A 144,179-nucleotide genomic window follows, 5' to 3' on the forward strand; every position below is an offset into this window, starting at 1 on the left:
TTACAAAAAAAAGGAGGTTTTTATTCTCTTTTACTTAATTTTTTCTCTGACAAGTAGATATCACAAAGAAATTCTGTTCCTGCTTCTTGAAGGCGGTTATTCGTTGAATCGATAAAGAAATTTTGATAATTCCTGTTAAATTCACTTAGAATTTAGTGTAGAGTTCCTTTCATGAAGCCTTTTTTAACCTGAAATAATTTTCTTGAGGGCAAGCAAGTTTTATGCCGTCCATCATGTATAAAAACGATACTTTGCAGCTTCTTACTACTTTGCCATCTGTTGTCTGATGAGTCCCTATCTCTACTATTATTATATATAAGTCACTTTGTGTGTGTGTGTGTGTGTGTGTGTGTGTGTGTGTGTGTGTGAGAAAGAATTCCTTCCCAAACAGCTGAGCCCATCTTTTGCAAATTTCACACAAATCTACTTTATATGTCTGCCAATATGTTTTGTACAGAAATTCATCTGATAAGTATTGAAAATCAAAAAAATCCGATCTTAAAAATAGCTTTTCTCTATTATAGATAAAAAAAAATTTTACAGGGGAACATTTTACATTACACCGGCAAAGAAAGACAATAAAATTTCAGCAAATCATTTCTTCTTAAAAAAAAAACAAAAACAACAGATTTATTATAATCTGGAGATATAGCTTAGTGGTAGAGCATTCGAATACAGATCGAATGAATCCTTATTCAAGCCCAAATGTACCTCACCACTTTATTTTAATTTTTTCTTATTAATGAGTTCAATTTACAATAAAAGAAGATGTACCATTTAAAATCGCCACAAATCATTTCTTTGTTTGCATATTTTAAAACGAAACATTAATCAGAAGTGACATTTCCAGGGCATTCATCGTCAAGTCCAAATATCAGCTGACATGATATAGTAAAAAACCCAAAAAAAAACACACAGGCAGAATTTGATGAACAGCATTATCATTATTACTTTTTCTAATTTTTAACAGTTTTTTATGAATTAGTCCACAGGGCAAATTATTCCTTGTAATATATAATATTCAATAAAGGATTGGTTCTATAACAATACATACACAATCTGCATAAATTAAAATATCATGTTTAAGCATATTGTACAACCGGGCAACGCCAGGCTGCCAGCTAGTACATGCTAAATCACAAAATTGATACACTAAAGAAAAATCAATATAAAATTTAAATACGCAAGCTAATATTATGAACATACATGAGTGTATTTATAAGACAGACGCAGTCCCGCTTGGTGTGCCCATCCAAATTTTTTCGATTCAGTTAGTTCTGCAATAAGGAATTTTCCTTCCAAAGAAATACAATTACTCCAGTTTAAAGACAATTAACTGCGGTTTATTTTTCTTTGAGGGTTGAATAGCAGATTTACAAAATAAGATTTTGTCTGACAAAACCAAATATTCAAATCAATATGATCCTATAAGAGATCTAAGGCCCTAACTTACCTGAAGAACACACTGACCCAACTAACTGCAAATCTTCAGAAAAGGAAACTGCTTGTGTCCTGTCTCTAACTGCCTCATCTTTTCATCAACTGGAGCCTTTTCACACCTGACCAAAAATTGTAGATTCTTGTCTTTGTCAGTGGCAGCTGACTACTCAAGATATCCACTAGAGTTAATGGCTAGACAGTGTCCATTCCAAGAGCCTACTTGCAAATAATCTCAGACATAACTTTTCTCAAGTGAGGTTGTTCTCAGTCTGAACACCATTTAATGAGGTATTTATTTTATTTCAAATAAAGAAACATCTCTTGAGTGGCTGGACTCAAACCAAAGATATTTTCAATTCACTGTAACCCCTTCCCTTTTCCCTTAGTCAGATTGTATGAGTCCATAATTGCTTATCCTAATGCTGTTTCTGGGGATTTCTTCTCTTTCATCTCCTCTGAGTGTCGTTGTCTCTCATATTGGTGGCTGTTGAGGGGTGTATGGTGGTTCACAAATATAAAAATATAAAAAACACAAACGCTGACACATTTTTATACATCGGTTGGACTCTGGGTGCATGTGTGACACCATCAAAGGAAACCATCCTCTACATGCTAAGATCCACACTTACGTCTTTTGTTGAGGCTGTGTTCATCAGTTGATCTCATCTCATCTTGATTCGTTTCAAGCCGACTATGTATGGAGTATTGTTGCCACATTTGGGCTAGTGCATCTGCTACTAGGCTGTCACTTTTTGACAGGGTTCAAAAAAAGAATCGCCGATCTAATAGGTCCTGCACTGTCAGCTATGCTTCAATCTCTGTCCTGTCGACAAAATGTTGCATCCCTCTGCCTGTTTTACAAGTATTTTAATGAAAGTTGCTCAGATAAACTTCAAGCCCTTGTACTCCCTCGCCGTAAATACACTCAACAAGTAGCTAAATCCCACCCTCACATAGTAGAGATCCCCAGGTGCCGGAAAGCCTTCTACTCAGACTGATAGATTTTGAAATTCCCTTCAGAGTTCCTGTTTTCCTGACTGTACTGATATGCAGAAGTTCAAACGTAATGTAAACAGACATCATGCCTTTCAACCTCCTACATAGTATCCCTGCAAATATCCCAGAAAGTAGCCCCCTACATCCAGGTGGTACTGTGCTTTGTTTGGGGTGGAAATGAAAAAAAAAAGCCACAACTGTCCCTGTCGTAAACTGTCACAAAACTCATTGCTACTTCTAAAAATCTCCATAAACTAACTTTAAACATATTGACCCCCATTGTTCGCTCATTTATTTTCATTCACTGTCACACCTCGATTAGTACTCCTATTTTAGTTCTATTTATGTACCTTGGTGAACAACTTACTATACCTTTGTTCTGCTGATAAACTTATTTCCTTTTTAATTGTTAATACTTTTGTGAAATGTCGATAGGACAAGACATTTATCATTGTTACATCTGCAATTTGCATGCACTTCAAAAACATGCTGCCCAGCGCATATTTACACTCTTGACCGTTAACTTTATTAAACAAATACTTAACTGGCCTTAACCAAGGTTTTCATGCAACTAAAATAAATTATATTGTAGCACTCATACATTGACATTTTCGTCCACTTGGGGAAAGCAGCCCTAATGATGTTGTTTGGTCACACAATAACTAATTAGATTCCTGGGCATATTAATTTTGACCAGACCTATGAAGGATTACACCTAGACTTTTTGGGAATTGCAAGCCTGCTATTTTAACCTCCAACGAAAAATAAACCTCTATTAATTGTTTTTAAACTAGAGTAGTGGTATTTGATTGGAAAGATATTTATTTTTGTTATGTAACATAGTTTATGTAACATACTACATGTTCACACATGCATTAATATGTAAATACCCGGGACCCAACACATTGTAGCAGAGTATGTCGCAAGGAACAGAAGACAAGTAATGATCTGATTCACTTTTTTCCATTGTAACAATGACATTTATTTCCAACGAGATATTAACAACAACATATTATTTTAATCTCCAACAAAAAATAAACCTCTGTTAATTGTTTAAATGATGAAAAAGAAGACCACGCAAACAGCATTGAGGGTGGTGGTTGTCAAGCGAGGAGGAGTGCACGTGGTCTAATATTTTAACCATTGCAAGTAATGCTTGTCAGTCTTCTTGAAATACGTGGTGCCTTCAATAAGTTTCCAGACTTCTTTTTATACAAGCATTTAAAATTGTCATAGACTCTTGAAAATTCAGTATGCTATTGCTATACATCTTATGAGATGACCGACCAATTATTACGATTTCAGGTTTAACTGAACAGCTACAGCAGGAATTGGAATACACCCTACTAAAGCCTGATTGCCACAGCTGGTAAATTTAAAAAATGCAATCTGGACGTGAAGAATACTGTAGAAGAACGATATGCAATAAAATTCTGTTTTAAACTTGGAAAAAATGCCACAGAAACGTATAGAATGCTTCAGACTGCTTTTGGGCCATCTTGCATGAATCAAGCATCAGTTTTTGAGTGACATAAGAGATTCAAGGAAGGAAGAGAGTCTGTGAGGGATGATGAGAGGTGTAGGGGGAGTAAGGAAGGCAGAACTTTAGAGCTGATTGGCCAAATAAAGAATTTCATGGATAAGGACCGTCATGTGTCTATAGAGATAATAAGTGCACAATTTGATGTCAGGGTGGGAATTGTACACACAATTATTTTCAAGGAACTGAAGATGCAGAAGATTTGTGCAAAGTTTTTCCCAGCAGTGCTCAGAGAAGATCAGTGAAAAAGATGTTGTGATGACAGCAAAGAGATGGTTAAGCTTATTGATTGAGATCCCGCAGTTGTTGATGCTCTGGTGACATGCGATGAAAGCTGGATCTGCTGCTGAGACCAAGAGGCAGAGTTCCCAGTGGAAGCATACTGGTTCTCCCAGACCCAAGAAGGCCACACAGAGCAAATCCACCCAGAAACTTATGATCCCTTTTTTTGACAGCACGGGCATGATTTACATGCAGTAGGTTCCCACTGAACAGTCAACAAGGAATACCATGTTGAGGTTTTAAGAGAGTTCAGGAAGAGATTCCGCCAGAAGAGGCCAGCACTCTTCAAATCAGCTCAACAGCATTTCCACCAGGACAATGTACCAGTCCACAACTCCATCCTTATCACAAACTATTTGAATAAGATGAGCATCAAGACAGTTCCTCACTCTCCCTATATTCCAGACCTTGCTCCCTGTGACTTTTAGTTATTCCCTAAGCTCAAAAAAAAACTTAGAATCTGTCGTTATGAGATAGTTGAAGAGATGAAAGAGGCTGTGATGAGGGTCATTGACATGCTCGCACAAGAGGACTCCCAGAAATTGTTGGAATGGTACAAATGCATTGCAGCTGGAGGAGATTACTTTGAAAGGGGACTAGAGTTTTGTGTGTGTACTATCAATAAAAGGTGCCCACAAGAAAAACGTCTGGAATCTTATTAAAAGCACCTCGTACTTTAATAGGACATTTCCAATTCATACTAAAGGGTAGACATTGTTACTTTTAATTGGGACAACCTTACTTAATGGAGTACAAGAAACCCGTTCCAATTAGGTGAGATACCTAGATATTAAATTTTATACATGTTGGAGACATTTTCTTTTAAGTGCATTTTTTTAAGAGTTTTTGGGCAAAAAAAATTGGTTAAATTTTACTTTCACAACACATAACTTTCATTTAAATACATTGATGCATTTCTCGTGTTTAAAAAAAAAAAAAAAAAAAAAAATAGAAGTGATCACTGAGTTGACACTACGTAGTCCCTATGTACTTTCCTCCCCACAAGGGTGGGGGCAAAGTCAAATATGAGATGAATTTTACCCACATGGAAAACCAAACTCCTCAAAAATGGGTATTTTGAATTAGGATAAAAATTAAGATTGCCTTAGTCTGAGCGAAAAGAAAAAAAAAATAAATATAGTACAAGAACAGATACTGGACTTCATTCCTATCTAAAAAGGCGAGTCATTTAATTCCAAAGAATCCTTTAATTATTAGTTCTTCAATCCATCCAAGTTCATACCTTGTCTTCTCACTAGTGATGCCATTGCATGCGTCTGCTGTCTCCTCAAAGACATTAGTTGTAATCAGAAGCTATCAGACATGTTTCTTACATTATATTATTTAATTAAGTAATTCGCAACCGATCTTAAAAGATAAATGATTTATTCACTGATTGTCCAGTAAATCGAAAGATACAAAGGAAGAAGAGAGAAAATATGTGAGACTTATTTTAAGCTCATCGCTAAAATACTTAGCATTCTGTGAGACAATCTTCAATATGGTCGCTTCATCTGAATTCTAAAGCACTGTACCTACTCCTGTCTCTGACATCTTCCAGGCTGAATATTATGGGCTTCCTCCCTTATAAATTTTAGCTTATACAAGAACGGTCAAAGGTGTGAACCCTTTGTGATCCCTTGCCTAGGATATATCCTTTTTACACATAAGGTCAGATCTATCTCGAGCAAATATATTTTAGGTGATATTTATACTAGCAAACATACCAACTAATACAACTGTGCAACATTCAAAAAAGTACAGAACATCTGTAGTCATTTTAATATGCACAATGGTATGCAAAATCCATTTCTGGCATTCTTTTTATTGAATTTAGGTAGTTTTTTTTTATTACCACTTTCAAGAAATCTTAGTGACATGAGTGATCAACATGACAAGAGATTCCATCAGGATATTTTAGTGATGAAGTAACGCTTTAAAAGAAAATTGAAGGCAAAGTTGTGTGCGACGGTTTTAACCATTGGGCCATCACGAATTGCTAACAGAAGCACGTTTGAATTTATTTAATTACTTGGATTTGGCAGGTGCACATTTTAATGACTTAATGAGGTCAGGTTTGACTGCGGGATATTATTTCATTTACTGCGGAAACGCTTTTTTTTAATTTTTTATTTTCCCAAGATGTTATAGGAAAAAGACTAACCCACATGTGGCGAGCGACAAATGTTGAATATTTATCTTCCTGAAGTCGAGCAAATTAAATAGACAGGCGAGCTCCGTTGTTAACTCAGAGATATTACGATTTACATGTGATATAAAAAGTTTTAAGAAGTTGTGAACCGACCGACCGCTTCTCTGAAAAAAAGCCTTTTGTAAATATACAGAAAAAGCGAACACACATACATTTTTGCTTATATAGATGAAAATGGTGCATAATCTAGAGAAATAAAGGTTAGATTTCATATTGGGATAATTTTCATACACCAAAACAGGTCTTACGTGGCATATACTTTCTTCAACATGAAATTTGTTGCACAGTCTATTTAACACAAGGATTAAGAGTAGTTTTATAGAATAAAACTGAATGAGAAAATTAGTTTTCTTTGGTTTAGGAGCACAAATGAACTATAATAGAATATTGTTATTGGTAGTTTAGCATTATTAGACTGGTGTAAGACTATATGCTAAGTCCTGGCAATTGTTGGCTCCAACGTTTATGTGTTGTTTTCTGTTAGATTTCATTTTCTCATTCTAGCCATGTTATTTGCTGAACTGACAATCACCAAGGGCACAGACACTAGTTTACAAATACATAAAAACAAAAGCAACGCATACTCACAAGAAAAAACACAAACTCGGATATATTGTATAAAAATCAGTTGTGCTCCTGGTGCCTGTATCACACTATCGCAGAAAATGACCCCCCCAAATGCTAGTGTCCACATCTTAGTTAAGTTCCAGTGTATTAGCTAGGACCCATTTCATTTCAATATTATTTTTAAATATAATATACTAGAGGCCATCCAGCGTTGCTCGGTCATAATATATATATAAATATTATATTTAATTCATACAGAAACTGAGACATGCATGCGAGTATTCTGTTTTTTCTAAACAGTTCATTTCTTGTAAAAAAAAAAAAAAAAATACTTGAGCTGATATCGAAACCAAAATCTAAAGACAGGAAGTAAAGTACGATAACCATTAGACCAGCTTGACAGGATCTTTAAAAAGTGTTTTCAAACCTACTTATTCTTAACATAAGTAATCTGTCAGTGAACGATTCATGCATACACATTTGTGAAACAGTTGACAACAGATAAAAATCCAATGGTCACCCCCACCCCATGCACCAATTTTTACCCATTAGCACTCCTTTTTTTCGTATAAAAACCGATTAAAAAGTTTTTCACATGTCTGAATACCCTATATACCAAATTTCAAATCTGTAAATAAAAAATTTGTTGAGTTTGATAAGTGTCCTCACTTTTATAGATATATAGATAAGAATATTAGGAAATTATTTTTTTTTTTTTTACTTTTTCATCAATAATTTTTTTTATAATAAATATTTACACATTTTTTTAAAAACATGCTTATATGCAGACACATTTTCACAGAAATAATGAATATTAAATGTAACATGTCCCATGTTTTTCAGATCAATTAAAGAAACCTAATTGGGCATATGTAAAAAAAATATGCAAAAAAAATAAAAGAATATATAAATATACTGATTGAAAAAAAAAAAAAAAAGTCTTACTTATCATAGTTAAATACAAAATTTTTTATAAAAAAATTTTGCAAAAATGAAACGAAACAAGAAATCGTGGAATGTAATTAAGTGGAATAAATATATCCCAAGTGAGGAATTGTACAGTGAGATGGTTGTTCACATTACATTTAAACTTTTGCATGCTCATAGTTTGAGAAACAACGTTGTCCAGGAACTAACACATAACCCCAGTTGCAAAGAAAAGAAAAGCGTTTCAACTCACTTTTTTTTTTTTTTTTTTTTTTTGGTTATATAACCACATTCGTTTCCTCATTCTCTTTGTGATATCATTTTGGCTATGACATCTCTCACGTGATCGTCTTCTCCAACATCATCAAAATGCTCTCTTTTTTAAAGTCTTCTTTTTTCTTTACCGTAACGTCATTTCACTCATGGCTCTGTATTTGCATATTAGTTGTCTGTGCTTTGTTACACAGAGAGGAAATTCCAAAGCTATTAAGAGTATAAAGCTTTCCAGTGTCTGGTAACTTCTATAGTGAATGGAGTGGAATATTGTTGATTGGCAGGTAGGCTGGAATTTATGTTGAGGCAATACAAGTGCATCAAGTTCGTTGGAGTACATTCCATTGAAGTACTTGTAAAACAAGTGCAGGGGCATAACACTGCAGCGATGGGATAGAGGCTGAGAGCTTGGTAAACGATGTTGATCTCTTAGAGTAGAGGCTTTTTTTTTCTTTTTTTTTTACTCTAAGATGTGGTATTTCTAAAGAAGATAAGCGGCTGCAATACTACAAAGAGACATGCTTGCAATGGACATGTAACTGTATAACTGCAATGGTTTTATTAAGTAAAGATTGTGTGTATGTGAGGGGGGGGATTTAGTATAATAAATTTGTAATATTCAACAGGTTTATTGTATTAGTATTTAATATTGGTTATGATTTGTTTGTCTAATTTATAGTGTTGGGACGATTCTAATATTTTTACCCTGATTCCAATACAATTACTGATTCTGTTCTTAATTCTTGATTCAGATTCGTTTTTAAATTTCTAAATATGGAGTTTTTTTGTTTTTTTTTAGGAATGGGGGGGGGTAGGATCAGTGCAAAAACTCATGTAACGCATACATATATTTTCACAAACGTAAAAATACACTTGTTGGGGTGATCTATAAATTTCAGTTTTACTGGTAGTTTAAAAATCAATATTTATCATTTCATCATTAATACGAGTCATGGAAAATTAAGTTTTTAAAACAAAAACAAATTAAAACAACAAAAAGAATTGTTTTAGCATTGAAAAATAGATACAAATTTTCCCCATTTCAATATCCCCAAAAAGGTTAAGATTTTTCCAATTCCTGATTCCAATTAATCATCCCACACTAATAATTTATAATTTGTGTGTCCATCTTCAGTGTAATGACAGAGCAGTGTTCAGACGGATATGCAATGTCTGGTCATATCAGACCAGACTTACCAGCTCTGGTACCCTAATAGTGACGCTGAATATACCAAAGCTGGACAAAATTTTAATGATCAGTTGGCTAAGTTGGTTCAGCCATGTTGAAAAGAGTGATTCCTGGATAAGAAAATGCAGAGAGCTCCAGGTGGAAGAAGAAAGTTGGACGATTCAAGATAACTTGGATGCAAACCATCAACAAAGACCTCAGACATTAGAATTTAAATGGAATCAATCCTCAAGACTGCCAAGCTTGGAGACAGATTTTAGGCTGTCAGAAAATGTCAGACTCTTGACTAAGGAAAATGATGATGATGATAAGAAAAAGAAGAATTATAATAAGAAGAATTATAATAAGAATTATAAGAATAAGATGATATCACTGCATTATAGTTTGATGGTCGTATTGTTCATGTTTTTGTAAATACATTGTTTATTTGTTGGATAATTAATTTCTTGGTAAAGTCTAGCAATGGTATTTTTTGTGTAAATATGAAGATCAATAGTTAATGTTATCATGGTGTTTTCTTTGACGGCTTGTTCTAGTTGATTTATTGTGTGTTTGGTTTTAGTGTTTTAGGTGAATATATGTTATAGAGTTTAATTATTTGGTTTTTCAACTCTGAGATTTCTATTAATACCTTTTCGAGGGGGTGGGTCATAGAAAAGGGTGTGTGGCGTATATGTATATATTTGTATAAACAAATATAAACTTCAAAATTGGAAGATAATCCAATTAAGAGAGCAAATCTTAGACAAACAACTGTCTCAATATTTTTTCAGATAGTGCTATGATACAAGTCTTAAGCTAAGTACAATTTATCATCATTCATATCTATAAAGTTAGGCATATGTGCACTTGTACATGTGTGCCTCCCTTCAATTCCTGTGTTAATTGTCAGTGTCCTTGAGTTAGAATGCTAGCCTGTAAAGTCGAGGATGCCTGTGATTGGGTTCACATTCTTCAATCGTCAGTAATTATCATTTCCTACACTGATGATGGCACAAGCATGAAACACTAGTGTCTTTAAGCATAAAATATTTATACATGTACATGTGTGGTGTGAACTCTGAAAGTAATTAACCAATCATTACAAATTTTGGAACACAGCTGCTAGGTGTAAGGATAGGTAACATAGGTTATATTTAGTTTTAATTATATACAAGAGGACTAGAAGCCTTTTGTGAATATTCAGATACCCTGGACTTTGATGAAATTTTCATCATGATATTAATCAATTAATGAATATTCCCTAAATTTTACTTTATTTAGAATACTTTAAAGGGTTGCTATAGAGTATAATGTTTGCCTCAACCTACCATATAATAATTAATAACTCAGTGAAGTCCCCTACCCTCATCTCATGATTTGAGGATAACTTTTCAAAGTTCCGGATGTGTTTCAATTTCCATTTCAGGAATGTGGTTCTCAGCAGTCAAAGTGGCAGGATTCTTCAGAGAGTGAATAAAATAAATTATTATCTCTAAATTATCAATATTGCTCTTTTGTTTAAATTTTATCATCATTTAGTTTTTCATGGGGATGGGGCATCCTACTGGATGCCAGATAATCAGCCACAATTTCAATCACCACAACCAAGAGATCTTTTTAAGATTCTAACCGTTCCTGTATGTACACTGAAGTATCTACTCAAAACAAACTCTGCAGAGACCATTCTACATCCAACCTGGATCTACAAATAAATTTTATATATGCATGCATATTTATTATAAATATGTATTCCTGTTTATTTGTTTGTTCACAATGACGTTATAGCTTATCTATGTATAATATATATCGAACACAGTGAACATTCCAAAGCTAAATATATATATTTTTCATTCATAATATTTTATTCTAAAAGTATTGTCTTACATGTGTTTGGTTGATAGTCATAGAAGATCATGTCATATATGACATCACAGCAAAGTTTAAAATGATGCAAAAATGCAAAAAGATTCCTGGCCAACATCGGGTAATATACAGCTAGTATAAAAATATTTCATTTTTTTACTTACAGACACTTGTGTTGTCATGCTTACGCAATCATCAGTGTAGGAAATGATAATTACTGACAGTTGAACTAAGAAATATATGTATTTCTTAGTGGACTGAGAGTTGAATACTGAACTGAAGAGCCAAAGATGATTGTGATTGGGTTGGAATCCCTCAACCACCAATAATTATCGCTTCTTACACTGATGATTGCGTCAGTATGAAACACTAGTGTCTGTAGGTAAAAATAGTCTATCTATCTATCTATCATATATATATATATATATATATATATATATATATATATGCACACAGACACATATTGCCAATATTATTGACCAAAGTAGATGCTTAAAAAAAATTGTCTAAAATACGGACATCCTTTATATGAAACTGGGGTTCCATCCTTAGTTAAATCATACAAATGACTTAAAAAAAAAAAAAAAAAAAAAAATGTGATGCTGTTTGCTAAAGATTCATTATTTTCAGATAAAAATGAAGGGTAAATAGAGCAATTCAAGAAAAAGCATGACACCCTTTTTAGCAGCTAACGAAAAGCAAGCCTTCGTGCCACCCCCGATTTAATCCTGTTTCTTCCTCATCTTTTGCGGCAATTTTAAAATTTTGGCTGCTGTATTCTCCAGCCTTCACAGGGTTTGTATAGATTTTCAATATCCATTTTCAAGTACTTTTCAAAGTTTTTCAAAACCTTCTCCAGACAAAATTCAAGTTTTCAAAACAAAATTTGTTTATAATCTGAAGCAATTCAAAAAAGTGATAAAGAATCAAATATACACCAAATAAATGTTACCATAGCCAATAAAAGTTACTTTACAACCTACCTGCATCATTTTTTTGGTGTTTTTAAGTAGTTTTAAATACTTTTTATTTCATCTCAAATATTAACTCTTTTTATGGCTTTTAATTTCCAACCAAGACAGCTGTTGTCTTGTCTCCATTCTTTTGGCCAGCCAGCCTAAATTTAAATTATCACATTTTTTTTTGGGGGGGGGGGGGGTGATGGGGGGGGGTCACTATTTGAGAGTTTCGTCCATGCATGGAAAGTATTTTTTAGAGAAGGTGGGTGGGGTGGGATGGGGTTGGGGTAATTTTATTTATGGCACCCACCACTACTACTTCTCCTTGTGCCCCCGCCCACTATCAAATTAAATTATAAATGAGAACAAAAATAGACGGAGATCCGAATCTTTATCACAAAACTACCTCAGATAGTTTTGTGAGAAAAGCCGTAACACTTGTATCCACAATATTATGCAATTTCATAACAATGTATTTCGTTTTTATTTTCAATATTTAAAAAATATTTTCATGGTATTTTTTATAAAAAAAAAATAATTTAATACTATTTATCTCGATTTTATTTTTAATATTTCGACACAAATTTTTTACTGGACATAAAAATTATTATCAAGACATTTTCCATATTTTTAAGGACTTTTCAAGATAAGAGAAATAAGCCCTTTTCAAGGCAAAAGCCAAAATTCAAGGACTTTTTAAGTCTGTATAAACCGTGCTTCATCAGATACCTTTTATGCAGTCAATAATATTCGAGGAATTTTCAAGTAACCGCTTCACTTAATCCACTTAAGGATAGACTGAATTCATCTAATGCTTCATAACATTTGGTTATCAGTTAATTTTCTTTTTTAGTTCCTTTGTGTAGGATTGAACTTACAACCACTGGGCAGAATTCACTTTAAAACATCTCTTAATAAATACTTATATTTACTTGGCTATGTGTAGAGTAAGAACACAGAATAAGAAAAAACCTAATTGATTGAATAAGTGAGATGTTTATGCATTATAATTGGATATCTAAAAAATTTTTTTTAAATACATTTTAAGTAAAATCTCTATTACATAATTTGGTGTCATGTCAAAATTAGTATAAATTACAAAATTATGAAAAATGATTTGAGCAAATTTGCTAGAATTATTTTTTTTACAAAAAAAAAAAAAAAAAAAAAAAGGAAAAGAGAAAAACTTATCGCTCTGTCATTTTCTAATTTAAAATAGCAAAAGTGAAAACAAGGGAGATAAGTCAGTTTGAATACAAAATAGACTAAACTGCTAAAAACTATATTATTTGATCAATTAATTTTTTTTTGTATTTTTCTACTCAATTATTTTAATAATTTTTGGATTTTTTTTTTTTACTAATTTCACCATAACACGTAATTGCATAAAAATGTTTTTACTTAAAATGCATTTTTTAGATATTCGATTATAATGTATAAGCATCATAAATGGTTCCGTCTGAAGCAGGGCAGAGAGTAAATATGAAATTGCAAGCAATCAAAATGAGGAAAGCTGCTTGTAAACAGCAATACCATATCTTAAAAAGATCAGACAAATATTTGGACGAGAAAGTTTTCAAGATTTTCTCATAAAATGTTTTTTTTTTATGTTAATTTTTCAGTTCTATAAGAAAAGATGAAATGAAGAAAACCAAAGAAATCTTTTTAATGTTAATTTTTCAGTTCTATAAGAAAAGATAAAATGAAGGAAGAAAACCAAAGAAATTTTTTTAATGTTAATTTTTCAGTTCTATAAGAAAAGATGACATGAAGGAAGAAAACCAAAGAAATTTTTTTAATGTTAATTTTTCAGTTCTATAAGAAAAGATGAAATGAAGAAAACGAAAGAATTTTTTTCTAACATTCCCAAGATAAAATTTACAATTGAAATTTGGTAAAAATTTGAAATATTAAAAATTCTTATTAAATATTATTTTATTTACTTTATAATCTTTATTAGATATTTTTATAGTTATTTTAAAATCCTTATTAAATATTTTCTATTTATTGTAACATTCTTGTATATGTAATTTCAAAATTTTTATTAAATTTTTTAATTTGGAAAATTAGAAGTAAATATTCTTATTAAGTCTTAAAACAAATAGAAACTAGTCTAAATCTGATATATTGCATTTCAAATTCATGGTGAGGAAGATTAGTTAAATACATCATAACTCCATATGTTAGGGTTTACTGTTTCTTCATCTTCTTTTTCAATACAAAGAAAGAAAAAAATAAAATAAACAGCTGCACAAAATTCAATTATATTCAAATAAAAAAAATAAATACAAAACCATTATTTTTTTTTATATTTTTCACAATTCCATTTTTAATACGTACAAAAGTTGCTTGAATCCTCCAGAATATTCATCATGTCTCTCTCTCTTTTTTTTTCTTTATTCAGTAAAGAGAGGGGGAGGAGAAGACCCCCATCCAACTTTTAAGACAAGCTGCATAATAAATCAACAATAAACAGAATAATTTATAGATTAGCTTATTCTTCTGCATGTCAAATCAGTTGGCATTTTTTGTTGGGTTTTTATTCCCACCCCAAACCTCAAATCAAATTAATTGCCCCCTCCCCTCTCAAACCATGGATAAAAAAAATAAAAATAAAATAAAAAGGGGGAAAATTAGAAGAGATAGGCAAATTATTAATCTTTATACCGATGTCCTTCTGTTCTTTCGGGTTCACCACGGACCCGGTTTCGATAAGAATAATCGTCCCTTTTGTGATTGCTCTGTTTGCTATAACTTTTTTCCCTGTTCCGATGCCCACCATCACTTCCCCCATCTCCACGATCAAAATTCCGCCGATGGACATCTCGATTTTGCCTATCTTTATCATAGTACCTGTCCTCACGTTCATTTTGGTCACCAAGGCGGTGTCGATGGCTGCGATCCCAGTCCCGTCTGTTTTTGTCCCACTGATCACTGCCGCCCGTGGAATTACCGTCACCCCCATGACCTCTTCTCGAATGACTCCCCCTCCCATCATCACTGCCACTCCGACGAGGACGATGATATTCATTAGGATCCCAGTCCAAGCTACGCGATTCCCCAGCAAGAGATGCAAGTTTCTCGTCAATGTTCATCTCTCTTGGTTGGTTGTCCCTTGGATGGGACGTTGGTACAGAGTACTTTGCACGTTGATCAACTCCGTTAACACGTTCTACATCCCCAGTTGAATGTGGATAGTGTTGAACCTTGTCATTCTTAGAATCGGCTCCTTGGTGTTTCTTGCTTTTTTGGACTTTGGATGAAGTTGCTTTATCTGTGTAATGAAAACAAACATAAAAAATATCAGCAAATGGTTAAATCTAGAAATTTTTTCCATTTATTTATTTTTACAAGATAGAGTTTGGAATTCCCTCTATATTAAAAAACAAAAATAAAGAAAAACTGTATGATTTATGTACCCCAAAAACAAAAATACCATATTCCAAAAATCACATAAATTGATCAAGTAGTTTTAATTTTATTAAAAAAAAAACATCATTTTAAGTGATTAATGGGAATTTGCAGACATTACAACATAAATCTAATTCATATGAATCATTGTTGAGTTATCTCCTTTTATTTCTTGACATTTTTTTTTCAAATTGGCAGTCATAAACATCACTTCTCAGATACACATAAGATTTGATTTTATTATTTAAAAATAGAACTACTTAATCAATTTACATAATTTTTGGAAGATGATATTTTTGTTTCATCACAGGTACCTACACCATAGAGATTTTTCTTTATTTTTGTTTTTTTAATATAGGGAGAATTCTGAACAAGAAATCATGACTGAATAGAAAGGAGGAAAAACAATGCAATCAATCAAATCTCTTTCTTTGTAATATTTGGATTTTATTTGTTAATAAAATCCATCATACAAAAATATTTTCTTAAATACAATCCCTAAAAGAAGAACAAAAAAAAAAACAACACTTCCCTAAAATGATTAACTTTTTTTTTTCTTTTTTTTTTTTTTAAATATTATTTGAATCAAATTCTTTAATTGCATATTGCTTCAGATTATAATTTTGGGAGTCAGTCTACGTCTCTCCATGAAAAAAGCAAAGATAAAGAAAAAACTTTGATGTACGTACGTTTAACGGAAATGAATATATTGTACACCAAAATTCAAGTAAATTGATTAAGAAATTTTAAAGAAAATCAGTTTTTATTTAGAATTCAACTTAATTAAAAGACAGAAATACAGATAAATTTTTATGTCAAAGATGTCAGATTTCTGTAATCATGTAAATTGACCAAGTAGTTTTTTGTTTTTTTAACTAATAAAATCAAAATTTATGACTTTTTTTAGCGATTTTAATAGTAAATTGTATTACAGATTGATTTTGATCTGGAGAGTTCGAATTAAGTTTCCTTCTCCTTATTTATAAAAGACGCAGATAAAAAAAATAGCATTTCTATTCATTTATTATTTTTTTTTTCCAGGTTTGACTAAATTTCTGAGCATTTAAACTGCACTTATCTTTCTTTTGCTCTTTTTTGTTTTCTCCAAATTATATCTGCACTATTAACTAAACACTGAAAAATGCTTTTTCTCAGCAGTATGCATTATTTCTTAACCAGTCTAAACTTAGTACCCAAGCCAAATTGCTCTACTCTTAACCAGCTTATAAATGGGTTCTTCCAAAGTAAATTCGTTCTAAATCTGACCCCCAAGATCATGACAGAACCTCCCCTCATCATCTGTCTTACTTGAGTGGGTCAGCCATTGTGCACAGAAATTACTTTTCCATAGCTACCAACGTAAGTAATAGATGTACTGAGACTAAAACTGCCTTCAGGACTGCCAGCAACCACTGTAAAAGAGTAATAAAAGATGCAAGAGAGCTATATGCTCAGTCCGTCAAATCCAAAGTAGCTGAGCAGCGGCTTGGTTCCCACCAGTTTTGGCAAATAGCAAACAGGATCCTGAACAGATGCGTGCATTCCATTCCAACCATCATCAATGGACCTGAGGTCATCTCATCAACATCGGACAAGGCCAAGCTATTCGCCAAGAACTTTGCAGCTAACTCTACCCTATGCGACGAAGGGCATCAACTCCCTGTATTTCCTCCTACAACAGACAACACCTTATCCAACATACAAATATCTGTGCACGAGGTCGCCAAACTAATCAAGAACCTTGATTCCAGTAAAGCAACTGGTCCAGATGACATTCCAATTATAGTGTTAAAAAAGCTTCAACCAGAACTTGCCCCCATACTTACAAAACTGTTTAAGCGTTGCCTTAAGGAGAAGTGCTTTCCAACACCCTGGAAAACCTTGTCAATATGCCCTGTATTTAAGAACCCAGGTGATAAGTCATCCCCCTCTCAGTACAGACCAATAAGTCTCTTGTGTGTTATGAGTAAGTTACTGGAATCCATATTAAATAAAGGAGTCAACCACCTCAGCAGAAATAACCTCCTTAGTGACATGCAATATGGTTTCCGTTCTGCTAGATCTACAGCTGATGTGCTAACAGTTATATCCCATAGGATTAGTGTATCTCTCGACAAAGGCTTCCTTTCTAGGGCAATTGCTCTTGACATATCAAAGGCCTTCGATAAGGTTTGGCATAAGGGCCTACTTCACAAGATTTCCAGCTACGGTATAACTGGAAATGTTTTCTCAATAATTAAATAATTTCTCTCTGATAGGTTCATAGAGTAGTCATGGTTGATGGGCAGAAATCAGAGACCCACAGTATTAATGCTGGAGTCTCCCTGGGGTTCATCCTGGGCCCAACTCTCTTCCTGATCTACATCAATGATCTCCCAAAACACATACTTAATTCATTTGTTGACATCTATGCTGATGACACGACCATCTACGGCAACACATCAAAGGCCGTAAATGACAAAGCTCTCTCTGATTCCCTCTCCTCTGATCTAGAGTGAGTCGTTCAATGGGGGAAGAGATGGTTGGTTACTTTTAATGCATCTAAAACCAAGCTCCTAACTTTACATCATTAATACTCTGTTCCTCATCTAGCATCAATTGAAATGGATGGCTCTCATCTTGGGGAGGCTTCATGTTTTGACAAGCTCCTGGGTTTGACCTTTACTCCTGATCTGAAATTGAATACATATATAAAGTCTGTTGCCCAGGCCGTTGGGAAAATGGTAGGATCCTTCTACCGCTCCAGAAGATATCTCACTACTAATGCAATTCTCTATCTCTATAAAAGCCAAGTATGTCCAAAGATGGAGTACTGCTGCCACATCTGGGCTGGAGCTTCAAAACACAGACTATCCTGCCTTGACAAAGTACAAAATAGACTTCGTGACTTAGTGGGGGATGCTCTCTTCTCTTTCCTGCAACCTCTCTCCCACAGAAGAGACGTTGCGAGCCTGTCTTTGTTTTATCGTTATTTCCATGGCAAGTGTTCGTTTGAGCTCCAATTTCTGCACCCCCCCTTCATGATAAACACCTGTCTAGCCAAAACCACTGTCAGTAATTTCCCCCACTCTTTATCTGTGCCTAAATCAAAACGTAGATTTCATGAACATAGCTTTTTTCTGAGAAGTGCATGCCTGTGGGATTCTCTTCCGTTTGCCTGTTTCCCACCTGACTACAACTTGGACGTCTTTAAGTCCAACATAAACAAATTTCTGATTAATCGCCCCCTTAAGTAAGACACTTTATCAAATCTCCAATACCAACTATTACTACGATATTATCCCACTGATTATTGTACACAAAATAACCCTTATTCCCGAGTGGCTTCCGGGCCTTGATAAGTGGTGATCCCCATGTAAAAAAAAAAAATCTTGCTTCATAATAAAAGTTGATTTTTTTAGTTAAAATAAATAACTCCATCCATCCAACCATCATCCAATCAAGGGTAAGCGGCTGTTAGGATAATTTATCTGTGCTGGTTATCGAAAGGAGTGGAGAGCACTGGAAATCTGGAGAAACTTGTTGTCACTCAGACTCCAGGGAACACCACAGGTTACTGCCAGTGAGTAGTATTACAAGTTGATTTTTTTTCTTTTTAGATAATTGTTATTTTTATTAACTCGCATGAAAAGGGCTATGTAAAAGATGCTTAAAACCGTTTGAATTATGCAAATACCATCAGTAGTTCAAAAGTTATGAGAATTTTAAGTGCCAAACTTTAGGCTTTTCTGTGGACAGTTTTCTTAGAAAAACTGGGCTATGTTACAGACCTCAACATTTCAAGAAATTTGGTAATTTCGCCAATATTTATTTATTTTTCAAGCTATTCTCATGAAACTTGGCACTCTTATGTAAAATTGTGTGCTCTTTCTGATTATGCAGTCAAATCTGATGTATCTCTTTACCAAAAGCTATGAATTATAAATTAAGATGTACAAATTTCATTTTTTTTAAAACTGGCAGATGGTATCATACAGTGGGTGTCTATTCAAGAACAAAACTAAGTATTATAGTGGTATTTAAATATAGCTTTGAGAGCAGGCATTTTCTCCTACCTCCCCACCAAAGGAGAGCTTAACTGGCATGTAGCTTTATTTACTGCCTCCCCACCAAAGGAGAGCTTAATCTGGGTGTAGTCATTGAATGCCTAAAGAGCATTCATGGCCGGTATTTACTACTCCCCTCAAAGAAAAAAAAAAATTGAGTAGATATAAATTAATCTCAGAAATAAATCGAAGAAAATTTTTCATATAGATTTTAGATTTCTGTAAAAGATGGAAATTCCCATAGTCGACCAGAACTTACGCATTTTGGAACCAGTCCAATTTTCAATTTCGTAAATCCTCTCTATCTGGCCCAAAATATACTAAGATGCAACCATAAATTGTACTCTACATGAATCCTTGATGTAGCTTTCACAGTACCAGGATACCAGGAATCCTGATAAGTAACAACTATATATTCACCAGTTGATGGTAATTTTTGCCATTTTTATTCTGTTGTTTTACTGAAAATTCAACTATGTAAAAAAAGAAATAAAACGGTAATTTTTTTTACCTTGTTTCCACCTTAACATTTAAAATGATTACTTTTATAGGATTTAGGGTATGCTGAAAACGAATATTGCATTTAAATTTTCTACAAATAGTTTTCCGGATATTAAGCAATGTCATTTCTTATGTTATTGCTGGTGGCCAACTTGGTATGTGCAGGTGCAACCCCGAGAAACTATGCACAAATGTACCAAGGTGGCCACCAGCAATAACATAAAAAATGACATTGCTTAATATCCGGAAAGCTACTTATTTGTGTAAAATTTAAATGCGATATTCGTTTTCAGCATACCCCAAAACCTTAAAAAGTAGTCATTTTAAAGAAAAATGTTATCGTGAAAGCAAAGTAAAAATTAACAAAATGCATCACAATGAAATTCTTTATTGAACCGCCTAATTAATATTATTATTATTATTTAGATATCCTCAGTTAAAAAATAAATTTAAAAAAAAAAAAACAGGTTTGTTTTACAGATTCGAAAGAATGGTCTTGACAATGAGTTAAAAATAAAATCAAGTTTCACGATATATTTTATTTAATTGTTAGGTGAAAGTACAGAATAGTTTCCTTCTTATGTTAAGAATGGGTTTCTAAATCATAACATTATTATTTCAGCATGGTAGCATAAGTGCACAAGTACCTTTTATTTGTTATATATTTGTTTTGTTTTTTTACCACTAAAAAACACAATTCTACCTTAAGTACAAGTAAGAAGTAAATACCATAATAACAAACACATGTACTTCATACATTTTGTTGTTTTTTAATGCTTTTTAGTACATGTGTACTAAAAGCGTTAAAAACAACAAAATATTATTGTTTGGAAATCAAATTTGAAAAACTTGAAAATAATTTTTTTTAAATTGACAAACTCAGAATAAAAAATGAAACTGATTTTTCTGCTTTCAAAATGAAAGCAGAAAAAAGTTTTTTTATTTTTAAGAGAATACAAACGAAGTGGCCTCGATAGTGAGCCGTTTTCCTCGTTTATCAATTTACTTGAATTTTGGTGTACAATATATTCATTTCCGTTAAACATACATACATCAAAGTTTTTTCTTTATCTTTGCTTCTTTCTTGGAGAGAAGTAGACTAACTTCCAAAATTATAATCGATTTGAATTTCTATAAAAGATAACATTTTAAAGAAATTCCCACACACTAATTATCAAATATTTACATATTATACATGAAAATAATTCTGAAACTATTATCTATATGAAAATGGATGATATATACCAATTTATCTATCAATTTGGAAAATTTCTTTGTCAAAATTGCTTGGTCGTAACTTTGCTTCCTGTGGTCGTAAAAATATAAATCAAAGTCCAGTAAAGATAAGCTTCTATAGCTTGTAAAATTTCAGCCATATCCAATCAAATTTAACCCCGCACATATGTATCCAAACGTAACATATAAAATGTAAACATTGAGAAAAAAAAGTTTCCCTTTTTGCTGTCGTCATTTTTTACTGTTTTTCATTTTTAACTTGGAATATAAAAATAGTGAACGTATAAAAGAATAATAAATTAACATCATTGGAATGCTTATTATATTCTCTTTCCAGCAATGTAATTCTTTTAAAAATTGATCCACAATTAAAAAAGATACGACTTATTGAAGCACATTAGGTATGTAATATTGCCAATGTCCACGAAAATACAGCATACGCTTGTAATGCTACAGTGAGTGATCATTGGTGGATAGTCTGAGTGAGAACTCTTAGTGAATGAGTAAAAGCAAATAATTACCTTGATCTGACTCACTGCTACTTTCTGATCCCGAGGAAGAGCCAGAGTCAGTGGAAGACTCTGAACTGTCTACTGTAAATTCATCACTGAATAATAAAATATTAAAAATTAAAAACATAAGCATATGAACAAGCATAATTAGAAAGCAGTGAAATTATTCATTTTATAATAGAAAAGCATTATGTTATTCATGTATTGAAATACAATTGTTTTTAATTATTAATGCACGTGTCTTAATGGTGTGTAATTGAAAAACTCCTTGGAACCTGAAGAAGTCATAATGATGACCATTCTGCCTGAAATCCATTGGCGCTGAAAAGGAAACCCTTTTAGTTGCTGCTAATTTTAATAAATGCAAACAAATAATTATGACACCTTGTTCATTTGAATCTTCTTTGTTGCAGCACAGGCTCATTTTAATTTTATTTAAGATTTTAAAACTGCATTTTATATACAACCCATTCAATTCATTCCCAATCACTTTCTGATTTACATAATCTTCTTTAACTTCCTCGATATGTCACTCTTCACGCGCTTCACTTTTCTCACTCCCTATTCACACAGCTTATCAAAATCTCACCTTCTGACCTTGACAGATAACCATTGGCTCCAGTTGTCCTTGGAAAATAACAAGTGCAAAAGTTGTTTCAAAAGTAAAGCCTCCTATTTTTTTTTTACTCAAAAAGTTGAAGAGCTACAAAGACAGGATTGATAGCATTATAATGAGTGACCTTTTGTGCTCCAGAAACTTATTTTTCTACATAGTCACCATCATTCTCAATGTATTTTTGCCAGGAATTCAATGACACATCTCTGCTTCTGATGCATGTCCATGACAGGGCTTGTTTTCTTAGTCTTACACCGTTAATATCAGCAACAGAGAGATGAAACTCAGGTCATGAATGCATAGATTCAGTCATCATAACAATGCAATTTGCAATTCCTTCTGATCGATTTAGGTGGAATAGAAAATAGGAGGCATTACTTTTGGAATGCTTCTCGTGTTTTAAATTAATATATTGCAGGTGCTTAAATTGGATAAATCGTTCAAGTACACAAGAAACATTGGTGCGAGTCAATAATCAACAACAATAATTTAAATATGAAAATAAAAAGGAAACATTAGCGCAAACAAACAATATACCTGAAGAAGGCCAGAGGTTACATTAAAAAAAGTAAGACAGATTAACGATTTAACATGCCATGTTAGAATCTTGTTGATTCCACAGCACCACTTTCATTATGAATGTTGGCAACACGCATGTGGTCCTTACTGTGAGTATCTAATTTTAAAATGAATCGGGGAAACTAATGCCACTTAGAACCATGTGCGTTAAAATAGCCAACATGAAAAATACAACATGCTGATTCATATGCAGAGAAGAAACTGCTACTACAGGGGATGTAAGTAAATGTTTATACATCGTCATATTTGGTTTAACGTCCATTTTACATACTGGCATGTGTTGGACCATTTTAAAAAATTGACTTCAAAAGCAATATATCTTTGGCCAGTTCATTATTTATCCATCACTTTTTATCACTTTCTCCCATGTTTTCCTTAGCCTTCTCCTATAAAGTGTTTGATTGCAAAACGACTTTTTCAAGTTTAGCTCTAAATTGCTATAGATATGTGGGCATTGTCGGCACAAAGAGTGCATAACTTTTTCCCTCAAACTGAGTCGCAATAGAAGAGATTACTCTTTGTAAAAAGAAAAAAAGTAAAAACCAATATGTACTTTTTTATTTTTTTTTTAAATCTAATAATTTTTTTTTTTTTTTTCATCAAAATATGAAAATTATCCCATTTTAATAATATTTTCAGTATTTATTCAATAAATTGAATTCCTTTTAAGGAATATGCTTTTAAATTTAAGTGATTTTCAAGAGTGAAAATATGATGGAACTTAGATTTGGGCCAGATTACCGACCATTCACAGTAACATTTTAGCAAACATTAAAGGCCATGGCCAGATAGTATGGCATGATAAAAATTCAACATATGCATTATAAATGGGTATGTTGTTTTTCTTATCTATTATTAAATGTGAAATCATTTTAATTAAAAATTTATTTAGTATCACACCTGTAAAATTGAGAAAAGCACACTTGAGATATTTCAACATTATGTGAATAAGCGAATTACATGACGTCAGGTCAAATTCGGTTGCCATCTTGGTTTGATTTTGCTTTTTACATAATGTCGACATGTTTTCCTCAAGTTTATATGCTTAATACTAAATAGATTTTAAATATAAATGATACTTCATATAATAATATATTAGAAAAACAAGAACATAAAACCATTTTTAATGGCTATACAGAATTTTTTCTCGTATTCTGCTCTGGTTCTGACCGTTAATGTTTGCCAATATTAAAAAAAAATTTTTAAGTAAGGGTGTACAACTTTCTTCAAAAACAATTATACTTCACAAATGTTTCAAATAACATTGAAATAGGGGAGTTAAAAAGAAAATACATACACATACGCACACATATATATAAGTAAACTTCTTAAACTGAAAAGTAATAAAACTAAAAAAACAAAAGCATATTAATCAGTATAAAAAAAAAGAAAAAAAATGGTGCTTGTTTACATTGGTGATCTTTTAAACCAACACATTTCAGATGAAAACATTATTACATATTTACATGTCATGATGAAATATTAAAAATTAATCCATCAGATGTGCTGGATGTATTTTTATAAAAAAAATCATCCAAAATTACATTTTGAAATGCGTTTATTTAAAAATGGCGGACCCTTAATTTGTCAATTTAATTTGAGAGAAACAAGTCAGTTTGTCATGCTGAATAGGTCTCATAACTCTTCCACATTAAAACATCCAATAAAACTTGATAATTCAATAAATTTTATTTTTACTCTGAATTATTTTTTAACTGGATTATTTTTTTGTCATTTTTGGAATTTATATTAATTTTGACATAACACGCAAATACGTAATAATGTTTTCACCTGAAATGTGTTGGTTTGAAAGATCACCAATGTAAACAAGCACTAAAAAAAGAATGAAAATAATCAACTATGAAAACACTGAAGGATTTCTTTCCGAATTCATTTCAGATGGTAGAGAGGGGGAATCTATCAGTGATAACAACCACTCATACATACAATAAGTAATGTGAAGATACTGACCTGTTATTACTCTTCCCTTTAGCACTGCTGCTACTGCTGCTGCTACTACTGCTGCTGCTACTGCTAGTACTACTACTGCTGCTGCCTTCACTATCACTGCTACTGCTGCTGCTGTCATCACTGCTACTGCTGCTGCTACTACTGCTTCCACTGCTGCTACCACTTCCACTGCTGCTGCTACTGCTACTACTGCTGCTGCTGCTCCCGCTTCCCTTTGATTTTTGGCTTTTCTTACTCTGTTTTATCTCTGTTGTCTTCTCAGCTGAGGGCCGTTTCTTGGTTAGTTTCTTCTTGGCAGGTTTCGTCCGTTCCTTGGACTGTGAACTACTGTCCGAACTTTCATCACTGCTGTTTGAGCTATCTGAACTGTCACTGCTGCTGTCTGAGCTATCCGAACTGTCACTGCTGCTGTCCGAGCTGCCTCCAGTGGCAGCTAGAGAGCCTGGCTTTGGCTCCTGCTGTTTCTGTTGAAGCGCAACTTTGGCCATATTTTTTAGATGTTCCCGAAGATCATCTCTGCATAAAAATAAAAAAAATAATTCAATAAAAAAATCAGCTCAGTTAATACCAATTCTGTTGATTGCCTCAAAATATTCTAAAAGCAACCAAAAACATTCTATGATGTAAATTGTGAAAATAGAGCGAGCAGGACTGAAGCTATGATCAAATGTTGAGAATGCATAGAATTTTTTGTCATTTACTCAAATAGGTTCCGCACTCTCTGCCAAGCTCCAACCTTTGTCGCATCGCCGTATTGTTGCATCCCTGTGCCTAGTTTACACATACTTTAATGAAACTTATAGCACTTGTGCATACTTGATGTGCATACCCCCCAACAAGCATCAAAGTTCCACCCCTTCACTTTTCAGTATCTAGGGACTTATATGTCCCTAGATACTGAAAAGTTTTCTACTCTAATAGTTTCTTCCCTCAGACTGCTAGGCTTTGGAATTTCCTTCCTGTTTCCTGCTTCTCTAACTCTACTAACCTGCAGAAGTTTAAATCTAATATAAATAGACATCTCTATTCAACTCCCCTTGTCCCCTGTTAGAAATAATCCCAAATAGTAGTCCTTTACATTCCAAGTGACAATGTCTTGTTTGGGGCAAAGAAAAGAAAATTATTAAATTAAAATCAAAGTCAACAGCAAAAAAGAAAAATTTTTATATACATCTTCATGATTATTTTACCAAATAGGTATTGCATCAGTTGCAGCAAAGTGTTATCTATTTCCTTCCTATTGCAGAAAGATGTGATATAGGATCAGTAGGTGGGGAAAGTCTAGCCAGCACCCTTAAAAGAGAAACATTTTGACCTATTAAAAATTGCCTAGGCAGCCTTGTCAGCATTCCTTGATAAGGACACCTCAGGTAGTGAGCAATAAACTTACTCCACTTGAAAGACGAGAGGCAACAACCTGGGAGGATGGACCTCCTAGGACAAACTAGATCTATACCTAAACCCAACATGCAAGGTCATTCCTTACTGCAAACATGACCATGACTGTCAGACTGTGTTACGGTCATATCCTCAACTAGAGTGAATATAACGTACTCAAGCTGTGCTAGGTAAGATGCAGTAAACCTGAGGATCAAATGTTCAGAGGTGATTACTTTTGAAAATTTTAATACAAATTCAAAAATCAGGTCTAATTTGGAAAAGTGGGCTGGTTGATAATAAAATCAGACAAAGAAACATAAAACCCAAAGTCAATCGACAGAAGCTGATTAAATTATTTGTACTGATATACAAGGAGGCTTCATAGGGACCACAAAAAAAAAAAAAAAAAAATCAAACAAATCTTGCCCTTGTCTGGTCTAAAAAATTTAAATTACTATATAAACGGTGCTTCTTTTAAACAGTTAACTTCCTGTATATTTTCATGCAAGCGCACGATCGATGTATGGGCAGATGCTTTTTTTTTTTTTTTTTTTTTTTTTTAAACTTATATGCCATTAGAGGTACACAAAAAAAAACAGATAGAAAGGATCTGTTACTCCTGTAAGACGATCTTCTAGTTATGGTGTCACACAAAAATGCTCACTACCAATTTGTATGGAAGTAGTAAGGCTTAGAAAACTGTCATGAAATAAAAAAAAAATCAATGGAAAGTATTTTCTCATGTTGAACTAAAGATAGAGAAACATAAAATAAATAGTGATAAATAATTTTACATTATTTTTACAATTCCTATAATTCAAGGTCAGGAATGATCTTGTATATGATTGTTTTAGAGACGGTTAGAAATTATTTTTATTTTCTTATTTTATACGTGAATTCCGATATGTGTTATATATACCTATATTATATTTCTCTGTCTATCTTTGTTCCATTTTTACTCAAAAACTACTGGACTGATCTGGCTGAAATTTTGTATGGGCCTTTATTATAAGGTGGAGTAAACTAAGTATTATGGTATCTGTTCAATGCACAGTTAGAGATTAGTCATCACAATATCACATTTACTCTAGAAGTTTGGCATAAAGCACTCATTTTAAGTAAATGGGCTATAAGTTTTGCTTGTTTTTAACAAATTAAAGTCTTATATGTATATATATGCAACTTTTTTTGTGAATTTCCTCAGTGATGCACAAGAAATAACAGAAGTCGATATACATCATAAAATAAAAAAGATAATTTTATAGGAAAAATAACCTTTGAAAGTTTTCTAAAAGGAATTAATTCTACTTACGTGAGACCGCCAAGACCAATCGTAGTGAAAAAATTAATAGCAAATCGTGTATTTTTGAGGTTATCCCTTGGCATGATTCCTTCAAAATAGGGTTGCAATGTTCTAAAAGAGAAAAAGGTATTGTAATGTGACATAAATTACTTGATAATTTAACGTAGATTACATACAAAAAGAAAAAATATAAAATTGGAATTTTTGGGATGAGTATTCTTTACATGTTCTCATCTTGAGTGTTATTTTCACAAAATTTCAGTCAATGTAATAGCTGACCTTCTTCAGATGTATCTTGTCAAACTCTGGAATCTTTCTAGCGAATTAGGGAATCTGCACAGAATTTCAAACAGAACTCTTTATTTAATCCATAGAGGTAACATGCTCTCGTTCCATTAGCCATGATTCAGTAAAAGTCTTAATTTATAATTGAATTTTGAATGTCGCCTGCACTGAGGATTGAACCTTCAACTTCCAAAAGAATGTAACTTTACAACTGAATTTTACCAAGTACTTTATCCACTATGCCACAAAGAATCCAAATAATACGAAATACAAAACAGTTTTCTTTTTGGTAGTGGAGGTGGTGGGTTGGTCATATGCTTGTAGTTGAAAAAAGACATTTTCTCATTCTGAAGGAAGGAAATAAATATTGGTGGGAAACTGATAGACAATTTGACAAACATTAGCATATTTAGTGTGTCATTCGTTAAACAAACTGAATGATGTAAAAATTAAAAAAACCTTGTGATCAAAAAGTAATAGCAATAGAGGAACAAGTAATGTAGCAATACAAAATATATTTCCTGAATTCACTTGAACAACAATAAAATAAGAACATACTAGAAGAACAAGCAAATAACAGGAAACGAGTCCAAGTTATTCCCTTTTATTGACAGGCACATCAAAAAGGTCTGTAGGAACACTGTCATTTTTGTGGCACAAGGACATGTGATGTTTTACACTGTACATAAAAAAAAAAAGTTAAATTTGCCTAAGGAAATGAAATTTGAACAACTGTAAACAATTTGAGTGTATCCATTGCTGTAAGAATCCTTAATACTTTTATTAATGAGAAAGAAAATTACTAATGAAGAGACTAGACTAAAGGAGATAGAGAGAAACAGAGAAAGCAACAAAAGTAAAAAGAGAGAGAAACAAAGGTAAAAAAGAGGTAAACAATGAGATAACAGGAAGGGAAACAATGAAATAAAGAGAGAAAAAAGAAACAAAAATAAAGAGAGCTGTAAAAAGAAAAATATCTGATACAGGAAGATTAGTCAATCACGAAACTTTGATATTCATTCAATAATCATCACTTTTAACACACATTTTGGAGTAAAAAGGAAACAAACTTACTGATCTTTAAAACGATAGTTCAATTTAGGCAAACCCATAAATTCTGAAAGTTCTTGGAATAGGATTTTGATAAAAATTCTGCTAGCAGAGGTTGTGTCATCTTCATTTAATTTTATACAAGACATGACCTGCAAAAAAAAAAAAAAATGAATAAAACTTATTCATATTTAAAAAAAAAAAAAGTGTACCAATGATGCAAAGCAGGTAAATATGATTTGAAACTCAGTTATTATGTACTAAGTAGAAAAATAAGTATAAGTAAAATTAGAATTTATGATATTGAGTTTTATTACACGAAAGAATTGTGTGACCAACTCAATATAACAAACTGACTCCTCTCCCCTCACTTAAATTAAGGATTCATCATTTTTAACCACAATATGTCAGAACGTAATAGTGGACGATTTTTTGTTAAAAATACATTTAGCAACATCTTTTACTGAATCAATTTTCACAATTTATGGAATTTATATTTATTTTGCCATGACATGTAAATATGCAAGGTTTTCACCTGAAATGTGTTGGTTTAAAAGATCACAAATCTACACAAGCACAAACTTTCTTAGTCTGCCATCCTTCCCACTTCTATTTATCATGTCATTTACTTTGATGACAACTAAATTGAAAAATACCATTTTTCGTTATGTGATAATTGTAATAAACTATGTTGAAAAGGCTGAAATTGCAATGAATTTGGTCAGTATTCAGATGGGTGACCATTTTAAAATACCAGAAAGTAAAAGTCGCTATAAAATAAAATTTTAAAAGGTATCAACTAATTGTCCATCTCTCTGTGAAACAGTAGGGGAGACTAGAATCTGAAGTCTTGAAAGAGCATCCATTCTAGAAAAAAACCCTGAAATAACAGCAGTCCTTTCTATGCTTATCCCACCATTACTTCCAGTTGTATTGGATTTTTCCTTGGTGTTGCACTTCAACAATGCCAGACAGTGCTAAATATTAAGGTGGGTATGTTTACTAGTAGATATTAGCTAGTACATAGGAATTGAGATATATATTGTTGTTTATCTTGAAAAACAGGAAATATTTCAAACTGGTTATATGAAGCCATGAAATGGGCTGACATGATGTCACCTTTTTGAAATATACAAGATTTTGGGATAACATATTTAGTCTTGATGGAAGCTTCAATGAAATATGTATTAATGCTATAATAAAATTATATTGTAAAGCAACATGCTTAAAATATAACTTTCTTTTGAGCTTTCAGCCACTGAACAATCATTTGTTTTTATAAATCCTTTGTAACTAAAAAGTGGTCAGAGTAATCAATTGAATAATTAGATTATGAAACCATGCCGGATGGCCTTTTGCTTCAGCTCCGAAAACAAGCAACAAGTGGCGAGATAAAAATATCTCCAGTCAGGAGGATAACAAAAGATGGACAACAACAAAAATATAGATGCAATTTGATAAATAATATCAAATAACTATGTACATAGGGGATTCTGCAACCGTTGCTCCATTACAAATTCTTTATTAGAGGGATCCTTTCTGAAAGTATCGATTGTTTCTCAAGACAAGTTTTCCATGTGATGTAACATCAAATAGGCGAACGTTTGAAAATGAAACAGATTCATACTTACTTGCCAGGAAATAGCATCCGTATGCAGCAAATGGGAAAAAAATTTAGCCACGTTTCTTAATTTGTTGTTGTCTAATCTATGGATGGTCTCATACTGTTCTTTAAAAATCTGTTGGAATGGTTCTATATATTTCTTGTCTACAAGGCAGAAACGCTGAAAAAAAAAAAAAAAAAATGTCATAGAATAAAAAAAAAAATGTGTAGTAATATAACAGTTAACAAACTAAGATTTCTAATATACATGGATAGGTAAAAAATGTTACCAAATTTTTTTTATCTTCAAACAAGGCATATTACCATTGAAGCATATGATAGGGGTCAGTCTGGGTGGGGAATTAGGTAAAAGATGTTTGTTTGCATTTAATATTTTTTTTATTGTAATAAAAATTTACCAGAAAGGATCTAAAGTGAAAATGAACCAAAAAAGAATGAAAAAAAAAAAAAAAAAAAATCCAACCATAATTATATTTCAGATTAAGTTCCAGGCAATCACATGAATCTGAATTCTGTCTAGTGGAGTTAGAAGGGTAGATTAGCTAAAACTGAGAAACAGGAAGTGAAGATTGTAAATTGCAGGAAGTCATCGATGAAGTTAGAACTTTGAAAAGAAGAATTCTGCTACAGATAATTACAAGTCTCTTTCTAACTAGTATAGTAACTGATACATAACCAAATAAAGAAGCAAACTGTTCAGTTAATAATCATTTCATAGTTAATGCAATTCAAAATGATTCGAGTTAAGCCTCTTTCAAAGGAAAAAGAAGTTTCCATGAATCTTAATGTTTCATCTGAACATGTTGCATAAATGAGAAAACCCAGTCTTTAAAGTTTAATCGCAGAATTTACTAGACAATAAAGCCAGTATCATTATGATGCAAAATACAAATATATAATGTTTTCAATTGATTTTGATAATACTTGCATGACACAGTAAGATTGTTTTACATACAGCACCTAGTGAAATGGGATAACCATAGTGTGATGGGAAAAGCAGATTAGTAAATATGAATTATAATCTAGATTGTAATGAGACGTAGGTTAGGGGCATGGGTAGATGTCACATTTAGAATGTAATTATGATTATTTTGATAATTTCATGGTTGAAAAAAAATATGAAAGTATAAACATTTTGTTTTTATTAGATATGTAGATTGAAGAATATGCTCATAAAAACAATTTCCAAAATGATGTCACTAATTGAGAGAGAAAGACAAAGTCAAGGTAAAAAAGATGTAGTTCAGGACGAATTGAAAAAGATATACAACCGTATACTTTCTTCTATTCTGCAGTCTATAACAAATAAGGTCTACTTTTATATATTTACATGTAGACAACTAGCCATGTTTACTAGTGTTGGTTACTATGCTCTAGTCATGGTAAAAACAGCAGTCGAGGGGGGAATTGAAAAAGAGCTGATGTATATTTCCTTCTGTTCCCTGAGAGAGAACAGAGTGGTCTCCTTTTATGAGACCTCTAGACATATTTGTTACTGTTTTTGATTGCACTGTTGTCATAGTAAAAACATAGCAGCTCAGGGCAAGTTGAAAAACACTATTGTGTATAGATGTTCAGTATTTACTTCAACAATGCATCTGCTTATCAACAAAAAGCCAACCTGCTATACTGAACAATTCTTATGACGTTTGAAAATCACACTCAAGATGAGAACAGTAGTCCGATAAATCCAAATAATATGAACAAGTCTGGTTTCTTTGAATAAAGCTTGATACCTATTTAATCATGGAGATGTGGTTTCATTCATATATGGCACAATCACGTTGACACACTGGTTCTCACCAGATCACCGAAATTAAGGAACCCTGAACCTGGCCAGTACCAGTTGGGTGACCATTTGGGAAGGCAAGGTGCTATATGTACCATGAGGTAAAATACCAGGTTGAGAAACTGGCGTGGTCTATCCTTCTTTCGAGGGTAGATGGGACTTTCTTAAGCCATGGTAAACATGGCGTCACAATAAAAAATTTAAAAATACCCTTGATAGCCATGGTGAAGCATCAAGTATTCAGCTACCGATAAGATTTGAATTACACTACAAACTCGTGTAGTGAGTTCAATCTCGGCTGTGGCCGTGCTGAATAAATGGAGTCTTATTCATGGTGACCCTTTTTCTTACAGTTCTGAATTTTTGAGATGAGGGCTGTTTGTTTGCATTACTTGCTTTGATCTGACTATTTTTGTAACACTCACGATAAGAACAATAGTCTGATCAAAACAATACAAACCCTTTTTCTTGTTTAATATTCTATTTCAGTCAGATGCAGCCAGACACGACTAATTCTAATAAGTTACGTTCTTCATTATTCAAAATGACAGTCAGTTGGATATGTTTTTACAAGCATAAGTACATTCTATTTTATTGTGGATTGAAAATTTTTGGTTATCCTATCACTGTTTTTTTAAATCAAGAACAAGATACTTACCTGTGCAAGCAAACCAAAAAATTTTTCATACGTTCTTTCTTGTGCACAACAATCCAGGATCATATTTGCGAGTTCATTCTAGAAAAAAAAAAAAAAAAAATGCAAACATTAAAATGATGTAGTAGTTCAATGTAATCAACCCTTTGTATGTATGAAATTAAATGTAAAATGATCCCCCATTTCAGGGCCATTCTAGCTTTGTAGAGAAGTTAAACTAATTTTTACTATTAGAGATAAATTACACGCATTTTTATGCCGAAAAATTAATTTAACAAATTATTTAACCTACCACTAACCCTAAGTCAGAGTGGTAAGCCCCTCTAACCCAAACATCCTTCCTTAACTATAAATTCAGTGCCAGCATATTCGCAACTGAAGTTGGAGCAAGGGGATTTGTAGGCTTGTCTGCCTACAATCTCATGAAACAGTTGTCCATCTCAAGGAAGAGTCGAAACAGAGCACTGAAGGCAATGAGTGAGGCAGCAGAGAAGAGCTTCAGCTGGATCTGGTCGAGGAGGAATAAAAATCAACTACATATATCTTAATTTCCCTACTTTCATGGTGGTTAAGAAATCCATCTGCGACACTGAAGCGTATAAATAAAATAAAATAAAATAAAAAATTAAAAAAAAAACACATAGCAGCAAAGAGACATTCGGGAGTCATGACATGGATGTGATCCACCCCACTAGAGTATAAGGAGTTAAGGGACGAAACACTTGATTTAATGGGTTTTTGAGGACTCTCTGCTGTTTAGCTCTCCATTCGAATTTCCTTCGACTAAGGATGTAAAACTCTGTGATTTGGCTTTTTTATATAAAAAAAAAAATTAAAAAATTAGGGTATTCCACTTAAAAGCAGAGATCTCACATTACTGATAAAAAGTGTATAGACTCATTTTTTAAGGTTTTAGGAATAAAGCAATAATCCCACTTCCTCTCGTTAAATACTCTCTGGCTATTTATGCCCGCTCATTTGGCATTTATAGATACTTAATAGTCCTCGGTTCTCATGTTAATTTCTGATAGCCTAGAGGAAAGATTCCAACCGAAAAAATCAAGGGTGACTTTGTGACTGGGTTCTAATCTCCCAACTGGCAGTAATTATCATCTCCTACACTGAAGAAAACGAAAGTTTAAAATACATGTGTCTATAAGTATAAAAGTAATTTTCTTTTTTTTTTTTTTTTTAAATGCTATTGCTATAATATATATATCTATAATATAAAGCTGAACGTTTGTGTGTGTGTCTGGTCACGAATAGGCTCCTATATGGTTGACTATTATAGAAAACTTATCACATATAATGATAGAAGATGTATCGAGACACAGGAATGGATATGTTTGATCTGGCATAATGATGATTCATTAAAATTGTGGGGTCTGCGTACACGCATGGTCAACAAAGTTTGGAAATAAAAAATTTAAAAATCAAAAAAAAAAAAAAAAAAAAAAAACGTTTACAAATGTTTTTGATATAGATGTACATAAGAATACTTTGATAAGTATGTTTTAACTTAAATAGAGAGGTATAATAAAATTGTAGGGTCTGCATTCGGGCCTGGCCTCCATAGAATGGAAATGGGCAAAAACTTTAATAAAGACTTTTCATATTTTGACAGGGGGTCATTTATGAATATCAGGAACAATAGAGGTCCAAGGATAGACCCCTGGGGCACTCCTGCATTTATATCATATTGTTTAGATGTACGACCGTCGAGGACAACCTGGATTTTTCTCTTATCTAAGAAGGATTTAATTATGTTAAGTATTCTACCAGTGATACCGTATGATCTAATCTTCCTGAGGAGACCCTCATGCCACACCCCGTCAAAAGCCTTAGATATATCTAGAGCTACCGCTCTGCCCTCTCCCGCTTTGTCCAGTGAATGGTATATACGTTCAGAGATTAGTTAGGATGTCTGCTGTGGAACGGGCTTGTCTAAATCCATATTGTTGGTCAGTCAGAAGTTTAGCATCTGTAAGGTGATGGACTAGAGCATGGTTAATTAAGGTCTCAAATATTTTGGCAAAAAGTGGGAGGAGGCTAATGGAGCGATAATTTAATGGGTCAGTTCTTTCGCCAGAATTCTTGAATACTGGTACCACAGACGCAGTTTTCCAACAGCCCAGAAAGCAAGATTCATTAAGGCATTTGTTGTAGAGTTTGGAGAGAACTGGAGCTACTTCAGTTGAGCACTTTTTTAATAGCACAGCTGGGATGAGATCGGGTCCACATGCTTTTAAAGTGTCAAGGTTTTTTATGAGAGCATGTTTCTCTGACCAGGAAGAACAACACGCATCACTTTTAAATCTGTTTTTGACCACAATTCCTGATGATTGTATAACGAATGCTGACAGCCCACTTGGGAACGCTGATCATGCAGTGATAATGGTTGAAATCGCCCTAAACTCTAGACCCAAAACTGAAGAGCCAGTGCTCAAAACAACGAGATATTATAAAAAGGCTGACTGGGAAGCCATCAGAGATTTTATCAGAGATGCTCCATGGGGAAATATTTTTTCTCTTCCTGCTGAACAGTGTGCAAATGAGACCACTGAATGGTTCAAAACTGCAATCAAAGCGCATGTTCCCATGCGGAAATTCTATAGCAAGCCCCACTCTCCCCAATGGTTTACTTCGACTTGCGCAACTGCCATTCCTCAAAGGCAGCATGCATACCGCAGATTTAACCGACATAAGTCCAGTTCAAACAGACAGAAGTACATAGAAGCTAGAAGTAATGTTAAGAAAGAAATAGCGACAGCTAAGAGAGAATTTACGGAAACCACTAAAAAACGCATCGAAGCACAAAAACTAGGAAATCGTGACTTCTGGAAAATCTACAACAGTAGCAATACACATGAAAAAATTGAAATAGCTTGAAATATTTCAATATTGGTATGCATAGAAAGTGCTTGATGAGCTAAGAAAGAATCTTTTTAAATTTTTAAAATCTGATTAAAATTAAGGAAGTTATGGCTATTTTTGTGCCTCACACGTTTGGATATTTTTCCCTCTTTAAGACCATATGCGTTTCGTCACATTTTTTACACTACTTTTTCAGTAAAAATGTCATATCTTTGTTAAAACACAAGACTAAGAAATGAAATTTACCATATAAGTGTATTTTTGTACAAGGAATCAGAATATGCAACTGAAAATCTCCCAAAGTTTATGGTTTCCAAATAATCTGCAGTAAATGTGCATAAATATGCAGCAATTCCTTAAAAATGCCATGTATCCATAAACAGAAAAGAAGTTGGAGAACTCAAAGTTGAATTGTAATGTGCTTTATGTACAAAAAACTTAAATCTAAACATAAGACCATTTAAAAATGAATATATTGCAATATTTCTTTGGTATTATTGTAGATTGACACCTTCTGTTTAACCCCACTCAACTCCTTCTGACCACCCCTCCAAAATGTGATTCTACCTTTTTAGGAAATTATGTATAAAATGCCATGAAAAACTTTAATGAAAGATAAACAAATTATTTTAGAATTGAATGTAAAATAATTTCCTATTACAGGTCATTCTAGCATTTTAGGGCAGTTAACTGTTTTTTTTTTCTATGGGAAAATATGCATGCTTTTTTTTTTTTTTTTAAGATAGAGGGTTTCTATGCAATGAGAATATGGGGAGGGTTGCCATTCGGACTTTGAATTAATTGTAGGGCTAAGGAAAATTATGTGTGAACATACTGAAAACTTGACAGAGACAAAGCTAACAAAAACAATATTAGAGGGGGGAGCGGTTAGTTTCACAAAAATTTAATGTAAAATAATTCACCATTTCCTGGCCATTCTAGCATTTTAGGACAGTTAACCAATTTATTTTTATGTGTATTTTTCTTTAAGGAAGGATCTATTTTTTGTTTGTTTGTTTTAGATGCTTGTATGTGGCTTACAGAGGTATTTTGTTTGGGGGGGGGCTTGCCACTCGAACTTAGTGTTATTGTTAGGGTTAAAGAGTGTTTTAGGAGGAGACTTGCCACACATAATTTGGATTAGAGGTGAAGTTAAGAGAGCTTTTTTTCAAAGAGAGCGTTCAAAAATTTGTTGATTTCTATTTTCGAGGTTGAAGGTGTTAATTCCATAGGCCGTTTATACTACGCTGGAGCAGGTTGTAAAAATATCTTTCGCTTAATAAGTAGAAAAAAAAAATAACGAAATAAAAAGCTTCCTAATTGTAGTTTGATGTGTTTTCTAACTGCTTTTAAAATTTCAAGAATATTGATATAGATTTTGAGGGTTTGTATTACTATACACATAGATTCGAAAAAGTTGTCAAAAAAACAAATATATAACAAATAAATGTTATCAAAAGCAAGTTATTTTTCTGCCTAACTGGATAATTTTTTAGTGTTTTTATTTAATGTAACATGTTTATTCAGCTTGAAAACAGTGTTTACCGATGTTTTGGAAAATTTAAAATGGCGCCCGACTCTCTTGAAACGGTAAGTTTGGGGAAAAGAATTAAAAATAAAAAAGTAGACAAAATACTGCTAGAAACTCGCTCAATATATGTTACCGTGACATAGGCTGACATATATTCGGTGAGTTTTTAACAGTATTTTGTATAGTTTTCTTTTTATTTTTAACTCCTTTTCTCAAACTTACCGTGTCAAAGAGAGTTGGGCCGGGCGCCATTTTTAATTTTCCAATACATCGGTAAACACTGTACGTTTTTCGAGCTGAATAAACATGTTACATTAAATAAAAACACTAGAAAATTATCCAGTTAGGTAGAAAAGTAACTTATCTGGCCTTTGATAACATTTATTTGTTATATATTTGTTTTTTGACAACTTTTTCGAATCTATGTATAAACGAGATTTTGATACTTATTTTGATTTTGAAAAAAAAACATTTGTGGCTGTTCGCAGTAAAACATTGTTTTAATTCGTAGTTCAAAACTAATTTAAAGAATAAAAGTGCATGCAAGCTATATATCTACAAAAGTTTATTTTGTTTTTTTAACCATGTTTTTAAATTTGACGAGCAATGTGAGAAATTGCAACAGATTCATAATGCCGAATTGGTTGGGATTGTTGTTATTATACATTCTGAAAACCGAATAGTTCTAAACTAATGTTATTCTGATAACAAAATAGCTCTCATTAAACATAAGAACATTTATATTCATATTTTCATGTTTTTCTTAATTCGTTCTTGAATAAAAATTAAAGAACGCGTGTTGTTTATACACTGTGCTATTGCTGATTCTACAGGCTGGAGCTGTTGCTGCTGCTTCTAGTAATACTAACTTCATTTGACCAAATTCGAGAAATAAACAATTTTTTTTTCGGGTAGGTCCTTTTAAATTATCAATTACCGCGGTCCTACCCAACATAAAATAATACTTTTAATTGATAAAGATAGTAAAAAGATTGATTTACTTACTACTGGGTGTCCGAAGAATTTTTTTTTCAAAATGTTCGATACTCGTCATATTAAAGTTTATTTTTAACACGACAAAAAAAGAAATAGTCAAAAATATTTCGGACACTTGACAGTATTAAGATTAACACCTCTTCTGATTGTTTTCCAAATTTCATGACGAAATTCTTTATACAATCACGGTACGAACCTTTAGAAAACAGGGGGGTGTCATTACAAAACCTTACCGAAAATGCCATTTTATGACGTTCACATTTTTATCACTTTATTTGCTTAAAACTCTTAAAATATATAATGTATATTCATATTTATTAATTCATTTGAAAGTATATTCATTTCCGAACAAAACAGTAGTAATTTGAAGACTTGAAGTGCTTTGGTTTAAAAAATATGGCTATTTTAGTAGAACTACCTTGAAATCTGTGATTATCCAAAGCGTTTTTTCGTCCGTGTGTATTACTAACAACAGTGTAGTAAATAATGGGTAATCAACAATTCCCCCACTAACCAACAATCACGAGGTTGTTTGCTCAGCAACCGAAAAGGCTAACATGCTTGCCAGTCGGTTTGCCTCAAACTCCACACTGGACCCTTCCAACCACTCCCTACCTGAATTTCCTATGCGGACAGACGCCACGCTAGACGATCTGGAAATCACCCCTGCTCAGGTGCATGCTATCATAAAAAACCTTGACACTTCAAAAGCATGTGGACCTGATCTCATCCCAGCTGTGCTATTAAAAAAGTGCTTAGCCGAAGTAGCTCCAGTTCTCTTCAAATTCTACAACAAATGCTTTAATGAATCATGCTTTCTGGGCTGTTGGAAAACTGCTTCTGTGGTACCAGTATTCAAGAATTCTGGCGAAAGAACCGACCCATTAAATTATCGCCCCATTAGCCTCCTCCCACTTTTTGCCAAAATATTTGAGACCTTAATTAACCATGCTCTAGTCCATCACCTTACAGATGCTAAACTTCTGACTGACCAACAATATGGATTTAGACAAGCCCGTTCCACAGCAGACATCCTAACTGTAATCTCTGAATGTATATACCATTCACTGGACAAAGCGGGAGAGGGCAGAGCGGTAGCTCTAGATATATCTAAGGCTTTTGACGGGGTGTGGCATGAGGGTCTCCTCAGGAAGATTAGATCATACGGTATGACTGGTAGAATACTTAACATAATTAAATCCTTCTTAGATAAGAGAAAAATCCAGGTTGTCCTCGACGGTCGTACATCTAAACAATATGATATAAATGCGGGAGTGCTCCAGGGGTCTATCCTTGGACCTCTATTGTTCCTGATATTCATAAATGACCTCCCCGACAAAATTGCCTCTGAGATGGGTATATATGCTGATGACACCACACTCTATAACAGGCACGACAGGAAAACAAATGAATATATATCTAAGGAAATGGCAGAAACACTAGAGGATGACCTCCAATCAGTAGTGGAATGGGGACAAAAGTGGATGGTAACGTTCAATGCTGCCAAGACTGAACTAGTTTCATTCAATAATTACAAGAAATCTTCTCTACCACCTATAGCAATAGCCAACGACTATCTGAGAGTACGTCTTTCAAGCTCCTTGGTTTAACGTTCACAGGAAACATGAGTTGGAACAATTACATCGAGGGCATTGCCAGGGCCGCTGCAAGGAAGGTGGGCTCTCTCTACTGTGCTAGAAAACTACTAACACCCGAAAGTATCCTGTACCTCTATAAGGCAACCATTCGCCCATGTATGGAGTATTGCTGTCATATTTGGGCTGGTGCATCGGCTACTAGTTTCTCGCGCCTTGACAAGGTTCAAAAGAGAGTCGCAAATCTGATAGGCCTTAAACTGGCATCTAAGCTTCAGCCTCTGTCCCATCGACGAAACGTTGCATCCCTCTGCTTGTTCTACAAGTATTTTAATGGTGAATGCTCTGATGAACTGCAAGCACTTGTGCCCCCATGACGTGAACACCCTCGACAGACCCGACAAGCTGCAAAATCCCACTCCCACACTGTAGAGATCCCTAGATGTAAAAGATCTTTCTACTCCAGTAGTTTCTTCCCCAGAACCGCTAGACTTTGGAATTCCATTCCAGGTCCCTGCTTCCCCAACTGTACTGACATGCAGAAGTTCAAGTGCAACGTGAACCAACATCTTGCTGCCCAAATCCCTACATAGTACTCCAGTAGTTGTTGCCCCTGATAGTAGGCCCCTACACCAAAGTGGCAATGTGCCTTGTTTGGGGTGAAAATGTAATAATAATAAAAAAAAAAAAAAAATCTATCTGCCTAAGTATACTTTGATAATTATGTTTCAGTTTGAAGAAATATGGTATAATAAAATTATGGAGTGTTCGTTCGCGCCTGACCTCCATAGAATGGAAATATGTCACAAAGTTTAACAAGGTTTTTTAATATAGATCCACAGAATATTGTGATACGTGTTTCAGTGTGAACAGGTATAGTATAATAAATTATGGGGTTGATCTATTTTATTTTTACTTTCATCATATTTTGCTTTGGTTTTGATACCCCCAAATTCAAGGCTATCTCTTTACAACCCTTCTTTTTCATAACCTATCATACTTTCATAAATCAGAGTCCATTTTCTGTAGGCTTTTTTTTAACCCAGTCAACGACGGGTACTTTTGCTAGTATATATATATAAATTGCATACATTGGTCTGTAATTTTTTTTTTTTTTTTTTTTTAGATTAAACAACAACCTACCTCTTGACCTGGTTTGAGATCCATTTTCAGCAATTTATGAGCACATTCTTGAAAATCTAAACTGGATGTAATTGTTAAATATATTGTCCGTCGCAGAGCAACTAAATTGGTTTCTGTGTTATCAATTATCATCTGTTCAGTTTGTTCTGAAAAACAAGTAAAAAACATTTTAAAAAAAAATACCATTATTGAATCCAAAAACTATTTTAATATTTAACATCAGTGCATGAACAATCTGAAAGTTTCATGCCTTTGTTGCAGATATTGACAGTGTGAGACTAAGAAAGTAATCCCTGCATTGGACGTGCGTAAGAAGAAGAATTCCTCCATGCAGAAAAAATTGAACCAATCAATATTCACCAGCACCTGTTCAACGTTTACAAAGCCGATGCAATTGATGTCAGCACAGTTAATGGATAGGTTTGTCAATTTCAGTGGTGACAGATATGTGAGCAACAAAGCACACTCCAGACTTTTACGATTGACGCATTATAAAAGTGGATTAAGAATGATGGTTACTCTGAAGTAAAAAAAAAAAAAAAAAAATTCTGAAGCATAAAAGATGGCTTACTTTAATATTACCACTCCTGTCTTTATAGCTCTTCAATGTTTTAGTTTTTGGGTTAAAAAATAGGGGGTCTTATTTTTGGAATGATCCTATATATATATGTGTATATATGGATGTATATATTATGAAATGCTTCCAAAGTAAAACTTTTCAGTTTAAATATACAATTACTAGAAAGTTCCAGCCTCAACCACACCAATACGATGAAATGATACACAAGTGCACTTACATTTTGATATCAAATCTCATGAGATTTAACATCACACGTTCAATTACATAGTGCTTCATATATCAATTTTTATACCATAAGATAAAAAAATTATTACAATAATAAAGTTGGTATATATCCGATAGTGCTCAGTACTACTTATGTTATAAGTAGAGCAGATATATTTTCAAGTTATTTAGTATTGATAACTTCAACATTTAAACCAACTATATATATCTACAATATAAAGCTGTGTGTGTGGTCACGAATAGGCTCCTATATGGTTGACTATTTTAAAAAACTGATTACATATAATGACAGAAGATGTATCGAGACACAGGAATGGGTATGTTTGATCTGGCAGAAGGGTGGTTCATTAAAATTGTGGGGTCTGCGTTTGTGCCTGGTCCACAAAGTATGGAAATAAAAAATTTAAAAATTAAAAAAAAAAAAAAAAACGTTTACAAGTGTTTTTGATATAGATGTACATAAGAATACTTTGATAAGTATGTTTTAACTTAAATAGGGATGATATAATAAAATTGTGGGGTCTGCGTTCACGCCTGGCCTCCATAGAATGGAAATAGACACAAACTTTAATAAAGACTTTTCATATCTATCTGCGTAAGTATACTTTGATAATTATGTTTCAGTTTGAAGAAATATGGTATAATAAAATTATGGGGTGTTCGTTCACACCTGACCTCCATAGAATGGAAATATGTCACAAAGTTTAACAAGGTTTTTTAATATAGGTCCACAGAATATTGTGATAAGTGTTTCAGTGTGAGCAGGTATGGTATAATAAATTCTGGGGTGTATCTATTTTATTTTTACTTTCATCATATTTTGCTTTGGTTTTGATACCCATAAATTCGAAGCTATCTCTTTACAACCCTTCCTTTTCATAACCTATCATACTTTCATAAATCAGAGTCCATTTTCTGTAGGTTGTTTTTAAACCCAGTCAACGACGGGTACTTTTGCTAGTATATATATATATATATTACAATAGAAAAATGAAAACATAAAAAGTAATATGGTTAAGTTTAAAAATGGAAAAGTAAAGGACTAGTTGTTAAAACTAGAAAAGAAAAGGACATGATATTCTAGTAAAAAATATAATAAATTTATAACTTAAAATATTGTAGCATTAAAAATTGATTATATAATGTTATAAATTGAATTTTAAAAAATTCTTAATGCTGCAATATTTTAAGTTATAGTTATATTTTTTACTAGAATATATTGTCCTTTTCTTTTCCAGTTTTAACAACTAGTCCTTTACTTTTCCATGTTTAAGCTTTAACCAAATTACTTTTCATGCTTGCATTTTTATATTGTAATCCATGATTTTTTCAGGCTTTAATTAAATTCACTTGTTCTTTGTTTAGTTTCAGTTTTAATTTTGTCACCATAAACATAACATACATATATGTAATAACAATGTACGGCACTTGTTTGCTTTCAATAAAATTCGCCCAATTATCTCCCTTTCATTCTTTTATACTCTGTTTTACTTGTTACTTTTCTTTTTGTGAGAGCGGTGAATTGGTAGCAATACTGGTTGCTGAAGTGACGTGGTTGCTATGGAAACCAGTCATAAAAAACGTCGCTCACTTCCTTACATTTTTGGGGGGGATTTTCAACACCAGTAAATTCATCATAACTTTTGTTTTACTGAATGGAAATTGAAATTTTCTTTTTCACACTTTGGTTGAAAAATGAGTGAGCGGTGAAGCTTAAAAGCAGGTCTAAATGACTAAAACTACCACTTAACCATATATTCAAACACTACTGTGTTTGAATGATATATAGTAATTGGATAATACTGCTTTTTTTTTTTTGTCCATTCTTAAAAAAATTTTTGTTTTAATTTTATATTTAATACTTATTTTTATGTTTGTATTTGTGGGTGTTTTTTGTGGTGGGTGGGGGGTGCAGGGTATTTTTGTTGTTGTTGGGTTATACATACGGGGTGATAACTAGAAAAATGGGAAATTTAAAATTGTAAATTTTATTGCATTTAGCTCATTTACTTCTTTGATTTGCACAGACGACATTTTGAGCATTATATTATAATATTAGTATTTGTAAAATATTATATAATTATTCTTTGTAAAAATAAATTACTTCTTGACAAATTTCTCACTTTTCTAATGACCACCCTGAATATATTTTCCCAATTAGGTCAGATAATGCCCTGCATAGATGCATTTGACTAAAAACAATTGTGAAGAAAACAATCCCCTCTCTCCACTAGGTCAATGATAACTATATACAACACGTGTACCTATCTGGTGAAAAGATGAGAGAAATGGGTTTATATTGTCCCAAAGAGAAAACTTAACTCAAATATCGAATATGGTTTCTTCACATTGCATGATAATACAAGGTGAAGAATCCAAGAATTAACTTGGATTCTTCACCTTGTATTATCATGCAATGTGAAGAAACCATATTCGATATTTGAGTTAAGCTTCTTTAATTCCAGGATATTTGAAGTTGGAGTGCAAGAGGTGGAAATCCAAATGTATATTTGATCCTTGTTCAGAATTTCCATTATATAAAAAAAAAAGAAAATCTGTATGATGCATGTAATAAAACAAAAATATATTCAAAAAATCATATAAATTTATCAAGTAGTTTTATTTTTAAATAAGGAAATACAATTTTATGAGTATTCGAGGAATGACTGCTTGCTTTGCCCGCCATTTTCACAAAAAAAAAAAAAAAAAAAAAAAAAAAAAATCGAAAACAAAAGAAATAACACAATAATTCCAAAATTGCAATGGAAGCATGATGGGCCCATAACCTCTAGAAGTGTAAGCCATGTCTAGTTTCAGAACAGTTTTCGATAGTTAATTTTTCTACACAAGTCTTGGAGGTGACTGGTTCGCAGTAGACAGTTCTCGAGTTGGAATCCACAGAGCAAAAGATTCTTCCCGTGTTGACACGAAGAAAACATATGCGAACTTGCCACAGAAAGGGTTAATATTTTTGGAGCAATTCTGGTTTCTGATTGGTTGGTAGCAGAACATGAATTAATTTGATTCGTCAGTTCCTAGCAGTATCGTTTATAAATAGAATCTCCCGACTGCAGGATCATACCCCATTATAGAGTAAAAATATTGCAGCATAATGTAATTCCTACAAATTCTCATTAATTGCTTAAAAACGATTTTCTTTATAGAAATAAAATTTGATCAATTTACGTAATTTTTGGAATATGATATTTTTGTTTTGTCATAGGCACGTACATTATACAGATTTTTGTTTTTTTTAATACAAAGGGAATTTTGGATAAGAACCAGATATTTTGAAAAATTGACCCCGGAGTTAGACCCTTGTTTCAGTCAAATATCCACCTCTTCTTATAACAACGTCACAACTTGTACCTTAATTACATAACTAAAATACTAATAATACTTTCAACATTTCATCGAATCTTCTTTCTTAGAACTGCACGCCTGTGGAACTTGTTTCGTCTGCCTGCTTCCCACCTGACTACAACTTGGATGTCTTCAAGTCCAACGTTAACAAATTCCTAATGAACCGCCCTCTTAAGTAAACACTTTATTAAATCTCCACACTAACGTACTGTACTTGCAATAACCCTTATCCCTGAGTGGCTTCCGGGCCTTGATAAGTGGTGACCACCGTGTAAAAAAAAAAAAAAAAAAATATCTGAATTACCTGATCCAGCAGCAGGTTCTTGTCCCTCTCCTTCACTACCGCTTTCATCATCTTCGCTGTCATCTCCACTTTCATCACCGCTCTCTTCATCAGAGCTTCTGGTAAGAATTTCTGAAATATAAAAATATAAATATTTATACGTAAACGTATTAGCAAAACAGAATTTCCCTTATCAACAAAAACTACTCAGACCAAAAATATAAAATTTCAAAATATATGTCCAATTTATTATTTATTTTACAGAAATCTTTAGTTATTTAACCTTTTTAGAAAAAAAAAAAAAAAAAAAAAAAAAAATTAGATTACAATAAAGATCGAACATCAAAAATCTACATATTATCTATAAAAGATAAGTTTAATTTTTAGAGCAGGGATTGATTTTTTTTCTTTCATTTTTCTGTGTAAACAAATTTATCCATAACCTCAATTTTGGTTACACATCAGTTAACTTCCTTGCAAAAACAATTAAGTTATTTTTTTTTCAAATGTTCTTTCTTTCTTATAATCTTAAAATTTGGCAAGAAGGGATCTGAGACAACAAAGTCACCTTAGGATGAATTTTTATTTATTGCGGACTATTTTTCTCATCTTTATTAGTTGTTGTTACACAACGTTTCGGCCAAGTATTCCTCTGGCCCTCGTCAGGTGGTAACTGCGATGGATAGGAACTTCGAATCTCCTAACTGCATTCTCAGCAGTCACTGCCATCACCAGTAAATTCATCATAACTTTTGTTTTACTGAATGGAAATTGAAGTTTTTTTTTCTCACAATATAGCTGAAAAGGTGGTCTATATATTATTGTTTGAAATTTAGTTGAAAAATGAGTGAGCGGTGAAGCTTTAAAGCAGGTCTAAATGACTAAAACTGCCAGTTAACCATATATTCAAACACTACTGTGTTTGAATGATATATAGTAATTGGATAATACAGCTTCTTTTTGTCCATTCTTAAAAAAATTTTTGTTTTAATTTTATATTTAATACTTATTTTTATCTTTGTATTTGTGGGTGTTTTTTTTTGTTGTTGTTGGGTTATACATAAGGGGTGATAACTAGAAAAATTGTAAATTTTATTGCATTTAGCTTATTTACTTCTTTGATTTGCACAGACAACATTTTGAGCATTATATTATAATATTAGTCTTTGTAAAATATCAGTCACTGCCATCCGGATGGCAGTGACTGATGAGAATGCAGTTAGGAGATTCAAAGTTCCTATCCGTCACAGTTACCACCTGAAGAAGGCCAGAGGAATACTTGGCCAAAACGTCGTGTCACAACAACTAATAAAGATGAGAATAATAGTCCGCAATAAATAAAAATTAATATAAATAATACTCATCTCAATAATGAATTCCAATTAAAATAATATATATCACCTTAGGATGATTGGAAAAATATTTGTTTCAGAGTTTTCATCTCTTCAAGAATAGTTGTCTTACCAAAGCTCAAGAATTTCAGAAATCATAATACTGAATTTCACACGAAAACAATGGTATCTACGTATTCCTTGTACTTTTAAGATGATTATATCCAAAAATTACAAAAATCGATAAGGTAGACAAATATTTATTATGGAAAGTAGAATTTGAAGAAAACAATTGTATTTACTTATGTAAGACACAAGAGAGTTCAAAAGGGAGGTAATTTCTTGTTTCGATTTATTTTATTAAAACAAGATGACTTCAATTTTGCACCTGCTAACACGATTAAAGTTGTTTTTTTTTAATAATACAGTAATATTCAGGTAATTTCAACTGCATAATTTGGAAGCTAATATTGTATTAGAATTGATAAAAACAATCAGTAAAAACCATTGGTTTTTATCTGAAAACTCCATTTATCAACTACAACATTTCATTCTAATAGTGTAGAAGCGTTGTCTAGTCTTTTCTAATATTGAAATAGAGAGGTTAATGGTGTAAATAGATAATATATTATTTCTTGATGATTAAAGTTAAAATAAACTGTCAAATAAATAAAATTATAAAACTTGAAGTAATTTTCATTTAGGTAGTTATAGTTATAGGATTTGTAAATTTATTGAAATTATTTTAAAAAAAAAAAACCTACAACAATAAAAAATATATCAACTTACCATTTTTTAAAACATTATATTTTTCTTCATTCTCTACAAAATTATCATCCGCCTTGAATACATCTGAAAACAGAAAATAAGACAGAATTCTTTTTTGTAATAACTTTTTCCACATGAAATCCTATCAAGCTTTTCTTTTTCACAAAACCAAGTGTCATTAATGTAGGTATTTGCTAACACTTAAAACAGAAGTTAATGGAAATAATTTTTTTATTTAAAGACACACTGAATATTTCATAAAATAAAATCTATAAACATCATAAATCAATCCAATCAAATGTAAAATGAGTTTTGTGATTTTAAAAGCAAAGAGTATGAGACAAAGTAAAAAAGCAAATTTAAATACAAAGTTAAATACAAAGTTTAAAAAGGAAAGAACAAACATTTGACAATTTAAGTAAATTTCTTTAAAAAGATAATGATTATGATAAAAATATTTGTATTATAAAAATAATAAAAAATGTAAAATTAATATTAATAAAGAGAAAAATAGATATACAGATTATAAGAAAGCTTTATAAAAATAAACATTTCTATATGAACTATATAAACATGCACTAGGTTGCATGTTTGCAATGCATATAAATAACAGGCTTCCTATGAGAGGGAGATATTTAACCAAAAGAAAAAATCACACAAGATACACAGAATTCGATTTCTCCCTGGAAAAATTAGTGTCTCTTTAAACAGAGGTTCATGCTGATACTAAAGTACTTGGAAAAAAATAAATAAAATAATAATGTTCAGCTAGATATGGATATTTCCTAGGCAGTAGGTTTCTGGGTGGTCAACCACAAGGGACCTGAATATTTATATATATTCCAGCAAATGAGCATGGGATGAAAGTTGGTTGGCTGAGCATATCGCAGTAAGTTTTCTGAGCACCTCATAGTCAGTTGGAGTTGGTATACCTCTCATAGACAGATGATCCCTGGGACAGTTGTGTTCGGTCAGATTTGTGTCTTCATGTGATCAGGCTAAGACTTCTTGTTCAGTAGAAGAAAACAAATATCATTATGGCTATTCAAAAGAATAAAATATTGTTACTAGTTTTAAACAGGAGTTTAATTTCATTTGGAGGAAGAATTCTTTTGTTTCAGCACTGACTGAAACAACACAACTGACACTGTGTTCGGTGTTGGAGTTAAGCAACGATTTTAGACCAGCGCAATAAGTGAATGATCATGGCCTACAAAGTGAATGCACACAGACCCATGTTCACAATTATGAATATAAATATTGTAAAGAAAATACTGGTTTCAATTTAGCATAATGCAAAGCTAATCTCAATTAACAGCATCATAAAATTTGCAAATAAATTTTTTATTGTTACCACATTTACATGGGAATATATGTTTGCTGTTATTTCCAAAAAATAAATCCGTAAGTTTCACACGCGTTTGATATTTTTCCTTCATTTGATTTAAAACTTGCATTTCATTTCCTTTTGCATCATTCCATAATGAATCAATCAACCGATTATTCAAACAGCCCACTTAACTGAACAAGTTCTGAGCACAGTAACTTAAGATTCATGTACTAACAATTGTTAAATTACATGTTGTAAAAATATCACTAAAGGAATGAATGATGGAGTAGCATGAAATACGTCCATATTAAATAGTTACTTCAGTTAATCACAATAGAATAATAAATAATAAATGACTTAAATTTAATATCAAATATTTCAAATTTTTTGGTGCTTATTTAGAATTATGTTTATTTAAAAAAAAACAAAAAAAAACACAGAAAAATGTTTCTGATGTATGTACTCATCATAGATTAAAGATGTCATATTCCAAAAATTGCATAAATTGATTAAGTTTTTTTTTCTAAATTTAAGAGATTCAAATTTTACAATTTTTAGCGATTTATAAAATCTTAATTATCTGAATACAAACAAACTGTGCTCAAATTGAATTGTCGCCCTTGAATTTCGGCAAAATTTATTACATTGCACCCAGCAGCTCTCACATAAAATTTTATTTTCTTAAAAAAAAACCCATCTTGATTAATTTACATGATTTTTGGATTATGAAATCTTCATTCCATGACAAGTACACACATCATAAAGATTGTTTTATAGTTTTGTTTTTTAAGTGTAATTCTAAATAAGTACTAATTTATTCTTAAACATATTTTTCCTAAAACAATGTCTTTGCAGGGGAATCTGTTGTTCTTTTGTTTTCCCTTATGTGTACAAACCCTGCACGAATGCTGTAAAATGAGCATTTACAATAGACTGTTTTTATTTCTAAATTCTAGCTTTATGTGAAAGATGTTCATGTTAAAAAAATAAATATTTAAAAATATCAAAATAAAAAAAAAGTCTCCCAAAAGAACATACTCAAAATATCGTCTCCTCCTCCGTCGTCATCAAGAGTTAATAAATGTGTAAACTGATCAGCTTCTACTACCAAGTCCAGATCTTCTATCACTGCTGGATGATCCTGTGAAAGAGATTGTAATTATAAAATGCAAATGCAACAATTATGACTACTTAAGTGTACAGACTGAACAAATTCCTTATCAATTTAAAGAGGTGAAATACCAAATTTTGGAATCACAGTAATTTTAAGGTCTATGTGCATTTAGTTTTATCTTAGATGGTGGAAGGGTGCAGAAAAAAAAAGATACATCAAAAAGATGGCATAATAAAATATGTCCTTTTCTTCCAGATTAATCAGTAAGTTAATTAATGTAGTGAAGGCCAGCAGCTTTTAGAGGAAGTTCATAAATCATAGATCATATTCTTTATTATTATTCTTAAAAAATTTTTTTTATCATTTTTGTCCTAGCTAAGGCTGACACATCCTACTAGATGCCAGATATTCTTGTATCTCACATTCCCACTGAGGGACCATTTTAAGATTCTAACCATCCCTTTAAATGCAATCGTTTGTATCTCTCTTGCACTTAGTTCACCGGGTATATTTGCCAGGTTGGTTTTGAAATTCTTTTTCATGTTTGATGATGACTATTCCAGTGATTGTAACATTTATGATCATAAAAACTTGCGGATATTTCCGATATGAAAGCCACGATACGTATCCACTACAAGTTTGAATAGACTTATCTTTTCACACCAATAACTTTAAAAGCATTTGATAGAAAAGATTTACTTCTAATTTACACACTTCATTTCATCGATTCAAAATACATGTTCTTAATGATTAGTAGAATATTTTTTTCAACATATGATAACACATGTAAAACATCATCATCATCGCCTCCATTCAGTTTCAAAAGACAATCGAGTCACCATAATCATATATATATGTGTGATGTGATGCCTCCGTTCGGTCTCAAGAGACAACGGACACCTCTGTAAGGGTAGCTGTGTGTGTAATTGTGAGGCAAGGGTTGCGCAATCCCCAATCAAACCTCTCCTGAATCAACACTGCTCAAGTCCTGTGACATGTAAAAACAAAATTTTTTTTTTATTTTTACATGTATAAATAATAAGTTTATCACTGCAGGTTCATTATAAATGAAATTTTGATGTATTATTTAAACTACAGTTCACATCTTGAGTATCATTCGCACAACGTTTTGGCCAATGTAACTTCCGACCTTTTTCAGGTGTATTCTGTTAAATTCGAATGGAATTTTGAATGGAATCCTTTAAATTCACGGGAAGTAGCATATTCTCATTCCATCAGCCATGACCGGGTAAAAGTCTTAAATTATTCTTAATTGTATTCTTAGTATTGCTTGGACTGAGGATTGAACCTTCAACCTCCAGAAGAGTGTCACTTACAACTGAAATTTACCTAATATTTTATACATTACACCACTGGTCTTTGCAAACAGTAGTCCGAATAATCCAAATTATCGATCATCATCTCAAAAATTCAGAAGCTGTAATTTGGATGTTCCTAATGAAACACATTTAAAGACACCACTAACAAACGATGACATCTTGTAATCATTTGAGTTGCATGCTGTAAGTGATAATGGCAATTGCATTATAAGATTCAAATTTTGGTTATAGTCAGTTCATGTACTTCCTAACTTCCGGTGTGTCTGCTATTGAAAGCATTGACAAGGAAACTCAGTTCTTTCTCTTTTTTCTCTCATGTCTATATTTCCCCTGTGAATGTACTTTTTTTTTTTTTTATGTTTTTCTGATCGTTCTCTTTTTATTTAATAAATCAGCGAAAAGTTTTTTGTCTTATTTTAATTAAAAAACAAACCGATCATGCGAGATCCCCCTTCACAAGTAAAAGATTTGCTTTCACTACGATTAATGTTTTTACAAAATTAAAAAAAAAAATCCAAGGCATGGTTATTGAGAAAAATATGAACAGACAAATGGGAGTGAATTACTAGGTTCAATCCCTCCTTTGCTGGGGGAATAACTATTGAAATTAGTTTTACTTTTTTTGTTTACTACTTTTCGCCCTCTTTCTTCTTTTTAAAATCTTTTTGAACTATTTTGGGAATATTATGTATTGAATACGTTTTTTTTTATGATGTTCGAAATTTTATGATTTTGATTTCAGTAATTTTATTTTTATACTTTCAGAAACATATTTATCATATAAATTCAAATAAAAGTCTTATTCTTTAAATTTAAAAAAAAAAAAAACATTTTATAATTTCATAAAGATATTTTAAATAAAATTTCAAATAAAATAAAAACTTATTTTCTAACTTTGTTATTAAAAATACAAAAAAAGACTAATTGTGTTTTTTATTTGTACAATTTTGTTAATTTTTTATTGAATATTTTTCAATGTCCTTTTAGATTTTACTTTATCAAATCACTTCACAATAGAAATACTGAAGAATAATAAAAGTGAAAGAACTGATTTGCCTTGTCACTGCTTCCAGTAGCAGCCACGCCAAAAGTTAGGAAGTACCTTAGCTGACTATAACCCAGTTTTTTTTCTTTTTTTTACTTTAATCAATGCCTGTTAACGTTTATCCTGACAATGATGTGAAACACTTGAAAGAAAGAAAATGACCAAATGTCCTAGAAACACACAATAGCCAACTTCAATATTCATTACATGGTATTTCCATCAGTGATATTCCATAATTCCCCCTATATTAAAAAAATAGAAATAACAAAAAATCTGTATGATGTATGTACTGAAGATGAAATGAAAATATTACATTCCAAAAATCATGTAAATTGATCAAATAGTTTCATTTTTAAATAAGAAAATCAAATTTTGTGGCTAAACAAACAGCAACAATATCGCACTGCCATCTTAACATTTTGAAGAAAAAAGGAAGATAACTCCAAATCGAGATTTTAGAAAGCTATTCTTAACATGGAAATGGGAGCGTGGGGATATCGGAAAAACTAAAAGTTGCTTAAAAATTATTTTCTTTATAAAAATAAAACTACACGATCAATTTACATAATTTTTGGAATATGATATTTTCTTTCTGTGACAGGTATGTACATCATACAGATATTTCTTTATTTTTTAATATAGGGACAAGCTCCTGCCATCTCTTTTCCAAACAATCAACACATTGTGACTTGTATCATCTTTTCTTCAATTATTGCACCTCTTCTGTTCTCTTTCCAAAGGACAATCATGTCTATTATGAGACACTTCTTTGAATTGGACTATGCTACAGTGTCAGAACACTTGACCGCTAAGATAATATGCACTGAAAATTATGACATAAGACTGCCAGAAAATGTATAAGATATATCCTAATATGATTTAAAAGAAGGTTTTAATTTGTTTGAAGCATTGTGCATAAGTTTGGGGTCTAGAAGGCTGTGGCTGCAAATGTTATGGGCGCCAAAATGAATTGGAAGAATTTCTTGGTGAAAAAGATAATAGACAGAGACATAATGTAATAATTTTCTTTATATTTACTTTTTTATTTTTTAAATCTTCAATCAATAATGTGTTATACAATATTAAAGTTTTTCTATTTCGAGATCAACTGTTTTTCAAAGTAAATCCATATTGAATCTATGTGGGTCTTGTGTGTTGGCGAAAAGTAGCTTTGGTTTATCTATGTTTAAGTCATTTTTAAACAATTTCTTGTATATGATAAATTGGACACAAGTTATTTTATCAATAGCAGGTATAAAATTGTGGATTCATACCTTTCATAATGGCATTAGTGCATAATTAAGCACAACAGATTTGTAGTATAATTTGAATATGGCATACTGTATTCCATAGTATGTGACGATATTCACTACGCACCCCTCCCAAGGTATGTGAACATTCTGGTTGATATTTTCAGCCTCTATCAACTAAACAAATTTTCTCCTCAACTATTATAGCATCATAGTGAACAAAGTCTTTATCTCCTGCAGATTATCCAAATAGTGCTCATCACGGAAACGGCTGGAATCTTGTTATGTAAGTAACACAGTAGTAGGTGTTTATCTTTCTATTTTATTCCATTGTAACTGGAGTCTTTTTTTTCTTTACAGTATATTTTGATGCCATATAATATCCTGAAGGGGGAGGGGGCAGCTGCCTTAAGCGCATCTGCTCTCCTTGATTCAGAAACAAGATTTTATCAGCTTATACGCGACATGTTAATGGAGACTTCCTGCCCGTGATGTGACATCCTGAACATGTAGCTATAATTCTAATCTTTAATTTTAACGGGATAATCCACTTTTCTGCTTAACCTGGTGCAAAAAATCTGTTTTTTTTTTTAAACATTATTTTCACACTCGCGAAACCAATCTTGCTAGATTACTTACCGTTTAAATGTGCGCTTCAAAATTACTTACTACTACATATATGTCATGGTCATAAAAGGTTGACTAGAATAAAGTGAGAAGAACAGAACACTTTTGTTCCCGCCCCATTCCTATAAAAATACAAAGTGAAATAAATGGCAAAGAGGGAGAACATAACTAATTCAACAAGCATTTTGTAACATTGTAGTGCATATGAAGTTGCAGGTGCAAAAATGGCAGAGTGTTAAAAGGTCGGCCACTCTGGGTTTGTTGGTTGTGAAGTTATGCATAAAAATATCCAAAGAAAAAAATCTTTACCTTAAAATCATCCTTTCGAACAGCAAACATAACTTCAATAATATATTGAGTACGCATATCCACTTTGCCTTCATGTAAGATATTTCGTAACTGTTCAAAGATTGCTGGAAAAAAAAAAAAAAAAAATTGTTATCAAGAAGTTTAATATTCATTTGTTGTCTTCATCATGTAATGTGCACACTTATGAACAACTTCAATTAAAATAACAATAATTCCTGATTTTGTGCAATTTTCTGAAAAATACCATTGTAATCTCATCAGGTCTTCCATTTTTTTCTTAAATTAACTCAAGTGTGCACATTGTACAATACCTACTTCCATTGTGACAAATAAAACCAAGTAGTTTCTATTAACTTGCTATTTGAAACAAGACAGGATGTTTCTGTATTTTGGAGATGGGAATAGTTTAATCAAGGCATGTAGAGTCAATGCTGAACATGAATCAGGTCAACAGTCGCGAGATATTCAAAAGCTAAGCAACTATATCTAATTACAATAAGCAAAAGATAATACCTGTTCTTTCTTCCAGGGACTCAGTCATCTGTTACTTCCAGTCTTATCTATATAAGTAACACATAGAAATAATAGGTGTTAATCTTTTTCTCTATTGTAGCTATAGTTATTTTTTTCTTTACAATATATATTTATGCCATATAATATTCCATAGAAGAAAAAAATGGTTGCCCTAAATGCAGCCACTTTCCTCCCTGATTTTAGAAATAATTTAATCAGCTTATCTGCTACATGTCACTGGAGATTTCCTGTGTGTGATGTAACATTCTGAATATTCTGAGCTCTAATTATATAGGGCAAGGAAAGCTTGGTGTCTGACCATATTAAATTATTAGCCAGAGTTTACTATTTGTCTGGTAACAGGATGCTTACTATGACTTTTCTCAACTGCAAATGGCTGCGGCTTGCCATGATAACAGCTTCTTCTTGTAACTTTGTCCAGTTTTACACTACTTCTCTGTGTTCACCTGTTGAGTCAACCAGAAGTTAGGAAGTATGTTAGCTGACTATAACCCCTACAACTTATTGTCAGTGTATATGTTAATACTATCATCAATATATATATATATATATATATATATATATATATATATATATATATATATATATTAAAAAAAAAAATTGAGAAATCACATTACCATTTATTCCCCTAGGAGAAACTTCAGTAAGCTTCTGGCCACACTCTTTGAGGAATCCGACAGCAACTTCTACAGAATCATTTGTGGGGTTCTCCAATAAGAGAGTAAGAATTTCCAATGCCACAACTTCATGAGCCTGGGTAATAAAAAAAAAAAAGAAGTAGTAAATTAATGTAATGTATATAAGTATATCCTGGTCTTTTTCTCCTGCAATATTAGGATTGGCTGGTTTAGCCATAAATACCAGCTGGTAGAGATATTTAGAAAGACATCAAAGCGTACACAAACCTCATGCTAGAACTCTCGCTTCGACTACGATACTCGTCCATACAATGACATAACAGATTTATTACTCAAATTGAAGCAAGATCATTCAGCTACTTCAAACGATATACATCCCTTTCCCAGGATTATATTATAAATTAAAATAATAATATGAAATAACTCAAGGTGAATACATCAGGTTGACAAGAAAGTTCTTGCAGTTTTAAACTTTTAAATTCAGATGAGCATATCTCGGCTCAAACAAAAAATTATTGATCGAAATAAGCACCTCAGAGTCAACACACTTTTGCCAACGCAAAAACAAGTATATTTATACCAGTAACATAAAAATTTTGCATTTTGGTGGTAATGAAGATGCTGAAGGCGTTTTTGACATTGCTTAGGTTTTTGAAGCATTTCTTATACAGAAAGTCATCAAAATGCTCGAAAAATTGGTAGTCAGAAGTCAGTTTTGGTAGTTAGGTAATCAGTTTTGGTAATCAGGTAGTCAGTTTTGGAACATGGTGGATGAGATAGAGTTTCGTAGCCCAATTCATTCAACTTTTGAGGGTTAGTTTAGAAATGTGTGGTCAGGCATTGTCACTGTCGACTAACGCTGAGTGTTGTTGTCAAAGTTTCTGATGCATTTCATCCATTTGTTTTTGCTGTAATAGTTTTGCCTGCATTCAAAAAACTCTAATGGGTGAGACCAGTCGCAGACCACCAAACAGTCAGCATGACCTTCTTTTGGTGCAACTCTGACTTTGGGAAGTGTCGTGGAGCTTTGTCAGCATCTAACAACTGAACTGAGTGTCGCTGGTTGTCGTAAAGAACCCACTTTCCAATCTCTCTCAAGTGGTTGGAAATCATAGTATGTTATGTCTAATTCAGAAGTAAGTTCTCAAACAGTTGTGCATGGATTGGCTTCGACTAAGGCTCTTAATTGATCGTTGTCAGCATCTGATAGCTGACTATGCTCATCATCTTCAAGACTCCTGTCGCCGCCATGAAATTTCTTAAGCCACCATTGTGCTGTGCTTTGTTGATATTGTGAGCTGTTTCAGCAGCTTTTCAGCCTAGCTTGAATTGAAATAAAAAAATTGTGCGAACTTGCTGTTTTTTCCATCTTGTATTCAATGTTCTAAAAAGAACACATAATTGTTTTAAAACGATTGTAATTTAAACGATTAGATAGAGCGAAAATGTTCCTTAAAATGACATATAAAGTAAAGGTATTATAACGAAAACTTATTAGAACAAACATTTGAAATCAAAATAAAAAATATTGCAAGAAGTGATCATTTGCAATATTTCATGTTCAGGTAACAAATACTTGCATGAAAAATATTTTAATGGTTTTTAATCAAAACTGTTCGTTTATCAACCAATTTTTAATTAAGGAAATTAAGAAGCATTTGTAGCTTATCTTTTATAAGGAAGAAATTTTTGGTATCTCCCCTTTGGAAGAAATTCTCTTCCCAATAAAACCTTAAAATTGCCAACAAGTCTCCTTGTATCCCCATGCATGAATTTTATTCGCGAATTAACAAGATCAAAGCCACTGGACAATCCAACGATGCAGATCAGCAGTCACATGCACGGGGAAATGACGATGGAAAAAAAAAAAATAAAAACCAAAATGTATGTTAAAAAAAAGAAGAAGAAAAAAAAAAAGACATTTAATTGAATTGTTGCTTGATTGTTCACCGGCGATAACACACAAGTACATGTTTGTTGAAATGCACAATTGCACAAATCTGATTCCCTTCACTGAACTTTCTTTTGTGTTTATAAAAATGTTACATGCACATGATTAACATCATATCTCAATCTTTTTCACTTGCTTTTTTTCATAGTTTGCTTCTTCAGGGCATTTAAAAAAAAATATCTAGCACATAGTCGGCCAACTTAATAATTCTTTGTACAAGAGTAGCTGGTTAGAACACCCTCTACCCTTTTATAGAAATGAGGTTTGGTTTGGTTCTAGAGGGCCACCCTCCTAGGCATTGTCTCTTCTTTGAGGCGAGGGAAGATTGGTTTATTGCCAATCGCCTGGGGAACCTTTACCATAGAATGCTGACAAATCCATTTTCTGTGTATTCTTCCAGTACTTTCTCAGGGTACCCCCCCATCAAACCATGAATGTTAACTAACTTTATGTCTGACTTTGCTACAGTGGCAGGCAAACCTCCCCACTTTAGTTTTGTGTTTTTGTTTAATATAAATCTGTTTTGATCATTTAATACTAAAAATTTTTTATTACATACAATTAATTTAATAAAAGTTGTTATTTTTACCCAAAACTGGAGAGAAATTGTGGGTTCAGACTTTTCCCTGATGTAATCAATGCATAAATAACCATTATAGATCTGGTAGGAATTGAACTGGACATTGCCGATTCCATAATCTGTGCTATTGATGTTAAATGTTTGTGGGTACATCCACTAGTATAAATATGAGTTAAAATTTGTTTAGATGGATTTGGATACTTCAAGCATATATTAAGTTGAGTTTACGATATATTGCAAGTAAGAATTGTTAAATATTATTACCAGGAACAAAAACATTGAAAATAAATTAAATCTACTCTTACTTGTTAGGTATTTATTACCTAAGTTATCATCTACAGAAATCATACATTTATGTAAAATACAGTTTTTTTAGTTATTCATTGAATGAGTCTCATTGCAGTTTCTATTTTCATCGATTGAGCTCTCGGACGCTGCCATTGTATTCCGTAAGCGATCATGAAAATCTACAATTTCTTGGTTCTGTAGCTTCTTTATTATATCTCTTCAGAGTGACATTGCTTGCAAAACATAGTTGTCACTAAAGTAAGGACTTTTTTCTAGAAATTTTATAACCATCTCCATAGACTTTTCTGCATCATCCTATGATATTGTTTCATCAGAGTGTTCTTGGTTATTTACATTAGGGTCAAGAGAATGGGAGCCGTCGCTATTTTCATCACCATTACTGCCTTCAGGATATTGATCAGTAGTTTCCTCATCTTGTTGCACCCTCATTTCAACATCATTTGCATTAAGTGATTTAAGAACAGCGTGGTTGGTCGGTAACCGTTTGGTTTCAAGAATTTTTTCTAGACCAGATGTATTTTCTAATTCTTTCAGTTCAGAAGCCTTTGGCGCTGGCCATAATTTACCCCATGCTTTAGTTAATGTGCTTGCTCGAACTTGATTTTGTGCGCTTGTGAGAGAAAATATGGCATCTTTGATAGTAAAATTGTGCTGAAAATCGCTTATACTCACGGTACTATTTATCATATTCAGTATGAAATCATTTCTGTAGAAACATTTTAAGTTCCAAATAATCCCTTGATCCATAGGTTGGATGAGAGAAGACACATTAGGTGGTGAGTAGCACACAAAAATATTCCCACAAGATGACACTAGTTCTGACTCAGGAGGATGTGCTCTACAATTGTCCAACAGGAGCAAGTACTTTGAATCAAGTTTATCTAATTCAAGAAAATGCCTCTGGACAACTGGCACAAATTCTTGCAAAAACCATTTTTTTAAACAACTGTTGATTCATCCATCCATTTCGTGAAGAATAATAGGATACTGGCAAAGGCAAAACTCCTTTCAATGCTTGGAGACACTTTGGTTTGCCGATGACAAGAAGTTAAAGTTTATGAGTTCCAGAAGCATTAGCGCATAACATCACTGTTAGTCTTTCTTTATTTAATTTGAATCCTTTTATTTTCTGCTCCTTGGATCCGGCTAATGTTTTTGTAGGTAAGCACTTCCAATTTATGCCACTTTCATCAGCATTGTAAACATCCTCTGGTATTAAACCATAATCAGCAATTATCGTCTTGAATTTGTCACAATAATTTGATGCTGCATGTGTATCAGCAGACCGTTGTTCGCCGACATTGTTAATTGTCTTATACCATGTCTATTCTTAAAGCTCCTAAGCCAGCCTTCACTGAATTTCATATCTTCTGCGATATTCAACTCTTTTTGCTTTAGCAATTAACATGGGCCCAGATATTGCTACACCTTCATTCTGTTTTGCTACAAACCACTCATGTAATATTCGATCGAATTCAACTTGCTTTGGTCTGCGAAGAGTCCTTCTTTTGACATGTCTTTTATTTGGAGAGAAAGGAGCAGCCTTCAATATTTCTTCCTTTTTCTTCTGGATGTAAAACAGTGTACTTCTTCCAATCTTATAATTTCTCAATATAACGCTATTTTCAACTCCAGCATCTAATTTTTCTATAATTTAACGTTTTTCGAGTAAAATCAGTGTCACTTGTTTTCTTTTAGAGTTGCAAGCCATTGTGATGGGTTGTTTTACACTATTTTAAATATAACAATCTGAAAAAAAAAAATTTACAGTTAGTGTAATTAATTATCAATAGCTAATCTACATTAATTACATGGTACCAATATTAACATTTCTGCGCAATATCTGACTAAACCATGTAAACAGTTTTACTGCAACTCCGCATCAAATATGCTAATACAATTTCAATGATGAGACAGTTCAAGTTTAGAGAAAGTCCAGGTTTAGAAGAAGTCCAAATTAAAGGAGTTTTACTGTATATGCAATGTAAACCATGTGGCAAATTTTTATTTGCTATTTCCTTTTCTAGATGCCAATAGAGGAGAACACCCACACAACTCATCTTTCTGCTAATTACTTTTATCTCCTTCCAAATGTTGCAACACAATTGTCTCATTATTTCAAAATCTCATTCTCTAACAATCATGCAATTGTGTCAAACCAATAAAATCCTTGTATTTATCATTTGACTTTAACTTACATGAGTTGCCTGTACTTTACATTTCAATAAGATAAGCTGAGAGTTTAGTGGTCTTCGTGAAAAACATGAACGAATTGATTCTGAATTCTGTCCAAATGTAGACAAATATTAATAAATATATGAGCTGGCTGAATGATTTTTATTAACGCATGATTAGGCTATGCATCGTTAAACCAATCCCTAACCCAGCACATTATTAGACACCTTTACTTGACTTTGGAAGCATTCACCCAGGATGGGCTCTTCCCATAGAACACAGTGTGTCCTGGATGAACATATACCATGCATGATGATCTGCATCAGCCAATAACGAGACCAGCACTGAACACCATAAACCTGTGGACTAGAGACAGGTTCAACCATATCTTCAGCTGGCCTACTGGTTATCTCTACCAATCTTGGAATAGTTCTGGAGCTATTGTTTTGTGGATAAACTTGTGTTTTGTGGCATGCAGCGTAGTCAAACCAACAAAGTCTCCTCTTTAAAAGCACCTGGTTAACGCAGACGATCCTGCGTCACGTCCAGATTTGTATATTGGAGACAAAATAGTCCCAGCGGAGACAATATAGGTTAAATATTACCAACCTTTTGAAAAACGCAGCTATCATCAACCAGTTCTTGCAGCTGAAGAGAAGGATTATCTGAACTTTTGTATCTATTGTGATCTTGGGACAAGACCACAGATGAGGTTGTAGGCAACTGAAAGTATGACAAGCATTGTTGATTTGAACGTCAATATCAAGAGGTATGTTGACATCAACATCCAAATCAACACAAGGGTTTTCTTGTTAAGAAAATCATGTTTTTCCTGAAAAGCATAATTCTACTTAACAGGAAAATCCTAGAAGAGGTTGATCGCCTATCAAGGAGGGTAGGAATTCTGCAGAGAGGAATTTTGTTTTTGTAGCATTTATCTTCATACCAATCTAAAAAAAAAAAAAAAAAAAAAAAAAAAAAAATGCTAGTTATTTGGCCATTTATAAATATACAAACAGATTTTCTTACCACTTGTTGGTTAACCAAATGTGCGATATAGCGGCACGAAGAGATGCAGACATTTTTGTCATTCCTTTTGAAGGCTCTTCGGAACTGGATGATTAATCTGCGCAAGATTAGTTCACCATTTTGAGGAAACTACAATACAAAAATAAAAAAATACAATAAAAAATTAATTGAAAAATTTAAGAAACAAAATTCAAATATAAAAAAAGACACTCATCATGTGGTAAGTTTCATAAATAAATACTTTTTGTTACAAAAAAAAAAAAAAAAAAAAAATAGTGCAAATTGTTTTTCTTTTATGATTTTGTGTATTTAGTACTTGTACAGTTTATGGACCGTGCTGAAATAATATTATTGAGAAAGCCTATTTAACATGGGGAGGAAGGCTTTTAAACTAATCTGTATTCTTACCTAACAATTTAATGAATAAAAGATACAAAAAAAATTGAATTTAACTTGAAAATCCTATATCAAAAATAGCATTGTCCATAAACTGTAGGAGCAACTTTTAAAATTTTTTTTATTTACCTATGCTTTTTAAACCCTATGTGGATTAGAGATGTTTATTTTAATGATTTTTTTTTTTCTTAAATTGAATTTTCTGTCATATTTTTATTGCAAAGCACACTGCTGCAATTTCATTGATTAAGCATTTTGACACCTTCTGGTGATTTATGTAATATGCCAATGAAACATTAGTTTTACAGAATATGCCACCGAAACATCAGCTTTAGCACGGCCCGTATTTTAAGTACAGGAACTTTATTGTGATTTCATTTTGATCATCAAAATTACCAAAACGTTAATGCTTATCTGCTTATATGAATAAATGCAAACGTTTAAGTCTTATGCTTACAAGAAACTTATGAAAGAAATGTTTATTTAAAATTTTGGCCTCAAATATTTCAAGTAAACATATATATAAAATAATATATTCTGCATATATTTTTATATTCAGTATTTACTTCAATAGTGCTCAATACATGAGTAGAGATATATAGTATTATAAAAAATAATCTCATAGCAATAAGCTACGCACAGACATTTGTTTCATTCCCTAAAGTAATTTGTCTGGCTAAATGTAGGGATTTACAGTCTACCACCCTTTTTATGAGTAAATAGTGTTTACATCAATTACGACAATTGAAGTTAGTAATTTTATAGTGAAGATAACCTCAATGATTCAGTTTCACTTACTTTTGTATTGATAATAGCTACTAAAGCAGCATAGACATGTGTGAATGTTGGAGAAGCGACTTGAGCCTGTAGTAGAGAACGAGCTAATAGACCTCTGAAAAAAAAAAAAAAAAAAAAAAAATTATATTTCAAACAAATTTCATAAAATATCTTTGACATCTTATATATAGTCTGTGAATATTTATGAGTGAAACGCATAAAATAGGTTTAAAAGCCAAATTAAATTGCAGTATTATGTAAAATAAATTAATATTTCGATCATGTTTGTTTATTTTACTATTTACATAATATTGCATTGTAATTTGGCATATAAACGTATTTCAAATGTAGTCTATTTTAAAATTTAAACAATGCTTATATCACAGAAAACAACTTTGACACATAGAAATATATATATATATATATAGTGGATGTCCTCATCAAGAGCGTCCATCTCCTTTATTTCAGATCCTTTGTCCACTTTCTAACTTCTCCCTTAAATTGAATGTGTTCGCAAGTGGCTCTTAAGGCCAGCCAATCTGCGACAGATTTTATCACAGAATTGGCACATTCGATCTGTGTTGATTGCAGTGTCATTATTGGAGTGCATGACAGGTTGTGCACATTTGTGCAAATGGCTTTTGAGGCCAGCAAGATTATATGACAAAACAGCTATATTCCAAATTCCAGATGTTATTAATCTTACCATTTATTTCTTTCAACCTATTAAAATGTTCACTCTGGAATATAACCGTTTTGTCAACTATTTGTATATGCTCTGTAGTTACATTTACTATGTATTGAGATTCATAAATAATATAATTTTTACATGCATAAAAGTTATGTCCACTTGAATGTGTTAATATGAAAGCATGTTTTCAACTATGAACTCACCTTTTCTCCTCCTCCTGTCTCGATCAGATACATCTCTTAACAGCCCCCCCCCCCACCATTCAATCACTAAATCAATCTAACCATATCACGCTATATTAATATATTTATACATATTTACGATATTTTATTGATATAAGGATGGTTTCAGATTCCTTTCAGTCACTGTCAAACTAGATTCATTTCTTATTTCAACTGATACGGTTGGCACTATATGTGGTAAATCCGGTCATGTTTAGATCTAATGCACAACCTGTGTTACATAGCCGACAGGTAGCTAATTACAAATGGGTACCTTGTCAACTTGGTTCTCATCTGATGACCCATATCTTAGTGAAAATCCTAGTATGGTTTGTTTTACAATAGACATCAAAACAAAAAAATGGTAAAAAAACAAATATATAATAAATGTTATCAAAGGCAAGATAAGTTAATCTTCTACCTAGCTGGATATGATTTGTTTTTTGTGTTTTAATGTATTTTAAAGTGTTTATTCGATTTGAAATACAAATAGTGCTGAGTTGTTAAATTAAACTGCCAACAAGATGGCATGCTGTTTTCAGAGTGTTTGAATGGCTCAAAACTCAAAAAATAAATAAAATCCTGATAGAAATCTACCCAATCTGCTTCTCCAGTCAGTCACTTTGAATTTGAAGCATGCGAGCACTATCAAACTATCAACCTAAAATGAATTCCTAAAAAAAAAAAACACCTGTTATTATGGCTTGCATCATTTAATATAGCCCTCCGGAAAATGAAAGCAGTAAACAGTGAGAAGAGGTTGATGCGTCAGATTCTTTTTAAGTCTCAGAAAGTGAGCGAGAGTGAGAGAGATAGAAATTAGTTTCTCTCAATCCATTTGTGGAAAGGATAAACAATTCGTTCCCTCAAAGTATTCAATGTCTGTCATTTCAGAACATTATATTGTGATTTGTCGCTTTGGTCTCAATACAACAGCGAGACAGAAGGAAAACAAAGGTGGATTTAAGCAGACAAGAAAGAAATTTGTGTAAAGTTGGATTCACATTTTATTCCATACCAATGTTTTCTATAAGAAAATAAAAAGTTTCAAGGTTCTAAACTATTGTTCACATTTCACTTTTCCATAAATGACGCTATTTATTATTACGGTCACCAAGTTTGACACCATATTTTTAATATTCCAGATTCCTTCAGTGTATTTTGACAAATGTTTGCAAGCAAAGTCAGAAAATGATACAAATATAATTATATAAGAAATAAAGAGGCCAGAACTCACCTTCCTCTGACAATATTTTCTTGAAACAGTTCACGGACAATACCTATAATATTGGCAACATTGACTTTGTTAATCAAACCATTAATGCTTTTACGCAGCGACTCCCACGACAATCTTTGGTATGCAACACTGGATGAAATAAAAAAAAAATATAACAAAAATCAATCATTGTACAGCAACACTTTAAGAAATAACAAAGAACTTAATGACCTTTTTTCTTAATAAAAAAAGATAATTTTCTGCCTCAGTAACAAGCTTTACCATTGTGACATTTCAAATTGCTAAAAATTTCAGTGACAGATAATCTAGATGATCTGTCATAAAGACTCTCCTACCCCACCCCACCTGGTTTAAAGGATGACATCATTCATTGTGCATGGTTATCCCCACTTGTTTTAATGGATGATGTCGTCCATTATGCACAGGGCAAACAATATCAGAGTTATAGTAGTATGCATATGTGCAACACAAAGAAAGGTTGATGAAACTGCAGCCTGAAATCACTGCCATCTTGTTGCAGTGATATCTTTGATAGTTTGAGCAAGCAGTTTGTTACCCAGAAAAGTGATTAATTTGCAATGTAATCCCCCTCATTTCTTTGCCTGAGTGGTGCAAGCATATAAAGATGTAGACAATAATCATCAAAGAGGACACTCTCTGATTCACAAATGTTTGGTCTTTGAAGTTGAAATTGCGATTGGCTAACCATCTTGTGCGATCTTAATCATGACCATCATTATAGTTTCTGATATGGTGCAGATCAAAGCCAACTCAACTCGACCGAGGTGAATGCCATTGCAACAGCTACAAAATGGAGTGATATACTACTACTGTATCTCTTAGCAGTTGAGTTCAATTTGATTACTGTTTCTAGTTTGTGTTTGGGCTAGGATTGGCGGTGTAGTATTTGTTCTGTCCTCAGTTGGAGGAGGGTTGGTTGGTTGTTTTTGTTTTATGGCATATCAACTTTTTTCAGGTTATTTAATGCCTAATCTAGTTATTTTGAAGAACGATTTTTAATGTAGTATATTTTTTTTTTTAGGTCAGATTCTATTTAACCCATAGTTGGGACCCTAACTGGTACTACCACTCCGGGTCAGAGTGGACCTGGGAGCAATATCAATTTAAGAGTGGCTCCACACTCCCCAAGGCCCACAAGGTGGGGCCTCACCATCGGATATAGTTTTAGGTCATATCCAGGACCCAGTTGGAGGAGGGAGGGAGCATTTTATACAGAAGCATTTTTCTTGTCTCAATCCAGTGTCTATTTTATGGGTAGCTGGACCCCCCCCCCATCAAAAACCGACTTTGTGTCTAACATTTTTCTCATGGGGTTAAAAATCTCTGCTTTTTATGCTTTAGGGGCTGAGGGATAAAAGACGTATTTACTTGCCTCAAGAGTAGAATTTAAACACAAGGTCAGTTTATGTGGGTAAATGCAGATTCCTAATGAGAGGAATTCTTGATTTGCACCTAAACAACATGTGTACGCATGGATAAGTCACGTACACTCAACCCATGATGACCACTGTCACCACAACAGTAAGTAACGGCATAAGTTGTAAGAATTTCTTTACAATTAATCACACCAACAGTGTCTCATTAAAAAAACTATTTAGTTTAATTTTTGGTGGTGTTATTTTAATAGTTTATAAACTCTTAGAATATTAGCACAATTTAATAACAAACAAGTAGTTTTATTTTATTTCATAATTTTTTAAAAAATAATATGATAGTATTACAGCATTTCATCATCGTTTTTTTTTTTTTACCTCTGTACTTAACTAAAATTATTTAGCTACTTCCATGAAGTTAGACACAAAATCAGATGTGGGTTTGATAAAGTGTTTCTGTGGAACAAACTGGATTCAAACATTTTCATCAAACTCACAGCTGACCTTATGTCTAACACCTCATAGAAAGTAGCTAAATAATTTTAGTTAAGTACAGAGAAGAATAACAATGATGAAACACTGTCATGCTATCATGTATTAGTTTAAAAATAATAAAATAAAACAATACTACTGTTTTTTATTAAATTGCATTAAGATTTATTGAAGTATTGTCAACCAAAAATGAAACTTATAAAAGAAGAGAAACTGTTGGTGTGTTTGAAAAAAAAAATAAATAAATAAATACCTGCAACTTGTGCCATTACTTACTGTCATGGTGACAATGGTACTTAATTAAAGAGGCAAAATAGAAAAAAAAAATTAGGTCAGTATTTTGATATTTTGTAAATGTTTTTAAGTTGAAACTCATCTGTTACTTGGCTAGCATGGTGAATGCTGGTGGTAATTGCGAACATACTATCACTGCTCACTTAGGGAACATTAGGGAAAGCTGCTACAAATATTTACATCTAGCCACAGTTTCTTCAGAATTCATGACTAAGTCTTTTCAGCCTGTATTAACTTGGCCATTTTGCATGATGCTCTAAAGACTGCGCCTTGATTAGGCAGCAGCAATTTAGAGGAAAGGATCTCTTAAACATTTTTTATCAGAAGCTTGGTATTGGTGGGATTTTGAATGCCTTAGGTGCTTGGTGTCTGAGGTGGTTTGGCCATGCACAACAACCTCTTTCATCAACTCCTGGATACATCAGACACTTGAGAAGATTTGGCTTCACAGCATAAAGTGCTTAGATTGCATGCAACATGACTGATATCAACTCTTTGGATCAAACTGAATGGTTTGTTTAATTTGAAAAATTACATAAAAATAGAAAACATGATTCTCCAAACAAATTTTTTTCATAGATGTGATTGCAAAGAAGCACTTAGTTACATTATCACTTTATATTTATCCACAAGAAATGAGAAAAGAAAAACAAACAAAAACAATTTGTAACAACATAAACGTACAAACTTAAAGCTATTACCTGCTTTTGTCTGTGATTTCTGCTTGCATCATTCGTAATTTGGCTGGAGGAATATAAGCCCCTCCAGTACGTGTTGTGAGAATACCAGCACCCTGGGGATCTTTGTGTGGCTGCGTGGAGGGTTTATCACTCTTTTTAGCTTCTTCTGTCTTTTTTGATGCTTCGCTCCCAACACTAACTGAGCTGGAAGATTTACCCAGAGTATCGTCTTTGCTTCGTACATCCTGAGAATTGTTTTTCACAGAAGAGTTTCTTGACTCTTTACCTTGCTGCAATTCTGGGGATGCCTCAGAACTGTGGTATCGTTCCCTGGAGCTTTTCCTCTTGCCACTTGTGGCACGTTCTCGCGAACGATTACTTTCTCGGCTAGAGAAATTCTCGCTACTCTTTCCGGGACGGTTACGTTCCCGGGACGAAGATCGGTCCCTATCTCTATATTTATCTGTATGGCTGGATTTGCGATCTTGAGAATTATCCCGAGATCGTTGATTTCGGTTATTGGAAGAATACTGACGATCTCTTGAATTGTCCCATGAATTACCCCTACGCCTGTCTCTGGAATCATCCCTGCGCCTGTCTCTAGAATCATCCCGGCGCCTGTCTCTAGAATCATCCCGGCGCCTGTCTCTAGAATCACCCCGGCGCCTGTCTCTAGAATCACCCCGGCGTCTCTCTCTAGAATCACCCCGGCGTCTCTCTCTAGAATCACCCCGGCGTCTCTCTCTAGAATCACCCCGGCGTCTGTCTCGTGAATCATCTCGGCGTCTATCTCTAGAGTCACCCTTGCGCCTGTCTCGTGAATCACCTCTATTTTTCCATTTATCAGAATCATCCCAATGTCGCCAACGTTCTTTAGAGTTGTCTGAAAATCTATGCCTGTCTCCAGATCTATCAGATTCTTGGTACCGTTCCCTTGAATTGTCTCCGTCTTTTTCTTTTCTTTTCTCCTTTGAAGCATCCCGTTCTCGATGCCGATCTCTTGGCTCACCTGACATCTTTTTATGCTTATCAACTGAAGAACTTTTGCTGTCCTTTTCTCTCCGATTCGGAGAATAGTCAGCTTCCTTCTCTCGTCGTCTATCTCTGTTGCTATTGTCATTGAGAGTGTTATGTTGAGAATCGTCACTTTCAAAAGATTTCTCTCTTGACTCATGGGTTTCTCTGGACCGGTCATGATATTCTGATCGGCTTATGCTATGCTCAGCATCTGCCTTAAGACTTTTCTCAATGGAATGCTCATGCTGTATTGACTCTTTTTCAGCAGAGCTTTCTTGTATTTTAGAGAAAGTTTCTAAAGAATCATCCATCCGTTTTTTTGGTGTTTCAATGGCGACTTCAACACTTTCGGATAGCCTATCATCTTGAGAATGGGGAGATTTCATGACAGGCTCCTTTGACGTTAGAGTTTGGAGGACGGATGAAGAAGATTTATTCTCTTGAGGGATTTCTGATGATGATTCTGCTGATGATGATCTGTCAGAGTTCCTTTCAGAATCCCTGCGCTGCTTGTCATCTATGGCGCTACTATGTGTATCCTCATCATTTTCCGAAGATGACTTAGTGCCATCAGAAATAACAGCCCGATTCTCTGGACCATTCTCTTTATGCTTTGTCATGCTATGACATTCCTCTGATCCTCTGTGGTCATCCCCTGTTCTCCCCTCTTTGTTTGGGATTATTTCTTCTTTTTTATTCTTTTCTTCCTGCCTATCCTTTCTTTGGTCTTCTGCTGAATCTTCCGTTTTCTTGGATTCGTGGACGTCATCTTTACTCTTCTTCAACTTGTGAGCATCATTTGTGTCCGATTCGTGGATGCCATCTTTATCTTTTTCTGATTCATGGGTATCACTTTTATCTTTCTCAGATTCGTGGGAGTCGTATTTCGTTTTCTCAGATTTGCAGGCATCATATTTTGTTTTTTCAGATTCATGGATGTCATTCTTGTTTTTTTTCGATTCACGGAAATTATCTTTCTTTTTCTCCGAATCATGAGCATCCTTTTTTTTCTTGTGTCGATCACTTCCAGATTCATCCTTTTCACGGCGACGTTTCTGGTGTGACGATTCTTTATTTTTACTTTTACTACTCCTTTTCCGCTCATCTTTTTTTTCAATATCTGAATCAGGATTTGAAGAATGGTGGTCTTCTTTGGAAGACTCACCATGCAAATGCCGACTGCTCTTTTTCTTTTTTTTAGAACTTGAACTTTTCTGCCGATGTCTCTCAACATTCGAATCATCATCGGTATCATAGGAATCGTGGTCTGACCGTTTGTTTGAATGTTTCTTTTTTTTCTTTTTCTTTACAACTTTACGTTCATCAGAATTCACCTCCTTATCACTCTCAGCATAATCTACGAGGCCCTTGCACATTTTACCTGCGCTCTCATTGCTCGGCTCTTGTGGCTCTCTGTTTTTTCTTCCGCTGGTGTCCTGATCCCGAGACGACCAAGATGAGCTGCCCCAGTCCTGCTGGTGGTCTCTCTCATCTTTCGGCTGTTCTTTTTTGGATAACGAGAAAGACTCGAGCCGCTTCTTCTTCTCCCTTGTGTTTCTTTCGTCTTGGCTGTCATCTGAACTGTCTTCTGCAAAACGCTTTCTTCCTTCTTTCGTGCGGTGTTCTTTGTGAGAACTACTAAAAGAGAAAACAGAAAGAAAATATTTGTTATTTGGGAAAATGTAAACATATAGATCAATATAGAGAAATTGGTTTTAATTTCTTTTTTTTAAAAGAACATCATATGAAGTAGTTTCCAAGAAAATTAGTTAATTGAATAACTAATCTTTAAAAACAAAAAATAATTTCATGGTTCAAAAGTAAAAGTTATTGCGTTGTGGATTAGGGAGCCTAAAGTCTATACAAGGACATAGCCAGAGGAAGTGTGGAAAGTTAAACAAGTCAAATATTTAATTATGTAGATTACAGAAAAAAAATAGAAGTCAAATTAAACAATCTACTTGCTATGGTAATTTGAAATGTTTAAGTTCATTTTGGAGTAAAATCAGAGAGAGAAAAAAACAAACAAAAAAAAACAAGACCTCTCATCGATTCTTTTAATGTAAACCCACCAGCAGTCTTCTGTTCTGCACACACTTTCCTATACTATCCAAATTTAATTTTCCTCTGAGATCAGATGTAAGTTTTTCTTTAAGACACATCCATCATATCATTCTTCTCCATGCAACATATATCCTCAAACCTCACTGGCCAGGTTTCACTTCCATACATCGCACTGCATATACATGCCTCATAACTCTTCTCTTGATCAACAGTGTCCCTTTCAAAATAATTTTTTGGAGAATTAATGCACTTCTGTTACTTACAAAAGCACTTTGCGAAATGCTTCTCCTTGAGGAATTCTTCAGAGTTTTCAACCTAGGAAAAAGAAGTCAAATGGTGCAAGATCTGAGGGATTACGAAGGGTGATCAAAAGCTGATCTTTTTATTAGCCAAGAATTTCCTCATCGTTGTTCACAGATCTTACCCGATGATCCTATTTTTTTAATTAGAGATGTGCACCTTTCTGGGTTTTCACCGTCTGTTGGTTCCCATGTCATACTGGAAGATTCAAGTCTGATGACCAGGCTAAGAATTTCAGATCTTCAAACAAGCCTAAACAAACATTGACTTGTGCACTTCCTGAACGTGTAACTAAAGTTTGTTCATCAACTTGGCACACATCAATAGTGGCACGAAGGGTCAACCCTCCTTTATTTGATAAAATCTCACATGTTATTTCTTCACAAAATTTAGAAATGGAAATCCTATATAATATTTTTTTAATTATAAAAATGACATATATATTTAATGATTCTTACAAATCCTATAATCTCATATTTTGGGTAATGGTTTGCTAATATAGCAGTTTTCAAATTCGAACACTTGACCATGTAAAAAAACACACACAAACAAACTGGTTGATCAGTGTGAAAAATTAAAAAAAAAAACTTTCCTCTTATCACAAAAGACCTAATAAAAAATGACTTTGCTAATTTTGGTAACATGTTCTGCAGTGATACAGGTGTCCTGACAAACATCCAAAATTTCTTACAATTTATCAAAAAAGGTTGGCCAGCTGAAAATGTAGTCCTTCACTATCAAAACACATCCTCAAACTCATGTTGGCGCAAAAACCTATCAATCAGAATCAAAAATGGATTGCAATTATAACCGAGAAAGCTTGAAATCGTCAAAATTGGTTAGCAAAGATGCAGGATGAGGTTGACTTTCTTTTTCTTGTCAAATGATTGACAATTGGTTCAAGTCACCCATGTAACATCCATGACAAGGAAAGACAATGGCAGACTGCTAACAAAAAACTTTAAACTGACTTTTAAACTATATATATATATATATATATATATATATATATATATATATATATATATATATATATATATATATATATATATATAAATAAAAAAGCATTAATCAAAAAGTTTTATATCTTTTTTTCTTTCGGGTGACACAGAAGATTAATAAGTACATAATTCCTTACATTTCATGCATAAACACTGAAAGTTTTGAGAAAGTTAATCCAGCTGTTACCAAGACAATGTTTGATGACGATAGAAAATGTTTCTTGTTTATAACAGACAATAAATCATGTAACATGATTTAAAAAGTTTGATTTGCCCATTTTTCCACATATGAACTTATTTTTAACTTATTTATTGCCAAAAACAATATCAGTTAAAACAATTCATTGAATATCATTTATCACCGTATTCAGTTTAATGCTTTTTTTTTATCCTAGCATTTGTATCAGACAGCTTTTAGAAAATGACTTTTAAATTAAGCTATCTCTGTCTAGGTCTTTATTTATCCCACTTTCTCAAGTCCATTCTCATAACTTTCTTGTATTTTCCTTGATCTTCCATTAGGAACAGAACCTGATATCTCAATTGTCCTACATCTACTGACCCAAGAACTCTCACCCATTCGTTAGACGTACTGTACAGATTTAGTCTTTCTCTGAGGTCACCAGATCTAAGATTTTCTTTAAGACTCGTCTTACACATCGTATCATTCTTATATCATCTCACCATGCAACACATATCCTCAACCCTCACTGACCAGGTTTCACATACATATATCATCACACTGCATACAAATGCCTAATAGATTCTTCTGTTGATAGTAATAATGCTCTGCTGGTTAGTAATGGTAGAAGTTCCCTGAAATTATGCCACTCCTAACTCTTGCAATCACACTAGCACCTGCTCCATCTTGTGCTCCAATGGTATCAATAAAATAAAAAAAATTCTGAACAATTTCAATAGCTTCATCATTCAGCTATACTTTCTCCACATCTGGGTTCTCATCCATTTTTATTATTTTACGTTACTTGCACACAAACTAGTTCTCTCAACCTACCACAAGGTTCTACATTGCGAGTGAAACAGTCGCATTTGGAAGTGATTTTTCAAAGTGGCGACTAGAAATAATAAAATGCTTATCTTTTGCCGATTGTATTTCTTTCACTGACAATCTTCCAAAGCTCACTACTGAGTGAAAAACATATTTTCAACTGTGATCGTTTTATTAAAAAAAAAAAGTTAAATTATTTAAACAATAAAAGTTTAATAGAACAATGTACTCTATTTTTTTTTACCGAAGGCTGTTGTATCTGAAGAAATCAGAATGTTTATACCTTCAAGTATCAACATTTTTTTTTTAACACAGGCATCACCACATTATCAAGGCCAAGAGGCCACTCAAGGATAAGGGTTAAAGAGTGTACAGTAGAAATTGGACAATATAGTAATCATTAGTAATGAAAATTCGGTAAATTTGATAACTTATATGGAACGGCTCATCAAGAACTTATTTACGTTAGACTTGAAGACAACCATATTGTACTCAGCTGGAAAGCAGGAAAACAGAAGACAATTCCACAGGCGTGCAGTTCTCAGAAAGAAGCTTTGTTCATGGAATCTACGTTTAGGTTTAGGCACAGATAAAGAGTGGGGGGAATTATTGATAGGGTTTTCAGCTAGACGAGTGTTTCTTGTGAAAGTTTGGCGAGGGGGGACCATAGATTGAAGCTCAGTCGAACACTTTCCATGAAAATAACGATAAAGCAGAGACAAACTCGCAACATCTCTTCTGTGAGATAGAGGTTGCAGGGAAGAGAAAAAGGACATCTCCCACGAGGCTACGAAGTCTATTTTGAACTCTATCAAGGCAGGACAAGTCCTTTCTAGCAGCTCCTGCCCAGATGTGGCAACAGTATTCCATCCTTGGACGTATCTGGCTCTTATATAGATAGAGAATTGCATCAGCAGTGAGATATCTACCAGATCGATAGAAAGATCCCACCATTTTTCCAGCGGCCTTGGCAACAGATTTGATGTACGTGTTCCATTTAAGATCAGGAGTAATGGTCAAGCCCAGAAGCTTGTCAAAACTTGAGGCCTCCTGAAGACGAGAGCCATTCATTTCAATTGATGCCAGATGTGGATCAGAATGTTGATGATGTAAAGAGAGAAGCTTGGTTTTAGATGCATTAAAACTAGCCACTCCTTTCCTCATTGTACTACGTGCTCAAGATCAGAGGAGAGAGAATCAGAGAGAACTTGGTCGTTTACTGTCTTAGATGGGCTACCATAAATGGTAGTGTCGTCAGCATAAATGTCTACAAATGATGTAAGGATGTGATTTGGAAGATCATTAATGTAGATCAGGAAAAGAGTTGGGCCCAGGATGGACCCCTGAGGGACACCGGCATTAATACTGTGAACTTCTGATTTTTGCCCCTCAACTACTACTCTTATGAACCTATCAGAAAGAAATGATTTAATAATTGAGAAGACATTTCCAGCTATACCATAGCTGGAGATCTTGTGAAGTAAACCTTTATGCCATACCCTATCAAAGGCCTTAGATATGTCAAGAGCAATTGCCCTAGAAAGGTTGCCTCCATCGAGAGATTTGCTAATCCTATGAGATATAACTGTAAGCACATCTGCTGTAGATTTAGCAGAACGGAAACTTTTCTATTTGGCTAGTAAACAAAAATATTTAGTTGTCAAAGGTCAACTAAAAATTAATTTGTCCATAGAGCCCTGTATCAATATCTGTATTGGCACCAACTCTAGATGAGTTGAACCAGTTTCCCCAGAAGGAGGGAATTTTATAGGAATATCAAATTCACAAGTGGTTTTCAGTTACTCGTATACCAATAATTCCACTTCACTTCTATAATATGATTAATTGAAAACATTTTGAATGTACTTAGATGGGTGACTTTTTTGAAATACCAACTACTTTAAATTATGAAATGCAAATGACTTGTCACTTTCTCTTTATGCTCTTGAGACTCAAGCCTTGATTGATAAAGCAATCAGTCTAGAAGGAAAAACTCTGAATTTTTATATGTTTATTCCAATATTGCACCTAATCATCTTAAATTACTTGCTGCCATTGGACTTGAACAATAATAAGATAAGTGCAGTTAGACATACAAACTTTTTACTACAAATATGTGTGCGTGTGATATATATATATATATATATATATATATATATATTATTCCATTTTCACCCCAAACAAAGCACAGTACTACTTTGATGTAGGGGACTACTATTGGAGACATGTTCCAGGAATACTATATAGAAGTTGAGCAGCAAGGTGTCTGTTCACATTACACTTAAACTTCTGCATATCAGTACAGTTGGGAAAACAGGAATCCAGAAGGGAGTTCCAAAGTCTAGCAGTTCTGGGGAAGAAACTATTAGAATAGGTTTTCTTATATCTAGGGATTTCTACTGTGTAGGGGTGGAATTTTGCTGCTTGTCGAGTTTGTTGGGATATTTATGTCGAGGGGGTACAAGGGCTTGTAGTTCGCCAGAGCATCCACCATTAAAATACTTGTAGAACAGGCAAAGGGATGCAACATTTCATTGATGAGACAAAGGCCGAAGCTTGAATGACCATTAAGGACATATCAGGTTGGCAATTAGCAATCAGGTAATGTATCTTTAACCATAGCTATTGGTAGTTAAGATGGTTTCTTGTAATTATTGAAGGAAACAAGCTTAGTCTTGGCAGCAACGAATGTGATCATCCATTTTTGTCCCCATTCCACTACAGATTGGAGGTTTTCCTCTAGTGTTTCTGCCATTTCCTTAGATATGCGTTCATTTGTTTTCCCCTCATGCCTGTTATAGAGTGTGGTGTCATCAGCAAATATACCCATCTCAGAGACAATTTTATCAGGGAGGTCATTTATGAATATCAGGAATAATAAAAGTTCAAGGATAGATCCCTGAGATACACCCGCATTATCATATTGTTTAGATGTACAACCGTAGAGGACAACCTGGATTTTTCTCGTATTTAAGAAGGATTTAATTATGTTAAGTATTCGACCAGTGATACCGTACAATCTGATTTTCCTGGGAAGATCAAACCCTGTCAAAAGCCTTATATATATAAAAATTAAACATTTTTACCTATAAACTTGGATCGTCTTTTGAAGAGAAATCAATATATATTCAAACATCTGGCAGAACTAACAACAAGCTCGAACAGGCAACCCTAGGTCTTGTAAATGTTGTTAATCCCATGGCAAGAAGGTCAACTGCACACTTGAGATGAGTAATTATATATTATACACACACAGATAGATAAGCATATTTTAATAATGTAAGCTCTATTTATACAAACATAACATGACTACACGTTCAGAAAAATGTTTTAATCAAAGCTTTAAACAGGTATCAACTACTTCAGACTGAAAAAAAAAAATGTCTGTTCTGTTTTCATATTAACAAAAAAATGAAGGAAAATTACAATCGATATGGGTTACATGACTAGATTAAAATTTATTATTTTGAACACACAGTTAAAACTTACTCATTAAAATTCAAATGCTGTGGACTCAAGATTAATTAGCTTGACACATAACTGGTTACATATGACACAATTTACATGGCCTGAGAGCTGGAGGGGGTGTATTTTTTTTGTCTAATTTTTTTTTTTTTTAAATCACACAAACAAGAAGCATGCAAATCTTTGTTCTACAAATATACAAATTTATAGTATTTGCACAGCAAGACAGTTTATGAGTCGGAAAAGAAGGTAGATTATAATATTTTGACTATGTGTGATAGTGCACTGTTATTTCTACACAAGATAAATAAGTATTATCTTTGTGACACAATCACGAGTAAAATAAACATGGGCCTAGTGTTGCCACATACACTAACAAAACCACAAAAAATTGATACCAAACAAATATAAAGATTGTGGAATTTAGAAGACAGATTTGAATGTCATGATCATCTATGGCTCTTGATAGCACACATAGACCTAGTCGGCATCGTGCAGATGTTGTTCTTATTTCAGGTAATAAAATACAAGAATACAACAGACCAAATACAAGTAAATAAATATGATCAAAACAAACCAAAGACCACACAGAATAAGAAATGGACGACAAATGTAATTAGACTAGTTGAGTTTTTTCTAGCTCGACATTGATATTAAAAGCCTACTTTTTCTATTTATGCCTACTAACACCTGTTTTTTTATTAAAAAAAAAAAAATTTTTTAGGTGGGGGGAGGGGGCTCAACACACACCTCCAAACACCCGGGCAACACCGAGTACCTCCACTAGTCTATAATATAAATCTCACCTGTCTGTTTAAATGTATGTATGTATGCCTAAAACTTTCAACAAAGGTGACGGATTTTCACAAGATCAGTATTGTTTTGAAGCTCGACCCTTTGAATGACAAATATCAAAAAATTTGTTAAAAGCATTAATTCCTTCACCTTCAACCGGGCACTTTTCTGCAGGGAGGGGTCGCTTTTTTCATTGATATTTTCAAAAGTCATCTCCTCTTTTTGATTGACTAGCCTTAATTTAAACCTTCATCACTTTCCATTTGGCGGTGGATGCAACAGCAAAGACGTCACTTTTTTTTCACGTTCTTTTCCTCCTTCGCGGTACAGGCTCGTGCCTGCTTGACTGCCTACTACCACCCTTTTTTTTTTTTTTGCTCAACACACACCTCCAAACATTCCAGACAATGCTGGGCACCCAGGCTAGTATAATATAAATATGAAATCTGCATTAATCAAAATATCATATTTAAGTGTATTTTATAACCAGGCAATGCCAGGTGGCCTGCTAGTATATATATATATATATATATATATATATATATATATATATATAAAATAAATTAAAAAGTTACATAGGAACTTTATTACATTATCATGTCAACAAGGATTAAAAAAAGGAAGAAATCTCTTTAAGGCCATGGTATTTCAAAGCTAAATGCTTCTCATAAAAAGAGAAAAAGTCGGCATTATACAAAAGTAAGAGTAGAAAGATAACAGCGACTTTAAAAAACATTTAGATGAGAAACGAAAAAAATTTCATAAAAAGTAGATTGGGATTGAAATAAGGAACTAGAAAAATAAATAATAAATAAAAGATAGGCTAGCGCATACAAAAATGGCCACCCGTGATAACAGGATTACATGGCTTAATATTTGGAAAACTACTTGTTTTTCGTCTAATTTAAAATTTTCGCCAATACTACAGTTTGGTGTGCGAGTGCACATTTAACAGCCTTTTTTTTTTTTCATGCTCACGTGTAGCGTAAATGAAGGTTGGGTTGTGAAATGAAAAATAATCCCAGAGTTAAGGGGTTAATACCATACAAACGGTAAATTTGCGACAGAAACGGTTACTATATTCTTTTAAAGCACACCGAAAACTACAAAATGTTTTTTTTCTATACGAATGTGAGACGAGCCTTTAAGTAAAATACCGATTTTTCTTTATTTTTTATTTCCTCGTGTCTTCATTGAAAGACGAAAACAGAAAAAGAAATCGAAAAAAACTTTTAGCCAATAAACACTCAAAAAAATGCCCCCTCTCTCAGGTGGGCAAAATGTAGGTGCTCATTTTAAGTTAAATTTACATGGAAAAGTGATCACCCACTTTTCGAAAAAGTAATTTTTTCGGATCATGAAAACTATTTTTTTTTGCGACGGAACAGTTTGCAGATTCGTTTTTAGCACACCGCCACCGAAATCTACAAAAAACATTTTGTTATATACGAAACTGAGACGGGCCTTAATGTAAAATTTTACCGATAAATTTACATAGAAAACCAATTTATTCTATTTTAAAGACAATTTTTCAAAAGTAAAGAATCCATCATGTCCAATTGCGTTGTTACTATAATGTTCACCACACACACACACACACACACACACACACACACACACACACACACACATCTTCATAACTACAGCTGTTTATTCGTCGTCAAGGTTTGATAGTTTCAAAATAAAAAGATGCCACGCATACAACAAAGATGAAATAGTGAAATAATAATAAATTGACTCCTACAAATAATGGCCAAGGTGTCAAGGTTTTTGTTTGTTCGGGATTACAAACTTTGCAAAAGGAAAGAAAATTAAAAATAAACAGTGACTCATCAAATATTTACTATAAAAATATATAATTTATAACAAAATATTGGTTAAGCTTTCGTTTTAAGTTTTAAATAAAGACAACTTCACGTGCGTGTATTCTCACAATTACGAGAATTGAATTGCCATTCATTTATGATAATTTACTTCTATTTACTTCCCTCTCGACGAGGGTAGAGTTAGGCACAAGGTCGTTTTTTTGCCCCCCCCCCCACATAAAATATGATTCTCCAAAAAGGGAGCACTTCAGATTGGAACAAAACTAAAATTGACTCAATCTTAGAAGCATTTTTCTTCAGCGACCAGGACAGAAAAGTGATGTTTCAGAACAGATACTTAAGTTTGTTCTTGGTAAAAAGGCCAAGAGCAAATCGATTACTTATTGAAATAAAGGAAAACAAAAGGGGGGGGGGGAAATTAAATCTTGTTTTTTAAAAAAACATTACAAAGTAAATCCATCAGAATGCATTTCGATTTATTTGTAAAAAAAAGTCAGTTTAATATTTTGTTAATGGTTGCAAAAAAAGAATTACTTCGTGATCAATTTAAAACAAATTTTGAAACATTTAAAATAGAAAGATATTTCTGGCTTTATTGGACATTGTAGAAACTATTTACATTCAATAATTTTATAAATCGAGAGTGAAGCAAGTTCACAATTCAACCTAGAAAACAAAAAAGAAAATTCTGTATGTTGTACAAACTTGTCACGAAACGAAAATGTCAAATTCCAAAAATTACGTAAATTGATCAAGTAGATTTTTTTAAAGGACATAAAACTTTAAGGAGACGAAAACATTTCGATCCGCCATATTTAATAAACGAAGACAGCTTAATTCGAATTACAGAGATTAAAAATTCAGCTTTGCAATGGCTATGGTATACTATTAATCGTTTCAAAATAAATATTCAAACTACAGAGGTTTAAAAATCAGTGTTGTGTTGTACTGGTGTAATGGCTACGGTATACTATTAATCGTTTAAAAATAAATTAATATATACATATTTATAATTAAATAATTATTATTTCATACCTACAGACACTAGTGTTTCATGTCTACGCAATTATCAGTGGAGGTGACAATTCCTGTCGGCCAGGAGAATGTCGTAAATTGATTAAATAACTACTAGGTACAGGCAAAAATAGAGGGACCTAGTTTTGATAGTCGATTTATCATAATTTTTTTTGTAGGTTTCCTACCACATTTGGATTGCATTTGAAAGATTAAAGACTAAAGTTAATTTAAAAAAAAAAAAAAAAAAAAAAAAAAAAAATTTATGAAAATGTTTTCACGGCGAACTAACCAATTCAGCCAAATTTTGAAGTTAAATAAATCATTGTAAAAATCCTTTAAAAGATAAATATTAGTTTTCTGGGGTCTATTTCAAAGATACTTAGTAAAGTAAAGTCCTAAGATATTGAATTAAATAATAATAATAATAAAAAAACACCTTGTTTATACAAAATACAGCTTAATTATTCGCCCTCAAAAAACAAGTAACTATGCAGTTCGGCAAAAGGCAACGGATAAACGTTTGTAAACACAAATATACGGAAGCCCAAAATTTCAGCCAATCAAAACGCTGTTTCAAAATGAAGTCATGATAGTAAAAGGAGGTAGGGGTGTCAGATCCCCCCCCCCCAGACGTGCATCCATACATTACTATTTTGAACGTTTGTATCAATTTTTATCATTTTTTAATTTAATTATTTTTTATGTTCCTGTTTTTAAGTTATTTTTTTTTAATTATTGAGATTATATAAAAATTATGTGACGCCGAAAGTTTCATTCTTGTGAGCAATGAAATTATTAAAATCTTGCATATAAAAATTATGCAAAATCTGTAATTTAAAAAAAAGAGTAGAAATATTTTTGCCATTAAAATTTTTTTTGTGTGAAAATATTAAATAAACAATGCTAAATTAAATCGTAATATCAGTAGTTCGAGAAATTCATTTTTTTTTTCGAGTTATATCGAATTCGTTAATACAGACTTTAGGGCTTTTTTCGTAATGCTCCTGTGAAAATTATGATGCTTTATTTATATTTAAAAATCAAAAATAAATTCTTGCGCTTTTTATTTACTACTGAAAATCATAACTTTGGTAAAGGTATATAATAGATTTCCACTAAGATTTAAATAATAACGAATAAAAGATTTTAAAAAAAAAAAGAAAAGAAAAAAGCACTAATTTATAGCAAGTTTGGGCTACCATACTTTGAACATAATTTAGGTCAACAATGCTTTCCATTAATCGGTATTTTTGAAAGTTTAAATTAGTTCTATTTTATATTGTGTAATTGGAACTTATTGAGATGAGTATTATTTATTAATTTTTATTTTTATTGCGGACTTTTGTCCTCATCTTTTCTTAGTTGCTTCACGACGTTTCGGCCAACTATTCCTCTGGCCTTCGTCAGGTGGTAACCGCGACACTTGACGAAGACCAGAGGAATAGTTGGCCGAAACGTCGTAAACAACTAAGAAAAGATAACAATAATAGTCCGCAATAAAAATTAGTTCTATTTTATTTTAGAGAATTAATTAAGGACCTCTACATATTTTTTATTATCTTGAACAAGCTTTAAAATGGTTATCTTGAACTTCTCAGCTTTAAGATGGCTGCTATTAAAACAATATTATCTTAAGCAAATTTGTTCTAGTTTTATAACAAGTTGGAGTAGTTTGCCGATCCATACAATTTTATCAAAGGCAATATGCAATACTTAAAAAAAATTGGCACTTCTGCAATTTTTTTTGTACTTTCACTAAACTGTCGCTAGGTGGCGCTTCTCAAAGAACGGGACGATAACTCGTACTTTTGGGAAAATTCTTCGGAAACCTTATCTTAAAATGGATGTAAATTTTTTTAAATATGCGCGATATGTGCCACAAAAAAAAGAAAAAAGAAAAAGGAAAAAAGAAAAACGGAAGAGATGAGGAAAAAAAAGAAATAAGGAGAAAAAGGAAAAGGAGAAAAAGGAAAAAATGAAAAAAGGAAAAAGAGAAAAAGAGAAAAAGAGAAAAAGAGAAAAAGGAAAAAAAGAAAAAGGAAAAGGAGAAAAAGAGAAAAAGGAAAAAAGGAAAAAGAGAAAAAAGGAAAAAGAGAAAAAAGGAAGATAAAAAAGGAAAAAGAAAAAAGGGAAAACGAAAAAAAGAAAAAAGGAAAAAAAGAAAAAAGAAAGAAAAAGGAAAAAACAAAGAAAAAGAAAAAAGGAAAAAAAGAAAAGGGGAAAAAGAAAGAAAGAAAAAGGAAGAAAGAAAAAGGAAGAAAGAAAAGGGAAAAAAGAAAGAAAAAGGAAAGAAAGAAAAAAGGAAAGAAAGAAAAACAGAAATGAAAAAGAAAGAAAGAAAAAAGAAAGAAAGAAAAAAGAAAGAAAGAAAAAAGAAAGAAAGAAGAAAGAAAGAAAAAAGAAAGAAAGAAAAAAAAGAAAAAGAAAAAAGGAAGAAAGGAAAAAAGAAAGAAAGGAAAAAAGAAAGAAAAAAGGAAAAGGAAAGAAAAAAGGAAAAAGAAAGAAAAAAGGAAAAAGAAAGAAAAAAGGAAAAAGAAAGAAAAAAGGAAAAAGAAAGAAAAAAGGAAAAAGAAAGAAAAAAGGAAAAAGAAAGAAAAAAGGAAGAAAAAAGGAAAAAGAAAGAAAAAAGGAAAAGAAAGAAAAAAGGAAAAGAAAGAAAAAAGGAAAAGAAAGAAAAAAGGAAAAAGAAAGAAAAAAGGAAAAAGAAAGAAAAAAGGAAAAAAGAAAAAAGGAAAAAGAAAGAAAAAAGGAAAAAGAAAGAAAAAAGGAAAAAGAAAGAAAAAAGAAAAAGAAAAAAGGAAAAACGAAAGAAAAAGGAAAAAGAAAAAAAGGAAAAGAAAAGAAAGAAAAAAAGGAAATGAAAAGAAAGAAAAAAGGAAATGAAAAGAAAGAAAAAAAGGAAATGAAAAGAAAGAAAAAAAAGGAAATGAAAAGAAAGAAAAAAAAAAGGAAATGAAAAGAAAGAAAAAAAGGAAATGAAAAGAAAGAAAAAAGGAAATGAAAAGAAAGAAAAAAGGAAATGAAAAGAAAGAAAAAAGGAAATGAAAAGAAAGAAAAAAGGAAATGAAAAGAAAGAAAAAAGGAAATGAAAAGAAAGAAAGATTGTGCTAGTTCACTTTTGCCACCGCGCTATTTTTAAATAGTTTTTTCAGATTAAATTATAACTTCACGATATCTTTTTGGTACAGTTTAATAAAAAAAAAAAACATTGGTATAAATATCCAGATTTTTGATCAAGATCAAAGTGTAGTATCTGTTCTTCAGATGCTGCACTTCCATTTCTTGTTCTCTTTCGGTGGAGGAGAAATCCTTCACGACTGAGACAATTTTTATTTTTATACCTTTTCTCCACGTTAAAAAACGACCCTGGTGTCTAACTCTGTCCCGTGGGGAGGCATAGTAAATAGGTACAACAGAGAACACCGACCACTCTAATTTGTTTTTCTCATAGGTAATTGAGGTCGCTGACAACGAATCTGATAGTCAAACTTGGGGCAAATTTACCGTTTGCATGGTATTAACCTCTGAACTCACGAACTACTTTCCACCATTTTGCAGCTCCCGTTTACGCTACGCGCATGCACCCCCCCCCACCGCTCGTGCCCCAATGTAAACAGTAAAATCTTCGAAAAATGTTAAATGGTGTTCTAATTGGTAAATGTCGGTGCGTTTGCGTTACTTACGGAAAAACGGTTAACTAAACTGCAGAAGCACCTATTAAACCACATAAGTTCTATAATTGAATCCCCCTTCCGCAAAAAAAGAATGAAAAACAGATGTTTGGTGCTTATGTTTTTGTAAACCGCATTAAAAACTACGTGAGACAAAAAAAAACTGTAAGTCATTAAAAAAAATGTCAGTCCGTAATTTTTTGATTGGTAAATGGTACGCCATGTGAGAAGGCAGTTTGCTAGGTGAAGCAAGCTGTCGTTCATGCTGCAGCGCGCGCGCGTAGCGTAAACGGAAGCTGCAAAATGGTGGAAAGTAGTTCGTGGGTTCAGGGGTTAATACCATGCAAACGGTAAATTTGCCCCAAGTTTGACTATCAGATTCGTTGTCAGCGACCTCAAAAAAAAAAAAAAAAAAGAAAAAAAAAAAAGAAAAAAAAGAAAATTAGAGTGGTCGGTGTTGTTGTAGCGGATCTGGATATTTACCAAAACATTAAAAAATGAAAATATAAAAAAAAAAAAAAAAAAAGTTATATTGTACGTATCCGTTTTGGACTGAAGTTCTCCGAAAAAAAAAAAAAAAAAAAAAAAAAAAATTCGGCACTTCACAGGGAACGTGGACCCTGCGTAAACGGGTTTTAATTTACTGGCGGCTCCCTGAGGGTTTCTTTCACTTTCTTCGTATATATCCCATACTTTTTTTGTTATGAAGCTGGAGCGACGCGTGTATTCGTTTTATTTTTTTGAATTTTTAAAAAAATTCCTTTAATTAAATTTGATTCGTACTTTTATTTCGTGCTTATTTTTTTTTTTTTAATTATATTTTCTACACTAAATATTTTTAATTTTTGTTGCATTTATTTATTTTTTTTTCATACATATTCAAATAATGCTTTTGGCCTTTTTTGTTTTTTGCCTCAAATAATACCTTCAAAAAAGTTTTCGTAATTCAATAAAAACCTTTTGCGCATGCGCTTTTTAGGGAGCAACCATTAAATTAAAACCCGTTTTACGCAGTTTACGTTCCCCATGAAGTACCAAAAATTCACTTGATTTGATCAAGTAGTTTTTTTTTCTTCTTTTTTTTTTTATAGCGGAAAACACGTTTTATGACAGCGCGGCCGCTGGAGGCAGCCATGTTTAGATTTTTAGAACACGCCATGAGGAGATAACTAGGTCTAAAACGTCGACACCCTTTCCCCATCTTAAATACTAGCTTTTCTTCCTAAAAATCGAAACATGGCTACCTTTTAATCGGTACCATAAATTGTTTTTTCTTTTCGTTGTAAAAAAAAAAAACACACACACACACAAACAAAAACTACTTGATCGAATCAAGTGATTTTTTTTTTTCTCGGAGAACTTCATTCCATAACGGATACGCACAATATAAATTTTTTTTCGATATTTTCTCGTTTGCATGGCATATGAACCCCTAGACCTTGGGACTATTTTCTGCCATTTCACCGCCTTCGGTAGTGTTTTCTTACATGATACGTTCGCGTGCGAACGGGCGTAGTGGGGTGTCTAATCACATCGCGTAAGAATCTTGGCATGCCGGAATCTTTAAGAGGTTATTTCAAATAAAGTTAAAAAATGTGGTTTATTTATTTTATTTGTCTTAATGCTTTTTAATTCATCTAAAAAAAATAAATAAATAAATAAATAAAATAAGTTTTCACAAGAAAACAAAAACATAACCATCAAACATATTTTTATGTTTATCGTTCTTTTTCTTGTGTGTGTGTGTGTGTGGGGGGTATTCAGTACGATGGCAAAAGTGCACACGTACCCAAAATAGAAAAATTAAAACTATATTTTGTTAGTGATAATTTTACTTTAATTCAAAAATGTTTCGGGGGAGGAATTAAAACAAACAAACAAAATAAACAATGTTGCTTTAATTAAAAAAGTGTTTCATTTAGATTTTTATTGTTCAAAAAGAAAAGAAAAAAAAACAATTTTACTTTATAAAAACCCAATGTTGCTTTAATTTAAAATTGTTTTATTATAAACTAGCGAGGGGTACCGGGTGTTTTTCGGGGTATGTGAAAAAAAACCCGAAGCGTTGACGACGCGCAGTTGGAAAATAGTAAAGTGTTTAAAAAAAAAAAAAAAACAGGTGCGCGTTTTTGATTGACGTGACGGCGATAGGTATTCAGCAGTTATTTTGTGCGGGACAGTTTTGAATAAATGGGTTTGTTTGTTTTTAAAAACCCGCTCCCTCGTCTCGAAATGAAAGCTACAGTCTGATATGACGAAGTCGACATTGACCAAACTGGCTCTGGGCCTGTTGTATTTATTTGCTTCCCCACTGAGCAAATTAGGCACAAGACCGTTTTTTAATGTGGAGAGAGAGGGAGGGGCGAGGAAAAGGGGATCCAGCTCCCGAGAGGTGGGAAATGGGAGCTGGATAGTAACTGTGGTCGTAGGGTGATCCCTACCTTGACCAAGTTCAGATATGTGGGGCTAGCCCCAAATATGGTCTTTGCTTGCAGCATCTGCCGGAACAGATGGTATTTATTTGCTCCCCCACTGAGCAAATTAGGCACAAGGCCGATTTTTAATGTGAGGAGTGAAGGGAGGGCGAAGGGAAAAAGGGGACCAGCTCCTGAGAGGTGGGAAATGGGAGCTGGTTAAAAGTCAGGCATGTGGGGTTGCCCCCACATCTGGTCTTTGCTAGTCATAGCTTGCAGTATCTGCCGGAACAGATGGTATTTATTTGCTCCCCCACCGAGCAAATTAGGCACAAGGCCAATTTTTATTGTGAGGAGTCAAGGGAGGGGGAAGGGAAAAAGGGGACCAGCTCCCGAGAGGAGGGAAATGGGAGCTGGTTAAAGGTTAAGCATGTGGGGTTGCCCCCACATCTGGTCTTTGCTAGTCATAGCTAGTCCTAGCTAGTCATAGCTTGCAGTATCTGCCGGAACAGATACTACACTTTGAGATATTAAATCTTTTATTCATGTTAAAAAATACAGTCAAAATCAACGATGAACAAAAAACTTAGGCACATGGCCAACTCAAAAGGGGGGATTTTGGGGGTCGTTGGTCATCCTTGTCACTCCAGAACTAAACAAAGTCAAAAGTTTCTCCCAGCTAGTATCTTCTTTCACCATAATACCGCATTCACCCTTTCATATTGGGGGACGTCCTAGTAACTCCCAATTTTTAAAACATTTTTTATTGACGTGTAAAAACAAAAAAGATAACAATAAAATGGTACAATAATTCATTTTTGTCGAGGGCGGGGGAAGAAAAAACAAAAGGTGATTAGTAGGACCCTCCTAACCCCGTTTAGTTGATAGACTGCCCGTTCCACTAGGTTTGTAAAAGGAACCTCGCTTCTGCGGGTCAGTCTCTAGGTGGGGATACCCTCTAGATGGGGGTGAATGGAGAAAAGAAAATTTTTGTGGGTAAGGGATGGAGGTTAGTTTGTATTTCTTTTTCTCCAAGATGGGTAAAATTTAGAGGAAGGGGTGAAAACAAAAATTGCAGGTAAGAGGGGATGGGGATCTTGGAGGCTTCCTAATCGGGAAGGGATGGAACACACACTCAGCTAGCTGAGAGGCTACTTGTTTAATTTTACTTTACAGAACTGCGCGTTCCACACCTAGGCGGGGAACATGTATTCAAATTTGGCTCCTCTTCGTACACACAGACTTGCCACATGTATCCATCTTCTGTCAAATGCCGCGCGATGCAGCCTTCTTCTATCACATCTGATCTTCACCCGTAGTTGGTGTTTAAAGAAAGCGATCAGATCTTGATCAGAAAAAGACAACACCCCCCAGCAACCTTGCAGACGCGACGTCCAAATCACCATTCTTGCCACGGCCAGGATCGTAACGTAGACCATTTGTCTTTCCCGGTCCCACGGCGGCCTCACGTTGTCGACAACATTGGATACAGTAATTGGGCGAGGATGCTCAGGATCGATGCGAGCCGTCACTCCGCTGACATACGACCAGTACTGGCGGAGTTCGCGGCAATCGAAGAAAGCGTGATCCGTAGTTTCTACGGCCGTTGTCCCACAACGGGGACAATCAGGCGACTCCAAAAACCCGGAACTGCATTGTATGTTGTTGAGTGGAAGTGCATTTCGGGCCAATCGCCAGGTCAGAGAGAACTCCGAATTGTTCAGATGACTCGAACCTGGCGTCCAGCTCCACGCGGAGCGGATCTCACTCTGCTGCCACCCCAAACGCGCGCATAGCGGGTTGTCAGCGGCCCCCTTCAATAGATCCCTGTGGAGTTCCCTACGGGTAGCAGTCACAAGGTCACTGGACCTTGGTAGTGGTTTTAGCGCGGCTCGGCACTCTTTCATGTAGGCAGATTCTCCCCGCGGCCTGCGACGGCTCTCGATGGAAGGGTCGAGAACGAGGTCGGGGAAGGCGGCAGTAACCATGGGGTGCCACGGTTGGTCATCTTGCATATAGTGGCTCAGGAAGGCCAGCCTCTCAGCATCTCGATGAAACTTCAAGTCCGGCATTCTCAAGCCTCCCTCACACGGACGTTGAATACAGACCTGTCTGCTCACCCAGTGTCTTCCTCTGTCCCAAAAGAGCGAGGACAAGAGTTCGACAAGAGCTTTTAGGTGTTGTGCCAGCAGGGGAAGTACGGCCAGTCGGTAAAGGATGAGAGGAAAGACGTAAGTGGCGCACGCCTCAGCTCTACCCTTTAAGGAGAGTTTCCTAGGAAGCCACGAATTGACTGCAGCCTCCACCTTTGACCGTACCTCCAACCAATTCTTGTCAAGCTGGAGACCCGGTCCGAACCACACGCCGAGGGTCCGGACCGGGCCATCTGTCCAGCTGAAGGGCGCAGGGAGGTTTGCGTTGCCACTCCATGCGCCCAACCGCAGTCCTACCGACTTGTTGCGGTTTATCTTGGCCCCCGTGATTCTTTCGTACTGTGTGAGTGCCTCCGACACGACTTCAATGTCTCTGAAGCCCGATAGGAAGATTGTGACATCATCGGCGAACGCCGATACCTTGGCAGCTGAGCCGCCAGGCAGAGCCATTCCGTGCAGGGCCGAATTTGCCTCCCCATGTCTCAGCTTGCGGAGAAGAGGCTCCAAAGCCAGGACATAAAGCAGGGGCGACAGCGGACAACCCTGACGAACCGACCGAGAGATAACAAAGGGTTTCGAGCGCTTTCCGTTGACTTGCACGACAGCCATGGGCTGTCGATACATTATGGAGATCCACTTGCAAAAATCCAGTTTAAAACCGGCGGCCTCTAAGACAGATGCTAGGAAACGATGGTCGACCCTATCGAAAGCTTTGGACCGATCTAAGTTGATCAGCGCGGCTTCCGTGTCGTCATCTATTCCCCCCTCTAGGATCGTGCGGATCAGGTGCAAGTTGTTCTGAATCGATCTCCCCTTCACAGCGTACTTCTGTTCCGGTTCAACCAACTCGTCGATAACAACCTGCAGCCGATTCAACAGGACCTTGGCCAAAATCTTCAACTCTGTGTTTAGCAGAGTTATGGGCCTGTAGTCGTCTAACTCTTCCCCTCCATGCTCGTCACCTTTCTTCAGCAATGTGATCACTCCCTTGGTCACCTGCCCTGGGATGGATCCCTGAGCAAACCAATGGTTGAACATATCTGTCAGAAGAGGCAGAAACATGGGCGACAGCCTCAAGTACAGTTCGTATGGCAGACCATCAAGTCCTGGCGATCTGTCACAGCTGACCTGCTTCAGCGCAGTAAAGACCTCCCGCTCCGTCACCCGGCCCTCGCAACCAGCCGTTCTAGCCGCCTCGAGGCGGGGAGAGTCGGCCAAATAGTCGCTAAACTCAAGGACTGGAAGATCGGGCTGCTGCGTAAAACGCTTCTCGAAATGTTCTCGAAACCCCTCGCAGATCTCCCGAGTCGATTCCAGGGTGCGTCCATCCGGATGTTTGACTTTCGCAATATATTTGTCCGAGCCATGCCTAGAAACCTCACGGCGCACGTCTGCATCAGAATTGACTGCTTCGTTGCCTATCTTTCTAAGCCTAGCTCTAACTACTTGGCCTTCGTAACGCTCGCTAGTCTTGCGTAGAAGGTCCTGCTTAGCTAGTTCCTGACTAACCCTATCACCCTCCCCCGTAGCCTGGGCTAGTTTCTGCTCTAGCTGCTTCTTCATCTTGGCCGTATCTAGTGCGAGGCGCTGGGCATACTTGACGGAGAAGCTTCTGATCTTGGCTTTGAGACCTAACCACCACTTACTCCCGGTAACCGCCCCCACTAGTGCATTTTTAATCAATTCTCTTAACTGATCTTGGAAGTCTTGTATCTCCAGAAGGGAGGTGTTTAACTTCCAGTACCCCGCTAACTTAGGCCTATTTCCTAGCTTCAGCCGGGCCATAACTAATTTATGGTCCGTCTGGCCTAGCCAAGTGAACGTGGGACAAGATAAGAAGTCTACTTCGCCTCTCCTAACTAACATCCTGTCCAAATAGGTATTTGGAGAGGAGGAAACGCTATTGGTCCACGTCCACATCTCCCGCCCCGGATGCTCGAACCGAAACCTGTCGACCAGACCGCATCTAGCCATCAGATCAGCCAGGCAGGACTCGCACCTCTCCGATCCTCTAGCATCGCCTCCTACCTTATCTATCTCGGGGTCTAAGATGGCGTTCCAATCTCCTATTAGCACTACCCGCTTCCGACAATCTACAAACGCGTCAAGCTGACTGAAGAATGAGACCCTCTCACGAGCGGTGCTGGGCGCATGAACCGCGATCACCCGAAACACAGAATCTTTTACGGCAACATCGGCCACAACCAGCCTGCCCACCGCATCTCTATGGACAACGTCGACCGTCGCCGACAGGGTACGTTTAACCAGCATGGAAACTCCCTTACCCCGCGGGCTGCCATATGCTGAGAAAACCTCAAAATCTCTGGCCAGCACCTGACAGTCCACAGAGGAAACGAAATGCGTCTCCTGAATCGCAGCCACATCCACTCCCAGGGACAAGAGGTCGTGCCGGAGGCGAGCCGCCCGGCCCGGTGATCTCAAGCCCCTCGCATTCAAACTAGCCAAATTCAAAGCCATGGTACCTACCTTAGGGTGTGTCACACTCAGCTCCGAAGTCAGCTGGGGAGAGGACGCCGACGTTATGTGCCATGCTCAAGGTGGTCAGGTTTTTCATATCCTGACCTTCTCTCGCAATGCCGCCGACGTCCAAAGGATAAATTAATTTTATGGTGCTGTAGAGTGACGGATGGACCAACACGAGGACCCTTCCCTTGCATTGTTTTGACAGTTCATCAAGAGAAGGGTCATTTTTTTTCACCAGTTCAATTCCCGGAAACGCCCCTTCAGCGGCCTGCAGCCTTGTCCACAAGTTGGTCTTGCAGGCCTCTGCAGTTCTGACAAAAGTTATTAGGAGTGGGGGCGTCTGATACACCTAGTTGAGCATGTCATAATTAAAATATATGATTTTTTGACACTTCTGCATGATACAGACAGCGGTATTGTTAGGGGAGCGATAACTCCAATTTTTTCTTTGGCAAATACCATGGCAGATTTTTTTCCAAACACAAAAATATTGAGAAAACGCAAACATTGTATAAAAATGTATCAATATATAATTGTCAAAACATTTATCGTCTGCGAAGAAAATATGGTACTCCTTGTGCATTGAGTTCCATGACGACCAGCAGAAAAAAACAAGCGTCGCTCCCTTCCTGACGCATGCGCACGTAACGATTATTTGTCACATTATTTATTTTGAAAAAAAGTCTTACTCTTTATACCGCTGTCTGTATCATGCAGAAGTGTCAAAAAATCATATATTTTAATTATGACATGCTCAACTAGGTGTATCAGAATTTTTGACACCCCTAACACGAAACTGCAAATAAAATATAAAAAACTCATAATTTCTCTTTTAAAAATGGGTTGTTTATTTTCTTTATGGAATATACTTGCAAAATAAACTATTAAAGTTGTTTAAAAAAATAATAGAAATATTTTTTATTTTTTAAAAAACAGTGTTTACAAAGTACCGGCGCGCCTTCATGCAGCCATTTTTTTTTTTTTTTACGTAATGAAATCAATTGAATTTTACGAGTTAAATTTTTTTTTTTCAATTTTTAAACTTTAAAAATCTATCAAAATTTTTCTATTGGTTAAATTTTTACGATATTTTCAGGGTCAATGTGAAATTTTATGCTCTTTCCAATAAACCGAATGTAATATTCTAGACAAACTTTTTTTTATTTTTTAAATTAAACCCCCCCATTTTGAAATGTCTATTAAAATTTTAATTAATTTATGTACCAAAGTTTTACATATAACAAATTGAAGATAAAAGATCAATAAATAATATATTCAAATTTCAAACAAAAAAAGAAATAGTTTTGTGCAAATTTACCCGTAAAAGTCAAAAGTTTAAAACCTTAAAAAAAAAAAAAAAAAAAAAAAAAAACGTTTTTTTTTCATGAAACCTTATAATCTTCTTATATTGTACAGAAAGTTTCATTTTATTATGAAAATTATTTCTATTTCATTCAATATTTTTTTTTTTTAGATATTAAAAAAAAAAATTCACTTCATAAAGTGGTATTTTATTTTAAATCAAAAACTCGTGTATTTCTTTGAGAAAAGAAGAAAAAAAATCATCAACTGTTTTTTTTTTTAAAAGGCAAAAAATAAGTAAAATGTGACTAGTTTTCAGGTATGGAGGCACAAATTTCTTTACGCGCAAGGCTAGACGGCTAACACGAAGTGTGGTTTTTACTTCCTTCTGTTCAAAACAATAATAATAAAAAAACTACTTCCAGTTTTGATAAAAACGTAAAATGTTTGCGTCATGGCAGGATTTTCAAATAGGCGGTTAAAAAAATTTTTTTTACTTAAAAAATAAATGGATTTTAAAATATAAATATGGATAAATTCTGAACAATGAAGAATGGAACTAAACATTCAATAGTATTTTTTTATAGGCAAGTGATTTTTTGGAATTTATATCGATTTTTTATAATCGACATAAGTTAAATTTCGTTTATTTTCTTCAAATCTTTTTAAAGGAAACTGATTAAAAAAAAAATTGCATAATTTGCTATTAAACCTGTTATTTTTTTAAATTGAATTTAATTGAAAAAAAAAATTAGGGTTTGATTTACATTTTTCAAGTAGTTATACGCTTCAAAAAGATAGTAAGTTGAATTATTAGTTCTTATCACGTCATTTTTTAATGGCCGCTTCTGACACACCTAATGCTCAACCTATCAACGTTAAAATCGATTTGGTATTTTTTTTACGCCCTGCTCCAGCATAGTATAAACATCCCTAACTTCTCCATCCTAAAAACAGCTTTTGGAATAAATACCCTCCCCTAACATCCACATGTTAAGGACAGCTTTCAAAGTTGAAGGTGTTTATTCCTAAAACCGTTCTTAACATGGGGAGGTTAGTGTTGTTTATACTACGCTGGGGCAGGTCGTAACAAAATACCATTAATTTTGTATTACGTACGAATTAAGGAGGGGGTACTTTTTAAATTAGTCAACACACTAGCAATTCATCCAGCATGGGTGTTCTGTAGGTACGGGCAAAATGAATGCCGATGCTCAAAATGTATAAACATTTTGATCCCTCCCTTTACTTAATTCACCAAAAAATCAGGAAATTAACCAATTTTAATTAAATTTTCAGTATTTATCAAATAATGATCACGGAATATAATGAACTGATTATGTTTATTTAAATCTTAGTGAAAATGTATTATTTTGTTCAAAAAAAAAATACCTTTACTAAAGTTATGGTTTTCAGTAGTAAATAAAAAACACAAGAATTTATTTTTGCTTTTTTAATATAAATAAAGCATCGTAATTTGTAACAATAAAAATAAAATAAAATAATTTTTACAGGAACATTACGAAAAAAGCCCCTAAAGTCCGTATTAATGAATTCAATATAACTCGAAGAAAAATGAATATCTCTAACTACCAATATTACTATTGAATTAAGCATTGTTTATTGAATATTTTCATACAAAAAATTATAATAGCAAAAATATTTTTTTTTTTTTAAATTACAGATTTCGCATAATTTTTATATGCAAGATTTTAATAATTTCCTTGCTTGCAAGAATGTGAAACTTTCGACGTAACAATTTTTATATAATGTTGGCCAATAATTTTTAAAAAAAAATTCATTTAAAAACAGGAACATAGAAAAATAATTAAATTAAAAAATGGTAAAAATTTATACAAACATTTACAATAGAAATATACGGATGCTCATCTGGGGAAAGAAAAAAAAAAAAAAAAAACCCAAGACTCCTCCTCCTTTTTAATTACATGACGTCATTCTTAGGCAGCTTTTCGACTGTCTCAGATTTTGGGCTTCCGTATATTCCACATTTCCAAAAGTATGGTTTGTTGTGGTTTTGTGAACGGCAAGAACACTCGGTTTTGGGTCTAATTCAGGTGTTTTTTGGGTTTTTTAAAATTTAATTCAATATCTTAGGATTTTACTTTACTAATTATCTTTGAAATGGACCCAAAAAACTAATATTTATCTCTAAAAGAATTTGTACAATGAATTTATTTAACGTCAAAATTTAGCTTGAATTGGTTAGCTCGCTGTGAAAACATTTTTAATAACTTTTTTTTCACGTGTACAAATATTTTTTTCCTTTGGAAAATTAAGTTTAGTCCTTAATCTTTTAAATGCAATCCAAAAGTATTCGGAAACCAGCAAAAAAAAATTATGATAAATTGGCTTTTAAAACTAGGTCCCCCTATCCTTATTCGTATATTTTTGCCCATAACTAGTGTTCTGTAAAACTTGGAACGAAGGCTGGTTAAGACGAAGCAAAAATAAGTAGTTTTTTAAAACATTATTATAAAAATAATTTATTTAAAAACAATTAACATATTTTAATTGTTTTAAATAAATTATTTTAGCGTAAGGAAATAAGGTCAGACTCAAAATCAGGTGTTAGACCATATATTTTCTGCTGACTTTGAGTCTTAATTTATTCCGTTATGCCAAAGTGCTGCTTTACATTAGCGATTTTTAAACAAATGCCTTTCGAGCAAAAACATTATGTACTTACGAGTCATCGCGAAATTAGTATAAATTCCAAAAATTACGAAAAATGATCTGCTAGATGTATTTTAAACAAAAATCGGTACTCATGCACTTATTGATCCGTGCTGAAATAATAATGTTATTTAAAAAGCCATTCTTAACATGGGGTGGGTGTTTTGTACCTATTCTGTACTTTAACCTTACAATTGAATAAAAAAAACATACCATAAAACTTAAATTAAACTTAAAAATACGATTTAAAAAATAGCAGGGATCAGTAAGCGCATTAGTACCCAAAAATCATTCACAATTACCTGCTGAAATGCGTTGGATTATAAATAACAGATCCTTAAGAGTTATCTCTTTTTTTTTTTTTTTTTTTACATACTGAATAGGTCGCATACCTCTTCCACATTAAACATACAATAAAACACGATAATTTAAATTTTATTTTTACTTATAATTATTTTTTTATCCAATAATCTTTCGTAATTTTTGGAGTTTATACTGGTTTTACCATATGTAAGTACGTAATAATGTTTTCAACTGAAATGCATTGGTTTAATAAAAATCACCAATGTAAGCAAGCACGATTGTTTTACTAAACAAATAATCCAGTTTAATATCTGTTTCTATCCTAGCCTATTCTGGCAGAGAGGTCTGCCTGACTTACTGAGGGCCCGACCTACAGATCACATCAGAATGATTATGTTTGGCCCACAAAGCAGGTGATTCTCCCAAGCATTACCTCATCTTTGGGAGAAGGGATTGGTTTATCACCGTTTGTGTACATTGAGGAACATCCGGAACACTTCTGGGTCTAACCACAACAAATTTTGCATCCATACAGAGTGGGCCCAATTTTTGGGAGCTAGACCCTAATCCCCAACATCACTTACATTGTACTATCTTCATCTTCCAGCAACGGGAATCTTGGAGGCCAGATTTATATGGATTTATTAGGGGCCAGATTTTCCAAGATACCTTAAACAGAGAGTTATGCAGCAATGTTTGTTAACATTACATTTAAATTTCTGCATGTTCACAAAAGAAAAGAAGAAGCAGAGAGGGAATTCTAAGAAAAACCGATCAGAGAAAATTGCTATTAAAGTGGAACTTTTCTGGCATCTGAGAACCTCTAAAGTGAAGGAGTGGGAGTTCTGACTGCTGGGTTGGTCAAAGGTATTTATGTTGAGGGGACACAAACACTGTGTTGGGGGGGCATATTCCATTGTAGTACTCGTAAAACAAGCACAAGGGTTCAACATTGCAGATATGGGATATGGGCTGGGGTTTGGTAGACAGTATGAAACCTATCAGATCGAAGGCTCTTTTTTGGAACCTGTTGAATAGGGAGAGAATAGTGATTGATGCAACAGTACTCCATATACGGCTTTATACGATTTTTTTTTATGAAGAGGGTCACCACTTATTAAGGCATAGAGGCCACTCAGGGATAATGCTTAAGTGTTAAATAGATGGAGAGACAAAATCAGTCATGATGACACTTGGGTCAGGCTAGATTATCTAAATGGATGACTCAATAAAAAATTATTCACATTAGATTTGAAGACGTCCCTATTATAGTCAGCCGGGAATCAGATAAATGGTATTGCATTCCACAGACAGACAGTTCTAGGAAAGAAACTCTCCTCATTGAATTTTTGTTTTGGGCACAGATAGAAAGTGAAGAAAGTTGTTGGTAGTAATTTTAGCTGGGCGAGCATTTATTGTGAATGTTTTACGGGGAGGGACAATAGGTTGGAGCTCAGTTAAACAACTTACCATAAAAGTATCGATAGAGCAGAGATAGACTCGAAATGTCTCTTCTATGAGAAAGAAGTAGGGGAGGCGAAAAGATCTTTGCCCACTAGATTTCGAACAAAGATGATTTTGTACCCTGTCAAGGCAGGAAAAGGGTGTTTGGAGGAGCTCCATCCCAAATGTGACAACGGTACTCCATCTTAAGCCATATTTGATTCTTGTACAGGTACAGGATTGTGTTGAGTGTGAGATACTTTCCACAGTGGAAGAACGATCTCATCATCTTTTCCAGTGATTTTTGCAACAGATCTGATGCAGGTCTTCCATTTCAGGTTAGAGGTAAAGGTCAGTGCTAGAAGTTTGTTGGAATGTGAGTTTTCTCGCCAGGTAGAGAGAGCCCACCTTCTTTGCAGTCGACTTGGTAGTATCTTCTATGTATTATAGTGTTAGGACGATTAATTTGAATTACTAGAATATGCTACTGCCCTTGCACACAGAAATCACTTTTTCCATTGCTTTCAATGAAACAGATGTACTGAGACTAAAGCCGCCTTCAGGACTGCCAGCAACCACTGTAAAGAGTAATAAAGAATGCAAGAGAATTGTATGCTCAGTCCGTCAAGTCCAAAGTAGCTGAGCAGCGGCTTGGTTCCTACTAGTTTTGGCGAATAACAAACAGGGTCCTAAACAGAAGCGTGTGCTCTATCCCAACCGTCATCAATGGACCTGTCATGTCAGCGTCGGACAAAGCCAAACATTTTGCAGCTAATTCTACCCTATGCAATCAGGGACGTCAACTCCCCATATTTCCTCCTGTGTCTGAAAACACACCATGCAACATACAAATATCTTTATGTGATGCTAATCAAAAACTTTGATCCCAGTAAAGAAACTGGCTCTGATGACATTCGAATTATAATGCTGAAAAAGCTTAAACCGGAACTAGCTCCCATACTTACAAAGCTGTTTAAGCATTGTCTTAAGGAGGAGTGCTTCCCAACATCCTAGAAAACTGCATCAGTATGCTATGTATTTAAAAGTTCAGGTGATCGGTCATCTCCCTCTCAGTACAGACCAATCAGTCTCCTGTGCGTCATGATTAAGCTGCTGGAATCTGTGTTAAATTGAGAAGTGGCCAATCACCTCAGTAAAAATAACCTCCTCAGTAACACGCAATATGGTTTCTGTTCTGCTAGATCTACAGATGTGCTAACTATTATATCTCATAAGATTAGCGAATCTCAACAGGGGCTTTGTTTCTCAGGCAATTGATCGACATATCAAAGTTCTTTGATAGAGTATGGCATAAAGGACTACTCCACTTCAGTTATGGTATAGCTGGAAATGTCAGCTCAATTATTAAATCATTTCTTTCTGAAAGGTTTATAATAGTAGTTAATGGGCAAACATCAGAAGCTCACTGTATTAATTTAATGCTGGCATCCCTCAGGGCCCAACTCTCTTCCTGATCATCATCAATGATCTCCCAAATCACATTCTAAGACTGTTCCGTTTACCTGCTTTCCAGCTGACTACAATATGGTCATCTTCAAGTCCAACATAAACAAGTTCTTGATGAGCCATCCCCTGAAATAATCCAATTTACCAAATTTCCACTACTAAGGATTACTAAAATACTGTCCCACTGACTAGCGTACACTCATTAACCCTTATTCTTGAGTGGCCTACAGGCCTTGATAAGTAGTGATTCCTTTGTAAAAAAAGGAATATTTATTGATTTTAAACTACTAGTAAAACTAAAACTTCTAGATCATCCTCATAAGTATATTTTTATGTATGAGAAAATATGTGCATATTTAATATGAGTACCATTCAGGAAAATATTTAGAGATTTATAAAAAATTGGAATCTGGAATTTAGTATCAAATTGGCGATTGTATGAGAATCATCCCATCATTAATGGATTTGTTCCAATTCATGTTGCCTTTACCTCTTTACTACTACTACTACTACTACTAGTAAAAGGACATTTATTTAATTTGCTGGTAGTCGGAGGTATTCGTTGAGATTAGAAGTGACACTCAATATGGTTTCCGTTCTGCTAGATCTACAGCAGATGTGCTTACAGTTATATCTCATAGGATTAGCAAATCTCTCGACGGAGGAAACCTTTCTAGGGCAATTGCTCTTGACATATCTAAGGCCTTTGATAGGGTATGGCATAAAGATTTACTTCATAAGATCTCTAACTATGGTATAGCTGGAAATGTCTTCTCAATTATTAAATCATTTCTTTCTGATAGGTTCATAAGAGTAGTAGTTGAGGGGCAAAAATCTGAAGCCCACAGTATTAATGCCGGTGTCCCTCAGGGGTCCATCCTGGGCCCAACTCTTTTCCTGATCTACATTAATGATCTTCCAAATCACATCCTTACATCATTTGTAGACATTTATGCTGACGACACTACCATTTATGGTAGCACATCTAAGACAGTAAACGACCAAGTTCTCTCCAATTCTCTCTCCTCTGATCTTGAGCATGTAGTACAATGGGGAAAGGAGTGGCTGGTTACTTTTAATGCATCTAAAACCAAGCTTCTCTCTTTACATCATCAACATTCTGCTCCCCATCTGGCATCAATTGAAATGAATGGCTCTCGTCTTCAGGAGGCCTCAAGTTTTGACAAGCTTCTGGGCTTGACCATTACTCCTGATCTTAAATGGAACACGTACATCAAATCTGTTGCCAAGGCCGCTGGAAAAATGGTGGGATCTTTCTATCGATCCGGTAGATATCTCACTGCTGATGCTATTCTCTATCTATATAAGAGCCAGGTACGTCCAAGGATGGAATACTGTTGCCACATCTGGGCAGGAGCTGCTAGAAAGGACTTGTCCTGCCTTGATAGAGTTCAAAATAGACTTCGTAGCCTCGTAGGAGATGTCCTTTTCTCTTCCTTGCAACCTCTATCTCACAGAAGAGATGTTGCGAGTCTGTCTCTGATGTATCGTTATTTTCATGGAAAGTGTTCAACTGAGCTTCAATCTATGGTCCCCCCTTGCAAAACTTTCACAAGAAACACTCATCTTTCTGTAAACACTATCAATAATTCCCCCCACTCTTTATCTGTGCCTAAACCTAAACGTAGATTCTATAAACAAAGCTTTTTTATTAGAACTGCACGCCTGTGGAATTGTATTCCGTTTTCCTGCTTTCCGGCTGACTACAATATGGTTGTCTTCAAGTCTAACGTAAATAAGTTCTTGATGAGCCATTCCATATAAGTTTTCAAATTTACCAAATTTTCATTACTAATGATTATTATATTGTCCAATTTCTACTGTACACTCTTTAACCCTTATCCTTGAGTGGCCTCTTGGCCTTGATAATGTGTTGATGCCTATGAAAAAAAAGAGAAAAAGTCCAATGTGAACAAGTTCTAATTGAACCGTCCCCCAAAGTAATCCAAGTTACAAAATTCCCACTGTTTGCTATGCTAAAATCACAATGACTAATGTATACCTATTAACCCGTATCCTCGAGTGGCCCCTGGGCCTTGATAAGTGGTGACACCCATGTAAAAAGTGCATTCCATGGAAGCAGAGGGACTTTTTTTTTTTACCGATATATTTACATTGTTGCATTGCATTTCTTTTTGTACATTTTTTATTTAAAAAAAAATTTTTTTTTTCGTACTTATCCACTTAGTGTGCTGAAATAATAACATTATTTAGAAAACCATTTTTAAAACGAGGAGGGAAGTTGGTTGGTTGGTTGTTTTTGTTTTATGGCATATCAACCTTTTTCAGGTTATTTAATGCCGAATCCAGTTTTTTTTGTTTTTTTTTTACACAGTGGTCACCACTTATCAAGGCCTGGAAGCCACTCAAGGATAAGGGTTATTGCAAGTACATTACGTTAGTGTGGAGATTTAATGAAGTGTTTACTTAAGGGGGCGGTTCATTAGGAATTTGTTAACGTTGGACTTGAAGACATCCAAGTTGTAGTCAGGTGGGAAGCAGGCAGACGGAACAGAGTTCCACAGGCGTGCAGTTCTAAGAAAGAAGCTTTGTTCATGGAATCCACGTTTTGATTTAGGCATAGATAAAGAGTGGGGGAAATTTTTCACAGTGGATTTGGCTAGACGGGTGTTTTTTGTAAAAGATTGGCGAGGGGGGACCAGAGATTGAAGTTCAGACGAGCACCTGCCATGGAAATAACGATAAAACAAGGATAGGCTCGCAACATCTCTTCTGTGGGAGAGAGGTTGCAGGGTAGAGAAAAGGGCATCCCCCACTAAGCCACGAAGTCTATTTTGTACTCTGTCAAGGCAGGATAGGCGGTTTTTAGCAGCTCCTGCCCAGATATGGCAGCAGTATTCCATCCTTGGACATACTTGGCTTTTATATAGATAGAGAATTGCATCAGTAGTGAGATATCTTCTGGAGCGGTAGAAGGATCCCACCATCTTTCCAGCGACCTTGGCAACAGACTTGATGTACGTGTTCCATTTCAGATCAGGAGTAAAGCTCAAACCCAGAAGTTTGTCAAAACACGGGGCCTCTCCCAGACGAGAGCCATCCATCCCAATTGATGCCAGATGGGGATCAGAGCGTTGATGATGTAAGGATAGGAGTTTGGTTTTAGATGCATTAAAGGTAACCAGCCACGTCTTCCCCCACTGAACCACGCGCTAGAGATCAGAGGAGAGAGAATCAGAGAGAACTTTGTCATTTACAGCCTTTGATGTGTTGCCGTAGATGGTCGTGTCATCAGCATAGATGTCAACGAATGATTTAAGTATGTGTTTAGGGAGGTCATTGATGTAGATCAGGAAGAGAGTTGGGCCCAGGATTGACCCCTGAGGGACTCCAGCATTAATACTGCAGGCCTCTGATTCTTGTCCATCGACCACTACTCTTATGAGCCTATCGGAGAGAAATGATTTAATGATTGAGAAAACATTTCCAGTTATACCGTAGCTGGAAATCTTGTGAAGTAGACCCTTATGCCATACCTTGTCGAAGGCTTTTGATATGTCAAGAGCAATTGCCTTAGAAAGGAAGCCTTTGTCAAGAGATTAACTAATCCTGTGAGATATAACCGTCAGCACATCTGCGGTAGATCTTTCAGAGCGGAAACCATATTGTGTGTCACTAAGAAGTTTGTTTCTGCTGAGGTGGTTGACTATTTCTCTATTTAATATGGATTCCAGCAACTTACTCATAACACACAGGAGACTTATTGGTCTGTACTGAGAGGGAGATTACTTATCACCTGAATTCTTAAATACAGGGTAAACTGATGAGGTTTTCCAGGGAGTCGGAAAGCACTTCTCCTTAAGGCAGCGCTTAAACAGTTTTGTAAGTATGGGAGCAAGTTCTGGTGTAAGCTTTTTTAACACTATAATTGGGATGCCGTCAGGGTCAGTTGCTTTACTGGAATCAAGGTTCTTGATTAGCTTGGCGACCTCATGCACGGATATTTGTATGTTACCTAGTGTGTTCTGTGTTATAGAAGGAAATATGGGGAGTTGATGGCCTTCGTCGCATAGAGTAGAATTAGCTGCAAAGTTCTTTGCAAATAGTTTGGCCTTGTCTGATGCTGACGAGATGACCTCTGGTCCATTGATAATGGTTGGGATAGAACGCACACTTCTGTTCAGGATCCTATTTGTTATTTGCCAAAATTGGTGGGAACCAAGCCGCTGATCAGCTACCTTGGATTTAACAGATTGGGCATATAGCTCTCTTGCATTTTTTATTACTCTTTTACAGTGGTTGCTGGCAGTCCTGAAAGCAGCTTTAGTCTCAGTGCATCTATTACGTTGGTAGCTATGGAAAAAGTGATTTCTGTGCGCGATAGCAGCAGCACATTCTGGGGAGAACCATGGCTGGCTGTTAGGTTTTTGTTGGAATTTTTTTAGGTGGTATGAATTGGTCTATGCCTACAATTAACCATTCGGTCAGATCTGATACTATAGAGGACACTTCCTTTTTAAACATGGAGTGCAGAGGTAAATCAGATATGAATGTACGGAAGCTATCCCAGTCAGCCATAGAGTATCGGTATACAGTACGGTGGAGGGGTACGTCTGGGGACTTATTACATTTTGTTATTTTGAGGAACGATTTTTAATGGAGTATATTTGTTTTTTAAGTCGGATTCTATTTAACCCATAGTTGGGACCCTAACAGGTACTACCACTCCGAGTCAGAGTGGAGCTGGGAGCAATGGCAATTAAAGGGTGGCTCCACACTCCCCAAGGCCCGCAAGGTGGCGCCTCACCATCGGATATAGTTTTAGGTCATATCCAGGACCACGAGGAGGGAAGGGTTTTTTATAATTATTCTGTACTTTCACCTAAAGAAAAAAAAAAAAAAAAAAAAAATATATATATATATATATATATATATATATATTATAAAACTTGAATTTAACTTGAAAATACTACTAAAAAATAATACGGTAGCATAAGTACCGAGTTTTCTAATTATTTTTTCAGTAATGCAGTTTGTTTTTGTAAAATTAAAAAAAAAACAACAAAAAAAACATGGTAAAAGTGCAGAATAGTTAACAATCGAGAAATCGCCAACAAAAATTTAAAAAAGAAATTATTTGAAAGTATCGAAGTAGTGTTTGATCCATATACTTAAAATCTGGAAACTGATTATAAGATTTATTATTTCTGAATTAATTTTAATTGACACATCAACACAAAAAAGGTAAATCCGCAGTTTAATGGCCTTAAAATAATGCAATAAAAATTAGATACAGGCGATAAATATTGCTTTATTTTATTCTTTTTGTTTAATATTAGTAAATGTGGAACTATCTCGAATTAAAATCTATTTAGTATTACACATATAAGATTAAAAACACAACGGAAATGTGTACATATGATGAAATAATCTCTAAAAACAAATAGAATCTTCATACAAATGAAGTCATTTCAGCATGTACACATTTCAAGCATGTTAAGATAACATGCGTAATACTAAGTAGATTTTAACTCGAAAGGGTTCCTCATTTACTAATGTTTAACAAAAACGAAAAAAAAAAAATGATTCTTAGTTTTTTCATTTCATTGTTTTGTTTTGGAGAGAAAGAACGATGGAATTCAATTTTTACGGTATCAAAAGATACCGTAAAAATTGAATTCCATCGTTCAATGTTATGTGAAACTACAGTCTAGTTGAAAAAACAAAAAACAAAACATTTCTTATTTACATATTCATAACAAGTACAGAGTATTTACAATGCCTCCCCACGGGACAAAGATACCAGAGTCGTTTTTTTAACGTGGAGAAAAGGAACAAAAATAAAAATTGTCTCAGTCGTGAATGACTTCTCCTCCAATAAGAGAACAAGAAATTGAAGTGCACTGCACTGCAACAGATACACTTTGATCTTGGCCAAAAGGCATATCAAGTACAGAGTAGTTAAAAATTAAAACACGCTCATTATTAATTGTGGTTATCAGCAGTTGAGTTTTTTTTTGTTTTTTTTTGTTAGGCTGTATAGTCGACTCGCTAATTTCGTTTCACTAAAATTTGCGTTCCGTTCCATTTTTTTATATCCTCCGGGCCCGCCATCTTGCGTACGACTTTAGTCAAGATTGCCAATATTTATCGAACTGTATACAAAGTTTTTATTGTAATATGTTAAGGCCACTAAATTGCGTTTTTACCAAAAAATAAAACAAACAATGGTACTAGTGCACTTATTGATCCGTGCTGAAATAATAACGTTATTATTTAAAAAGCCATTCTTAACATGGGGAGGGGAGGGTGTTTTGTACCTTACAATTGAATAAAAAAAAAAAAAAACTTTCATTAAACTTGGAAATACAATTTAAAAAAAATAGCGCGGATCAGTAAGTGCATTTAGCACCCAAACAATAAATAGTCGTCAGTTTATTGGATCTTTTAACGACTTAGCGCTAACTTTAAGTCCGAGTGGCAATACTCCTGAATTTAGGGTTAGTTGTTTTATTATCTTTTCTCCGCATTGAACTAAGCTATCATCAAGTTAATAATAGCTCGAAAATAATAACTATAAAAATAAAGTATAAAGTTTTTAAAAAGTGAAAGAAGAAATACAATTAAATATACAATTATATATATATAAATTAGATAAATGGGCTTGAACAAGGGTTTACATTTATGTAACCACCTTTCCGTTGTTGTTGTAACAACGTGTTACCGGGATTTATTGGCAGCCAGGGGGGGGGGGCTGATCTACGCAAGGACTATAATTTATATATAGGTGCTAATGCAGAATGACCCGTGCTATTTTTTAAATCGTATTTCCACGTCTAATTAAAGTTTTGTTTGTTTTTTATTCAATTGTAAGGTTAAAGTACAGAATAGGTACAAAACGCCCTCCTCTCCCCATGTTAAGAATGGCTTTTTAAATAATAACATTATTTCAGCACGGGTCACCCTCGGCAGGAGTATATATATATATATATATATATATATGTGTGTGTGTGTGTGTGTGTGTGTGTAAGGGGGGGGGTCCCTAAATAACCTGTGCGTTTTCACCGTCCTAAATTCACTTTTCAAAATATTCTCTACGATTTGGAGGGTTTTTATTATTATTATTATTATCGCATTTCAATTTCAGATGTTGTAACAAGGTAAAAATACCCAAAGACTCAATTTGATATAGATTCTTTTAAGTTAATTTGGTATTCTTTCAAACTTTAAAAGAAAAAAAAAAGTCAACCTAACTCCCGTAACAGGGAAGGGCGATAGATCTAAATTTAATACTTGTTCTCTTTATTATAAAAAAGAAAGAAAGAAATCCGACTATAACTATTTTCATTTTCTTACAACATCTATAATTGCAGTATACTTTAAAAACTACGAATTGAATGTTTTTTAAGAGAATTTGGGACGCTGAAAACGTACACAACCGAATAACGAAATTCAGTCTGTTGTCGAGTTTAAATAGCAAACTGAAATAAATATAGTTGCATACAACATGGATTACTTATTTCACAGTTTACGAATGGCTTTATAAAATTATTTGAATACACTTTTTGCTGGATTAAAATATTTTATAACCCTTGCTTTTCCTGATTTAGTGATGAATATTAAGCGAATAAATGAATATATATATGTATGTGACTAAATAAAAAAAACCGGGTCCACGCGGAGACTCACGATTTACGGTTTCGAGGAGAATACAGTTGAAACGCTACGTCTTATGAACTTACTAAATTAATCAATAAATAATTCAGAACATGGCTAGCCATACTTACCCTTTGGAAAGCGTCATTTTTAAAACTTTTTCTTGCCAATCTGTATGCCGTGTAAAAGTAACATTTGACGAACAGACAGACAAAAACTTCATTTGGAGGCAAGAGTTATCTCCCGTTGGTTGTCATTTCCCTTTAGGTGGCGCAACCGTCGATTTTACTTCACGAAAAACAAAACAAATAAAAAAAATAATTCTTTTCATGTTTTTTCTTTTGTAATCTGTGTAAATTCTTTTAATGTTTCACCCCATTGAAAAAAAAAATCGAACTTCTTTTTAGTTAAGTTACTATAGAATTTATCACAATAAGTTTTAATTAAGGTATAAACAAATTGCGTATATAACCTTTTGGCGGACGATTAGGAAATTGCCCACCTCTAAATTCTACAATTTACTCCTTTTTTTCTTCGTTTTTTTTTAAAAGTTAATCTCATCGATTATATACTTAACTTTCAGATTAAAAAAATATATATATTTATGACTTTCATCATCGAAGATCAATTTTCAATTATAACGTTCTACTAAATTGAACACACACTTTGTGGCCATCTCTCTCATGTGAACGGTGAATATTCCCGTCTAAAAAAGAGGTTAGGGTAAATTTTTACTTTCTTTCCAACTCGATGACGATTTTTACAGGTTTTCGACTATGCTGAAAACGAATATAACAGTAATGCCCAATTTTATCGTCGGAAAAAAATTTTCCCAAAATATTTAATTCAAACAAAACATTGAATACAGAGTTTAATTGTATATATATATAAAAAAAAAAAACAAAAACAACACGGTTTTAGGGTTATGAGTAAAACATTTGACAGTTCAACGGGTCTAACTTTTAGCATTTATTTAAAAAAGAACCAAAAAAAAAAAAACCCCCCAAATAATTTAAAGAATTCAACAAAAGAAAAAAAACATGTTTATGTGGGATATTTCTCCTGTGTATGAGATAAAAAATATATTGAAATATTGGATAGCGATTTCTGCCGTTATATGATACGCTTTGAGAGAGGGGGTGGAGGGAGAGGGGTAAGAAAGGTGGCCCTCTTGCAGTTTAAGGAAACTAAAATATGAAGAATAAAATGAGACATAAGTTGTGCTACACTGGTAGTAACTGCGATCCCTCATCTCACAGATGGGTAGATATATCCCACAAGAGGAAGTAGATTTCATAAGATGTGAGGCTCTGAGTACCACAGAAGAAGACCACTATAAGGTCAAGGATGAGGAAACAAGATGAAGACAGGAGATGGTATGGGAAAGGGAAGAGGGGTGGACACTAATATGGGCAACAGAATATGCAAAACTAAAGCATAAAAGACAAAAAGACAGAACAGCAACCTGGAGGGGGATCTTTTTTCATTTGTATCCTGGAAAAGCCAACATCATTCCAGGTAGGATAACAACACAGCGATATAACAGCCTGAAATTGTTCACCACAAGAGTACTAGACTACATGCCTTCAAAAATAACAGCTATTTTGGTGAGCAACAGATGTCCTCTGGAAAACCCAATAAAAATTCCCACAATAGACCTACTCCAACAACAACGACCAACTTCACCATTAGAACCCATCCAACTGTCCCAGCACATGCCCAGCTCTCCTGGAACTTCTGTGCCTCTGGAGTCTGTGGCTGACATTACACCTGTCCTCACAAACTCGTTGCTAGGAACCCCACAACCAGCAACCCAGGAATCTACATATCCCGAAAAGACACCATCACCTGAATCACCACTACAATCACCTAGACCACCATCACCATCAGTTGTACTCTCAGAAGCAGATGATGAACAGTTAGCTTTGGAGGAGGAGCTTAGCAACATAAATGAGGAGGTGATGTATATGAGAATGAAGGACAGACCACGTTTGTCCAAGATCAATAGAATATGGAATAGCTAAGATTGTTAACATCGTTCTTAAGAGCCTAATACCAACAACAGTAACGCTCACAGAACTCAACCAGATCACATATGCAGGTGGGCTCTACATTGACAGAAAAATTAACTCCGAACGTTCAACCACAAGCAACGAATAGGGCCCAGATTCTCCCAACAAACACCTCACTGGAAGACCAAGTTGCAAAAACAACTGAACCTCTGCAGGAAGGAACTAAGCCAAATAAAACAGTTCCTTGCAGATCCCTCGGTACAGGGTCGACTTAAGACCACCATCAGAAAACTTTGTACCAAATATCACCATGAGAACATTGAAGGGTTGCATAATACAGCTAGGGAGTTGGAGGGAAAAATACCAGCACTTGTTCAGAGGATTAAAAACCAGGAGAATAAGATCAACTCCCAGATTCAAAACAGGCAGTTTAAAACAAACCAAAGGACTTTTTACAGACAGCTTATAAGGGACACCATTACTGTAGATAGTCCACCTGCAGAGGAAAACCTGGAAAACTACTGGAGGCCTCTATTTGAAACAGAAGGCAAATACAATCAAGAGGCTCAGTGGATTGAAGATATTATTAGGCTCAACGCAACCAAGCCTCAGATGCCATAACCAGTTATAACTCCTGGTACAGTATAAGAAAACTGGCACAATTCTCCAACCACAAAGCACCTGGCATCGACAATGTCCAAAATTTCTGACTGAAACAATTGACTGTACTCCATCGCCACTACAGTGATTGCTTCAGCAGGATGCTAAGAGGTGGAGAAGCAACACCACCCTGGCTGACAGAGGGGGACACCACCCTCATACCTAAGACCAAAGAGACACATCGCCCAAATAAATACAGGCCAATATGCTGTCTAACAACTACCTACAAGTTTTTCACTGGTCTGGTAGTCGATGATATATATGATCACCTATCTTCTGGAACCTACCTTGAAAAGAGTAGACAGGGGGCAGAAGAAAATGCCTTGGTACCAAAGACCAGCTATTGATCAACAAGACCATCTTAGAAGATTGTAAGAAGAGGCAAAGAAACCTGAGCATGGCATGGATCAATTACCAGAAGGCATTTGATAGCGTGCCACACTCATGGTTACTTCGGTGCCTTGAGTGATACAAGATCCACCTCGTAATTTTTTTTTTTTTTTAATTAGACAAACACTGGCAGCTCACTTTCAGATGCGGAAAACCACAATATCCTTAAGTCCCAATGGAGGAAAGACCATCATCCCTGAAGTAAAATCAAGAGGGGAATATTCCAAGGTGACAGCTTATCTCCCTTACTCTTCTGTATGGCAATAGACTCACTCAGCAAGCTCCTAAATAACAATCCAAGTGCCTATATTTGAGTCAGGGATGCCATCGAGATCCAAGCAAGAGAGTAAACCATCTGCTCATCATGGATGATCTTAAACTGTATGCCAGCTCTGACACGGATCTGCACCAGCTTCTGCAGGTAGTACACACCTTCTCCATCGGGATGAAGTTTGGTCTGGATAAATGTGCCAAGTGTGCACTCAGAGCTGGGAAGAAGCCCCACACAGAAAATATGCAGCTTAATGAAAACATTGACTTCAGGGATCTAGAAGAGCACGAGCCTTATAAGTACCTTGGCATTGAAGAAAATGACAACATAAAACGTGCTAAGATGAGGGGGAAGATTGACAAAGAGTATGTATGCTGTGAGAGGAAGATCTGCAAAACACAGCTTACAAAGAAAAATAAAATTACTGCCGTCAACCAGCTTACCATGCCAGTAATAACATATAGTTTTGGTATCATTAACTGGCCACAAAAATACATCAACTGGCTTGATGTCAAGACATGGAAGCTACTAACACTTCATAAAATAATATATAGAAATCTGTTTCTACCAAAACTGTATTTTCCCAGAGGAGAAGGAGGACTAGGGATCTCAGAGATCAACCACCAACATAGGGCAACAATAGTGAGCACAGGCCAGTATCTGAGAAGCTCCCACAACCACACCCTCTCAATGGTATATGAACATCTAGAGACAAGAGCCAGCAAACAACATCAGTCACCCAGCTGGCCAAGCATTTTGGTCAGGGCTGTCTCACAGATGAGGCTGAAACACTAAACAAGCCTGCCACAGAAATAGCAAGAAAGAGTCAGCAGAAATATACCGAGACCTTCCAAAAAGGAACCTTAAAGAGTGGGACCAACATCAGCATGCAAAGTATTTTCTGGGGGAACTCTCCCAGGAATCCATAGACAAAGAAGGTTCCTTGGACTGGCTCAAAAGGGGAGCCCTCCACCACGATCAGGAAAAGGTTATAATGGCTGCTCAAGACCAGGGATTCATGACCAATGCATTCAAGAAGATGGCAGGTCTCACTAATGTCAACAAATGCAGATTCTGCCACACGGAATTGGAAAGTGTGAGTCATCTGGTATCAATTTGCAAGGTTCTTTTAGGGGATGGCTACTGCACAGTGAGACATGAAGGATTATGTAAGTACCTCCACTGGACCATCTGTAAAAAGTTAAACATCCAATGTAGCAGAAAATCCTAGAAACATCAACCTGAAAGAACAGTTGGAAATGACATACATTACGACCATGTAATCCCTACAGCCACCTACCTTGAAAATGCTGCTATGAAACCTGACATAGTTATATGGAATAAGTCAGAAAGAGTTCCAACCTTGGTTGAAGTGAGTGCCCCTAATGATGGAGGTCTGAACAGAGCTGAAAGGGAGAAACAGATCAAATATCAAGGTGTTATGTAGGATATGAAAAGAAACTGGAATCTTAGAGAGATATCAATCATACCAGTTATTATAGGTGCCAAAGTACTTATGAAGAAGAACCTGAAGTCCTACCTAACTAATATTCCTGGTGAACAAAGTACAAAAGAGATCCAGACAACTGCACTTAAGAGAACAATGAGGATACTAAAAAGAGCTCTCAGTTGGTTTCAATAAAAAGCGGGGCAATGTTGGCAGTGGTTTGGCTGCCCCATACCCAATGTTACAATCTTCAAAGGAAGAAAATTAAAAAAAAAAATTGATTGGATGGTGAAATTGGCGTCATTTTATAAATAAAATTAAATATTGAAATTGACAATATTAGAAAACAATATTTTTTTTATTAAATAATTTTTATTAAATACAGGAATTTTAATTGTAAAAAAAGAAATCTGTTTTCTACTACTGTCAATTTCAATACCATGTCATTATTATCATTTCTAATTATCTTTATTTGTCATTTTATTTATAAAATTATGCAGAAATGATTCAACAAAAAAAAAAAAGATCTAAACTTCCTAAAAATATATTTTTTTTAATTCCTGTATTTCATAAAATTATTTAACAAAAAAAATTCTATTTCTAATATTGTCAATTTCAATATTTCATTTTATTTATAAAGTGATGCCAATTTCACCATCCAATCAAGTGGCATTCTTACTACTCTTTTTTTATTTATTTAAGAGATCAAGGGGCTCCCTCCTAGAGCTAACACTTGATTCTGTTATGATTTAAATTTATATCCAGGGGCTCTTTTAAGAATAGATACCATTCCCTTTATGGCTGCTATTTGTATTTCGTTACAGCTTGGTCTTCCAGGGGTTCTAAGTATTTCTGAAGATTCTTTTTTAATAAGCCAGTTGCTCCTATCACAACCGGTATAATGTTTATTTCTTTCAGAGACCATGTCGTTTTTAGATCATTTTTTAGGTCGTGATATTTTGTTATGTTTTCCCGTTCAGCTCTGTTAAGGCCGAAATCATTTGGGACTGTGACATCAACAATGAGTGCAGTTCTTTCAGGCTTGTTTCATATAACAATATCTGGTTTGATAGCCTTGTCTTTTATGTATTTGCCTGCCTGTATGTCTTTGTCATAGAACACGGTCACATTTCTGTTTGATGTTATTGGTGGTGGTTCATGTTCCCAGATGTTCGGTGATCTATTAAGTTGCATCTCTCCACAGATCTTCCAATGGAGGTACTTGCATACTTTGTTGTGATGAGCAGTGTAATGGCCATCTGCCAATAAGATTGGGCATGCAGACATTAGATGGCTTGCGCTTTCAATCGCTGAGTGGCAAAACCTACACTGGCCATTTGTTTGTAGGCCAGCCATTTTTTTAAATCCATTTGTGAGTAAGCCCTGATCTTGCCCGACTACAATATCAAATGGAAGTCTCCCACTCTTGAGTCATTGGAGTGAAGCTCCTTGTCTATGTACTCCTGGTTGTGCTTCCCTGCTCACTTATTTTGTTTCCATCCTTACGACTTATTACCCATTTTCTTCTTCATATTTTAGTTTCTTTAAACTGCAAGAGAGCCAGAAAGTTCTTTTCGTAACCCCTTTTTTTAGACGGGAATATTCATCGGTCATGTGAGAGAGTCGCAATATTTTTCAGTGATGGTCACAAAGTGTGTGTTCAATTTAGTAAATCGTTATGATTGAAAACTGATCCCCCAATGATAAACGTCATAAAAATATTTTTTTTTCAAATTAAAATTTTTTTTTTATTGTATTCGATGAGATTAACATGTAAAAAGAAAAAAAAAAGTGTAAATTGTAAAGTTTAGAGATGGAGAGCAATTTCCTAAACATCCGTCAACTTTTTTTGTTGCTTTAAAGTTTCATTTAAAACGTCCTTAGTACATTATTTTTTGTTGATTCCTATTTCAGTCACGTAAATTATTTACAGTAAAATAGGTTTATTTGCAAACAACTTATTTTTACTTAAATCATGTTTCATAATAATAAAAAAAGTCACTTTTGTAGTGTAACATGTGGCGTGGTCCCTGGCTTTGGTAGAGGGGGTTTGTATTACAATCCACAGAGGCATGAAAAAGTTGTCAAAAAACAAATATGTAACAAATAAACGTAATCAAAGGGAAGATAAGTTACTTTTCTACCTAACTGGATAAGATTTTAGTGTTTTTATTTAATGTAAAATGTTTATTCGGTTCAAAAAACAAAAAACACTACCGGAAAATAAGAAAAAAATGGCTACCATGTCTCTTTACATCTTTGAAGTTTCGATAATCACTTCAAAAGAAATAAAACAAAATGCTGGTAGAAATGTCACAGTAACATTTATCGAGTGGGTTTCTACCACCATTTTGTTTTATTTCTTATTGAAGTGATTATCGAGACTTCAAAGACATCGAGGCCATTTTTCATATTCTTTGGTAGCGCTTAATATTCCATGTTGTTTGAACTGAATGAAAATTTTACATTAAATAAAAACACTAAAAATTTATTCAGTTAGATAGAAAATAACTTATCTTGCCTTTGAAAACATTTATTTGTTATATATTTGTTTTTTGACAACTTTTTCATACCTGTGGATTGTAATACAAACTCGGTAGAGGTCATCTTGGAATGTCTTTGTGTATAGCCCAGAAACATATTGACATTTGATATGGATTATGCATGAAAGTTATGTTGTAGCGAAAGAAGAAAATGGATGATATTTAGATGGGACAAGCATTCATAGTAAATTGTAATAAAATCAAACATTGAAATATTTGTAGGGTCACCAGATACAACGGCTATACCTAAAACATAAACAGTGTTGCAAATGAAAAATGGAGAAATACAAATGTCTATAAGTGTTATACTGGCCTTCCTTGAACAGAGGAATTTACACCAATTAGCATTATAAATAGCGCTAGTAATTCCAACACTGGTGAGAGAGATGCGACTGCACTTCAACTGCTAGCCGAGTGCCTAGCAGATATACACACTTTCCTATCTTTGTACATTATTGTTAATACACTTGTTCCTTAACCGAACCTCGACTTGATTATTCTTATTTTCACTGTGGTTCTACGACACAACAATAATTTAATAACATTTTATATAAGAAAGAAGAATATAAAAGTTACTTTTATGATAGTAAATGATCATATTTTTAACATATTTCTGGAAAAAAATGTTGAATGAATTCATCTTAAGTATAGGCCATTGGTTACTCGACTAAGTTATTAAGACTATATATATATATATATATATATATATATATATATATATATATATATATATATATATATATAGTCTTAATAATTGGCTGAAAAATGCAAAGCTCATAGTTTGTTTACAAATAGGCGGTTTGAGCACTGTACAAGTAGTGGACGGATGTTTGCTTAAATAGACATTCGGATGAGTTATTTGTGGGCGTCGCTTCCGTGGTCGAGAGGTAGGGCTGCCGACTGTCAACATGACAGTTCTAGGTTCGATCCTTGGCTTGGGAGTGGTGCTAGTCTAGCGGCACTGATGAGTTGTGATACAACGAAACAGGACTGTATGTTGATGACTACAAATATTATGTATATATATATATATCAAGGTTTTGATCCTCTTCTGTCAAAGAGTCAAAGTAGCACTGGTTGTAATGTGCATAAAAAAAAATTGGTAGTGATAGCTCTTAATGGTCCTTCCATTTTGCAACCAGGTGTGACTTGAAGGCATTTACTGAGTAGGCATTAATGGTGTGGGAACTTAACTTGTTCCAAACAGAGAAAGGTTTCCTATGGTACATGCTGAGTAGTCAATATGTTCATGATGTATTGAGCAGCGTGATGGTGTGTATGTGCGTGTGTTTACCTTTATTCTCATCAGTGTATGTGTAGATGTGCACAAGTCAATAAGGACTGGACATGCAAATCATTGAGTTATTTCACATTGAAACCCTGGTGCAAAAGCCAGGGTGTTTTGTTTTTTTTCATTTTGCTGGCTGTTAAAGGATCTCTTTAACTGATTTTCTTAACTAGGTTTTATAGGAATTTGAAAGTTTGCATTGGCTTACTACGTTCACATATAGGTGCTACATTTTGAGGTTTGGAAAGATTTCCATTTGCTGAAAATTCTTTGATTTAACAATTTCATATTAAAAGTTTTAGCTTTAGGAAATGATGAAGAGAGCGAACAAACCAGAGGAAGAAAGAGAGTAAACAATTGGAACCATTTATATTTTGATATTCGTTCGAATTGCACTTTGATATCTAATCTTCCACAAACATTCCCAAGTAAATTTAGAAAGCCATTCTAAACATGAGGAGGAGTAGATTGTTAACTTTTACATTGCACAGACGAAACTCTCCTAAAATTTAAATGATTAATTTGCTTGTGAGCTTTAAACTGTACTAATAACAAAAACAAAAAAAACAAAACAAATAAAGCACTAACTTACATTGAGTTTCATCGTATACATTAAACCATGAAATAAAAAATGACTGAAAAATATAGTCCCCATTTTTATAAACAAATCGAGAAAGAGGCTAGCTAAGGAAGAACGATAAGTTCATAACCTGATCCTCTGTAGCAGTCAACACTCGCTGCAACTACAGGCAGGAGCTAATTCCCTCGACGAGATTTGAAATCCATTTTCTCCCTGGCTTGTCCAATCACAAGCCAGCTCTCAATCACGTGACAGAGTACATAAAAGGTGAAATCTGAAACTCTCAACCCTCTTTCATCCTGATCCTGCCAGGGAGCAGACTCCGCCTGGGGCTTCGGCCTCAGGCAGAATGTGAATGCAACAAGCTAAAAATGGCTCCCTTCTAACAGCTATGGTTCTCTTCAAACTCACATTTATTTCCACGTGTGGTACCCAAACGAATATTCTTTATCATACTAAAGAAAATACACCAACACACACACACACACACACACACACACACACACACACACACACACCCTTTGTTCTGTTTCTACAATCGGATGCACGCTCCCACGACAATACATAAACACACTGAAGACTTTGCCTTTTCTTTCTCCTTTAATTGGCTTCCTTCATCCTGGTGACGACTAGCTATAAACACGTGTGGACGGAGCTGTTCTCTTCTCAACAAGCCGGCAGTATATTAAATCTATCTTTACACAGGAACATTTCCACCTACTAACCTATTTCTCTCTTATACTAATGCTACTAATGAAGATGACAAATAAAGTTGTTTATTAAATGTTAAAATGAGACTCCTTTTCATTGTCTTCATTATTAGCTAAAATGGTGACCCCGGAACACGTAACTTTCTATGGCTTTATTTGTTATTTCATATTGCCAAAGAATTTTTTTTTTCCTTTTGAAAATTCCATTTGACCACATCCTCGTTATGAACAAAATAGAGGAGCATTTAAAAGAAAAAGACAAATTTGGTTTGCCCGCATACTCGTCACAAACAAAACAAAGAAGCATTTAAAAGAAAAAGACAAATTTGGTTTGCCCGCATACTCGTCACAAACAAAACAAAGGAGCATTTAAAAGAAAAAGACAAATTCGGTTTACCTGCATACTCGTCACAAACAAAACAAAGGAGCATTTAAAAAAAAAAAAAACTGCCACTTCACACTGAGCTAAAGCAATCTTCAAATGTTGCTTACTCATCACTTGAGAATTCTTTAGAACACTGTTCTAACACCGACATTTGTTTTTTCCGAAAAAAAAAAACAAAAGATCATTGTTTGACACTTAAAACTAAAACAATGAAACATTTTCGAAGACACGCATCTCATAAACAAAACTAAAAACATTTTAGCAGAAATACATTTCACTAGAAATATTAAACACATTTTGTCTGAAAATAACCGAATACATTTCCCCCGAAATGAACAAAACAAAGAAAAAACATCTTTTCTTTTACAACAGCTACATATAAGAAATACTTCCCACATTTTGATGGAAAAAAAATAAAACATTTCAACCGGATACGTTTCCTTGAAACAAACAAACAAATAAAAAAAAAAACACCTTTTCTTTCACAACGGCTACATATAAAAAACACCAGCCTAAAAGAGAGTTAACACTTCTGTAGTGTACAAAAAATTCTAATACCTGGCCTGGACTTTCGCTGTTTTTCATACTACATTTTTCTCTTACCCACTCCCTGCCTTTTACAACAACAACAACAATAAAAACATGGGTCAACTCGACTCCATTTACACACATGGCATAAATATTTTCTACTACAGGAAACACTCCCCTTGCAAAATAACCTCACACAAAAAAAATTCTTGTCACAGAAAAGCAACAATTTTTTCCCCCACAGAAAAAATAAATAACTGTTTACTGAACATTCGAGTCCAACAAAAATGCGTACTGGCAACTAACCATCCAAAACACTCTTCACAGAAGAACACTCGAAATATTTATTTTTTCACACCCTCCGCTTGAGGTAACTTCTGAAGTAGACTCGTCACCAAAACAATTCATCACTGACATTTAGCAACGAGCAACTTAACGACTTTAAATTCCACCAGAATAGTTCAAATTTAAAGAAATTATATACAATTCTATGCAACAAATTTGAACACTGTCACAAGCAACAAGCGTCGTGTTGACACAAAAAACGGATTTTACAAGCAGCTGTCACTGACAAACATATTACAAAATCTTCATTACTTTGAATTTTCTAAATTACAACCGACACACATAAAAGAACCTTTCTTTTATTTAGATAAACCTTTTTGGTTTTCTTCTAAAAACAAATCCAACAAGGGGGTATCTGTAGCAGCTGACACTCGCTACAAATTACAGGCAGAAGCTAATTCTCTTGATGAGATTTGAAATCCATTTCTCCCTTGCTTGTCCAGTCACAAGCTAGCTCTCTATCATGTGACAGAGTATATAAAAGCTGAAATCTGAAACACTGGACCCTCTTTCATCCTGATCCTGCCAGGAAGCAGACTTCGCCTGGGGCTTCGAATGTGAATGCAACAAGCTAACAATGGATCTCTTCTAACAGCTTCAAACTCACATTTATTTCCACGTGCTGTACCCAAACGAATAATCTTTATCATGCTGAAGAAAATACACTAACACACGCACACACATGTTAGAAAAACAGAAATACAAAATATTCTGAGTCCGTAGACATTACTAAAGGAAATAACAGTCTAAAAAGAATCTGTAATTGATGAAAGCGATTGGAGTTTATTTTATCTAAATTACACATATAAATATACGCTAATCTTGTACACATTATTAAAGGAAATAACAGCCTTAAAAGAATATGCAATCAATGGAAGTGATTGGAATTTATTTTATTTATTTAAATTACACATATAAATATACACTAATCTTGTACACATTATTAAAGGAAATAACAGCCTTAAAAGAATATGTAATTCATGAAAGCGATTGGAATTTATTTTATTTTATCTGAATTACATATATAAATATACACAAAGTTTGTAAACATTATTAAAGGCAATAACAGCCCAAAAAGAATATGCAATCGATGAAAGTGATTGGAATTTATTTTATTTTATCTAAATTACACAAGATGTAAACATACGCTGAGTCCATAGACATATATGTACTATACAATAAAGGTTGAGTCCTGGTCTTTCATCTTGTCTCTAGTCCAAATGATGGCTAGAAGTGAGGAAGGAAATATGATGTCATGTAGATGCTTAAACTCGGGCTTTTCATAAAACGCAGAAGCAGAAGTTGCTTCCTGTACAAACGGTATTCTCATTGAACAATGATCAATCCATGAGTAAGACTTACAAGTGTGTCCTTGCAGCAGGTGTGATTTGCATACCAAGAGAGGAGTTTGTTGATTGAACTAAGTGATGTGAGTGAGTTAGACAGCTGTGCCTTCTTGTGACTGAAGAGAGAGAACCATGCTGGTGCATCCTCTTAAATAATCTTCAGAAACTAGTGCTTTGCTCGCATAAGAGATTTGGTTAAATGAAGCCTAAAAACCACTCAAGGATGAGGATTAATAAAATAAATGGATTGTCAATGATGGAGAAATTTTTATGAGTATATTGAAAATGATGAATGGAATTTGATAATTTATGAGGACGGTTTATTAGAAATACTTATTGACATTAGATTTAAAATTGATCATGTTGTAATCTTCAGAGAAGCAGCTCTGTAACAATGTTTCAAAAATTGGAAATTATTGTAAATTAAAAAAAAAAAAAGACAAAATATAAATCAGTGATGTGTTAATAAAAAAAGAAATAATGAAAATAAAGTGAAAAACATAGTTTCTTTTATTATTCATTTATTGCGGACTATTATCCTCATCTTTTTTTTCTATTTTTTTTTTAATTGTTGTTTCATGACGTTTCAGCAAACTATTCGTCAGGTGGTTTTTTTTTTTTTTTTTTACATAGGCATTACCACATTATCAAGGCCAAGAGGCCACTCAAGGATAAGGGTTAAAGAGTGTACAGTAGAAATTGGACAATATAGTAATCATTAGTAATGAAAATTTGGTAAAGTTGATAACTTATATGGAACGGCTCATCAAGAACTTATTTACGTTAGACTTGAAGACAACCATATTGTAGTCAGCCGGAAAGCAGGAAAACGGAAGACAATTCCACAGGCGTGCAGTTCTAAGAAAAAAGCTTTGTTCATGGAATCTACGTTTAGGTTTAGGCACAGATAAAGAGTGGGGGGAATTATTGATAGTGTTTACAGCTAGACGAGTGTTTCTTGTGAAAGTTTTGCGAGGGGGGACCATAGATTGAAGCTCAGTCGAACACTTTCCATGAAAATAACGATACATCAGAGACAAACTCGCAACATCTCTTCTGTGAGATAGAGGTTGCAGCGAAGAGAAAAGGACATCTCCTACGAGGCTACGAAGTCTATTTTGAACTCTATCAAGGCAGGCCAAGTCCTTTCTAGCAGCTCCTGCCCAGATGTGGCAACAGTATTCCATCCTTGGACGTACCTGGCTCTTATATAGATAGAGAATAGCATCAGCAGTGAGATATTTACCGGATCGATAGAAAGATCCCACCATTTTTCCAGCGGCCTTGGCAACAGATTTGATGTACGTGTTCCATTTAAGATCAGGAGTAATGGTCAAGCCCAGAAGCTTGTCAAAACTTGAGGCCTCCTGAAGACGAGAGCCATTCATTTCAATTGATGCCAGATGGGGAGCAGAATGTTGATGATGTAAAGAGAGAAGCTTGGTTTTAGATGCATTAAAAGTAACCAGCCACTCCTTTCCTCATTGTACTACATGCTCAAGATCAGAGGAGAGAGAATTGGAGAGAACTTGGTCGTTTACTGTCTTAGATGTGCTACCATAAATGGTAGTGTCGTCAGCATAGATGTCTACAAATGATGTAAGGATGTGATTTGGAAGATCATTAATGTAGATCAGGAAAAGAGTCGGGCCCAGGATGGACCCCTGAGGGACACCGGCATTAATACTGTGAGCTTCTGATTTTTGCCCCTCAACTACTACGATTATGAATCTATCAGAAAGAAATGATTTAATAATTGAGAAGACTTTTCCAGCTATACCATAGCTAGCGATCTTATGAAGTAAACCTTTATGCCATACTCTATCAAAGGCTTTAGATATGTCAAGAGAAATTGCCCTAGAAAGATTGCTACCGTCGAGAGATTTGGTTAAATGCGATGGGATAGAAACAACAACTTAAAAAAAAAAATAAAGATAAATGAATAATAATAAAAAAAAATAATACTCATCTCAATAAACATTCCAATTTATTAAATAATATATATTTTCTTTTCTTTCTTTTTTTTTGTGTTTCATTTTATTTTAGTGGAAGTTCTCAGAATTTAAGGGACCCCCTTCATGGGGCCAACACTTGATCTCTATATGAGATACATAGATATTTGAATATTCCATTACAGTTCTCCTTTACCTCTCAAACACTGAGTTAGTAAAGAAGTTGAGGACTAAATTTTCGTTTCTTAATTAACCATTTAAATTTATTATAGTATATCTTATATGTGGTCTTTTGTTCTTACCAGATTCCAGGATAAATTTCATCTAGTCTGGTGCGGTTTCCAATTTCATACTTTTACTTGAGGTAACATCACTTAGAAAAGATGCACCATTCCTTGTAAAAGTCACTGTGGGTTAGTCATACCAAGGAAATCTGGGCCTCAAATACTATGTGATTTGGAATATTTAGTCAGGATTGTACAGAAAGACCTTAGACACTCGAGGATGGGGTCTAGTAGGCATTCAAGCTCTCTCCATTTTTATTTTATTAGTGTTTATCGAAGTGACTTTGTAAATGGTGTAAATTGGGAATATCTCAGTAAAGCAAATAAGCCTCTGAAAAGAATCCTCAACGCAGGGAGAAGAAATTCTCACTTTGCTTCAGTAGAAATTAATCGTTCTCCTCTTGAGGAAGGGCCCTGGGGTCAATAATTGATGAAAGCGATTGTAATTTATTTTATATTATCTAAATGACACAGATGTAAATATATGACTGGCTAGTGAGACTGTATAACTGGTTAGTAAGTATCTAAATAACACAGACTGTAAAAATAAAATGGTTGTTTGTCATATGCAGTCCTATTTAGATCTAATTTCATTAATCCAATTTACTTATCTTTGACTTAGAAGAAGAATAGAAAGATTGGTGTGGAAGATATATTTGCTTTTAAGATTGCTTTCTTGCAAAAATAACACTAATTTAATTTATTTTTAATTTATTCATCAAACTTTAGTCAGTCTTCATGTATTTTAAATATAGAACTGACCCAAATGAGATAAATTAATAAATATTAATAATAACTCAGAAAGTAATATTGTACAATTAATAAAATAACATTGTAAAAGACAATCTTTAATTTATTCCTTCAGTCCAGCACCTCTTGGCAGACAATGTTTGTTTTTACCTACTTCTTTCGAATGTTCCCTTTTTTATGCAAATTGTCACTGACTTCATTTTTCAGTGAAGAATCACCATACGTCGAAATTACTACGAATTCCTTCCTCACACCATTACAACAATGATCATATACTATTATAATGATATTCGAAACTGAGACTTAATCAAAGGGAGGTCACTCATATTCTTCTCCAGTGTTGGCAGATAAAATAACACGATTGAATTAATTTGGAATTCTTTTTGAGATGAGTAATTATTATAACTTATTTTATTTAATTATTTGAGGACTATTATCCTTATCTTTTAATTGTTGTTTCACAATGTTTCGGGCAGTTATTCTTCTGGTCTCCGTCAGGTGGTTAACCACAATGGGATAGAAATGTTGAATCTCCAACCTTCACCCATAGCAATTACTGCCTTCCATAGTTGTTGTCGTCTCGCGAAACAACACCTAGAAGATGGGGATTATAGTCCACAAATAATTAAATAAAATAAATTATACAAAATATTTAATTTATTTTTAATTTACTCATCAAACTTTAGTCAGATAGTCTTCATGAGTTATTCTGTTGATTACAGTTGATGAACCTGTTTTTGGCTTCGATAGTAGCTTTGAGATGGCTTTGGAATAAGCCACAAGCCTTTGTTACTCTCTTGCAATCAAGATCCAAAAGATTCTGATGATCCTGGCCTTTAGCTGATACTTCATGTTGCAGATAAATTTGTTCATGTCTTGTTGAGGCTAGCTTGGAGGTCAGAGTTCTTTGACAGTCAATCCTGGGTCTAACGGCTCAGCTAATATGGTAAGCTGCAAAGTTTTTCTGCCACATGTACAGCCTACCTGCAACTACCTGACCGACCTATAGTTTCATTGCCTTGTTCAGCCTAGCCCCCCCCCCCCAGGGAATAAGTGGAGTGGCTTGATGTCACTTGCAGCAACAAAATCCTAACAACATCAGACAGTCAATCATGTGTTTTTTCCTGATGTCAACTCATAGCAAAATCTTGAATCTTTCAACAAATTTTTTTTTTTTTACTATTTTCTTACTGTTGCTGCAGAAATCTCATTATTTGTCTTTCTGGCAAAGATTGTAAGAACTCTGTGTCTCTTCCACAGACATGAAGGTTCAAAATTAATCGTAATCAATTATTCTGAAAAACAAAACAAAACAAAATAAAAAACAGTGCAGATGTAATCACTGTTTTCCATCTATATAATATTGTGCTTGCTCCTTTCTTAGTTAATCCATATGTTACACTTTGAAAAAGGCAAAATACAATTTTTGAAGGCTTGTAGGGGACTAGGATATATAAATACCCCAATCCCGTTACAAGAGAATAATGAAACGAATGAGGAATTGAAGGAAACAAAGGCTCAGTTAATGGATAAGATAAACGTGGTTTATTTGCTATTGAAAGAAATGAACGTTTTAGTTACAATATGTCCGCGCGTATGTGGCCAATGTTCGTTGCAGGACTGGTGTTGTTGCAAGAAGGGAAATGTGTTTTCATCTGAAGTTCGGGTCACTATTGTTTGTTCGCGCGTGGGAAGAGAAATAATTGTTGTAGGAAAATTGAGAATAGTAGTCCAGCGTGTGTATGCATTGATAAGGAATTAACTTCTGTGGGGGTAGTATAATTAAACAAAGCGTACTTATCTTTTCAGACGACGGGGGTGGTAAGTGGCGGCCAGTCGTGCTACTTCGGTGATATGTGTCAGGCTTTTAACTGGAGAGCGACGACTACATTTATCAAGCTAGCAGCGCGGCGTTTTTGCCTCCTGTGTTTTTCTTCTTTGGTTTGTGTAAGATAGGCATTGTTAGAATTGAAGGCGTCTCGACTCATAACGTGAGAGCGGAGTTGGCTTCAGTTCACTGGTGCCTTATTTCTTCTTCTTCTTCTTCTTCTTCTTCTTCTTCTTCTTCTTCTTCATCTCTTTAGGTCGGGTGGAAGAATGTCTATGCGTTCACTGACGCAGCTGGGCGAATCTCCTTTTCTTTTCTTTTTCTTCTTCATTTCTTTAGGTCGGGTGGAAGACTGTCCGTGCGTTCACTGACGCAGCTAGGCGAATCTCTTTTTCTTTTCTTTTTCTTCTTCATTTCTTTAGGTCGGGTGGAAGACTGTCCGTGCGTTCACTGACGCAGCTAGGCGAGTCTTTTTTCTCTTTCTTTCTGGTCCCCTCCTTTTATAGTCGTAAACCGGCTTCCAGCGGCTGTGATAATTTAGGCCTTTATTTTCGGCGGGGAGCTCTGCCATTGGTTCATAATTCTTTTTATGGTTTTTTATTTTTCTTTTTCCAAACGGAAGCGATGCGTGGAGCCATGTGCAAACGACGATTTTTTATTTTGTCTCTTATGCTGGAGACGTTAGCATCCGGTTGGCATGTTCCCACACACATCGCCACCCGAAATAGCGGAGCTATTCCGAGAGTGCCCGTGAGGATTTTAGTGGATTGGTTGGTTGGTTGGTTGGTTCGTTGGTGGGTTGGTTCGTTGGTGGGTTGGTTCGTTGGTGGGTTGGGTTGGTTTGTTGGTTGGTTCGTTGGTGGGTTGGTTCGTTGGTTGGTTCGTTGGTGGGTTGGTTCGTTGGTTGGTTCGTTGGTGGGTTGGTTCGTTGGTTGGTTGGGTTGGTTTGTTGGTTGGTTCGTTGGTTTGTTGGTTGGTTCGTTGGTTTGTTGGTTGGTTCGTTGGTTGGTTCGCCATTTATGGCTCAGAGGTTTTTTTTTGTTTTTTTGTTTTTTTTGGAGGTTGAGGAGTTTTTTTTTTTTTTTTTTTTTTTTTTTGGATAGTTTTATTTAGAAGAGGTAAAGTGTTTCTAGGATGTTTGTAGGTGTGTATGCATGCTTCGTTCAACCTCATCCATTTCATTTAAATAAAGGGGCGGGGTCACCATATTAGTAGGGGACTAGGATATATAAATACCCCAATCCCGTTACAAGAGAATAATGAAACGAATGAGGAATTGAAGGAAACAAAGGCTCAGTTAATGGATAAGATAAACGTGGTTTATTTGCTATTGAAAGAAATGAACGTTTTAGTTACAATATGTCCGCGCGTATGTGGCCAATGTTCGTTGCAGGACTGGTGTTGTTGCAAGAAGGGAAATGTGTTTTCATCTGAAGTTCGGGTCACTATTGTTTGTTCGCGCGTGGGAAGAGAAATAATTGTTGTAGGAAAATTGAGAATAGTAGTCCAGCGTGTGTATGCATTGATAAGGAATTAACTTCTGTGGGGGTAGTATAATTAAACAAAGCGTACTTATCTTTTCAGACGACGGGGGTGGTAAGTGGCGACCAGTCGTGCTACTTCGGTGATATGTGTCAGGCTTTTAACTGGAGAGCGACGACTACATTTATCAAGCTAGCAGCGCGGCGTTTTTGCCTCCTGTGTTTTTCTTCTTTGGTTTGTGTAAGATAGGCATTGTTAGAATTGAAGGCGTCTCGACTCATAACGTGAGAGCGGAGTTGGCTTCAGTTCACTGGTGCCTTATTTCTTCTTCTTCTTCTTCTTCTTCTTCTTCTTCTTCTTCTTCATCTCTTTAGGTCGGGTGGAAGAATGTCTATGCGTTCACTGACGCAGCTGGGCGAATCTCCTTTTCTTTTCTTTTTCTTCTTCATTTCTTTAGGTCGGGTGGAAGACTGTCCGTGCGTTCACTGACGCAGCTAGGCGAATCTCTTTTTCTTTTCTTTTTCTTCTTCATTTCTTTAGGTCGGGTGGAAGACTGTCCGTGCGTTCACTGACGCAGCTAGGCGAGTCTTTTTTCTCTTTCTTTCTGGTCCCCTCCTTTTATAGTCGTAAACCGGCTTCCAGCGGCTGTGATAATTTAGGCCTTTATTTTCGGCGGGGAGCTCTGCCATTGGTTCATAATTCTTTTTATGGTTTTTTATTTTTCTTTTTCCAAACGGAAGCGATGCGTGGAGCCATGTGCAAACGACGATTTTTTATTTTGTCTCTTATGCTGGAGACGTTAGCATCCGGTTGGCATGTTCCCACAGGCTAAACTGCTTAAAAAAAAGACGAATTTGCAAAATTTAACTTAAAAAGACCAATCTACCAATCCTGAACAAGAATATGAGTGAGCTCCCTTTGATTTACCCTCATTTTCGAATATCATTACAATAATACACTTATGAGCAAAAAAAAAAAAAAAAGGGCCAAGCGTGAAAGAAGGAAGAAATCTACTTTTCAATATTTTTCTGTGAATTTTTGTTAATTTTTACCCTTGTAAACCTTTCTGCAACTGCATGGGATGGAGTATATGCAGTTCTTGGTCATGTTCTCCTCCATGCGGGGCTTCACTCGAACCAGATGTTGTCTGAGTGTTGACTCACTCTTGAATACCGTCCTGATGTTGTAGGGGGCACATATTCTGAATCTTTTTGGAGATGCCTCGTATGTATTGTAGGCAGACCATTGGTGGTTTTTGGGTTTCATTCTCCTCTCTTATACTATTAACACGTCTGGTGGATAGTATGCTATCGGGGTAGTTGTTACGACGGAGGGTATTCTTCAACCTGACCATTTCTTGGTGGTATGTAATGGTGTCGCTACTTATTGTCTCTGCTCGATGTTGTAGACAGCATGCAATTCCATGTTTGATACTGTTTGGGTGATGGGAGTTAAGGTATTGTCCGGTGAAGGTAGCAGCAGGAGCAGCATATACTCGCAGCTTAAGATTTTGAATATGTTTTGTTTTTTAACATCATTGCTGATTGGTTGTGGCGGTCAACTTCCTTTCTGTCTTGTCCAATCAAAGACCAGATCAGTCAACGCAGGTGTTGACCACGTGACTGAGTTTATAAAAGGTCAAACCAACAGCAATTCCCTTTCTTTTCCATTCTGGCTCTTGGACCAGCAACAGTCTCCACAGGGCTCGAACCTGTCTCCAACTTCTCTCCTAGGATTCAACAGAACTCAACAGAACTGGGGTCGACTAAGACGAATACAAATAATCTAATGGTCCTGGATATGACCTTAAACTATATCCGATGGTGAGGCCCCAGCTTGCAGGCTTTAGGGAATGTGGAGCCACCCTTTAATTACCATCGCTCCCAGGTCCACTCTGACCCGGAGTGGTAGTACCTGTTAGGGTCCCAACTATGGATTAAATAGAAACCGACTCGAAAAAAAACAAATATATTCTATTAAAAAAATTTCTTCAAAATCACTGGATTCGGCATTAAATAACCTGAAAAGGGTTGATATGCCATAAAACAAAAACAACCAACCAACTAACCAACAAATAATCTAGCATGGCTACCGCTGCAAACAGATTTTAATACAGTACACAAATTAACTCTTCTTCTTAGGGGACTGTCTCTAATCTTTTGTGATGCATGCTTCTATGGATTCTCTTTCACCAGGTGTATCTAATATTTCATCTACGTCCATACACATAAACTCCTTCCAATACTAACCTTTTTTTCTCACCAGTCATACTAACAAAGATAATCAATAAAGTTGTTACTAAATGTTAGAATGGATCTTTTCTTTCTATTCAACAAATGTTTCACTATATTATTAAGGGGGAGGGGAAGATAAGAAACTCTGCGTTTCCTGGGAATAAATTAAAATGAATATAGATTTTAAGCTTACCTCTAGCTAAACTTATAATAGACTCAACCTAGCCATTGTCAGGTGGTAGGTAATAAAATCTCTTGCATAAAATGTGACTCGGTGTGTTTATGAAGCTAATGATCACAAGAGTATGAGTAGCATTCCAAAAGTAATGCCTCCTATTTTCATTCTGCCCAAATTGATCAGAGGAGATTGCAAATTGTATTGTTATGATGACTGAACGTATGTATTCATGACCTGAAAATTTCATCTCTCTGTTGCAGAGACTCTAAGAAAGCAACCTTTCTTGTGCATAAGAGATGCGTCATTGAATTCCTGACAAAAGTGCATTAAGAACAGTGGCAACTATGTAGAAAAATAAGTTCTCGAGCAGAAAAGGTGATTGGTTTTAATGGTAGCACCCTCGTCTTTGTAGCTTTTCAAATTTTTGAGTTAAAATAAATAGTAGGCTTTACTTTTGGAATGACTCTCATATTAACATTAAAACAGGACAATAATTCACTATTTTTCAGATAAAAATTTTTTTGATATAGTTTCGGTTACAGACAGACACTAACTTTACATTATGATAAAATAGGATATTTATTTGTGCATGTTTGGATGCCATATTTACTTTACCTTACAGGCATTGTCTTCTCTTGTGGGAGATGGTGGGGGGTAGCATTACCTATCCTTTCTTAATACATGTATACAGAGACTCACCGGAGAACATCACACCCAAATTATCTCCCTTTTTATAATTGCAGAGGACACTATGATCCCCAATAATAAAAGGGGTTGACAGAAGATCCTTTCTCTTTTTATCATCTGACCTCAAGACACACATCTCTCTCTAGCTTTGACCGGCTGCTATGAAAACATCTTTTCAACATGGATATGCTCACAAACATACTTTACACAATATGTAAGACTTCTTTCTCAACACACACACACACACACATCATTTGCAAACTTTGTTATACACATTCTTGTGGATGCAATTTCATAATGTTTTTTGTATACTTTATTGTAGTCAAGTTGTTACTTTATTTTCATTGGTAGCATGCTTGTATTTGAACATATACAGGGTGTCCCAATAAAGTGTATACACTCTGTAAATTATCTCAACTTGCTGCATGAATACACTATACCACGTTCCCAAGAGATGTTTAGGAACAAAGAATGGTACATTTCCAGCAGGATGGAGCACTTCCTCACCAGCATCATGACGTAAGAGCATATCTTGATAGTCACCCGCGAAACAAATAGGACGAAGAGGAAGTATTGAGCACTGTCCACGCTCACTGGATTTACACCCCACCCTGGATTTTTCCCTTTTTTGGAGGGCGAGGGTAGGGGTAGGCATGTTAAACACAGGTCTCACACCAAAAAACGAGCTACGATGAATGAGTTGAAAGCAACCATTGAAAGAAGATGTGTCAACATATCAATTGAACGGATTAGGAACGTTTTCGATTCAATCAGTGAGCGTTGTGAGCTGTTCATGGACTACAATGGGCAATAATTTGGACACTTTCGATAATTAACTCGTTTCTATGTTTATTCACAGTATTTTGATGTATGAAACATATCTTTCTGATAATAAATGTTGGTTTTATCGTCATTTAAAGAGTTTATACATTTTATTGGGACACCCTATATAAGCATATACAGTGGTAGTATCGCTTCTAAGCACCCACCACATCATTATTCTCCTGTAACCTCAGGAGTATTACTGATAGCTTGAGTCCACTCTTGGCTATTTTTGTATCTGAGCAGAGTTCTCACACCCTAGAGGTGAACTGGTTTTGCCTACTTTCTGGCCCTATGCCATATCTTGCCGCAGAGAAGAAAAAAAATCCTCACTTTGCCATAGTTGAAATGAATGGCTCCCCACTTGAAGAAGCATACTGCTTCGACAAACTTCTGGGGCTAATCTTCACTCTTGACCTGAAATGAAAGACCTACATCAGATCTGTTGCCAAAATCACTGGAAAAGTAGTGGGATCATTCTACCGCTTCAGAAAGTTTCTAATTTCTGATGCAATCCACTACCTCTACAAGGATCAAATATGTTCTAAGATTGTAAGTATTAAGTACTACTATAAAGTCTAAGATTGCATGCTGTTACGTATGTTGTGTTTACTCTATGGTATAAACACAGTAATCATATTCAAAAGAGAAAGAAAGTAAAAGAAAAAGAGCGTGAAGTAAAAGGAAAATTTATTAAACAAAAACAGAAAAGAAATACAAAAACTATTTTACAGGTTCCGAATGGTCAAAGGGAAATAATTCGATATTAGATTCTGGTCTAGCTTCGGGATAATTTATGGTTGATAATATTTAAAGATATAAACCTTATGTCAAACTAAGAGTCAAAAAATTTATATTTACCATAAAATGTCCGTTTTCTTGGTGAGGATGCTTTTTATTCAGCTTGTTGCTCAGAATTCTACTTTTAACGACAGGGAGTTATTTCTCTTGATTTTACGGTTTGAATTACCAGATCGCCACAGTTGCATCCCTCTAACAGTTTTTTCTGCATATAACTAACTAGCAGAAACAGTTGGCACTATTTATAGATTTTGCTGCTAAATGTTCTAGAAACCAAGAAAATTGAATACTTTTTCTGTTCTATTTTTAGAAGTCTCCACAACTGCTAAAAAAAAAATTGTATATTCAAAATTAAAAGTAATATTCCTTTTATTCTATTATATAATATTTTATTATTACTTTAATTTGTTTATTAATAAATATTTTTATTATATTTTATATTTTATATAATATTTTAATATAATTTTAATTTATTTGTTTATTAATAAATATTTTGATTATATTTTATATTTTATATTATTATATAATATTTTATTATTATTTTAATTTATTTGATTATTAATAAATATTTTTTATTATATTTTATATTATTATATAATATTTTATTATTTTAATTTATTTGATCATTACAAATATTTTTATTATATTTTATATTTTATATGATATTTTTTAAATTATTTTAATTTATTTGATTATTAATAAATATTTTTTATTATATTTTATATTATTATATAATCTTTTAAGTATTATTATATTCTTATAATATTAATAAATATTTTTATTATATTTTGTATTTATATTTGGATAACCATATTTTTAGTTGTGTAAGAAATCGTAATTTCTTCATATTTTAAGAGGAATATGTTCTCATATGACAATACTGTTGCCGCATCTGGGGAGGAGCCCATAAGAGTAGCCTTTCCTGCCTTGACAGGGTACAAAAACATCTTCAAAATTTAGTGGTCAAGGACTTTTGTACCTTCTTACTTTCTTTTTCTTACGGAAGAAACATTGCAAGTCCATCTCTGTACTATCATTACATTATGGTAGATGCTCGACTAGCTTCAATCTATGCCCCCTTCCCAAAAAACGTTTACAACAAATACTTGTATAGCTATAACAAACATCAGTAACTTCCCTCACCCTCTATCTATGCCTAAAACTAAACGAAAATTCCATGAGCAAAGTTTCTTTCCTAGAACTGTCCATCTGCAGAACACAATACTGTGGGCTGCTTTTCAGCTGACTATAAAATTGCCGTTTTTAAGTCTAACGTAAATAAGTTCTCTTTAAGCTGGACCCAAATTCCATCATTACTGATCATGCTTTCTCACTATCTGTCTAACACTTATTAACTCTTATCTTGGAATGGCCTTCAGGCTTTGATAAGCCGTAACCCCCAAGTAAAAAAAAATGTAAAAAAAAGTACATTTCTCACATACTAGCAGTTCAGCCCAGCTTTGCTCAGGCCCTATATACTGTTCATAACTTTATGTATGTATATATATATATATATATATATATATATATATATATATATATATATATATATATATATATATATATATATATATATCAAAAAGTTCGACTCATGTCCAGGTAACCTTTCAAGTGCTTAGACCCAAAATTGGCAGAGGAGTTTGGTAGAGATTGCAAAGGTCAATTCTTTCAACTTTGACCTCTTGGCAGCCAAATGTTCGCCCAAAAACTGATTAAAAAACTTGCTGTATGTCTGAATACCCTTTATTTAAAATTTCAAATGCTTAGACTCAAAAATTGGCTGAATAGTTTGCAAGAATCAATTGAAATGAATGGCTCTCGTCTTCAGGAGGCCTCAAGTTTTGACAAACTTCTTGGCTTGACCATTACTCCTGATCTTAAATGGAACACGTACATCAAATCTGTTGCCAAGGCCGCTGGAAAAATGGTGGGATCTTTCTATCGATCCGGTAGATATCTCACTGCTGATGCAATTCTCTATCTATATAAGAGCCAGGTACGTCCAAGGATGGAATACTGTTGCCACATCTGGGCAGGAGCTGCTAGAAAGGACTTGGCCTGCCTTGATAGAGTTCAAAATAGACTTTGTAGCCTCGTAGGAGATGTCCTTTTCTCTTCGCTGCAACCTTTATCTCACAGAAGAGATGTTGCGAGTTTGTCTCTGATGTATCGTTATTTTCATGGAAAGTGTTCGACTGAGCTTCAATCTATGGTCCCCCCTCGCAAAACTTTCACAAGAAACACTCGTCTAGCTGTAAACACTATCAATAATTCCCCCCACTCTTTATCTGTGCCTAAACCTAAACGTAGATTCCATGAACAAAGCTTTTTTCTTAGAACTGCACGCCTGTGGAATTGTCTTCCGTTTTCCTGCTTTCCGGCTGACTACAATATGGTTGTCTTCAAGCCTAACGTAAATAAGTTCTTGATGAGCCGTTCCATATAAGTTATCAACTTTACCAAATTTTCATTACTAATGATTACTATAATGTCCAATTTCTACTGTACACTCTTTAACCCTTATCCTTGAGTGGCCTCTTGGCCTTGATAATGTGGTGATGCCTATGTAAAAAAAAAAAAAAAAGAGACTGCAAAGGTAAAATCTCTTGAACTTTGACCCCTTGGCAACCAAATTTTCGACCCCTTAACATTTATTGTTTGGGGCTCAAATCAAATTAAAAAGTTTGATATATGTCCAAGTAACCTAAATCTAAAATTTCAAGTGTTTAAACACAAAATTGGCAGAGGAGTTTGGTAGAGTTTTCGAAAGTCAAATCGTTGAACTTTGACTCCTTGACAGCCAAATTTCTGGCTGAAAACCGATTAAAAAGATTTTCCCAAATCTCAATACCCCTTATGTCAAATCTCGAGCCTGTAGACTGAAAATTGACAGAGTAGTTTGGTAGGGAAATGTACACATACAGACACAGACACAGACACACACACACAGACAGACAATTTCACTTTTATAGATATATAGATTTACTTTGATAAATACATATATTATATTGGTGCAAAAGTTTTTGCCAGTTTGTAGAAGGTGCATTTTAACCATTGCGATGTATTTTATGCTTATTGTTATAACTTAAGCATATTACCATAATTACCATAATTGATATCTAACTTTTTCGGTCAGATTATTAAAGCATCATTCATATTTTTCTGCAATATTGACATGAAAACAACCTTCTTTTGACAACAGAAAGAGAGTAAGCGTCTATTATGATAATGCTTGTCTTCATACAGCACTACTGACCTAAGATCTCCTTGTAGAATTTGGTTGAAATATCTTGCCCCATTCTGCATATTATCCTGATCTAGTTCCCTTGGATTATCACGTATTTTGAGGATTACAAAACCATTTAGATGATTTTACATTATTATCATGAGAGGAGATTAAACAGGAGTTAGACTCATATTTCACATCAAAATCTAAAGAATTTTACAAGCGAGGCTTTTATAAGCTTGTTGACAGACGGAATCAAGTTATAGAGAGCAAAGGTTGTTGTTGTTATGAAAAAAGATTTTTCATTTCCAAGATTAAATTTTAAATTCATAAAACTTTTGCATCGACCTGATAATGAAATTTAGTTGTGTAGATCAACCCTTTTATTTTATTTTTTATAATAAACAAAGGTAAGATTTACTAATCAAAATGGGAAAATGTCATAGCATTTCAAGAATGTGAAAACACATATTAAATAATAGTTAACTGAAAACAGAATGCAAAGAAAAAATAAGACAAATAATGATTAATAAAATAAAACTTCTTGAAACCAATATGCAAGTATCAGGAAGTTTTATCAGATATCCTGCTGGTTTGTAAGGCCGAGAGAAGACGTTTCTACTAATAGTAGCAATGGAAACACTGTAGCAGAAACAAATAGAACTCTTTTCTTGTGTGTTAGTGCCTCCCCTGACTGTGCGATATGGCACATACTGACCAATCAGAGGCATAGCACAGAAACCTTCCTTACCCCCTAAGGAACTCTCTGCTTCCGTTCCGAACGAGAAAAGCTCCTCCTTTTTCCAGCCAGACGCCAAAGAGAGCGGACCTGTTTTCTAACTCTTCCTCTCTGCCTACACCGGTATCGACGATTCCCACTTGGGAATAACTACCGGGCAAAGGCAGACAAGTTTTATCCGAGTTATATCTTTCGGGCATCTTACCCTGACTCGCTTCAATAAACCTTTTCCTTGTTAAGTTTTACGAAGTTGTTTGTTCGTTTATTCAGTAGCTTGTGTCAAATTATTTATTTTATTAGGGAGTGCCTGAAAAGCACTGACTCAACTCCCTAAAATGGTGACCCGACGTGTACACAAGTTTACTGAATGGCGAGCCTGACTTCTTCCCCGTTTAAGCAAGAAAAAGGCGGCGAACAGAAATTCCTGTGAAATACTTTTCTCAAGAAAAGTAATACTATACGGACAAACTTCACACCCCTGAGAAGGATATATATATAGAAAAAAAAATCGCCATGGAAACATTTTTTTTCGTCACCATATAAAAAAAAAATAATGAAAAAAGAAGACATTATTTCCTGCACCAGTTTCCCCCCCCCCTCTTCTTAGGGAAAACGATGCGAGAATGCACACCCATGCGAACTGGAGACACGTAATTCAAGAGACAGTTAATTCCGTTAAACAAAAGAGAGAACTTTTACTAAAAAAAGAAAAAAAAAACTTGCTTTCACGTATCGGCCAAAACGTAAGTACCCGTTTAAAGAATTCATTTACCTCCAGGTTATAGGTTACACGCACAGGCACACAAAAAAACAAAACAAAAAAACACACGCACACACATATTGTCCATTTTTTTTTTTTACCACTGCTCTTTTGAACCATTTTTCTAGTTTATTTTTTTGTAAAAATGTTTTCCCCACGTCTTTGACTCCTGTTGTCAAGGACTTAATAACTGACACCCCTCTTAACACTACATATGACAGCATAAAGCGGGAGATACTGCTCCAGATGTCAGTCTCGATGGAAAAACGTTTTGAAACGTTGGTCCATGATGAACATTTAGGGGACCGCAGGCTAAGAGAGTTACTCTGCAGATTGAGGGAAGATGGCAGAAGATGTCCCCCTTGACAGTACCCTAATTAAGCAGCTTTTCTTCTCAAGGCTGCCGGCACAAGTAAAGGCAATACTAGCGCCTATGATAGGGAAGCATTCCATCGACGTAGTAGTAGCATCGGCGGATAAAGTAATGGATTTTGTGAAAAGGCCTACCACCGCAGCGATCCCCCAGCAACAGGCTCAAGTATCCATGGCCTCTGCGGCAGATAGAAATTTAACACAAGAAGCAACATCAGTGGCTATACTTAAAGCCATCAAACGCCTCACCAGAGAGGTGAGTAAGCTGAACATGGGCAGGTCACATTCGCCCTGACGCCACTTTATAATCCGCTCACCTTCCCCACACCACCGTCGCTGTTCAAACATGCCAGAACTATATTTTTACCATAGTCGTTATGGCGCTGAGGCACGAAAATGCAAAATGCCCTGTTCTTTTCCTAACCAGGGAAACTAGATAGTGGGAAGACGAGCACGGCAAACTTTCCACAAAATTCTAACAACAGTGCCTATTTCGTTATGGATTCGATCCCAAGCACATTGTTTGGTTGATATAGATGCAGCTTGCAATATCTGCCCACTGAAACTCATTAAAGAGAAGTCACCAGTGTCGCTTATCATACTGCAAGCAGTAAATCATTCTCCCATTCCCACGTATGGTCAAATTTCACATTCTCTGGACTTGGAATTACGGAGAGACTTTACATGGGTTTTTACCGTAGCAAATTTACCTTGCCCCATCCTAGGTGCGGACTTCCTGCATAATTTTAATTTAATGGTAGACATGTGCAGACACCAGCTGATAGACGCTAGTACGGAACTTTCCATCCGTGGCATAATGCCAAATGTCCCATCTATCAACCCGGTATTTTTCATTGCCGCTTCAAATGATCCTCACCATGAGTTACTACACTCCTACCCGGAATTAACAAACCTAAATTTTGTGGTGAGCAAACCCATGCACACCACAAAACACCACATCGATACCACAGTTGGTTGTTTGGAGAAATGGAAAACTAGATGGCTCTGGTTGATAGTCAATTTGCATAAGTGGAGAAATGGGCAGCATATAAACGGTACTTTTTTTTTAAGCAGGGTGAAGAGCGCAGAGAGTGAAACGACGGTTGGAAGAAGTGACGGTGAATTCTTTTTGTGACGGTGAATTATTTTTGGACGTTGAAGAGCTCAACCTTTTGGAAGGAACAGCTGTGTCTTATATATTTTTTTAAAATTTCTATTTTTTTCTACTTCACTACAAGCTATTTCTGCGGGAACTATGGAAGCAAAGAGGATCAGCAGTGAAATGCTTAAGACGTTCTCTGGAGAGGGAGATGTTATAACCTGGCTGACCAAGGTTAAACTTGTCGCTAAGTTGTGGGACATCGCGGATGTAGCCAGCTTGATACCACTGTATCTTGATGGTGATGCTCTGGCCCTATATCTGGAGATGCGGGAGGAGGATCGACTGTCTGTTGACGCCATTGAGGAAAAGTTGAAGGAAGCATTTACCGAAGTACCGTTTGTGGCATATGGCAAACTAAGCCGTATGGTGTGGACCGGAGAGCCTGTCGATGTTTACGGCAACAATATCAGGAAGTTGACGGGACTAGCAGGATTCAATGGAGGAGGCCGTCGACAGATGGTAAGATGGCCTTTCTATAGCTCTGCAGCAACTGCCCGGTGTAAATACTATGGAGGTGGCGGAGTTGATTACACAGGCTAGGGTGCTGGCCAGGAAAAAAGAGAGTGAGCAGGGAATCGTAGCTGTCGCTCAACGAAGCAAACTGCAGCAGGAAATTGTGAAGGACGAAAAGCAGAGAGGACTGTGGCAGAGACCCAGGTTCTCTGGCAGATGCTACCGATGCCAAGGCCCCCATATGGCGAGGGAGTGCAGGGAGCCAAAGCCAGAAGTCACGTGTTACTGCTGTGGGGAAGTCGGCCACATCAGCAGATTCTGTCCCCAGGGAAACGAACAGGGGGAAGCCACTGTGCCGGTGGCTACCCCACTTATTCGATGAAGGGTCTTCAGGGTATGTCACCACAAGTAGAGGTGACCCTAAATGGACGAAGTGCAAAAGCCTTTGTGGACACGGGCTGTACTTCAACAATTGTCACCAAAGACATGGTTGACACATGCAATGGAACCAGCAGCATTACGGCAGTTGACGGCAGAGAGGTGAAGTGCAATGGCACAAGTATCGTTCACTAACAATCCAGGCGATTGTTATTAACAAAATTGTCACGGGTGTCGATGTTGTGCTAGGGATGGACGCAATTGCTCGACTAGAGGGCGTTACAGTATATAGGAACTCCGTGAGATTTGGAGGACATCAAGGGGCTGCAGGTGTGCAATTCGAAAAAGGTGTCACAGGAACGGCCGGGTCAGACAAAAGTTGCACGATAGAGGACCAAGATTTCTCTGCACACTTTGATGGTGAGAAATGGACAGTCAAGTGGGCATGGAAGGGAGAACCTCCCATACTGAACAACAGAGTGGAATGCTACGAGCATATGTTGCGAGGAGGCACAAGAGTTGAATTTGAGAAGGAGGTGGACCGATGGATCTCAGAGGGGATTTTAAGACCATGGAAGGTGGAAGGTGTGCTGCCGTTAATGGCGGTTGTTCAGCCCACAAAACAAAAAGTTCGGCCAGTACTGGACTTCAGGGAGCTGAACGTACATGTTGCATGTCACATGGGAGGTGATGTGATGGACGTGTGCGGAGAGACCATGCAAGAGTGGAGGCAGATTCAGAAGGCTGCGACGATTGTGGATTTAAAATCTGTATACCTACAGATCCACATTTCACAGGAATTCTGGAAATACCAGCTGGTTAGATACAAGGGCCGAACGTACTGCCTGACTAGGTCGGGTTTTGGCCTGAATTCTGCACCAAAAATCATGGCAGCGATCCTCAAAACGGTGCTAAGCAAGGAGGACGCAGTCAGAAGAGCCACCAGTTCCTACATTGATGATATTTTGGTGGATGAGACGGTAACAACTGCGGAGGACGTAGTAAAACACCTCAACAGCTTTGGGCTAATTGCAAAACGCCCGGAATCGTTGGAGGGAGGAGCTGTGTTAGGGCTCCAACTAAGAAAGGACCAGAAAGGACGGTTAGTGTTCCGGAGAGGAAATGAGATTCCGGAGGTGTCGGAAAAATTGAGCAGGCGAGAACTCTTCTCAATATGCAGAAGACTGGTGGGCCATTACCCTATTGCAGGATGGCTACGGACTGCATGTAGTTATATCAAAAGGCTAGCTAGTGGAGCGAAGTGGGAGGATGGAGTTGATAAAGAGGCTGTGGACATTATGAGAGAGATTATTGAAGAGGTGAAGAGGGAGGATCCAGTGAGAGGTGTTTGGCATGTACCCAACAGTGCAGAAGGTGTTGTGTGGTGTGATGCAAGCTGTATAGCAGTGGGGGTCACCTTGGAGATAGGTGGTGTTACTGCAGAAGATGCTGCTTGGTTGAGGAAGAAGGACGACGTGGCTCACATAAATGTGGCGGAACTGGATGCGGTTATGAAGGGCATCAACTTAGCCTTGAAATGGCGGCTACAGAATGTTGAGGTGAGGACCGACTCAGTCACTGTGGTCTCTTGGATCCAGTCCGAAGCTACAGGAGAAAGGAGGGTGAAGACGAAAGGCACTGCCGAGATGCTAGTAAAGCGTCGATTGATGATTTTAAGGGAGCTGATTAGGGAATTTGATCTTCAACTTAGAGTCACTATCGTTCCTTCAGCGAAGAACAGAGCAGATGTGATGATGAGGGTGCGGAAAACCTGGCTAAAGGCGCCGAATGAGGTGGCTGTTGCAATATGTTGTTTGAATGAAGACACTCTGAAGGATTTGCATGACATGCATCATTTTGGAGTGGATAGAACCTTGTTCTTGGCCAGGAAGGTGGACCCCAGAATCACAAAGGAGGCCGTTAGCACAGTGGTTGAGAGATGCAGCCAGTGTCAATCAATTGACCCTGCGCCGAGTAGACACGAAGCTGGTGAGGTTCAGGTGGCAGAGAACTGGAGCAGGTTGGCGATAGACGTAACGCACTATTGACAGAGGCCGTATCTGTCAATGGTCGACTGTGGACCAGGAAGTAGCTATTTGGAGGGAGATCAAGGCGGAAAATGCAAAGGTCTTGGAAGAGGTGTTTTTGGAGAGGGGTCCAGTGATGGAAGTGCTAATGGACAATGGAACCGCCTTTCGCTCAGCTACCATGGAGAATGTGTTGGATAAGTGGGGAGTGCGGCGCTATTTCAGGGCTGCATATAGACCAGGCGGAAACGGAATTGTGGAGCGGCATCACAGGACCATTAAGGCTATAGCTGAAAGGGGCCAGATTTCGCCGCCAGAAGCTGTCTTCTTGTATAATATGGCTCCAAAGTCAGGGCAAAAAGTGGAGTCAGTGCCGCAGAGGGCAGTCTTCAAGTACGAGTGGCGGCATCCCCGAACTGCACAGGTACCCGCGGAGGAAGGCGAGAAGCGAGCGACTGTGCGAGTGGGAGAGGAAGTGTGGATCAAACCGCCTGATGCTTGCTGTACCACATGCTGGAGGAGGGGCATTGTGACAAGTGTCCAGTCCCCGAACAATGTATCTATCGACAGCATCCCTCGACACATCCTTGATGTGCGGCCGGTAGTGGTGTCATCAGAAGAAGACAGCGACATCGAGCCAAGTAGCGACGTTCACGAAGAGGCTCCACGGAGATCGCAGCGAGAGAGACGGCTGCCATGTTGGTCGAGCGACTACGTGATGGGTTGACATGTGATGATCGTGTAGATCAAGGGGGCGTGTGGTTTGAGTTGTCCCCCTTTGCAAATTGGCTGGTTGGAGAAATGGAAAACTAGATGGCTCTGGTTGATAGTCAATTTGCATAAGTGGAGAAATGGGCAGCATATAAACGGTACTATTTTTTTAAGCAGAGTGAAGAGCGCAGAGAGTGAAACGGCGGTTGGAAGAAGTGACGGTGAATTCTTTTTGTGACGGTGAATTATTTTTGGACATTGAAGAGCTCAACCTTTTGGAAGAAACAGCTGTGTCTTATATATTTTTTTAAAATTTCTTTTTTTTTCTACTTCACTACAATGGTGCGTGATTTTTTCTACTTCACTACAATGGTGCGTGATTTGGACTTCGTCTATAACTATATAGATGACATTCTTGTGGCAAGTGCCTCACCTGAGGAACACGTCACTCACCTCCGCCTACTGTTCGAATGATTTCAGCAATACCAGGTGTGAATTAACCCTGGTAAATGCGTTTTCGGTGCTTCGTCACTAGTTTTCCTGGGCCACATTATCAGCCCAGACGGTATATCTCCGTTACCAGAAAAGGTGAAGGCTCTGCAAGACTTTCAACCACCTACTTCACTTCACCAACTAAGGCACTTCCTCGGTCTATTGAACTACTACGGACGCTTTATCCTGTCCGGACCTTCTAGCTCCTCTTTCCGACTTCAGGAAGAAGAAAAATGAGCAAATCTCACTTAATGAGGTCCAGCTGAAAGCTTTCAACAAAGTGAAAACAAAACTAGCGACAACATCTCTACTTGCACACCCTGTACCCGATGCCCAGTTTTCACTGGTCGTTGATGCATTTGGCACAGCTTTAGGTGCAGTGTTGCAACAGCAGCACCAACAACAGTTACAACCTCTCGCATACTTTTCATGACAACTGAAACTGGCAGAACAACGTTACAGCATATTTGGCTGTGAACTGCTGGCAATGTACCTCACAGTGAAACACTTCCAACATTCGCTCAACGGTCGTCAATTTGTGATCTACACTGATCACCGTCTGCTTACATATGCACTTCGTTCTAAGCCGGACAAATATTCTCCCCGCAAAACACACCACTTGGATTTTGTTTCGCAATTTACCAGCGATATCCGACATATCTTGGGTGAGCAGAATGCAGCGGCATACACCTTGTCTTTCCTTCCCATTAATTCTCTGTCCTCACCATCGGATATTGATTTACAGCAGATGGCCTTAGACCAGCTTAGTCTGGACACGTTGGATCCATCGTCACCTGAATTTGCGATTTGCAAATTTGCATACCTGCCCGTACCTACCTTGGACACGCAGATCATCTGTGACACCGCAACGGATTCACCTCGACCATTTGTTCCAAAGACTCATCATAGAGTTGTTTTTGACACTTTACACTACCTGGCACACCCCGGATGCAAAGCCACAGTGAAGCTGATTACAGCTAGATTTTTCTGGCCAAATATGAGGCATGATATTACTGCCTGGACACGTTCCTGTGTATCCTGCCAAAAGTCAAAGGTATACGAGCATATAAGTGCACCCCTTGGAACATTCAGCACCCCAGACGCTCGGTTTAGCCATGTTCACATAGACTTGGTTGGACCTTAGCCGGTCAGTCAGGGATTTATGTATCTCCTGACCTGTATAGACTGTTTCACACGGTGACCTGGAGCCATTCCCCTCACAGACATTTCGGCTGAGTCTGTAGCGCGAGCCCTTATATCAGGCTGGATATCACGTTACGGAGTTCCTACCACCATCACCACTGATCGTGGCATACAATTCGAATCCCACCTATTCCGGGAACTGTCCAGAATCCTAGGGATCACACGCATTCGGACGACGAGCTATCACCCAGCTTCTAACGGGATGATAGAATGCTTCCATCGCCAGTTGAAAGCAGCATTATGCTTACCCTGACCAACAGCGATGGAGCGCGTACTTACTGGTCATCCTTCTTGGCTGTCGTGCCTCAATCAAAGAGGAATTGGGTATTCTGTAGCTGAACTAGTCTATGGAGCATCTCTATCGTTGCCAGGTCAGATGCAGACTACGAGCCTATCTCAGTAAGCTACCACCAATGCACCCTAGAGAACAGACCATAAAATCTTTGGTCCCGAAGGACATATCATCATGGACTCATGTGTTCCTTAGAAAGGGCACAGTAAAAGCTCCCCTAACTCCACCCTACACTGGCCCTTATCGCGTGCTTTCATGCACTGATAAAAGTTTTATCCTCGACATTAGTGGTAAAAAAAAACCAGTTTCCATAGATAGGATAAAAAGAGCCTTTTTGGACACATTAATACATGAGCCACACCTTCCTCCAACATACACACAGCATCATCATACACCTGAGGTAAATGCTCCACGTGAAAACACGGGTACATTGGCCAAAGAAACTATGTAAAACTATATATTTCTGTTAAAAAATAAACTTTTCTTTCTCTCCTTTCTACAAAAAAGAACGTTTTATAAAAAAAAAAATTAAAAAATAACGCAAATATTCCCCAACTTTTTACAGAAAACTAAGAACATTTTTTATTCTTCGTAAAAACAAAAATAACGTGAATAAATTGACATTTTTATTTAATTTTTTTTGCTATTTGTCTGCTACCTTTTTCTCTGTCGGCTTTCAGCCTAAGCAGGGGGCTTATGTAGCAGAAACAAATAGAACTCTTTTCTTGTGTGTCAGTGCCTCCCCTGATTGTGCGATATGGCACATACTGACCAATCGGCATAGCGCAGGGATCTTCCTTACTCCTTAAGGAACTATAACTGCTTCCGTCCCGGACAAGAAAAACTTTTCCCTTTTCCAGCGAGACGTCAAAGAAAGCGGACCTGTTTCCTCACTCACTCTCTCTCTCTCTCTCTCTCTCTCTCTCTCTCTGCCTACACCGGTATCGACGATTCCCACTTGGGAATAACTACTGGGCAAAGGAAGACGAGTTCTATCCTAGATATATCTTTTTGGCATCTTACCCTCTTGCTTCAATAAACCTTTTCCTTGTGAAGTTTTACAAAGTTGTTTGCTCGTTTATTCAGTAGCTTGTGTTGAAATATTTATTTTATTAGGGAGTGCCCGAAAAGCATTAACTCAGCTCCCTAAAAATGTGATAATTTTGTAGCTTACTCCTTAAGTCAACCATTTTTTGGCTTAAAACCCATTGGTATATGAAAATTTACTGAATTTCACAAACTCAGTATATTACATATAAGTATATATAACTTTAGTTCCTTCTGCAAAAATCGAAATCGAAAACAACAGAAGAATTCTTGATAAAATTATTTATAAAAAAAATAGATTACTAAGGTGCCATCAGCTAAAATCGAAACCGAAACCAAGGCTTATGAAGAATTCTTGAGAAAATTATTTTTAAAAAATAGATTATTGGAGTGCCATTAGCTATAATCGAAATCGAAACCAAAACTTATGAGGAATTCTTGGTAAAATTATTTATTACAAGAAATAGAAGTACATAACAATTAAACGATCCGGATGTAAGCGTGACACAGAAAATAACACATGCTATCATATTAATCTATAGATTATCTCTGGGTAAGTCTATTATTCATGAAATAGGTAGATCAGCTTACTCCATAACACGTTGATAACCCAAAAACTATTTATTTTATTAGCCTGACATTTTGCATGATGATTACAGCTATTAAAAGTTGAAAAAAAATCTGAAATTGAAATTCAGCAAAATTTCAACTTTAAAAGATCTTTTTAAGGTCAATGTGAAAAGTCAAGGTCAATATCATATTAGATGCTGAACTTTATTGGCTGCAATATGGACCAAATAGTAAGCTTCTACTATGAACAGAACTGAACTTATCACCCAAGTTGTGATTTTCACTTATTCTGTGAATTTAATCTTAACCTAAATATCCCCAAATTAAATCAGTTCCAAGTTTGATTGATTTTTGGACAAAGTTTGCTGATGGTGGGGACGCTAGCTAACGTAGTTACAAACTCGACCAAAACATCTCTTTTGTGGAGGTAAAAATTGTATCAATCCAATCATTCAGCAGTTTTTATCAATTTGATTTATATGAGACAACGTCCATTATTAGTTCTTTAATCCAATTTACTTTGATTTTTTTTTTTTTTTTTGAGAAATGCACACAGTCCCTGAATAAAGAGACATTTTCAATTTTTTTAACTTCTTTACTTTTTCCTTATCTGGCAGGGTTGTAGTGACCACTACATACGTCCGGAACAAATCTCCGACAGGAAGATTTCATAACAATCACTGTCTTCAATGCCCACACATGTGAAGAACGCGCAAAGACACAATATTATGGTGCGACCACCCATACACACTAAACAAAGGAACTATGTTACGTTTCCTCATGTAGAGATACAGCAAACTGGATGGAACATTCAAGAACATCTCTGTATAAATATTTGCCGTGAACAATCAAATCAGTTTTTCTCTTGTTT

General features: G+C 35.0%; 1 protein-coding gene across 2 annotated transcripts; it reads right to left on the bottom strand.

Moving 5' to 3' along the window:
* Window positions 1-14,478: 14,478 nt before the first annotated feature.
* On the bottom strand, window positions 14,479-107,044 carry LOC145239751 (uncharacterized). 2 transcript variants are annotated; one of them, XM_080103157.1, is made up of 18 exons: window positions 106,485-107,044; window positions 68,312-70,942; window positions 65,431-65,559; window positions 63,303-63,396; window positions 62,109-62,237; window positions 56,044-56,179; window positions 54,893-54,996; window positions 50,246-50,348; window positions 47,899-47,961; window positions 45,800-45,910; window positions 41,328-41,473; window positions 33,192-33,269; window positions 30,752-30,904; window positions 29,145-29,272; window positions 27,795-27,896; window positions 25,103-25,618; window positions 21,946-22,031; window positions 14,479-15,504 (listed from the first exon to the last, which is right to left on the bottom strand). In XM_080103157.1, the coding sequence occupies exons 1-18, from the start codon at window positions 106,574-106,576 to the stop codon at window positions 14,885-14,887; spliced, it is 5,421 nt and encodes a 1,806-aa protein (XP_079959283.1). In that variant the 5' UTR covers window positions 106,577-107,044; the 3' UTR covers window positions 14,479-14,884. The 2 variants fall into 2 exon arrangements, with proteins under 2 accessions (XP_079959283.1, XP_079959284.1); XM_080103158.1 differs by having other exon boundaries at window positions 68,312-70,945.
* Between the last annotated feature and the right edge of the window lie 37,135 nt (window positions 107,045-144,179).

This window comes from Euprymna scolopes, chromosome 19 (assembly GCF_053919585.1).
Source record: "Euprymna scolopes isolate OS-2025 chromosome 19, ASM5391958v1, whole genome shotgun sequence".
In the NCBI taxonomy this organism is placed as follows: Eukaryota; Metazoa; Mollusca; class Cephalopoda; order Sepiida; family Sepiolidae; genus Euprymna; species Euprymna scolopes.

Excerpts from the sequence above, each read along its gene's own strand:
- LOC145239751 (XM_080103158.1), bottom strand. The coding sequence starts at position 106,576 with ATGAAGTTTTTGTCTGTCTGTTCGTCAAATGTTACTTTTACACGGCAT. Across the intron at positions 30,905-33,191 it reads TTTTTGGTTTGCTTGCACAG|CGTTTCTGCCTTGTAGACAA; the intron begins GTAAGTATCTTG and ends TTTTTTTTTCAG. Across the intron at positions 22,032-25,102 it reads AAAGGGAAGAGTAATAACAG|TGATGAATTTACAGTAGACA; the intron begins GTCAGTATCTTC and ends TTTATTATTCAG.